At 43.2% G+C, this 141,096-nt stretch overlaps 7 protein-coding genes across 16 annotated transcripts in view; 5 read left to right on the forward strand and 2 right to left on the reverse strand.

The window, feature by feature from the left end:
- Positions 1-26,927: 26,927 nt before the first annotated feature.
- FAM210B (family with sequence similarity 210 member B) lies at positions 26,928-35,351 on the forward strand. Its single transcript, XM_055721624.1, has 3 exons — positions 26,928-27,181; positions 30,346-30,518; positions 31,977-35,351. The coding sequence occupies exons 1-3, from the start codon at positions 27,011-27,013 to the stop codon at positions 32,191-32,193; spliced, it is 561 nt and encodes a 186-aa protein (XP_055577599.1). The 5' UTR covers positions 26,928-27,010; the 3' UTR covers positions 32,194-35,351.
- Positions 35,352-35,812: 461 nt separating this feature from the next.
- Positions 35,813-43,273, reverse strand: AURKA (aurora kinase A). Of its 3 annotated transcripts, none has more exons than XM_055721619.1 (9): positions 42,923-43,273; positions 42,278-42,364; positions 40,871-41,150; positions 40,207-40,285; positions 39,312-39,503; positions 38,462-38,600; positions 37,933-38,081; positions 37,159-37,333; positions 35,813-36,518 (listed from the first exon to the last, which is right to left on the reverse strand). In XM_055721619.1, exons 1-9 carry the CDS (start codon positions 43,268-43,270, stop codon positions 36,327-36,329), a joined length of 1,641 nt encoding a protein of 546 aa, XP_055577594.1. In that variant the 5' UTR covers positions 43,271-43,273; the 3' UTR covers positions 35,813-36,326. The 3 variants fall into 3 exon arrangements, with proteins under 3 accessions (XP_055577594.1, XP_055577595.1, XP_055577596.1); XM_055721620.1 differs by lacking the exon at positions 42,923-43,273 and adding an exon at positions 42,618-42,693; XM_055721621.1 differs by lacking the exon at positions 42,923-43,273 and adding an exon at positions 42,598-42,618.
- Positions 43,274-43,732: 459 nt separating this feature from the next.
- Positions 43,733-51,819, forward strand: CSTF1 (cleavage stimulation factor subunit 1). Of its 2 annotated transcripts, XM_055721622.1 has the most exons (7): positions 43,733-43,944; positions 44,538-44,708; positions 45,322-45,517; positions 46,838-47,115; positions 47,924-48,121; positions 48,725-49,115; positions 50,615-51,819. In XM_055721622.1, exons 1-7 carry the CDS (start codon positions 43,825-43,827, stop codon positions 50,872-50,874), a joined length of 1,614 nt encoding a protein of 537 aa, XP_055577597.1. In that variant the 5' UTR covers positions 43,733-43,824; the 3' UTR covers positions 50,875-51,819. The 2 variants fall into 2 exon arrangements, with proteins under 2 accessions (XP_055577597.1, XP_055577598.1); XM_055721623.1 differs by lacking the exon at positions 44,538-44,708.
- A 148-nt stretch (positions 51,820-51,967) lies between these two features.
- CASS4 (Cas scaffold protein family member 4) lies at positions 51,968-78,342 on the forward strand. 4 transcript variants are annotated; one of them, XM_055721616.1, is made up of 9 exons: positions 51,968-52,074; positions 52,968-54,722; positions 65,355-65,543; positions 68,062-68,490; positions 71,664-71,768; positions 72,641-72,790; positions 74,588-75,919; positions 76,755-76,814; positions 77,555-78,342. In XM_055721616.1, exons 3-9 carry the CDS (start codon positions 65,469-65,471, stop codon positions 77,966-77,968), a joined length of 2,565 nt encoding a protein of 854 aa, XP_055577591.1. In that variant the 5' UTR covers positions 51,968-52,074; positions 52,968-54,722; positions 65,355-65,468; the 3' UTR covers positions 77,969-78,342. The 4 variants fall into 4 exon arrangements, with proteins under 4 accessions (XP_055577591.1, XP_027669377.1, XP_027669378.1 ...); XM_027813576.2 differs by lacking the exon at positions 65,355-65,543; XM_027813577.2 differs by lacking the exons at positions 51,968-52,074; positions 52,968-54,722; positions 65,355-65,543 and adding an exon at positions 59,081-59,314.
- A 1,216-nt stretch (positions 78,343-79,558) lies between these two features.
- Positions 79,559-108,396, forward strand: RTF2 (replication termination factor 2). 2 transcript variants are annotated; one of them, XM_055721786.1, is made up of 9 exons: positions 79,559-79,711; positions 80,825-80,919; positions 81,022-81,115; positions 81,313-81,452; positions 82,728-82,806; positions 101,009-101,122; positions 104,187-104,241; positions 104,321-104,413; positions 106,946-108,396. In XM_055721786.1, exons 1-9 carry the CDS (start codon positions 79,643-79,645, stop codon positions 107,128-107,130), a joined length of 924 nt encoding a protein of 307 aa, XP_055577761.1. In that variant the 5' UTR covers positions 79,559-79,642; the 3' UTR covers positions 107,131-108,396. The 2 variants fall into 2 exon arrangements, with proteins under 2 accessions (XP_055577761.1, XP_055577762.1); XM_055721787.1 differs by lacking the exon at positions 101,009-101,122.
- LOC102052857 (beta-1,3-galactosyl-O-glycosyl-glycoprotein beta-1,6-N-acetylglucosaminyltransferase 7) lies at positions 89,485-100,997 on the reverse strand. Of its 3 annotated transcripts, XM_027813691.2 has the most exons (6): positions 96,393-100,997; positions 93,799-94,013; positions 93,232-93,326; positions 91,426-92,457; positions 90,882-90,977; positions 89,485-90,112 (listed from the first exon to the last, which is right to left on the reverse strand). In XM_027813691.2, the coding sequence occupies exons 4-6, from the start codon at positions 92,399-92,401 to the stop codon at positions 89,886-89,888; spliced, it is 1,299 nt and encodes a 432-aa protein (XP_027669492.1). In that variant the 5' UTR covers positions 92,402-92,457; positions 93,232-93,326; positions 93,799-94,013; positions 96,393-100,997; the 3' UTR covers positions 89,485-89,885. The 3 variants fall into 3 exon arrangements, with proteins under 3 accessions (XP_027669492.1, XP_027669493.1, XP_005444968.1); XM_027813692.2 differs by lacking the exon at positions 93,232-93,326 and having other exon boundaries at positions 93,799-93,940; XM_005444911.4 differs by lacking the exon at positions 93,232-93,326.
- A 25,513-nt stretch (positions 108,397-133,909) lies between the features above and the next one.
- Positions 133,910-141,096, forward strand: part of TFAP2C (transcription factor AP-2 gamma) — a 9,633-nt gene continuing 2,446 nt past the window's right edge. Inside the window, exons 1-6 of the mRNA XM_055723066.1 lie at positions 133,910-134,551; positions 135,941-136,417; positions 136,654-136,705; positions 138,220-138,442; positions 139,117-139,235; positions 140,672-140,813. Of these exons, the coding sequence (XP_055579041.1) occupies positions 134,504-134,551; positions 135,941-136,417; positions 136,654-136,705; positions 138,220-138,442; positions 139,117-139,235; positions 140,672-140,813 (1,061 nt within the window). The 5' untranslated portion in view covers positions 133,910-134,503. The remainder of the gene's footprint in view (positions 134,552-135,940; positions 136,418-136,653; positions 136,706-138,219; positions 138,443-139,116; positions 139,236-140,671; positions 140,814-141,096) is intronic.

Below are 141,096 nucleotides of genomic sequence, written 5' to 3' on the forward strand. Positions count from 1 at the left end.
AGGGAACAGTATTTTCTATTGTAATAGCCAAGAGACAGCTCGGGGAACAGAATTTTCTGGGATAGCTGGAGCTATGTGACAGTTTTGTGTTTTGTTTTCTTAAATGCTGTCCCTTTGGTAGTTCTTCTTAATTAAAAATTATTCTGATATATTGAAGTAATACTTTACTTCTAATGTGACAGTTACTCCCAATTTGCTGTATGATTACTAATCAAAAAAGGCAAATAGCTTCCTAGGTGTATGCACAAATATTGCTATTTAGAAAATTAATTCACTGATACACTATCCACTTCCTTGTTTTATTGGAAACTGGTAAGAGCAGAACATGTAACACAAGGTTTTAACATTACTTTTCCTGAAGAGATAAGTACATTCATTAAGACGCTCTGTAAGCAGTGAGTGAAAGCTCTCCATGACCAAAATCACCACATCAAAGAACGTTGAGCAATCAGATTTTCTGAATAAAGGAAAATATGGAATTAACTAAGAATACAGCTCCCACATTGATATAGCTATGAATACAAGATCATTAATTCATCTGCATAATCAGTGAGCATGTGTTAAAAGCAAAACCTAATTTATGTAGGGGAGGAAAAGTGTAGAAACAAACATATCTTAATGAGAAACTGTCATTATGAAATATGTATTTGTTTGGAAAATATATTGCTTAGCATGATCATGTTAATGTTTTCAAAAATCTTTTTGTTTACATTGTGAATCCAACAACACCTTGCCCATATGTGAGCACCTATGCAATCAGACCTACACTGGCTGTAGTTCATGGTGTCTAAATAGCTAAAAGGTGTGCTTTCACACCCTACAAGTAGTAGCCCACAGTAAAAATAGCAGTTTGTTAAGAACTTTCCTGTCATCAGGAGTTACATATCTATATTTATATGTATATCTGGGCATATATACATGTATATGTACAAGCCATATATTCATTTTCCTGATGAACACATTGAATCAGTCACTGACAATCCATAGAAAATCTGGAATGAACCTGTTTTTGCAGTCACGTTTGTTCTTTGCATGTATGAAAGTGTTATTTGTTTGTGTTCTTTTAGGAAGAATTTAAGCATCCTCTGTTCTTCTGCCTGTCTTACATCTAGCTAGTCTGAATTAAAATGTGAAATACAAATGAGAATCACAGATTTACAGGGGTCATTTTAAGACAAACCGGCACAAATCAATCTACAATTTACTTGGAAAAATTAACACTACCTACTTCTTGTGGGAAGCTTAAATCTGAATGGCTCTCTTCTAGACCCTCTGCCACCTTAATCCAACTTCTGTTTCAATTTTTATCATCTTATTTTATGAAACAACAAAATACAACTTTCTAGTGGAGAAATTAGAAAACAAAAGCAATTCCTTTTTTATTTTTCTCCCTTTTAGTTCCTCTGTGTATTTAAAGGCATGCCGGGGCCAAATTTTTTCAGAGAGTCGGTAACACTGAGTTCTGGAAGAGTATAGGATCTTGACCATAAGCACCACGAAACGTGAACTGCTGATTGTCCCCTGTACAAATCCAGCTGAAATTTGATTGCAAATCTAACTCGGCAGGTCAGCATTTCTGAAGAGCTCAACATCCTATTTTGGAATAAAATAAAAAAAAAAAGTGACAAGTCTTTCAAGCAACTTGGCACTGCTCCATGGCAGAGCACAAACCTGCAGTTTAAGCTCAGTGGGGTGACTTGTGCAAGCCAGAGAAGGATGATCTGGTTTTTGGTATGTGTTAATCTGCAGAAGGTTTGCATGTCTTTTTCCCCAGATTGTCACAAATCAGGCCATTCACAGATGGCCAACCACAAGCAGGTTGATGCTGCAAGCAGCTTGCTGTGCCACACCATGGGCAGGATCAGAGGCACTCAGCAAAAGCACTATCTTGCAGAAGTGCCTGAATTTGAACAGATCTAATCAGCAGTTTAGACAGGGCTGCCTTCTCCACCTGGCCAGAAGTGTTTATAGACAAAAACAATACGCTAGTGTTTCCCTGACATTCATGCTAATAGACTGTGGAAGGAAATCAGCATTAGGAAGCAAACCAACATATAATTGCCATAGACAAGTACTGCAAAACAGCCAATTTGTCTGTGATTCAAATGAAAAATTACTATTACTCTGCCTTCATTTGCCATCTTCTGTATCAGAACCTGTTATTAACTATATTCCCAGCCCAGACTCCAGGAATAATACAGTTCAATACCCAGCAGGAAGTGGGTATGTTGACATAATAACCAAAGTGTATATATTTTGGTTGAATAATTACTTTCTTTCAAGGGAGGAAGGTTATAGAGCCATCATGAATCTAGCTTTGACAAAAACCCCAAGTTTTAAAGAGTTAGACACCACCATGGGAAGAGTCGCTCAAGTGGAAAAAGAATCATTGGATACAACAGTATACGTTAAATGACAATTAGAGAAGTTTCTTATTAAAAAAAAAAAAACCACCAACAACAACAAACCACAAATCCAGGACAAATTACAAATCAATTACCTCTTACTGTCAAGCACATGAAAATTAAGGCTTTCTTGACACCACACTGTGAGGCACTGGCAGCATTTTTTCTGTTCTGTACAAGTAAATGCTTCAAGCCCTGGCTCATTACACTGGCCAGCTTCAGACCTCCAAATACCCTTCAACAACAGTAACAACAATGCTTGAATCACCTAATCCCAGTAGGGTGAATTATTCAATCAAGGGGAAAATCCTAATGATCAAAAATCCTCTCTGGAAAAATCATCGTCAGTGCTCTTGTACCTTGCTGTCAGGGGCCTCTCCATCCCACTGCCAAAGAATCTTGTTCAACAAGGTATTTCTGAAAGCTCAGTCAGTGGCTGGTCCTTTACTGGAATTTGGGATTGACCTGCACTGCTACAGAGCAAGGCAGTCAGCTGCCTGCCTTCTTACTCTGCCCACACAGAGCAAGCACAGCAAGTTCCGTGAAGAAAAGGAAACTCTACTCACAAACAAGTTAGGCTCGAGTGGTGACATGGGCTTGCATTGTTTAACCACCTGTGACTATCAAACTCCCAGAGAGCAAAAGACAGGAGCAAGGGTTGAGAGAGACATAAAACTAGGGTGCCATGATTCAAACTTAGCGACACTGCAGTAGCAGGAGTCTCACCATTTAGACTTTGCTGAGCCAGATTTTTCAAAAAACGTTAGCTCCCATCTAAGCATCTAAACAGCAAGTACACTACTGAAAACATCACCACTCCCAAAAACTGTCAGTATGGTTTCCAGAGGACTCAGTCTGCTGACTGCTTCCGGAAGCCTCACTGGAGGAAGAGCCCTCCCAGAAACACTGGCCAGTGGGAGTGGGACCAGCCAGAAGACACAACAGCAATACAAGTGGCCCATTTCCTTGTAGACTTTTACTGGATTTGGCTGATAACATGCAAGTATCTACAACTGCTTTCTCAGAATAAAACTAAACTGCCTGCAATTGATTGCCAAGTATGTTGAAGGAAGTGTCCACGGAGAATGAATTAGAGCAAAGACATTTTCAATGCATCAGCATTTCTTATACTCATCAGTAATTTATTTTCATGCAGCTTTTACTCTCTTGTTTGATACCAATTGTACCTTTCCTGTACTTTCTTCAGCAGGCAAAGATTTGTGCAAAGATTGTCTCCTGGCTGCTCTCATTTATAACATGCTGCCATAATTCCAGACTCATGCTTCTAATTCTACTGTTCTTGTTAGAAAAGGTGTTACTTTCTGACAATAGATGATCAGCTTCTCTCTGGGGTGCTCCTGCAAAGCAAAAAAAACCAGATGGGAGGCTCACAGTGCTGTTTCTGAACAATGGGAAGAGGTCATCCAAGCTCACTCCAATTTACTCAGACTTCACAAACCTGAATATACTCTCATGTCAGAGATGCTGTCACTTAAAAGTTTGCCGTAATGCACTTGAAGGGGATTTTTTTCTCCAGATAATTAAAGGAATAAAAAAGACTGGATAGATACTGCCATTTCTGTAGACAAAAGCAGACTTTGTACATTGTTTCCCAAATTATATGACACATTTTAAAATAAACAACACTACTACCAACCAGTAATGACTGAGAACAGTGTAGAATGGGGAAACCAGCGCAACGATGTGCAGGATTTGACCTTCAGGGCACTGATAATTTAGAAGAGGAAGGCCTGTGTCATAGATGGTGACTATTTCACGCTGAATTTGTTCTGAGACTTGTTTTCCTCAATACCTTGTTCCAACCGCCATTATAGAACAAAGGCAAGAGCTACAATGCATTCAGGGATTTGGAGGGGGAGGTGGGGTTTTGTGGGTTTTGTAGTTCTGATTGTTTGTTTGGGTATTTTGCAACACTTCTGATGACATCATTTGGTAGACTGATCCATTAAAGATCAGCCCAATTTGATTATCAGTTTTCCATAAGGGTTCAAGACAGCTCGCTTCAAGAGGAGCTCCAGTAGAGTTCCTGTTGCAGCCACGAGAGCAAGTGGAGAGCCACAAAGCAACAGGCCTTTCTAGCCCCTTCAGAAACCGAGGAATTAACCAATTTACTGCCCCTTCCCAAGGCTTGCCATTGTCTGTCTTTGACATCATGATCTCCATCCTGACAGCTGTGGTTCCAATGGGTTATGTCCTATTCGCAAAGCATGAGTGTTCCCAGTCCATGGTTGATGGTGCAGCTCATGTCAGAGATACAGCTCATGTCATGCCATGATGCAGCTCATGTCAAAGACCAGCAGTCTATCAGGACTGGATACAGTCAGAACATAGATCAGGACAGTTGCAGGCCACAGATCATAAGTGAGCATGAAAAGTACATACACTCTCTTGTAGTTGACTTTTTAATGCTTCCCTTTCACTCTGTTCCCGTCTAACCCAGTAGATAAATTCATGTTTTATGAAGATGTTTATATGGTACAGGAACAAAGACATAACTACAGAGTAGAATAGTCAGGAGAGGCCAAAAATTCAAATAACCATGAAGATTTGGTTCCCTCTTTCCTAGGACTTACTGAAGCAAAATCCTGGAGAGTTTGTTTGATTTTAACACCTCTACTATCAGTGCCAAAGATCTTTCTCTCAGCAGTTTCAGCAGTAGGAGATAATTGAGGGACATAATATGTCACAGTGTTTTCAAGGAAAACTTGTTTTCAGATACCTGCTGAGCATCATAAGTACATTCATTCTGCTTAGGCTGATGCAGTCAGTCAAGCACAGACCTCCAGCAGAGACTGTTCTGCTCATTGACAGGTGCTGAGGATGCTTTTATCATCTTTTAATACAACTCACTAGTGAACTTTCTGGTTTGCTGCAGTCCCAGGAAAACAAGGCTTGGAATGTCCACCTGGTGCCAGATTGCACAGTTCGTTACCAGCATGTAGGAAATAGAAACAAGCAAGCAAAAATCATTTGTTTACTTTGTTTTTCATTGTGGTGAAATCATGGCAGCTTCAAGCCAAGCACTACTTCAATAATCAAGCGAAAACTAAAGATGGGTAAATATTTGCAGCCATTTAGTTCTGTTGCACAACAGAAGTAATTGACCTCCACAACAACAAAATTGGGTGTGTATTCGCAGTGCCAGGTGCAAGTCAAACATCTTGAGGACATTCAGCTGGATGACCTCATTCATAGTGTGCCACAGCTCGGTTTTCGTGGAGCTTTGGAATGTGTCTGGACCTACATTGCAGACTGCATCTAGGCAGCATGTGCGTCATTCTTCACCAAAGAAAAGCAGAGGTGGTTCCATGTTTCCTGTTGCTCTGAGTCTCCTCCTTTGAGGACTCGGAGAGGGCACAAGAAGGAGTCCTTGTCCTTGTTCCCTTTCAGTGACAAGCCCCCTCACCATAAAGCGCCACTATAATGTATCACTTTATCAAGACATGGTATTTAAAATGTTAGCTACAAAAACTGAGGAATTTCTGTTATTTTGCTTAGGCTTTTTACTATCTATTACATACAGCTTCCTGATGTCTTTCAGAATCACAAACACATTCTAAGAAAACCCTGTTTTTCTGTTTTGTAGCATCTAAAGGTAAGTATTTTTTCATGTAAAAGTCAAGTGCTAGGCCTTCCCAATGTCTTTTAGATGAATGGAAACATTCCAGACAATAATGCTTTTTGTTTCCTGTGCAGATGACGTAGATGTTATGCAGACTGCAATCTAAGCCACTTGCAGTAGACATATAATGCTTTAATTTTTTCCATTATATGTAATTTGGGACTCCTGAGCAGGGAAGTGGGGAGTACATGGACGACCAACATAGCTAAAAGCTTTGCAATTAGCCCAGTACATAGTCCGGTACAATTAACATTAGAATGAGTTTGGATTTATAGTTTTTTAAGCCAGCTCCTGAAACAACATGCAGTACTTCATTTTTAAAATAACTTAAACATTTTAATAGTCTCAAATTCCCATTGCAATGGGGAAACTCAGAAGCAGGTTTCTTTCCACTGGCATTAGTGTAATTATAGTTGCCCTGATACTGCCACAGCAAGCGTGGGGAGAAGAATGTGGAACTTTGATTTTCTGTCTCTTTGAAACCAAGGTCAAGTTATGTGGCCCTTTTTCCCTCTAAAAGCCCCAGGAAATTAGGAAGTTTTATGAGAGAAGTGAAGTAATAAAATGGAGACTTGTTAATCCGCTGACCCACTACCCTGTGCCACACACAGAGATAAAAGTCTTAAGAAGAGGTTAATACATGCCAAGGTGGAATATTTATACACACCTCCTGGGCACTCCTACCTGAGGTTTTCTTCAAGATGCCTCTGCATCCAGGATGCTGGCCACTGCTGCCAAAATAACAAAGCTCCTTGTACAACATGTGGGAAATTTATGTCCCTAAACAGGACTGTAGATTCTTCTACAAGAGCACCCCAGCTTCTAAACTCACATAGAAATGTTCAGACCATCTTTTTTCTCTTATTGAGGCTAACCAGTCCCGCCAAGAGCAACAGAAGTTATTAGCAAAGCCTCTAAAAGCAATGCATAATACTGTTTAAATACTTTGCATTATTAATGGGGGGGGGGGGGGGGGATCACAGTTTCATTAAAATGAGTCATGGCCTAGTTAGAAAAATGAAGCAATACTGTAAATACAGCACTCGCACTGCTTGCTGCAATAGCTCATAAAAGAATGTGCTTTGTCCTGATTCTTAGCATAACATGGAATTCATGTGAGTTTGTATAAACTGCCTTTTTTCCAACTTGTCACAGCATCTGTCATTCTTTTTGCAGTACAATTGATCATTTAGCTGCAGCTGATGCTCTGCTTTTAAGTGCTGTCCCCTGGCTGCTGCAGCCTTCTCTTTTCCCCACAGAGTATCCTTAATTAAATTACTCTGCATTGTACCCAGACTGCAAAGGGATGGGGAGCTAGAGCTGGTGCACAGCTCGCATTCAAGCAAGGAGGAAGCCAGAAACAGACTGGCTTGCTGGAGAATGGTGCGACCCCCATGCAGTAGATGTGTCTTCCTTTGGGAGAACAGCCTACAACTACCTGCTTATAACTAACCTGGGAGCAGGAATAGGCTCAAGATATCCAGCCAAAACCAAAACCCTCTTTTTTTATCTGAAGCATTTTTTTCATATACAAGCAATGTAGTATTTGATCCGTTTATTTGTTTATCTAACATGTTATTGTGGTTGGTAGTTAGCCCTTAATTCAGTGATTCACCGAAAATGGAGAAGTGAATTGCTAAACGTATTTCTCCTTTTTTATTACTGCATGCGCAGAGGTCAGGCATGGAGTGTGGAAGGGACAGCCAGTGTAGCTCTGTCACTTCTCTGTAGTATGTTTCTAGTAGGTGCTCCAGAGACCACGGCCAGAAAGAAGAGAGCTCTGGCAAAGCTCAGAGCCAATCAGCAACGTCTGAATCATTTTGTTGGTGTACAAAGCAGAGTAGCACCAACCCAGTGCAACAACAGGAACACCTAAAGCCACTGTCCTTTAAATCTGGAGTACTATCACAGGTCAACCACCCGGCATCATCTCTGGTAACCTGCCTCCAGTTAATAGCATGTGAAGCTCTATGTGGCCCAAAGAGCAGTTACATACAAGAGCTGTCCTGTACCCGTAACCACATCTGCAAATCTTTAGCTTAACAAGTACAACCATAGTATTTACAGTCTAACTAGAAGATGTGCAACACGGGGAAGTGATTGGGTATATTTCAAGCAAGTGACCAAGTGAGCTCTAACGCTCAGCCAAAATTCCCATTATTGCTAATTTGTTCTTTTGATTGCTGTACAGCCATTTTTTTATTATTACTTAGTAAAAAAAAGTGTTAATAAGCCTTAGCAATGGATCCAGAAATGAAAAGCTGAGTCACATCTTTAGGTAAGACAAACACACTATATGCTGCACTGGAGACTCTTCTGGCACTCAGCTTCATTCTCTGTTCCCTACCTATCACAGGAGCCCCTTATTCATGAGGATCAGAACTAGCAGGAGGGCCTTGTCAGTCTCATCGCCACTGTGGCAAAAGCCCACCACCGAGAGCTCAAGTTAATTCTGAAACAACTTGTGCAATCTTTCCCATTATTTGGGAAATGGCCTCATGACTGTCAGGTGCCTCCTTCAGGAGAGACAGCAATTAACTATGAGCAGAACACCAGTATCAGGAAATGATATACATAATGGAAAAAAAAAATCCTTTGAAAATAATTTTTCCAGATTTGGTTAGGACCTGCTGGGAAAAGGCAGCTAATCAGGGTTCCTGTTAGCACAAACAAGTTCAAGTCTGCTAGTTCAACCCATTTACTGGGCTTCTGGATGCAAAGCTGAACTGATTTGCATTGATTTGCATTAACTTAAACTTCTTCAGTAATGCCCAGATTCACTCAGGAAGTTCAGCCCTATGACTTAAAACATCCTGTCCCATTTTCTTCCTCCTCCCAGTTTTCAATAACTCAGCTCTTGTGAAGAATAGCGCTGTATTGCTTGAACTTGAAGTGGGAGGCTTCCCAGAGCGGGACAGCTATGGACAGCTATGTAGATTTAAAAAATATCTGAATGAAATAAATCAGAAAGAAAGAGATAAAGGAGAATGAACTCATCAGCTTAATCAAAGTAATAATTAGCCACATTACAATTTAGACAGCAATAACGCCCAATATGTGAAGCCATATATAATTAGACCTACTTTCAATATTGACGTTTCCAGCAATTTGGTTAACATAACAGCTTAGTCATTGATGTATGTAAATTTAATGGTTCTCATTAACAAATGTTGAGAGGAAACATCAAAATATGTTAAAATTAATGACGTACAAGTTAAAATATATGGCACTGACTGTACTTTTACCAGCCTAAATCAGAGCAGACACACAGATTCAAGCTAAATTAGTCAACTCTTGCTCATCTGAGCAACAGAGCTTTAGGACTCTTGCCTAACCAAGGAAAATGAATGGGGTTTGGCCCTCATTTGCACTGAGTGGAGTCTGAACTACCTGCTAATGGTTTAAGATTCCTGCTGAATCCTGAATAGGGTCAGGATTTCATATCAAACACCCACTGCTGGTTATCAGGAAAGATGGGATTAGATCTACAGGTGATGTCTACTAAAGGTGTTTTAAAAAGCAATAAAAGCAATCCTGCATATTTTTAAAGAGCAGGGAAGAATAGAGGAGAAAAAAAACCATCAAATTTAAGGTGAATTTACCATACATGTAAAATAAACTTCACAATCTAATCATCACATAAGACTCATCACCTTCTGGAGAAAAAAAAAAAAAAAAAAAAAAGGAAAAAATAACCAAGCCAACGCACATATCAATTCTGAATCAAGCAATCTTGCTGGACTAAGCCTAGAATTGAAATGATCTTGTCTGTGTATGACTAAAGGTTACTGCTCTCACAATTCAAATGGAAAAATGTATTCATCAAAAACTTATCTATTAGTTTCACAATAGTAAGCACTCTGTGAATCTGAAGAAGTTTCTTAGGAACAGGTAATACTGAAGCTTACCGAGAAACTATGTATCTGCCAATTTTCAGAAACAAATACTCAATTTGCTAGCAAACTTTTCTTCCTTCAGTGCTCTGGAAGGAGAGGCTTGGTTGTACTCACACACTAATATCTATTTGCAGCTCTATATACTTAGGTATTTTAAATTTTCTGGTACCTTGTCTTGATACAATTTTCGAGATTCTATTAAGTATTTTATATAGCAACGCATTGTAAGTCAATCTCCAACATAAAGTGCTATTTTTTCATATACATCTTTTTCTTCAGCTCAAGAGCATTTCAATAAAGCTCTAAAAGTACTGGCAATAACAATACGCAGTGTTGTGCATCACCATGGTAATGCTTCAGAAAATAGGTTTGATTTGGGGTCAGAAAGATCAAACATTATAATAGATTAAATGTACAGAATTCATCTTGATACAGCCTAAAACTATCATGCTCTAACTATCATGTTCTCCGTTCTTGAGATTTGTGCGGAAGGCAAGATTCAGACAAGAATACTGATAGATGCTAAAGGGATTCAGACCTTCAGTAAACAGGACACATTTAGAAAGTCTAGGGGGGTTAAGGCCCAGTTTCCACAGCCAGGCTTTTGAAGTTTGAGCTAACCTATATCAAAAAGCAGGATTATGATTCAAAAGAAGAAATTCTTACGGATCCTCTATTGCTTCATGTGTCACTTAATCCTTGAACTATCCAGCTGAACTACTCTTAAGTGTTTATAGCAAAATTTATCCTATAGCTAAGTAAACCAGGATAACTGAGGTCAAGCATTTCTCTCAAGACAGTGAAACCTGGAAGAGAAAATTGGTTCTTAATCCTGTAAGCTCCCTGTGGAGGGCACTGCCCTGAGCACTGAAGATCTGCCATGCTGCAAGTAGCTTACAGAGATGCTCTGTGTATGGAGCTGGCACAGCACTCTCACAAGCTTCATGCTGTGTTTCACCTAATAAGCCCTGGCCCTGGGCTAGGGTAGCTAGATGACCTGCCATTCAGGCAGCTTCATGTACTGCCAGCTCAGAACAGCCTGGTGCAAATGACCCTGCACATGCAGCTGGAGATACCTCACATGTGTCTGCTTCTGCTCATGTTGATACATCTTCCGTTCAGCATCCAGAATCCCACACTTGTACATGCAGAATAGCTTTGGAATAGGACTGGATCTTCTGTAGGGCCCGCTCAACACCCAGTCTCAACAACAAGGACAAGCCTTTATCCCTTAATTTCAATAAGCCCCCAGCCCACACATGGTTTATCACACAACATGCTAAAGTTTTCAAAGGATGTTCTTTCAGCAGATACGATCTCTGCCCACAATTCAAATGGCAAAAGCTAAGACTGTGCTGGAATTCAGTTGAGGATCAAATTAGGCATCTCAGTTTCAGGAGTGCTCACGATAGATGTTTTCACTAACTGTAAATCCATACAGTTTTCCTGTACTGGCATTTCTAGTCTCATTAGCTGCAACTTGAAATGGGGTGATTCACTTGTCTTTTCTATAGATCTGTAGTGTATCACAAGAAAGCTGCTTAGCCTTTATTTTCTTCTCCATCTATTAAAGGGGGTTAAAGATTTTATCCATCTTTGAAAAGTGCTTTCAGAATTATAGGTAGAGAAAGACTTTTAAGTATTAGTAATAAGCAATGTTGCTTTGGAAGACAGCTGTGAAATGGTGCTTGCTTTGGATCTGAAAGTCATCTTCCTCCCTTAGAAAATAACATGTTATATTTGAAACTTTTGTTGATCAGTTGAATTTTTCCTTTTTAAAAAAGGCAGGTTTGGGCTCAAAACAAAACAAAGGGTTTCTTGATCAGGAGCAGTCTTGTTCTGCACAGTTCGCTCGGCGTTGTCTCTCCTCTCAGTGGCACTGGTGAGCTTCTCCACCTGGTGGAACAGAAGGGAGTGAGGACTATGGCTGCCTGCAGTACAGGAAAGCTGGGCTTTGTCTGACATTCAAGATTTGATGGAGAACAATTACACCATTATTATCACAAGTTGTTTATCCGGCTACCTTCCAGATTAATTGAGGGAAAAAGAACATAAAAGACCAGTTTATCTTGCAGACCTCTACATGAAGGAACTAATTTAGTCTTGCTGCCAAATTATCTATGCAATTATATGGTAATACATCATATCATTAGAGGACTGCTGAGTTATTTCTATGACTGAATTGACATGATGCCTGATGTTCTGTGCACGTACTGACTGCAGCACCGAGTCATTTAGCAGCTATGTTTTCATCCTCTTCATCCACTCATGTTACCTCTTGACTCAGTCATCTCTGGATAGCCCCTGGCTGTTGTAAACAGCCTTGGTGTGGCCTGGGCAGAGCCTGGATGTGTTTTCTGGTCCCTCGAGTGCACCCTCCTGAACGAAATCCAGTCTAAATACTTCTGCAGTTCAATTCCCCCCAATTCCCAGACCCACACAGGTGTCCCTATATTTTCAGCTGCGTGGTTTATCTCAGACCTAGAGAGGCATAACAGCAAGAAAGTAGGTGTTTTAGTAGAGGGGGTTAGTTGAGACGTTTTGAAATTGAGGAGATGGCATCACAGATAGTTTCGAAAAAGAAAAGGACGAAAAAACCCACAAACAAACAAACAAACCAGCCCCGTTGGTGGGATCAGGGTGGGTGGAATAAATCCAGGGATTATTTCTTTCTTCTTTCCTCCTCACCTCTTAGGGTAACTTCACCCCTTGATTCAAAGAAACAGTCATCATTTCAGGTTTAGTGAAATTCCTTCCTGCCTTCTCTCTCTGTGGCCATGGAATGGTCTCTCTTCATGGGAAGGACCCCCCTTCAAAACCTCTTACTGATTCTTCCCTACCATGTCCATGGCACCGAACCCAGTGTGCCCCAGCACTAGGAGGCTGTGCAGACAGGCTGGTAATCCAGGAGTCACTGGCATAAATTTCTCTCTAGTTAGTTATGCAAGTGATTTATTTTTAAGCACTTTTCCAGAACTGGCAACCTACTGAGGTCAGTTTCATCATCACAGAGTACAAAAGTAGAGGCAGCACAGAAAATGGAAGGGTGTAATAAGTGGATGTAGAGAAGGCAGGGAGTCATCATTTGACATTTATATCCCACTTGTGTCTTCTTTTCATGGCTGCTTAAATTAAAAAACAGCAAATATGTTAAGTGAGAAGAGTTCTCCCTTTGTGAGTTTGGTACTGGGGTAGCCACCCTTAGACAGCTAGTGCAAGTTTTCATCAATGTTAAGCTGAAAATCAAACACAACAGAAAAATAAATAAATTATTTACAAGGGATAATTCATCAGTAATATTTAACTTCAGATCGAGAGTGATTCAGATCCAGAATATGCAAAAGACAGATGCCAAGTTCCTATGGAAAAAAAGCATTACATTAAAATAATCACTGGTTCTTCCACCAGCTTATAAAGTTTCTCGTCAATGTATCCCATTATAAATACAAAAATAACTAAGATGATAAGAAATACCTTCAGTAGTCTGTAAAGCTAAGAAGTAGAAGTAGTTTTAAGAGCACTTTCCAAGATATATTCTCATCCAGATACATCAAATGAGACATGAAACTTCTCATCCGTTAATGTCAGCTCTGTAAGACACAGAGATGACTTATTTATTAATAGTCTGTAAGACTATGACTTCTTCATGGAAAAACTAGGAGTCAGTATGACCTTTCCTGTGAAGAGAGTTGCAGGATCAGACACTCATCTTGTTTTATCCCTCAAGATATTTTATGTGCACAGAATATCAATACGTGAACCACTTCTTCACCTTACTTACTCCATTATAAATGAGTGACTGTTTGTCTGATATCTGACAGGATAGGAAAGCTGACAAATCCATTAAATAAAACATTTCTATCTAAAGCCAAAAAAGAAAGAAAGAAAAACTTATTAGTGAGAAAATATTGAGAATATACGTGAGGGTCCAGAGCCATGTAAATTCTAGTTATTTCTAATTCAAGCTGTTACAGAAGTCCACAGATTTTGCTAACTGGCCTCAGCACTCAGGCTACTAGCTCTCACTGCTTCTCGTTTTTTTGAATGTTAAACCCACAAGACTTTACTAAACTTAAGTTCTAACATCAAACATCAGGAGGTGGTCCATGGCATTTTAACCAGGATGCAAATGATTAAACAGAAACAAAATTTGAAATCAGTGGATGTCAAGCCATGTTAGGTGACCATCTACTCATTTTAAACATTAAAACACTCCAAGAAATGTTCATTCCAAAATATATATATATTTCTTTTTTAGGGGAAAAAAGAGGAAAAGTTAGGTTAAAACTAACAGCCAGATATACCAGCCTCACCCTGCTACTTTGCACTCCATTAACAAAGAAGCTAGAAAGCCCACCTAAATGCATGGTAAATCAGATTTCCTTCTGCTTTTCTTCCACTGAACAATCCAAAGCAACCAGATTTTTTTTTTAATTTTGAAAGTGTTCAATTAACTTAAAATAATTTGCTTATTTCTATGTGAAGTTCTTTCTGTTCCAGGGGATTGGGGTTTTTGTCTTCAACTCATTATATTTAAAAAATTTCAGCTAAAGGCAGATTATCTGATAATGGACAAATCACCTCTAGGTCATTAGCAACTATATCTCCTAAAGTTTGCATTGAGCTCCAAGTGAATTTTAAAGGAAATTGATGCTGTTCTCCTTCACCTTCTGGGCCTGGTGGTAACAAGAGCATGTGTACTAAACTGGGACCTCAACAGATAAAACAGCATGAAAGTGGCAGCTGCCTTCCACAGAGGCTTGAGTCAAAAGCCTGAAGGTACAGTCAGGCTTCTGAAGCTCAGCCACTACCAGATAATTAGTCTTTCATTAAAGTTCAGGATCTGCATATTGAATTAATTCTTTGAAGCAGCTGGCCAGCAAGAAACCATCCCACATCCCCACGTTAAAGCAGCAGGGTGAAAACAACTCAGCACTATAAACAGCCCAGAGTGTACATTATAAAGCCAACTTCTTTTTTTAAGTAAGAATAAAATTTTATACAAATGAGGAAGCAATTAAGTTAAAAATATTTTATAACAGTGGATAAGTATTGTTTGTTTTTACAGAGCCCCAAATACTGCTATAACATACTGGCTGACAAATATAATTCTTTCTATCTTAAGTGCTTTAAGAAATGTGCAAAAAGTCATGAAATTCTTCTGAGGTACAATGAAACATCTGCCTGACAGTACGTTGTACTCTTACGCTATGGTTTAAGGAAGAAAGTGAAGAAATCTCAATCCTTTTGAAATCAGAAGACAAGTCTGTTAATCAGACCTTTCTGCATAGTCACACAAAACCCCCTCAGCATTCATTACAGGCTATTCATCTAGTTTTGTTTTCCAGTTGCCAAGGATCTTAACCTTTGAGCATGGAAATGTACAACCTTCAGGTCCTTTCATATTAAGGCTGTTACAGGGATGGTAATGTTACAAATTCTGTAATAAGTATTAAATGTACAACTGTATGTTTAGAACAGAAACATATTTGGCAGTGTTCCATGATCTTCAAGAAATTTCCAGAAAGTTGAGTATCTTTTCTGCTGGACATTCTTGTACCCTAAGAACATATAAATGCTCTAACTGCACAGGAAAAATACAAAGTTAGCACCTGGTAGTCTACAGCAGGAAATAACAAGATGGGCAAGGTGAGTTCTTTTAATTATCATTGAATATTTTTCCTAACAACAAAGGTTCCTTCCTTCATTTGGAGCATTTCTAACTACAAAAATAAAAGCACGCAATACAGGTCCTAATTTGTGAGCACATATGGTTGCTGCCTCAGAAATGCAATTCAGATGTTGATAACAAGTGAAAAGTAATGTGGGTTCTGGAGGAAATGATTCTAAATTTTATCTTCAGTCAGTTCCACTTAGAAGATTTCAGGAAATTATTTTTAAGCATATTTTTAAGCTCCAGTGGCTTATGCAAGAGCTCCTATTGTTAACCTAGATGGAAACCATTTTTCTAGCTAGCATTTTACATCATTTAAAAAAAAAATCTATTGCTTAGAATTTCAATTTGATTAGTACTGTCCACTGAAGTACATCCTGTGAACTGATTATCTCCTCATTCCTCTAAATAAAGATCTGAAAAGTCACAGGGGTTTTTAACCATCACTTGCAGCACAGTCTGAATTTGCCACAAGGTCAGGTCCTAATTACCCCGTTTGGCAATGACAGGACAAGGCAAATGTTAGCATGCGCTTCAAGGGTCACATTTTTATACCTGTTCCACTGTGAAAGCGACAGTTCCTGAAATGAGTGAATTTTCCCTGGCCCAGTTCCAGCCTGATGGTTGTGCTCTATGCAGAGCAGTTCAACGAGCAGGCGGGACATGCTGCCTGTGTGGCTGAGCACAGCACCTCTGCAGAGGCAGTCCTGGACCTGCACCCTTTGAAGCTTGGGGAGAACATCCTACTCCAAGGGAAACAGCTGTAAGAGAATGGGGTATCATAAACTCAAGACTATTTCTTTCCAATCTCACATGTGTAAAGTTGCTTATAGGTGGCTCAGAAAATGTATTGGGTAAGTTATTGATCTGCAGTCTATCAGCTACTAAAAATTAGTGTCTGCCAATGACGTGAGAAAGTCTATTCAGGTATCACAGCAGGATGATGCTGTTGCTAACAGTAAGAGGTGGCTGACCTGGTTCATAATTCACGTTCCTAGTTTATATTAGTTTCACATATCCAGCACTGGTGACAATATTGCAGTGGAGCAATGGTGACCCTGTTCAAAATGACACTGACAAGGCATTTTTCAGATCCTGTTGCATTAATCATTTCCATTTACATTTTCTGTTAGCCACTATTCCCTGGCAGCCTGTAATGAGATTCTGCTTCTCAAATTGATTCTGGCCCCTGTTGCCACCCTTTTCTCTCCCTTCCTTCCACCCTAAGGTTACCCACTGTAAAAGCAGTTACTCGGGCTGCACAGGCTGGTTTTCCCCCTTTTTGTTCACTATTGGTTTACGTGCTGGTTTATTATTCTATGGTAATTGTGAGTACTCACTGCCCTGGTTTGTTACTCCAATGCCATCTCCTCAATTTCAAAAAAGACCAAAGTTTATGTTTTCTTTTCCTCCTAAATTCCTGGCTTTATTCCAATAACAAAAAAGAAGAAAATAATCTGAACTAAGACCAAGCTCTTTCTGTTGACTGAGAATTAAATACTAATATTAAATACTGGCTTAGGAAAGACTGAAGTGTTCATCAATACAGTTTCTCTGCAAATAAAGTGAAGATAGAGTAGAATTATAAATGTTCATATAACTTTTGTCTGCAGAAGTTCACCCCTAGCAAAACCAGAATTAAACATCTCTATGCACCATTGCATCAGTGTGCGAACTGTTTTACACTAGCCTTTAGGATCAATTATGTTGGCATAATGTGTTCAGTTTTCATTCATTTTTAAAATAGCTTTTAATGCTATTCCCATGGAAACTGCTTACAACCAAATGCCTAATGTTTGTGGGTTCAAGTATTATCCAGGAACAAGTCCAAATCCCAAAGGCTGCATCAAAAAGATGAATTCATAGGGACCATTACCAGCAATTGATAAACACTGATGGCTATTTACTTCACAAGTTGGTACAAAACAGAACTGCTTAACCTAGTGAAGTTTTTAGCAGGCAATGTATATTGTTAGATCTTTTTCTCCAGTACAATTACTTTGCCTGCAGTCCTGTCAGACATAGCTGAAGGCTTTTCTAATAATAGGCAAAATTAAGTTTTGCAACCCCAAAGATGAGAAATAATTTATTTTCAGGCCAGAAAAATTCAGATTCACTTTGGCAGCAGAGCAGCTTCCCCAAAACCATAGTTCCTTGGTTATCTGCGGTGCATGTTGCATCCATTAAAAATCTGACACTTGACAAAAATCTAAGAACAAAGCAGGTAGCACCATAGAATGCTGATTGTTTGTGATTACTAGCAAATCCTTCAGATTTTCAAGGGTTCAATATGTCTGACCCCCATTTAGAAGCAAAATAGTCTACCGATTTATTATTTTTTCTTAATTATCTTGAAGGTATTCTTAGAAGGCAAGCGACCTGTCAGTATGTGGGGGGTGATGTACCATGGAAACCACCTGGGGTTTCCATAGGACTGAATCTACTGCTATGGCAGACTGGTAATTGAGGCACATCTCACTCCCTAATTTATGTCAGGTTTATACTATTGCAACACTATTCACTTCGCTTTACTGCATCCAGCTAAACAAAGAGTGTTATCAGGTTGAATTTCTTTAGGAGCTTTTGGAATTGGTTTATTTTTTAAAACTCATTCAGGCTTCTGGAATAAGAGGATCTCTTCATAGACAGCTTTTCTTCTAACCTTCTCCTTTCATTTTTTTGTTTCTTCTTTTTTTTGAATGCTTAATAACCTTTGTACAACATCCATGATTTCAATTTTTCAGCTCTCCTTTCAGATTCTCCGTTTAAATTCACACTGTTATATCTCCTCTCACATTTTACAAACTGTAATTACAGCAGTGTAATTATGAATTTGCCTCAGTAAGTTCAAGTGAGAAGTAGTCTATAATAAACAGATAAATCTGCTAAATTATGAATAATAAGTGAATTCTCATGTACTATCCCATAGGATAACAAATAATGAAGAATGTCTTCTTTATTATTAATAAGAAATAATGAATAATGGGAAGTGATACAGTGGAATGGCTTTCCTCCCTCTTTCCCTAGTGCTGAGGATACCTTCTGAGCCCTCCTTCCTCCAGACTTGCTAGTGTAGCAGATTTTATACAGCAGTTCTTGACAGCATATTTTGGCAACAGGATACACATCTGAAGAACAATTAAAGAACCTTCTGCAGCAGTAAAAACCATTCAGCAATTTAGTTGATATCTGTTCATATTCCCAGCAGAAACACTCATACATGGCAGCAGCTCCAAGTTTTATTAGAAGTCAGATAACCACATTAGCATGTCATCAGGCCTGAAATAATACAGCTTTTCCTCAGCAGAGCTCATTAGCTCAGTACAGAACAGTTACATGACTCCTGGCCATCTCAGAGCCCAAGCAAGTTGAGCTCTTATTAGTAAAATGTGCTATAGGCCTTCCCAATAAAAAAATCCCAGTCTGTCTTCTGTACCTACACGGGAGGAGGCACAGCAAGCCATTTTCCTAATGAGAACTAGGGAGTGGTGAATGAGGACTGCTGGGGCTCGGTTATGTTTCCCTAACAGAACTCCTCAATGGCCCACAAACAACACCTATCCCCTCTTTGTTCAGGGGATTGGGCTGCATGACTACTGTTGAAGTAACCACTTTGCAACAGCAAGTTTTCAGACATGGTTTAAACTGCACAATGAGTCATAAATGCATTGCAGAAGCCAGCTCCCAAAACAAGCCCAGCTGTGAAAAGTCAGCAGTGCCATCCATTGACTAAAATTTGTAAGGCAGGTGCTTGGCAGGGGAGAAATATCTATCAGTGAACAAGCAATATCCCTCCATTCTGCCTTCTTCCTATTGCAGATAATTTACCAAAGAACGTCTTTATATGTTGGACTCTGGTCCCAAACAAGTTCCTATAATACCTGCTCTCAAGCAACCACTGCCAGACGTGTTAAAAGACTTCACTCATACAGAGTATCTGCATTCACACTTGTTTACTCGTGACAGATGGGTGCTTGTGCCAGCTAACTAGCATCACAAGGAGAACATGACAAGTCGCATCGTGATCACATGTCCAGAGCCAAAGAACAGGCTCCTTTTTCTTCTCCTACTGAGAGCATATAACAAGCACCACCATAATGCAAGATCAGAACCAGGTACAGTAACGTGACATGGGTAATACAGCTAGGAACAGGGTGATCGCAAGGAAAGGGTCCTTATTTAATAAAATCTCAAAGTTAACAACCCTGATACAGAATGACTATTTACAGGTCCTACTTTACCAAATCATCGTTGAAAATATGACGTAAAGTGATAGGTTAGATGCTTTAAAAGAATATTGCCCTTTGTTAGGGATTGTTAGATCGGCAGACCAAAAGGCTGCTTGTAACAGTGGGACATAATCTACAATGCTCTCGAGCTAGGGCTCATTATAAGCTACACTTGTATCAATGCAAGTAATATTATTAGTATTATTTAAGGCTTGGTCATTTAAAACAGTTACAATTTTGAGTGTATGTTAAATTCTGGCTAAAAGAAAGAGCAGAAGATGACACAAAATGAAGGCACACTCTCCTCCTGCACCTGCTCCTCTTCTGATCTCAGGAAGCTTATTGATGCAGTTTTCCTGATGCAAGAACAGAGATAAGTAAGATACAAGCATGGGGACCTACCCTTCCGCAAAAGGCTCTCTTGTTGCACTGCTCCTGAGTGCTGGCTCTGTAGAGCAGGCAGGAGTTAAGGACCACCTTGGCCTCTTTACTCATGCCCTTAAGGAAGTTCACAGAAGGTTTTTTTCCTTACGGCCAGGCACATCAGCACCTCTTTGGCAAACTAAAGGTATATATTCAAAAGCTGCAAGGTAAACTCACTTGCATGTATTAAGAGTACAGACCAGGGCGTCACTCACTTTGGAAGGATGTGTCCCAGTGCAGCAGTGTAACTGCCTGAAAGATCTGGGAACAATTTCCAGTAACCTTATACAAATAGGGGCTAATGACTGTGTTTAGTAATTCACATCCACCTTTTCTGAGTACACTGCCGATTGAATATTGCACTGCACCGAGTTGTTTGGCCAGAATCTCATTATGGCATTATGCAGTGAGAGGTAGAAAAGAGGGAATCTGGCCTTGGCTGTAACTTGTTTTGTCTGAATGGGCTGACAATTTGCTTTATAGCAATATTGGTAAGGAACAAAGGGCAGGAAAATCTGCACTTGACAATCTGAGTCACGGGCTGCTACAACAGAATGTTACCAACTATTTACATACTTTTAAGTCTGAAGGGGAAGAGGACAACTGGCTTTTTTATTTGTGAGAACAAATTGAAATTGCTGAACATTTAGGAAAACAACCACCAAACATGCCTTTTGCCTAATTTTTCCTAAGTTCTCATGAAGTTATGATCAGTACAGTAGTGAAACAAACTGAAAAATAAATCTAAAGGAGTCTGTGCAGATTTGAAAGTCCATGGGAATCAGAAGAGGTGTAAAACAGCTTGAGGAGGCAAAGCAGTCCAAGTATTCAGCTTCCAAATTTGGCCCCATAAGTTTTCACTCCACAAAATACCACTTTACCCATTTTAATAGCAGAAGACATTAAAAAGAATTGACTAAACAGCATCATTTTGCATCCTTCGTTGTGTTATATTCATCAGCACAAGACACTTCACTTTCTCTGGGCTAGCTTTGACTCTTAAAAGTTTGATAGCTCTTTTCCAGACATACAGGTCTAAAGCAGACACCTCTCCTTAGTGGGTTGCACTGAATGGTAAATTAAATAGCCATCTGAAATGCTAAACCCCAGGTACCTGAATGAATTCTTTGCACTTCACTGCAAAATAAATACCAATCTAAAGGTAGAAGATGGTAAATTCTTCACAGACATGAGGAATGGAAACTTTGCTGGATACCAGAAACAGTGACTTCAGTTAAATGTTAAAGGCTGTCTTCCAAACTCTGAATGGGCACATGACAACATGTCTCAAGGCTGGCAGTGCATACAGCAATTACTGCTGCTTCCAATGTATTCCAAAAATAACTCAGGTTAATTGTTACTGAAAGGTGAGAACAGCCAGCGACTTCTATGAAGTAAGTTGTATGTGTCCTCAGTGCAGCATTATCGCACAGAGACAGGGCAGAAAGGCCAAAAGCTGTGCGGACATGGAGGCTGAGTTACGCTCCGCATTAGGGTGAAACACATTAGTGGGTGCCAAGGAAGCTGCTTCTGCTGCCACTCCATGTAGTTTATCTGTTCTGTGAAAAAATAACCTTCTTGCTTTGCTGGGGCTATCAATCCCACACCTAGCAGGAGACATTGGATGTGATTTTCACTCACACACATCCAAATGGCTATACATCACACTGTCCAAATGAAAAAATGTCTCATCAGAAGATTACTGGAGAGGACTCTTGTGGAGAGTAGAATTAATGCTGCTGACTTCCTGTATCAACTCAGGCACAAAGATCCTGAAAGAACTATGCGTCCTCCATGAGAAAGAGGGACCCTCACAGCTCAACAGCAACAGTCTGCTCACTCATAGGCATGCCAAGGACGGGCACATGAAATCAGCAGCAGGTCACAGAAATGCAAGCAATACGGATGTTTTCACTTCTATTTTCTTCTGGTTTTACTTTATACCCCTTTCTGTTCAACAAGACTAGGGGTCAAAGAGCAAGATCTTCTCAGGAGGTGAAATTCATCTTTCTGCAGGGGCTCCCATGAGTCATCACCTAAATTGCCTAATTATCTTTTAGAAGGATTTGGGTTGAAACCACAGTTTCCTTTGCTCAGACAACCAGTGGTCTGCAATGGAAGTTCCCACACATCTCCAGGGCACTGAAATGAAACAGGGCCACACAGCCCCATTCTTCAAGGATTTGTAGGTAAATAAAGCAAATAACTCTTTCTTTGCTGTCCTGTTTGGGGATTTTTCTCACCCTAAATTCCTCTCACAGACAAAAATATCTGGGCTGGCTTCCTTTGGACGTAGCTGTACTATCAGTGCAGTCTTCTCCCATTCGAATATAAGATACTAAGTTTTAATGTTTTTCCAGTTTTTGCTTGAGAGCGAAGATGTCCCTGAAAGCTAACTGTATGTACTGGAGCATTCTTGACACAGAAGTTTCCTACTAAGTATCTTTATAAGCTACATATGGATTCCTCAAATAATAAGCAGGCATTGTGTTATGCTTTGCACAGGTACAAATTAAAATTTCAAGGAAATATAATTTCCTGATATCATTTTAATTCATGTCCATCTTATGAACTAGCCACATTATCTCATCTTCATCATTTAAACAGCCTTGGAACATGATGTGAAAAAGCCAATGTACTAAAGAACTAGGCCACTTAAAACTATTTCACATGCCATGCCCTTAATTTACCATAATATAAAGAAATTTACCTTAGCTTCTTTTCTGAATAAGGTTCATGATCGGTTCCTAACTCCTCTCATTATATTTATGTACATGGCATTACTACATTTGTAATAATATTAAATGATACAGCTTCCATCATGCATAAGCAATTGCCTCCCACTCTCATATAGGAACCAATTTGTACTTGTCTATTAGAAGGCATTATATTTTGGAACTGTCACATTCATGATCCTTGAATTATTGGTAGATTAAATTATTTGAAAAACTTAAAGAATTTTCTCTCATTTCTTCATCATCAAATTATAATTTTGCTTTGACTAAGACATTATTAAAAGTAAGCTGCTACTGAACTACTAATCACATTTATCCTTACAAATGAACTTAACTCCTGAACTAGCTCATCGCAGGGACCTACAAGCATCAATGGCAGGACTTAGCTTGCACTCTTGGCAAACCACAGATGGAACAATTCTGCAACATGGATTCCAGTTACAGAAATCGCATGTTACAGCATACTTCAGATCTGTCAGTCTGACCTCGGTGCCACAGAAGGTTATGGAGCAGATCATCCTGAGTGTCATCACATGGCATGTACAGAACAACCAGGTGATCAGGCCCAGCCAGCAGGGGTCTATGAAAGGCAGGTCCTGCCTGATGGACCTGATCTCCTGTGAAAAGGTGACTCAGTGGATGAAGGAAAGGCTGTGGCTGGTGTCTGCCTGGACCTCAGTAAAGCCTTCGACACCGTCTCCCACAGCATCTCCTGGAGAACCCGGCTGCCCATGGCTGGGACTGGGGTCTCTGCGCTGGGTAAAGCCCTGGCTGGCGGCCGAGCCCAAAGAGCGGTGGGCAATGGAGTCACATCCCGCTGGCACTGGGCACAGGGGTGTCCCCAGGGCTCTGCTGGGGCCGGTGCTGTTTCATGTCTTTACCAGCGACCCGGACGAGGGGATCGAGTGCACCCCCAGTCAGTGTGCAGGTGACACCGAGCTGGGCAGCAGTGTTGATGTGCTGGGGGGCAGGAGGCTCCGCGGGGGTCTGGGCAGGCCGGGCCCATGGGCCAAGGCCAACTGTACGGGGGCCAGCAGGGCCGCGTGCCGGGCCCTGCCCGTGGGCACCGCAGCCCCGCAGCGCCCAGGCCGGGGGCACAGCGGGGGGAACTGCCCGGCGGGACAGGGTCTCTGCTCCCAAGTAACAGGTGACAGGACAAGAGGAAACAGCTTCAAGTTGCACCAGGGAGGTTTAGGTTGGATATTAGGAAAATTTTCTTCACTGAAAGGTCTGTCAAGCGTTGGAACAGGCTGCCCAAGGAGGTGATGGAGTCACCGTTCCTGGAGGTATTTAAAAGATGTGTAGATGTGGCACTTAGGGACGTGTTTAGTGGTGGAGTTAGTTAACAGCTGGACTCGATGATCTTAAGTGTATTTTCCAACCTAAATGATTCTGTGATCCTATGAATTGCAAGTGAATTCTCAGGCTCATCAGTCTTCCTTTAACTTCTTCCTTGTCAAACTGCCTTTCAGCTGCACCATCAGTATTACTTGTACTTCCATGTTTATAAGTAATATTTGAGGCAGTAAACAACAACTTGGTGGAACTTGCAAATGGAATATGGCCCCAAGTCTACTATTGCTGGCAAAGAGTGTATATAAATGTAGTGACGTGCAAGGAGTAAACATTGTACACATTACAGACAGACCTGCATATCCAGCATAACACAAAAGTGTCTGTGTGGAAGCATTTTCTTGAGCTGTCTTTGGAAGTTGTACCTTCTCCTCTTTGTCTTAGTTACAGTGAGCAGGATAGAGCTAATGTGTTTTTCCCTGCACTTCTCTATCTTCACATTAAGGTACCTTAAGCCCAGGTGTTTGCTTGTCTTTCAGTGAGCATAGATCATTTGATGTTTATTGTATTGTTCCTTCCTGCCTCGAAGCAAAATCTCCCACTGAGATTTTAGAGACAGCAGAAAGTCAGACTGTACATATAAAACTGCCAGCTCTGATGCTTTTATGCGTTATTAACTGATCTCCTACTCTTTTCTGCACTCGCCCAGGATTTCTAGATGTCCAGCAGCAGCATAACACATATGCCACAGGAAAGCTCCTCTGTGCTCTCTACCACGCAGTGGTTCTAATGGGTCTGCCAGACAAACACAGGCAGGTGTCCAGTGTGCATGCGCGGAGCCCAGTTGTGTCCATGTCAGTGGAACTTGACTGACATTTTTAGTAAAACCAGAATTAACTCCTGGGATGTTTTATAATTAAAAAAAAAATACAAAATTGTAGTGCACTATGATATATATATCACCCTATTAATACCATTTGTCTGCTCAGGTGGTGTATTAACAGTCACAGAAAACACATTAGCAAATTGCTTTGGAACAGTAAATAAACGTAATAAACATGTGAAATTGCGTTCTGAGAAAGTATTGTTCTACAAAGCATTCATAGAAAGACTAGATTTATAAGCAAAAACTAAAGGAAGTATAAAACCCTAGAACTGGCAGTGCTGTTTATTATGCCCAGAACAGACTCTATTTTAATGCATGTAAAGCTCTCTCCCTCTCGTCCTCCAAGATACTCCTTGAAACCCATCTGTTCTGTGGTGCGTTGCACTTAACCAGAGCCACCCACCATGCTGTTTCAGCATTGTACCATTCTGTGTTGTCCTGCGCAGTTCCAGCTTGTACTCCTAAACGGCAAGTTCTTCCGGAGGGAAAAACCTCTTATTTATCTGACACAGTTCTCCTATTGTACTCGGCCCTGCATGCTTACATCACTGCAAAAACAACAATGTGCCTGAAGAGGAAAGGCTTAGCATCTCGGAAAAGAGAAGCATTTTATTGCTGGAGCTTAGCATTTGGATGCATTGTTTCAGTACATTAATGTAGTTATGCAATATTTACCCTTCCTCCCACAGTGAGCCAGCCTTGTCTGTGATGGCAAGAAGCCACTTCAGGAAACTGCAGCAATAGCAGTTACAAAAAGCCTTGGCATCGTATAAGATAGCGGTCAACTTGCAGATATTAAACCACATTAAGCAGCATTAACATTGAATGGTTGACACAGCACAAAAGGTCTAGAAATCACCAGAGTTAAGCAGATTCTGAAAATTACGCCATGTGGACAGATCATTCCCAGCAGCCACAGCCTTACTGGTCGAAACAGCTCCCCGGGGCACTGGGATTCACTTGCCAGGAATATCCTCCCCCCCCGACATCTACAATTCTCCCACAGTGATGTTACATTTCAATGGCATTTTTAATTCCTACTTTTCCTGTTGTGGTTTTAAGATAGAAGCAAGGCTATAAATGCAAGACCTTCTCAGTGTCTGCTGGAAGGCTCCTTCTGGTCTCAGAGATGCTATGAACCCTTTGTGACTGGAAAAGCTCTGTGTTTGCGCTCTGCCCTACACCTTGAAATCTTGGCAGATTACGAGAGCTCTTCAAGATAAAGTCAGTAATTAAATAAACTGCTTGCACTGTGAGCCTATGCAGCAACGATACTTTAACCACTTCTCCACTTCAATATGCACACAGTCTTTGGGAGCACTCGAAAAAATGACAGGCATCACCTCCCCTTCCACGCTTACAGGCCTAAATACAGCCAAGGGGACTGAAGAGGCAACCATCCCCGCTTAGCGAGCTACGTGGAGGGCCACACTGTAAAACCACTGTGGTTGCGCTCCTACAGCTCCCTCCAGACGGGCGCTGGAGGGGCTTCAGCCAGCCCAGATGGGGCAGGGGGCTGCCTCACACCGTCCCGAGTGGCCACACGGCATCCTGAGAGACTTTTTTCCCTCAGACTAAGAGCGCGCAGCGCGCCTCCCCTCAGCGGGCAGCGGCACCTGTAACCGCCCTCCCGTCACAAACCGCCGGCCCCCACCGGCGGCGGGCGCCCTCCTCCTTAAAGGGGCAGAGCCCACCAAATCTGGCTCCAGAAGGACTCTGCCCCTTTAAGGAGGAGGGCGCCCGCCGCCGGCCGGGGCGGGTGTTCGGCTTGTCAGGCCTGGCCGCCCGCCCCGCGCGGCGCACACAGCCGGGGCTGCGCCGTTGCTATGTACCGCCTGGCGCGCCTGGGCCCGCTGCGGCCGCCGGCCGCCCCGCGCAGCCCCCCGCTCGCCGCCGCCCCCCGCGCCTTGCGCTGCGGCCCCCGCCTCGCCTGGTCTGGCCTCAGCCCGCCGCTGCCGCTCGTAACGCTGCGAGCTGCCGCCGGCAGCTCCGCCAAGGTAGGTGGGCAAGGGTGGGGGTGCCTGCGAGCCCCCCCCGAGGTACTGCGCGGTGTGAGGGGGCAGCGGCTGCGCCTCCGGGGGGAGGTGTTCTGGCGGGGAGCGGATTAATGTAGCTTTGGTTAAAGCACAAGTTGTCCCGGCCTGGGAGTGTTTCCCAGCTTTTTGGGGGTGCCTTCAAGATTAGGGGTTCGGCTGGCCTGCAGCACCCCGGGAGGGGTATATGTTTTCCCAGGGGGCTTTCAGAGTTTGAGCGCTTCAGGTGAGTTGTGAAGAATAAGAAGAACTAAAAGAAGGGCTTGTTAGTAATTCATGCCGACACAGAGTAGCCCGGGGGCGGCGGTGGCTGGCAGCGCCCAGGGGCAGCTGAAAGGCCACGCACCCCGTTAGTTGCGAGTTCCACTGGGCTTTCAACCCTCGGTTACGTTTTCGTTTGAGCTGGGAAGTGGGGGGAAAAAAGTATGAATTTGTGCCACTTCTTTTGTTTTTAAATTTGAGTTGGCAGAGGGAGCAAAGCAGATGAAGGCCTCACACGTGACTTCTTTACACCGCAGTACATTATTAAATCATGTTGATGCCGGGTTTCTGTAGGAGACGCGGACCTGCTTTACACCTGTTTGTGCCAAGATTATGACTGTGAGCTTTCCATACAAAGCCTCATTTACAGTTTAATTTCTACACCTTAGTTTTCAGGTTAATTTCTGTAGCCCCGTTACAAAGCGTAATGTGATATTTCAGATTCTTGCCTTATTTTGTCCAGAAGCTGAATCTTTGCCTAAGTGATGTGAATAAAATTGGCTTTCTAGCAGAAATATTGTAGCAAAATTATATGGAAAACAAGCAGCTTTCTTTGCTAAGTTGTATGTTATTCAGGCATGACTGTACTGAGTAGTCCAAGTAATATCTGTTCAAGTGGAACCGTTCAGAAATTGCCTGGTGTGTGAGCCCGAGAGCATGAGTGAGTTGAAATGTGATGATGGGAACAAGTTATTTTTCAGTCCTTATGATCCATCTTGCAAACACAGCTATAAGACCAAGAGTTCCTCTGAGGCTTATGTATCTCACCAGATTGTCAGCTCCTGTCTTCATGGCAGCTGTCTGAAAAAAATCTTCATGTCAGGCTCCTTAAATAGATAATGATCATCTTTGTTTGGATGAAAAATTCACTGTAGCTATTAAATCTTAAAATACCATTCAAACCATGCTTGGCTTTTAAGAAAATCACACTGTTGAATAAATTAATGTTCTTGACTAGTATGTGATGTCGATTGAATAATATGTTAGGACAGCTTTTATCAGAAGGTATTATGAGGCTATTTTGTTCAGTTTATTTATGTAGTTCCATTCAATAACTCAGTACTTATATTTTACAGACTGGGAGTTAAAACAGCATTCTTCCCTCCTCCGCCCCTCGACGTCCCCCCTTTCCTATAATAAAACTGAAGAGTAAGAGAATGAATTCTGAAACATGTTGAAGTAGCAGGCATGTAGTACAGCCATGCATTGAATCTCATTACTTGCAGTGGCTGAAAGTAGTTAATTATCTAACTATTAATCCATTATTTTGCTAAATAAGCTTGCTTAAAAACATATCTATTTAAACATGTTTTCCTCATTTACCTTCTAGTATTGAAACTGCTTGGCTTAAGCAATAAAGGATTTCTTTTTCTACTGGACATGTTTTCTTGAGTCAAGTTTCAGTTTCTGTTGAAATACTGCTTTGGCTTATCAGCCAAAAAAAAAAAAAATCTAACATTATTTTTTATGTTTGAATATTTTAAATACACAATAAGCAGAGTAAGTTGAGCTACACAATTCCCTAAATACATATTTATGTATCAGTGTGTTTTCCTGTCGAAATACAAAGGAATACAAATTACGATTAAAAAAGATAAAACCAGCAGCAAACAGGTTTGGGGGGGGCTTGGGGTGGTGGTGTGCTTTGTGTGGTTGAAATTGCCAATTAAAGCAAGTTCATCCTACCACTAGTGTTGTAAGAGGCATCTATCTTGTATCCTAACTGACAATCTCGCCAAATCCAAGGATTAATCAAGTGTGTTTCTTCCAGTTTGTGCCTTGAAACCGACCTACAGTAGGACAAAGTGGTGCCAGGCACTCAGTAGCTGTACCTGTCCTGTGGGCAGCAGTGGCCTTTAGTCTGGCTGTCATATTGTCATGACTGCTGCTGAATTCAGCTGAAAAGGGACTCTTCTAATTTCTCCTGACAACCGTTCACTAATTAAGAGAAAAATCCTGAGGTCTTTGTGCAAACATTTTCTTTCTCTAGTTAGTATTTCTTCTATGGCAAGTATGAGGACGTATCCAAGGGCTGTCATTACTAGCAGCATATATGCCCTTCTTTGCCTGCATTGCACTATCAGATTGGGTTTTGGAGTATGTCTCACAATGAATTTCTGCACTTTAAATTTACCCAGATAAAAAGCTGTCAATAAATTTTACAATGACAAACATTTTCAGTGAAGTTAGGCTATTTACACCAGCACTGCCATGTCTGTGTAGCTACTGTCTAGACCATGGCAACACTATTGTTGTATATATGTTGACAGCAACTACTGTCAACAGTAGCATTTCCCCAGTTCTTCCTCTTTCAGCTGATCTACAGAGGGTGATTTATAAGAACTTAAATGTTGGACCCCTGCTATCTAGTAAGTTGTTAGTAAGTCGGCATCAGTGTGGTATCGTAGTCTTCCAGTGCCATCAGCTGCTTAGCCCTTGAACAAAAAACTGTGTTACAAGAATTCACTGTATAAAGCTGAGCAGTGGGTATAAGCAAAGATCTCTTTGGCACCTCGGTCTCATCTCTCAAACAACTGTGTGGGTGTGCCTTGATGCATATTTGAATCAAATGGAAGACTGGGACTGTAATAATTTTTAATTATGAAACTTGCGTTATGTAAGAACTTGCACTAATTTCAGTGCGTTCCTTTGATATGAATAGCTGGGAAAAGGGATCTTGCATGGGCTGTGCCACAGGCATCTGCTGTCCTGATGTGAAAGAGTAAGAGTGTGTTACTATCTTCCCAAAGTATTCCGAACAGCACTGTATGCAAGCCAGTTCTTTCATTATTTCATATTGGTTCAACTGACTAGAATATGACATTGTGCTTAACGTTAATAAATACTTTTAATTGTTTTCTTTTTAGGATGCAGGTGGACCCCCAAAAAGGGCAGCCACAGATCTCAGTGGTGAAAACAAGAAACTCAACAAATCCCAGCAACTGAAACAAGTTTTTAAAGAGTATGGTGCTGTAGGGGTTTCATTCCATGTTGGAATTTCATTAGTATCTCTAGGAATCTTCTACCTGGCTGTGTCAAGGTGAGGTTTATACAGTTGTCTGTAGTCTCTAAGTAATGGTTTAGCCAAGAAAAATATCTTACCATTGTGCTTATTTCTGGAAGGACACGCGTACTCTATGCCTGTTTGGTCTATACAGAGTAATCTTCTGAATGTTGAGTGTAGGTGGATCCATAAATGGATCTAATCTCCCATCAGGCATGAGAGAAGAATAATGTATGTGGTCTTTTTGCATAGGTTCACCATCCATGGTGAGTAGGCAAAAATAGCAGAGACTGCACCAGTGTAACTAACCAGATGAGAGAATTTATTTTTGTTCTGCAGAGATATCTTTTATTCTCACACAGTAGTGTGGTCTGTAAAGATAGAGCCAAAGTGCTGGAGCTTAGAGATAAATTTATTTTTCTGGGTGTTGAACTCAGTTTCTGCAATTCAACTGCAGAAGGCAACGGCCACTAAAACAGGATTAGATTCAAAAAAGAAAATACTAGATAACTGTGTAGGAGTCAGGTGAGAAATTGTGTACATGGCTTCTGGTGGGAATGCATCGGTTATAAATATGTCTGTTGAGCATGAGGGATTTCAGCTGAGGAGACAGGGAAACACGTTGTTCTAAAAACATTCCCTGCCACTTACCCTTGACTTCAGTGGAAAAGTGTGAATGTCTGATGTCTCTCATTTACTATATCATTGCACAGGGTGACAATGAAACTCTTTTCCTTCAGGTATGATTTAACTCCCAGTTACAAGATACTTTACTGTCAAGTGAAGGGGGAAAAGTTAGTAACAACTTCTTTTGGAAAATTACTCCAAATGTAGGAACCTTGATGAAAGCTGCTATGTCTATAGAGAATTAAAATATTAATGGATTTGGTGGATAATGCTTATCTGAGATCCTTAATACTTCCTTCACTTGTTAGATTTTAGATAAGATGCTTGTCATTTTAACAGCTTTGTACTCCTGTTAGGACACTTGAAGCCTAACAACAGGTACCTTATTTGGTTCGGGTTGATCTATATTAATGTGATAAGTTTCATCAAAACACAGAATAGGCTTTACTGTAAATTTTTGGAAGATTAATTTACAACACAAATTCACAAATTTCTTTTTTAAAATGAAAAAGGAGAGGAATCTTATCTCCAAAGGTTGAGCATGGGGGCTGGGTATTCTCCATGCACATGCTGCAGCTATACAGTTTTAAAATTAAGAACATACTTGACTTCACAGGGAACTTGTCAATTTAAGAAAAAAAAAAAAGTGCATCTGAAAATATTGCATGTGTTGTTGCTACAGAACTAACTTAAGCTGTTACTGCTGAAATAATTCCTTGGGTTTATTATTTAACAACATCTAATATGAACATAAATTCCGGAGTTGGAAGTATGCCATGTTAAATTCCCTGGAAAAAATAGCACTTTTTATTTTTTAGCATGCAACCTTAAAATAAACTAAAGAAATATTGTTCTCTTTTTCCCCAGTGGTGTGGATATGACTGCCGTTCTCTTCAAACTTGGTTTCAGTGAATCATCATTGCAATCTAAAATGGCTGCTGGTACAAGCACATTTGTGCTGGCATATGCTATTCACAAATTGTTTGCTCCAGTACGAATCAGCATTACTATAGTTTCTGTGCCATTTATTGTCCGATACTGCCGGAAGATTGGTTTCTTCAAACCTCCTGCCCCAAATCCATGATGACTTCCTATTGGGTTTCACTCTATTTTTTTAAATGCTCTGTATCTATGTAATTTTCAAGTTGCTAAATTTCTTTAAAAGACTTATTTGGATTCATGTTAATGCTGGCCTCCACTTGCATTTCTTACTTGTTGATTCAGGTAAATCTTACACTGTGAAAAGAGCTGTCCTTATCTTCTTCCCCTTTTGCCACTTCTGTAAAAAAAACTGTTACAATGGTATCTTGTTTCCACTGCAAGTGGTAATATAAATGCTTGACAATGAGCAGTCTCTTTAGAACACACAGTTCTGGGTCTTTATAATCTAGCTTTTTGGGCCTTCAGGGTTTTGGTTTTTTTCTTGTCAAAATAGAGTGGCAGAATTATTTTATTACTGTGTAGGGGAAAACAGAGGAAGATTCTTTTCCTAATGGTCTGTGAAATAAACAATATCCTACTATATGAATAGTTATTCATAAAATATATATATAGAATATATAGGCAAGGGTGTATATTGGAATCTAAGGTGGTAGGTTGGTGTTTCTTTTGTTGTAAAAGGCATATATTATGACTCTAGTCTCGCAATACAACATACATGCTGAGCTAACTTAGGTGGGAGTACCTGTATGATTAGGTTTTGCACAGTGATAATTTTTTAGCCAGAATAGGTGATGCACTGTTCTGAAACTACAGCTCCTTTGTGGTGCTTCCATGTTTCAAGATTTTGTTTGAAAAAATGATTTATTTATAGGCTAGGAACTGGCCGTACTGAAATCCTTTTTTTAATATTTTTTTTTATGCCTGTAGACTCAGAAGAAGTTCTGAGTCTACTGCAATCAGTGTAACCAGAATTACCTCCTATGTGAACATACTCCAAAGATCATCAAGTCAGAGGCAAGGTATCATGGGGTTTTAAGGTATTGAGATCTGGCTTTGTACTGGAGACACACTTTTTAATCTGAAAACTAACCCTAGCAGCTTTCTGCTCCTGTGGATGAAACTCAGATCTGTGTCTGAAGTCTAGACATTACAATTCATAGCTTCTCAAGAGCAATTCCTGTGCTTTTATCTGACAAATTGTTGAATGTACCAGTTAGAGGTGCTTTTCATTTCCCTATTTGGACACTATCCCTATTAGAATGTAGTTGCACATGCATATATTCAGATACCACCTTTCAATTAATCCAAATACTGGATCCCAAAACTAGGTAGTCAGTGTAATATTCTGTGGTAAACCTGGGTTTCAGACTTTTTACTGTGCTTCTATGAGAGAGCTCAAGCCAGATCTTTTGTTTGGACCTGTTCTTCCTTCCAGGTCTGCTGTTCTTACATTGTCTTCTGCTGTCTTTGTGCTTACATATACCCCAAGGTGGCTCTGACACAGATCTCTTCATATAGGAACCTGATTAAAGTAAATAGCAGAATGTTAACCCTGGTGAGCAGAGTAAATTTTTTCCCTCCCCACCCTGAAATTTAGTGAACTGAGAGGAGGGAGGCCTGGGGTTAGGATGAGACTTGGCTGAGGGAGGGAAGGAGGAGCAAGTAATTTTTTTCATTACAAGCAACCTGTTAATTCCACTCAGCCATAACATTAAATTGCCCCCTAACTCCTTTCCCATTCAGAAAGTCCAATGCATTGGCTGGTTGGATGCACTGAGGATTCTCAGGCTCACAAGTGAGTGAGCAAGAGTTTGTGCTCGAGGAAGATGAGTCATACCCACATAGATCCTTGTACCTCTGTACTATTGCTACCCTTTGACTAACCAGAGGTTTTTCTCTAAGACAAGGAAACCTGGGAGAGTGGTAGTTTACTTTCTCCACCCTGTGGAAGCAAGCTGACACTAGAGGCTGCCACCTGAAAACAAAGAACCCCTTGACAAGGGCTTGGTCTCAGTGGAGCTGTGCTGTAAGCCCAGGTGAGGGTTTAGTGTCCTAATGTGGAAACAGCTGCAGCAGTGAGCAGGTACACATTCTAATCTTGATGAATACTACAAATACAGCATATACTGTAGACATGTATTGCATAGTTACTGCTCAAAATACCAACCTTAGGAGCAGGACATACTGAGAATCAGCCTTGCAGTGTGGCCTGGTTCCACAGGAGCTGTAGGCTGTGTCACAAAGAGCTTGTCATCACAGCTGCTTGGCTTGCTCTATGGAGCCAGTGCTCTGCTGCTTAATGTACCCACATGTAAAGGAGGAATGGCTGTCAAGCTCATTTTGACTAACTACTTGTTCAAAAAAACCTGGGTTTTTCCTGTTTCATGCCTGTTTTGCAGTGTGGCTGCTGAAGCTGGCAGCTTGTCCACAGTGCTAACTTCAGCTTACTGCTGAGCCAGCTCTGAGTAGAGCTTAAGTTTCATATCAGCTTGTCCCTCAAGGAAGCTCAGCCTTTACCCTTTGACTAATCTGCCACTAATATACCTGGTGTGTGGCTAGAAGCTTATTACCAAGCATTTGATAGTGCAGTTCTTACCCATCTGCACAGCAGTTAAAGGTTTATAATGGTATGAAAACATGCAGCCAGCAGTACTGTAGCTTTCCATTAACCTCTACACTCTAGAACAGCTACAGTCTTCTAAATTTCAAGTGGGCAGTCACTATTTCTTAACAGTAAGTTTTACTACACACACACACACACACCCCTGTTCACAGAAGTCTCTGTTGGTTTTTTCCTCTACATGCCCTCTCTCTCTTTATCAGGTTAGGGCAATGTTCCGTTACCAAGGATAACAAAAAAATTCCAGAATGAGGCATCCTTGGGTTCGAGTCATTTTAGCTTAAGACAAAACATACTTAAGTTGATAGAGAAGGAATATACAAACTTTAAAAAAAAAAAACACACAACTTTCTGTAAAGCAGGAATCATTCAAAGCAAATACACTTAAAAGTCACCAGCACTAACTAGAGAGTTTCTTGCAGTAAAAAAAAAACCTCATCTAAATTATGACCAGAAATCAGATTATCTATCAAAATAAATATGGTTGTTTAAACTACTGGCAATTTCTTTGGGTTTTGTTTTGGGTTTTTTTTACGAAGTATATTTTAAATTAATTTGAGAATATATTTTAATTCTAGAATCCTTGCTTGTAAAAGGATCATTTTTAAAAATGGTTTGTAAAATAGTGAAGATTACATTAAAAGTCTTATAATGAAAATACAATAAATTGCTTTCTCTTAGTTGGCTTGAAGTGTTTTACTGGAAAAGAGGTGGGGGTTCATTTAGTCTTTTGGTGGCCAGTAGCCTGACCCTTGCTAGATTTTGGGGAATAACATGTTACACCACCAGGTGTTGACATTAGTTCTTGTTACATACCTGCTTTGATGACAATACTTCCCAGACCTTTCAGACCATAACCGCACTAAAAAAAGGAAACAGCAGGCCTAGGTTTCAGTGGTTGGAGAAAACCTGCAAGATAAGTAGCAACACATTTGGTACTTACCTTGTAATCCTGTGTTATGATTGTAGAATAGGAAGTGACCACACCTACTTTTTGGTACCAGCACAAAGAACTTTGACAGAGGTGGGAAGTAAATTTATTTTATGATCATAGACAAGAAGTCAAGCTGTACTGATGACAGACAAGTGGTTAGACAAAGCCAGGGGAAGTGATAATGTCAAAGGAACCTTACCATGCTAGTGACAGTATATAACAAGTCTTTATTTTTAAAAGTGGTAACATTTTAGACAAGATAGAAACAAAAATAATGTACACATCATTAGGACACTTAGAAACACATTCACCTTGCTCAGTTTCAGATTACACCACAGTTGGGATATCCTTTAGCAGCCCAATAAGTTAGGAGACAGGTAGCTCCAGGATATTGCACTGTTCAATAAGCTAAAACAGCTTCCTCTTCTTGGAGCAACAAACCATTACCAGGACAGACCACATCATAAGAGCCTTGAACAGCTTAATACTTACATCAACAAACCTGGCCCAATGTTACTGGATTTCAAGTATATTAAATATTCCACAACCTCCAGCTAGAAAACAAATCATTTTACATTGCAATTAGAGTTTAAGATGACAGCCAACCCAAAGATCTCCATTCAATTTGCAATTAAGATTCTAAGACACACTTTTCATGTTGTAAGCATTACAGTAGTCACAGTACAAGACTCCTCTTGTTGATCCCATGAGGTTACTCCTGCTAAGACTGTGTTCTGGGTAGGGCAGCAACATCACTCTTTCTGCTGTTGGGCATCTTTGTAGAGTTTGCTGTAATCCAGGGATGAAGTAGTACATCCTTCAGGGGCAGTCGATGGAATGGGTTATGCTTCAGAAGCTTTGCAATTAAATCTCTCGCACCTTCTGTTACAAATGGAGGAAACTTGAATTCCACCTAAGGAAAAAGGAAGGACACTAAAGATGATGCAAAAGTTCTTTGGCAATAACCAAACTAGAGATAAAGAACTCTACCCTCCATGATGTATCTTGGAAATTAAAGGTGTGTCAGCCTTGTGGGCTATGCACCTATGCCAGCTGAGATGAGATTAAATCATTTCATCATAATTCTGATGAAAACAAGGTTCTTGCTGCTTGTAGAAGTTAAGCAAGCATATTTTTCAATGTCATTCAAACAAGATTGGTTTGCTGGAACCTCTCTGGGGTATGAAACAGGAAAAGTTAAGCTTATTATTTTTAGTAACACCGTGAATGCTAAATATTCATTTTGTAAGTTAAAAAACAAGGAAAGATATTGAGAAGGTTAATTGCTTTAGGAAAGAAGTAGAAGTTCAGATGCAGGCAGAAACAGGGTCTAACCAAGGAAGTAAGACAAGGTAACTTAAGGTTTCATAGTCATTCCGCTGAATGACTGAGGACAGTTTTAGGAATCTAGTTTCCTGCATATCACTGTCTTGATACAGTTCTAGTTACAGTACATGCCATTTCTTCAAAATGACCATTTGTTAAGCTTCAATAAGACAATAGAACTGAAAGGCAGCACAATTCAGCTAATCCAAATAAGTGTTTGCACATACCCTGGAAATAGCTCTGTAAGTTTCCTGGTATGTTTCTGCTTCGAAAGGTGGTTTCCCTACAAGGAATTCATAGCACAGAACTCCCAGGCTCCAAATATCCACCTTTTCATCATGTGTTCTCCCCTCAATCATTTCAGGAGGCAGGTAGTCAAGTGTCCCACAGAGAGTTGTTCTCCTGAAGAAAAGTTCAAGTTAATGGTTTTCTTACTATGGTAATTAGAAGATACGTTTCAAGAACCAGATAAAAGCTAATGCTGGCAAATCAGCTGTACCTTGATACAGCCTAGCCTGGATAGAGTCAGCACCACCAGAACACCCAGCAAAAGAAGCACCAGCAGTAAATCTACTTTTGTTTTAAAGCATCTCAGTCACTGCAATCAGTCTTATCCCTCCTTCATTCCACTTGCTCGATCAAATAATCAATGTCTTAAGTACTGCTAGTGTGGCATTTGAACACAAGTGCTGATCTTTCATCTCAGGGACCACTATAACCCTACACCAGTATACCAGCTTTCTTCATTTGTATAGTTCAAAACTTGCTAAACCTAGAACAAGTTATAAAAAACAGGGTAATAACACTCCCTCTCATCCACCAGTTTACTATTAAGACCTCTGCTGCAGCAGCCTGCTTCTGAAGTGGTTTCCACACACACACACACAGTATTTTTAGGAAGTACATATTTACCTCCATTCCACAATTGCAACTCTGACAAGAAAGCTGAAATACTTCTGTAGTGAAAATGTCACTGCATAAGATAGATCTTGCATTCTCACCTAGAAGATGGGGCATGTACAGACCATCCAAAGTCCGCAATTTTTAATTCTCCATTTGACCCAAGCAGCAAGTTTTCCGGCTTGATGTCTCGGTGAATCACACTCTTTGAATGACAGTACAATAGGGCATCTGCTAGTTCTGTAATGTACTGTAATTGAAAAGAGAACAAATCTTTAAAGACATTGTTACTCTAGCTTATCTAGCTACAGTGTAGCCTTTTCTAGGCATAATTAGTAGTTTAAGTTAAAGCAATTATTCCTTAAACCCTTGAAGTCTGGCAGTACAGGCTGTTGCCTGGAGTGACCAAGCACTTGCAATATTAAGTAAGCAATGATGAACGTTATATTAGTACTGTGCAGTAATTTGTCTTCCCAACTTATTCCTTGTTACAAGTGCACAAGCAAACTAGCATCTAAGGAATCTCAGTCTCGCACAACAGAATACAGGACTTCATCTGAAGAGCTAACTTTATCCTGCAGATATTCCAGATATGAAGAGCAAGTAACATGTAAGAAGCCAGAGACTTACAGTAGCAGTTCTTTGCTCATCGAACTTGGTAAGCTTCTGAAGTTCTTTGTAGACTTCTCCACGAGGTGCATACTCTAGAATAAGGTAAACTCTTGTAACGTCATGGAAGTAGCCATATAATCTGAGAATGTTGGGATGCCTGCAAAAAGATTTAAACATTCTTCTGAACAAGGTGTTTGTCTGTATAACTTTAATTTCTCTTTCCTGCCTCTTCACTTTCAAGACAAGGAGAGGAACTTCAACATCTTGCAAGTGTTCCTTCAGCTCACAACATATCCATTGAGAGCTTCATGGCATGTAGATGGCGTTTATCAAAGCAGCAGCTTAGACGCCCTACAAGCAAACAGCTAGCTAAGGGTTTGGCTAATTCCTATCTTCTTGAACATACTTTTCTACAGTTGCTGGAAGAGGCGATTACCATTGAAGGTGCCAACTCTTACGGGGTTTGGAATTTAAGCTTAAACACTTTAAGAAACAATTTCTTCAGCAAGATGGGCTTATTTTCCAGGAAGCAGAATAGCAGAAACAAGTGCACTCGAAAAACTGCAATTCCAAGCAGCAGATCTGAGTTTGTTGGATTGTGGTTTGGTTTTTGATGGGTTGGGTTTTTTTGTTGTTGTTTTGGGTGGTGTTTTTTTAAAAATAGGAAGATTCACTACCAGAGGTTACTTCATTGCAAGTTAAACAAAGGTATATCTTGGTGCAGAAAGGCAAGAATCCTAACTAGCAATTTCAAGGTGTTGGGTTTAAAAACAGGCCTCTCTTCTTCAACAGGATATGTTTTCATAAACAAGGTTACTTTGTTTGAACACAAATAAAGCAGGGAGTAATAAAGGTCACTAAACTTTACCTAAGATGAGACTGTATTTCAACTTCTCTTCGTAGTTGATGTTCTACACCAGCTTCCTCAAGTTGTGTTTTAAAGAGCACTTTCAGAGCAAGAATAAATTTACTCTGCTTTTCACGTGCCAGGTATACATTTCCAAACTTTCCTTTCCCCAGAGGACGACCAATTTCAAAATCATCAAGAGACCATTGCCTTCTGCAAGAGGAAGGAGAGAGTTAAAAAAGCTAGATACTTGTGGGGGCTTTGACTCCCAGGTTTACAATCTATAATGCTCCTGTTCCATAGATACTTAGTGATCTGAACTACGTTTTAGTCTTTAAAAGATGACCAAGAGGATAAAATACACAGACACTTTTCAAAATAAATTTCTGAAAGCCAGTCTCCTCCTTTATGCGCAGAGGTACTAACCTCAACCACACTACTACAAAATCAAGACTGCATATACCAAGCCAGGCTCATTTCAGTACACTTAGAGACACATTACTAGTGCATGACAGAACTGTTTAAGCTAGCCATACTACAAAAATCTAATTTCATCCTTGGGCTCCAGTCTCTTGCAGATATGAAAGGGGCTTTGTTTTCAAGTGTACATCTTGTGACTGGGGCAGTGGCTATCAGTGTTCTCTCATGGGAAAAGCTATTGTACCCATTTAGCCAAAAGTTTTCTTTAGATTACAAGAAGTCCTTGTTCCTGAGAATTACCAGGTCAAAGTAAGCTTTCCTAGAGTTTCTTATGTCCTGCCTGTGAAGTGTAAGGCCACTTGTCTCCACAACCAGGGGGCTCAAATAGCTATCAGCTTAGCTGCAACTTTGTTGCAGCATTAAGTCCTGGAAGTTAGAAAACAAGCCTAATCCAACAGGACTCTGTGAGCTAGAACAATTTAGACATAAAACTTACTTTTTAGTCTCTTCATTTTTCTTTTTAGCAGTCTCCTCATTTTTCTGTTTAGAGGTGCTTTCTGCTTCAGGATTTTTTGCTGTGTAGAGAAGTAGATCAACATCATGAACCAGATGCATGAACACAACACAAAAATTCACATGGGAGCAAATCTAACCTCTGTGCCATATCTGAAACTGTTCCTAGAATACATGCAATGACATTTTAAACAACCTAGTGTAACTCACTATTGTCAAAGCAGCATAGCAGTTATCAGTGCCATCAAAGTGTAATTTAAAAAGCTTTCTTGAAAGTCAGAAAAACCATTAAGCTACCCCCCCCCAAAAAAAAAAAATACAGTATTCTCACATATCAGAGATTAACATGAATAGTGGGAAAACTGATGTATGAGTGCCAATTAACTCACAGCTGCTTAATGAGCATCGGGAAACTTTTAAACACCCATATTGGTCCTCAGTTGGCAACAAGGATAGTGCAGTAACATCTAAGCTGAAGTACATGCTGCTATTCTGTTTTGGGGCACAACCAAGTACTTCTCTGCAGAACTGTCCCACATCAGCAGCAGCAGCTTTAGGCTTTCTGCACTGCACACTGCTTCACAAAATAGAAGTATCCCCCAAGGGCCACAACTATATAAATATACGCATATCATCCACAGAATTACCAGGTACTGGAACCTGTTGAGGTTTTTCATTGTTCTTGGTTGGAACTTGAGACCTAGCAGTTGCTTGGACAAGTTTTTGTCGGGGCTGCTGTGTCATCTGGCTGTTAGGCAGTTTTTGGTTTGACAGTGCAGGTTTTTGTGATTGCACAGGAACTCGCTGGGCAAAGTTTGAAGGACACAGAACACGTTGTGCTTGAACTCCACTGTTCAGTAACTGGCTCTGGACAGAATGCTGAGACACAGGGACACGTTTTGGGCCATCCTCAATGGGATTAGAAATCTTCAAAGAGAAAATACTACATATTAATAGTAGAATAGCGTACTATAACCTTTACATTCCCCATTCAGCAGAGCAGAAAAAACCCCACAAAGCACATTAACAAGAGACATTAGGGTTGTCTGATCTTATGTTTTAGAATGAAAACATTCTTAAATTTCTACAGTGACAAGAAAAAGCAGTTTTCTACAACAGCACACTTAATTATAGCTAGCAGAACTTCTCCTCACACATCTGAAGAGCATCAGCCAAAAGTATTAAGACAACAAATCTTTACTATAAAAATATACACTGCTTTGAGTCACTGCTTCCTTTAATGCTGTTGATCTTAAGACACCTTGCACTGTAATGGGACTTCAGTAAAATAAAGCAAATTTAGAAAGGCTCAGCTATCTGCTTTTAACATTTTGCTTCCAATGAGGGAACGTAGGCTCACATTAGGCTTATATTTAATAATTTCTTACTTTTTCTGGGATACTTGGCCTACAATTAAGTTCAAATACTAGCTACTAGCTTCTCACATTTTTGACCCTCTAACGATACCTATGCAAAAAGTTGTACTTTTTTTCTTCCCTAGGTATTATTTAGTATTTTGGCTCAATTCACTAAAAATGACATATTGACAGCTTGATTAAAAAGCAGCTTTGCTTACGCTATTCCAAAACCTTACCAGGACCCATTTTATTTTAAATTAAAATAGAAATAAATCGCCTATGTTTCTATATAGAAAAATTAGATAATCAGGATGATCTTGAGTACTGCTGCCCAGGCACTTATTAGTGATGTTAACACAGGGATTGCTTTTGGAAGCCATATGTGGAATAAACTGACTACACTCATTTGCTCTCTCTTTAAGGGATCTTGTACTTAGAACAAGTAGGAGGATTTCCAATTCAACTATAACATACAAACATTAAAAATGAAAAAGTAAGCACTGTGCTCTCCAAGCAAAAGCTACTGACAGACAACAGTATAAGTTGTTTCCTGCCTGCGGAAAAACCTTGTTTCAAGGCAGTTTTCTATCCCCTTCTTGCTATTTAGTACAGTTAATGGTTACCAAAGACAGCTGGAAACCAGCAGCGCTTGTGCGAGCAGGAGGGACGCACTTGCCAACCTAGTGACTCGTTTACCTTCGCAGCACGACTAGGGTATCCGGAATGGTTCTCTTTCATACTCTTGTCCATAGTGTCGAGAAGAACAGCTACGTATGCCTCAGCCTACAGATGAGACCCAGCGAAGGGCAGTCAGCTCCACAGAAACACCGTGCTTTGGATCGCCTCCCCCCGCCTTCCAGCTCGAAGGCCGCAGGCCCCGAGCAGGGCCTGGCCCAGCCTAGCGTCCCGCCGCAGCACCGCACACCGCCCCGTCAGCCCGCACTCGCAGCCTCCCACCGGCCCGGCCCCGCCAGCGGCTCCGGCGGGCGAGCAGCCCCCTCCGCGCCGTGCCGCACCGCTGCCCGCCGCCGCTCACCCCAGCCTGTCACCCCCTCCGGCCGCCGCGGCGGTTTGAATTCAAACCGCCCTCCTTTAAATACCCTTTAAACGAGCGCCTCTCGCCATTGGCCCTTCTACCGCCGCTCGCGCCCGCTGATTGGCTCTTCCACACCCGACCCGCCCGTGGATTGGCTCCCCGCACGCTTCGCTCGTCGCGGGGCCGGGCCTGGGCGCCGCGAGCCTCTGGGGCGCATGCGCAGCGGCAGCCTGCTGCGTACCCCGAGCAGGGCCAGGCCGCCCGCCCCCAGGGCGGTGTTTGCGCTACATGCGTATTTTACGTACCGTCTCTCCGCCGCTGGCTCCTTCCGTACTCCAAGTGCGTGGATCGGCGCCCCGCTTACACACTTTTCTCCGCAAAGTCTCTGCCTGGCCGGGTCTTCCGTTACGCAAATCGCGTACGCCCAGACCACCCACCTGTGGCAACGCTACAACTACCGTCCCCTCCTCGCAGCCTCCGCGGCCTCGGCGTGCGGCCGCCGGCGGGGGGAAGGGCGCCAGGTTAGTCCCGCATCCCGCGAGGCACCGGCCTCCCCCCTCTCCTCCTCCGTGCACGCACCCGCCGACCCGGGCCGAGGGAGCGGCGGTGCTGCCACCTCGCGTGGAGCCGAGCGCGAGTGGGGCCGGGGCCATTGTGTCGGGCCGGCGCGGCGGGCGCCCCGCGGGCAGGCCGGGGCAGGGCGCAGCAGGCCGCAGCTTCGCGCGCAGCCGGGGGCGCGGCCGCGGGCAGCGCTCCACGTGCCGCCGGTTCTTGAGGACAAGTGCGAAGGGGGCGCCCGGCCCGGCACAGCGCCCGGCCTACGGAACCGGCAGCGGCCCCTCGCGTCCCGCCGGCAGTGACCCCACAGCCCGCGGCAGCGGCCCAAACCGCACAGGGTCCCGAAGAGACGCGGGACGGGTGGGCGGTGAGCGCAGCCCGTCGGTAGCAGCGCAGAAGGAGCGTGGGGCTGCAGTGCTGCCTCCGGTGCCGGCTGCCCGAGCGCTCCTGCTCCTGCTCCTACCCGTGAGGGGGACCCAGGCCGCTGAGGGACCAGCGGCAGCCGACACTCGGTTCAGTACTCCGGGCCTCTGAAGAACCGCCATCGAAGGCAACTTTTAACTGACTCAGCGGTGCTGAAAACAAGTGCGAAGGAGACCCTGGTGTGTGTGTTGGTGTTTACAAGTCATACAGGATAGGTAAAAAGAAGATGTCAGGTCGTCGTGTCGCTGCAGCATGTGATAGACGTCAGCTGCCACGGGGCATGGGTGGCATGGCGACCCCCCTCCTTGACCCGCGACCACTTCGACTGCCGTTTCTTGAGGCTGACGTGAGTAGGGCTGTGGGGAGGGGGGGGTGCGCTCGGGACAGGCACCCAGCCTGCTGGCGGACGGAGCAGCCTGGCAGCGGGAGGTGCTTGCGACTGTGCTGCCTGAGCGGCCAAAACCGCCGGGCAGGCCTGCAGCGCTGAGCGCCCACAACTTATTTCACAGCCCGTTCACGTCCCCGTGTCCGGGAACCCGGTGGCTCAGCGGCGGCAGCGTTTCGGAGCTTTGCAGCTGGGACACAAAAGAGCCCTGGCCCCCCTCCCCCCCATCCCCCACCACCAGCCACCCTCCTGTGAGGCGCCGGCCCCCGCGGCTCCCGGGCTGCCCCGCCGGCGGGGCCTGCCGCCCGCACCCCGCCCCGAGCGCCGCGCTGCCGGCCCCGGCGGCGCCCCGGAGGGGAAGTGGGGAAGAGGGACCCCCGGCCGCTGCCGGTGGCCGCCCCGCCGCCCGCTCCGCCCGGCGCCCCCCGCCCCTCCCCGTCGCTCGGGGGCTCCCGCGGCGCGTCACCCGTCACGTGACACAGCGGGACCTGCCAGGGCGCGGGCGCGCGCGCGAGGCGTCACGGTCATGTGATGGTGCGATTCTCTCCTTCAAGAGTCGCCTCCAATCGATTTGCGGGCGCTCGATGCAGCAGCCTTCGCGGAGGAGCATTCTTCGGTCCCGGCCGCCGCCGCCGCCTCCTCCCCTGCCGCCGCCGCCGATCGATGCGCTCCGGGCTCCGGTCGCCATTTTAGGGGGAGAGCGAGGGAGGCAGAAGGAAGGGTCGGTAGGTACCGGGGCCGCTGCGCGCTGTCCCTCGCTGCTGGCCCCGCTGCCGGGTCTCGCCCCCCGCGGCTCCCGCCCGAGGCGGCCTGCGGAGCCCGCCCTGTGTGCCCGCCGTTCTCCGGCTAAGCACTGCCCGCCCTCATTCAGCCCCTCTCCCGCACGCCCCCTCCCTGCCCGCTCATCGCTCCGGCCGCGGAGGGGGGCGGGCGGGCGCCGGCGTCTGCCGGGCGGGGAGGCGGCGGGGCCGGGGGGCGGGAGCGGGTCGGGGCTGCGGGGCCGCCGCCTGCCCTGCGCCTGCCGCGGTGCCGCCCCCCGGTGCCCGCTCCAGCCCGGGGAGCGATGCCGGCCGCCGCCGCGCTGTTCCCGGCTTCCCTGCCTCGGTAATACGGTTCACATGCTGTTTATTGGCCAGGTTTTCATTCCTACAGCAAACAAGTGCAACAGGTTTTTCCTTTTTTTTTTTTCCCCCCCATTTCATTTCTGTGTCTCTGATTCTTCCATAAAATATGGTAGTGTTTGGTCTCTGCACTGAAATTCAGCTGGATGTGCTTTATTTAAAGGTTGTGGTTGTTTCCTGCAAGTCTCTTGTATGTGATTTTTCTTCTTTATTTCAGGCCCCTCCAAGGCATTCCTTGCTCACAATGTATAGAACAAAAGTCAGTTTGAAAGACCGTCAGCAACTTTATAAACTGATAATTAGTCAGCTGCTATATGATGGATACATAAATATTGCCAATGGCTTGATAAATGAAATAAAACCACAATCGGTCTGTGCACCATCTGAACAACTGCTGCACCTAATTAAGTTAGGTAAGCTGGAATGAAAAGCTAACATAAAAGTCTAGTTTCTAAATCCCTACCATAAATGCTTGTGAATTAAGAGGTCAGTGTTACTGAAAAGACATCTTTTACACAAAGGTTTTGTCTAGTAATAGACAAAATTTTGTATATTGCGATACAGCCTTTGCCTTCATGGCTCATTTTGAAGGGCATTCTAGCCTTGTGTTTCATCTTTTTGTATGCATTAAAATCAAAACAGATCAACAAGCGTTGTCAGATTCTGTTTGTTTGAACTTCTGTAATGCATACGAGTACCTGCTCAGGGTTCTGGGTGACTGGCAGCCTTCTAAAAAATACACTCCAGTAAACGGGATCACTGGGTTCACAGGCCTAATAGAAGATTGACCTACCTGGTTCTCTGCCAATTTTAGAAATATTTTCTATATGATTCTTTGTAACACTGTTGGAAAGGGAGCACGCCCTTCCATTGGCAGTCTTCACTAGCCTTCATATGTCAGTCTCAAGAAAACAAGCTTTGGAGTCTAGGGCCTCAGCAAAGGTATTGCCTGTTCTCTCTCTGTGCATCTTTCTCTCTGAAAGTACATCTGTGCCACAAGTATGTAGTCAAAATACCTGAGCTGCTGTTGAAACAAGCTGGCTAAGTTACTGGAAGAGGTCTAGCAGTAACATCATGTCTTCACTGTATTGTAACTGAACTGGTTCTGCTGCCTGAACTAGTTGAGTTCCAAGGGTATAAATATATGAAGCCCTGTGTCTGTTTGAAATAAGAATGCTAGACATGCAATTTGTACATGAAAGCAACAAAATCTTTTCTGTTGCATTTGATTGGTTGATGGCCACTGTTGGGCACATAGCTGAAAATTCTTGTGCCTGCCCTGTTACCACTTCCAGTGCTGAACTGTCTTTGTTCTGTAGATGTATCCTGGAAATTAAAAAAAAACAACCAACCAAACAAAAAAAAACCCTTCTGTAGAGTGGGTGTGAAGAGGAATAAAAATTTCCATTTGCAATGCTAGGATCTCATGTAATGGTGTTGGGACTTGGTTTTCCCTCTGCGAAGAGCTGACTACAAGCCTGTTGATGGCTCCAGTAACCGATTGCCAGTGCATTTACCAGTACTTAACATTCTACAATACTAGCTGGTTGTATTTCCACAGTTAATTGAAGAAATGTGTTTTGCTCTAGTGTAGACAAAGTACCTCTCATGTGTCACGAGAAATCCTGCTGTACAACCAAATCTGCTCTGCTAGCTTAGCCTTGTTCAGCAGGGGCTGTCTGTCGAAGGAGAAGGTGAACCTGGTTTAAGTGCTTCAACTTCTTTCTTTTCAGGAATGGAGAACGATGACAGTGCTGTTCAATATGCAATTGGACGGTCAGATACAGTAGCTCCAGGCACAGGAATTGACTTGGAATTTGATGCAGATGTGCAGACCATGTCTCCCGAGGCTTCTGAATATGAGACTTGTTATGTCACATCTCATAAAGGACCATGTCGTGTAGCTACGTATAGCAGAGATGGACAGTTAATAGCTACAGGATCTGCTGATGCCTCAATAAAAATTCTCGATACAGAGAGAATGTTGGCCAAAAGTGCTATGCCTATTGAGGTAAAATATGACTTGAATCATAACCGCTTTGTGAATTCGTGAGGTGCTGTCTGTTTCATGCCATGTCTGTGCCTTGCGGCCAGCTCAGTGGGTTGGACTAAATATCTGTCTCGGCGTATTTCCTACTCCAACAGCGGCTCACAAAGTACCCTTGAAGAAAAGGAAGAAGAAATAGGGCAAGTATACCTGTGTAACTTCTGGCAGCAGTCTAGAGAATTGAGCCAGAAATTGCTTCTAATAGTTGCTGATAATTGTTTTGTTTTATGAGCACAGTTCATCTTCGAACCCACTTACACTTTTGGCCTCTACATTCTCCAGTGGCTGTGTGTTTCAGAACAGTTTCACAGAATACATATTTGTTTGATTCATTGTTTTTTTCCTGCAGTACAGTTACCAAGTAGCAATTTAAAAGGCGGGGAGGGGGGTGGTTTGCACAGTATGCACACCACATTCTCAGTAAATGTTGCTGTTTTCCCAGTTGATACAGCTTCCCTTAATTCTTAAGGGAATACAAGTATTTTGATTTGGACTGTTTATGAAGGTGGTAACAGTTTTTTGCACTAGTTCTCTGCTACTGAAACCAGTTTCTCCTTGAGCAAGTCAGTCAACTTTTGTAAAGATAGAGGGATCTTACCTGACAACACTATATAATGGGCCTTCAAATAATTTAATATAATACTGATTATGTGCCTAGTCACGTGTCAGAAAGGTAGCTGTTGTTTGGCTGCTGTGGCAAGCATAAAACCTACTTTTCCTGTCAAAAGTGTGTTCTGTTTTCTAACACTGACTTGTTGAATGTTCTTTTTAGGTCATGATGAATGAGACAGCGCAGCAAAACATGGAAAATCACCCCGTTATTCGGACTCTGTACGATCATGTGGATGAAGTTACGTGTTTAGCTTTTCATCCAACAGAACAGATCCTAGCATCTGGTTCAAGGGACTACACACTTAAATTGTTTGATTATTCAAAACCTTCTGCCAAAAGAGCCTTCAAATATATACAGGTTCGATACAATACCAGTTCAGAGCAACCAAAGCTTTAATGTATAAATGCTGAGTTATCAGTGAGTTATGTGTGAGTTTTAAGTGGTTAGGTATATAGGAGTACGCAGCTAAAAAATTTGCAGACGTTATGGTAATTATATGTTAAGAACTTGTGCATAATGGCTACCTATATTCTTTAAATCTAGTGCCTGTCTACTTTTTGTTAATCTAGACCAAATCTAATACAGGTAACTGAAGTCAATTGTATTATCTTTGTTTTGGAGGAGGGTTCGGGATTGTGTGGTGGTGGGCTTTGGGGGGTGTGACTGGCTGACAAAGCCTGTAACTTTTGTGCGATATCCCAAAAATGAGCAGGCACTGCAAGCGGCTCTAGGACAAAAATTGCATTTAAAAATGTAAAACGTGTTTTTTAAAAAGTACATTTAAAGGTAGCCTGACATTTTAATCCTATAGGAAGCATTTTCTGTTTTGCAAAAACAGAACACATTGTCCTAACTAGTAGTTTAACTAGTTTTTTAGCACTTCAATGCCACCAGAATTAACACTTTCAGATTACTATTTTTTTTCTTTCTTACACCAACTGTGTGTTTTTGATCAAACAGGAAGCAGAGATGTTGCGCTCAATTTCTTTTCACCCTTCTGGAGATTTCATACTTGTTGGTACCCAGCACCCTACTTTACGACTGTACGATATCAATACTTTCCAGTGTTTTGTGTCTTGCAATCCTCAAGATCAGCACACTGATGCCATATGTTCAGTAAATTACAACGCAAGTGCAAACATGTATGTGACGGGAAGTAAGGATGGATGCATCAAACTGTGGGATGGTGTTTCAAATCGCTGTATCACTACTTTTGAGAAGGCACATGATGGAGCCGAAGTCTGTTCTGCTATATTTTCCAAAAATTCAAAGTACATCTTGTCAAGTGGAAAAGACTCTGTAGCTAAACTGTGGGAGATATCCACTGGTCGAACACTGGTCAAATACACAGGTATGTGGCAGGTGACCTTCCAGGTACCTTCTTTTTCAGGTACCGACCCATGAACATGTGTGATAATGTTGTCAGAAGAATAGCAGTTCTTAAAGGCAATGGGAGACTGCTGCTTTGAGGATAAATTGCCCTAAATTTTTGGAAACACTTAATGTAGACTAATTCCAGAAGACAAGCTGTGATTTTTGTATGTTAGTCGGTGTAAACATATTTAGAAAAGTCTCCAAAACCTGCTCAGGCTAACATTGTTACTCCATTGCTTTGGAGGGAAATTATCACTAAATTAAGGACAAGTAAAAAAAGAACACTGCCCTCAGGACTAGCATGCTTGTGCAGAAGATTTTGTTCTCTAGTTTTTCGTCAGGTTTAGAAACAGTGATTATTAAAACAACAGCATCATCACTTTTCTTGCTGGTGATCATTTGATCATTTTTATTTTGAGACTTTTCTATTTATTCATAGGCTAGGGGCACAATTTAAACAGGAAGGGTCAAAATTTAATACCTAACCCATTTCTGGTTAGAATAGGCCGCTTTCCTGCAGAGTACCCACCCAGACAGGGGGAACTGAACCTATACTTTGGGGCAATTGCTTTAACCATTGCACTTTTTGCAAAAGATGGCTCTAGTAAGCCATGGCAATATAGCTATTTTTCAGAATAACTGATTTGTTTCTTCCCCCCCACCACCCCCAAGGATGGAATTGTGTGCAAGGAGCATGCTGACAATACCATGCTTTGATCACAGCAGGACTTAAATGGTGAAGGATGTAGAGGCTTTGCATATGATAGCAGCTCTGTGCTGGGGGAGGCTTTTGCATCAAGCAGTAACATGCTTAAGCAGTAGGATTCATAGTGTGAAAGAGGAGAGGATATAGAAAACTTTGTGTATCAGCTTTTGGGGTGCATACGGTCCTTTTTCTCTCACTTGCTCTCAGCCAGCAGGGTGCAGCACCTGCTTCACAAACTTTTGCAAAATATCAGGTAGGCTGCAGATGTATTGCAAAGTAAATGCCTATATATAAAACGTACATTTTATTTGAAGGGTATGGAGGGGAAGGTATGGCCAGGGTAGGTCATACAATGTGCCATATGATAAGTACATTAAAAACAAAAGTTGTCATTGATAGTAAAATACACAGGTTCTCGTTAACTGTGGTCTTTCCCCTTAGTTACAGCTGTGAGCCTCATACAAAAAAAATACAAGGCAAATGTGCTCTTAAAAGTTAAGTGATTGTACTCATACTGAGTGGTTGGAGTTCACTGATGTGGTTGGAGTAGATAATCTCTCTGTCCTCTAAGAAATTATAGAATATACCATGTATATAACTGCAAAAGAATACTATTGATTCACCTGTTGTATGGGGAAATGGTAGATTGAGAAAACGAGGTTCCTTTGTAGACTGCAGAAATTCATAGTTACGGGAGGTTTATTCTTAGGTCTTTGAAACCTTTCTAAAATTGATCCTGTTTGGGTTAATATTTTGCTGCATGTATTTAGGAGCTGGATTGAGTGGACGACAAGTACACAGGACACAAGCTGTCTTCAACCACACAGAAGATTATGTGCTGCTGCCAGATGAAAGGACCATAAGTCTCTGCTGCTGGGATTCAAGAACTGCTGAACGGAGAAACCTTCTTTCTCTTGGGCACAACAGCATTGTCCGTTGTATTGTCCATTCTCCTACCAATCCTGGCTTCATGACCTGCAGTGATGACTACAGGGCTAGATTTTGGTACAGGAGGTCAACAACAGACTAAGGACAGCTTTATAAAACAGTCATTATCCAGATTCATTATATCATCTTGTATTGATTGTACTGCCAACAGATGCCTAGATGAAAGCCGTGCTGTGTCTATTTTTTAATTCTGTCAAATGTGGCAGAAAAATACCAAAATACTGAGACTTAAGTTTTGCCCCACGCTAATTTTTTTATTAGTGTGTGTGGCATTAATTTTTGTAAGTCATCTCTAATTGTACTCAAGGAGTTGGGGAAGGGAGAATAAAATGATCCTTGCAGGAAGGATTAAACTTTTTCTCCTGTCTTTCTAAATCCTGCGAAAGATAATGTGACTGTATCTTGCTCAAACTGGGCAGTGTGAGCCAGTTTTGCTCTGCATTGTATCTGTGCAATCCCACTGAAGTCTGTTTAAAGAATGGATTACACAAGTAATAGCAGAACTTGGCAAGTATTTTCATGAAGCCTTAAGCTGCCTTCAGTTCTGATTTATTCTTTGTAAAGCTCCGTTTTGTATCTTTTAGTCTGGGGGGAGGTGGGGTTGGTGGATTATTTTTTTTTTTTAATTGGCCAAGTGGACCTTCAATTCTGAGCCAGTCTAGTGCCACGAGAATTTGAAACGGGATTTTAAATTGTTTAGATGAATTCAAGAAATCGTGTTCTGGTATTAAAGCTCAGACTTGAAATCTTGTCTTCTTTTGAATTTATCTTAACAAGTGGGACCTCTAATTTCATAGTATTTTCATGGGATATCCACATTGCAACTGTAAAATGTGGCTGTGCTGCAGCATGTGAAAATGGGAATCATTTTGCTATAGAGACCTTTGGTATCCTCTCAAAGAAACTGTTGTGCACATTGGCTTTTGTATATGTACCTCAAAAATGTCACTTTGCTTCATTTTATTGAGAAATTTTTGTTCTCTGTTACACAGCACTTGAATTACAAATTTTTTTTTAATTATTCAGAGACCCAGACTCACTGTTTCTTCTCCAACTTTCCCACACTTCATCCCATTCAACAGGAGTACAGATCATTAAGATAAACTCAGTGCTTAAGCCTTCTGTAAGTTCAAAAATTTGCCACTTATTTTTACAGACGGTTGCCTGTGTGAAGTTTTAAACGTGTTCATTCAAGTATCCCTGTACTGTGCTCTTGGCTTCACATCTGGGAGGCTTCCTTTAGTCAGAAGTTCAGCACTTGCTTTCATGAGGATTTTTAAAAGTAAGATTTTTCTTACTGCTGGATTAACTTTCCCTTACCAGTGATGAAGGGTCTTGTCAAGGGCTGATAAGGGTACAGGTTTTGTCTGTATTTAAATAAAGGTTTACCTTTTAAAAAGTTATTTAATATATAAAGAAGGAAATGTACTAGTTCTCTTTTCTGCATTAACAAAGGAGAAATTAATTTAATATTGGAAAGCTGTGTCTTTGGAGACATGTTAAAGCTGGATGAATTCACTTGTTGTGTTATATCTGAATCAGATGCAGCTGCAGCCTTACAGTATAGAATGTGGGATGTTTTTTTTAAAAGAGGTAGAAAATGAAATTTAATTTTCCCTTAAAAGCTACGGCTATGCAAAGCATTCCTTAGGCTTAGCAATCCTCTTGCTCTCTTCTCCCTCCCTTTAAGTATCTAAAACTTTAAGAACATGGGGGGCATGAGAGAGCAGTTCTGATGGCTTTTTTTGTGGAGGAACAAGGAGAACAGCTTGATGGGAGGGAAAAGGGAAGTCCTGACACACAGTTCCTAATGCATGTGGCACTTGCTCAGTGGCAGCAGCCCTCTGCTGTTTTAGCCAGCCTGCTAAGTTAATTGCAACGATGATTATTTGGGTTTTTAGAGTGTTACATTTGTTTCAATTCTGTTACAGAAGCTGTTAGGAAGTAACATTTACCACTGAAGTTTGGACTCCTATTTTTAAAATACAGTTTCGGTAGTTTATATGTAAAACTGCTGATGTGGTTGATAAGTTAGCAGCATGCTAGCTTCAGCTTCCTTACTTCTGTGGTCTTTTAACTTGCAGTGTAGAAATAGAGTGTTACTGTTAATGCAAAAACATCCTGCTGATGTTGACACCTTTCTGTCTTTTCATACTGTATACCATCCTGCTTCAGGCCAGACGTTTGGGGCTTTCCTGTGCAAAAAGTGCTGGAAGAAGCTTAACTCATCCTATTTGGGTAGATAATGCAGCCCTGGAGTGAAATAGTTTAGTACCACAACATGCCAGTGGTACTCTGGCAGTGAAGGTGGTTGACTGCAGACGAGAATGAGAGGGGGCAAGGCTGCTGTACGGCATTCAGAGCGAGCACACGTGGCAGTACAGTAAAGAGGAGCCCTCGCTGCATCTTGAACAAGGTTGTGCACACACATAGTCATCCTGTTAGATTTGCATCTGATTGAAGGGGAATACATCTTCTCACTGTGCAAGTCTGAAAGTATCTTAGTAAGCATTCTTCGTGTGATCATGCTTACTGCTCCCGTTAGAGAAGCTTCACACATAGAAGTTGTGTTTGATCAATTAAAATTCTAATGCAGCCGCTTGCCCTTAACGAGTTTTGCAGTCTGTACCTCTTGGTAGCTACATCCCAGTGAGCTGCTCTGCCCAGAGAAGCACTGTCATACTCGGGATTTATCACCTCCTCAAGATAAGTCTCCATCACCTGCCTAAAGGTCTGTTGTCACCTACTGTTGCCTCTCCTCAGAAGAAGCTGTCATGGAAATGTGGCAAGGTGATGCCACAGCTAACGCATTAGGCCAATGAGCCATGCTGACATGAAAGCAAAGTGACTTTGGAGACAAATTATACCAACAGTTTCATGCCTTCAGCATTCCTCAGCATGCTGACTGGACAGTAACTGGCACACGGCTCTAGGGAAAGTCTTTCCTAAAAGGGCATTTCTGGAATTAGGCTTGTTTGTCACCCATTAAAACAGATTTCAGACTTGCTACTTCAGAGGTCTGGGATAAATACTTCTCATTTCCTTGGCACAGAGGCTGTCTTTCCACCAGAGCTGTCCTGTGAGACTGAATCCCAGGAATAACAGAAGTGCAATGAAGGAAAAGTAGTCAAGATACTTGTAGTTCGAGTTGGGATGTTCCCTGTGTGGCTGTAAGGGACCCTTCAAGCATGCTGCAGCACAACTTCTCTGCTCACTGAGCAGGATATTGCAGGACAGGAGCTAAAGCCCTCACGTTCCTTGTGTATGTGTTCAAGCCTTTGCGATGCCAGGAGGAGCCTCTCACACAGCATTCACCCCCAGGTATGGATGGTAACATAATGTTTTTGCAAAGCCCCTTTATAACAAAAAACTGTATCAGTGCCTTAAAAGTTGAGGCAGCTTTGAAAGGCATGAGAAACTGTTGGCTTTGAAATCCTGAATTAATATGGTTGTAGCAGCATTATTTCTATCAAGCATTGTGCAGCCCCTTGTGGTACGTAGCAGTCTTGTATTCATCACACTTCTAAAAGAGGAAATACAGGAACATGCAGCAAAACAGAAGGGTGAGACTTCTGACTGCGGTTAATTGCGACAAGTTGGTGACAGAGAGATCAAGGAAAATTCCACTTGTGGACAGACTTTTTTGCTCACTTTTAGACGCCAATAGGGGGTTTCTGTTTTGCGTTCTGTTTTCTAGAATTTTATCTTGTCACAGAAATTATCTTTCATGAGAAGCTTTTTCTTCAAATCCACAAATGCTTTTAGGGGTAGAGCTGTCACACACTTTGTGGAGATGTAGTTCCTAACACTGGGTGACTGTGCAAAGCTGAAGTCTCTTCATCCTGCTGTAATTATCTGCACTACTCAAAGTGACACTGCTGGCAAATGACAACAATGGACAAAACCATAAGAATCAACAGAACCACAAAGGTATGTCTGTTTTTTTGAGTACTGCGTATAAACAATTAAGAAAAAAGGGTGCTGGAATAAGGTTTGGTGTTTGAAGTCAGCATGATGCTTGGTGATGTCGGAAATGTTTGGTGTTCTCATCCTGAGGTGGAAAGAAGGCTCTCTACGATGCTCACAAACCTAACGTCTCCCTGCGCTTTTTCTTGTGATAAAACTATTAATCTGAAGAAATGTCTTCTTGAGGAGGACTCTGAATAAAGCAGGATTCCCAAGCAGCACATACCTGTGAACATAGCTTCAAGGTTGCGCCTGTTTTACTGCTACCCTGTAGCAACATTAGAGACACGGTTATTTTGTCAGAGACTTGCAGTAACAGTGCGGGTGACCTGTTGCATGATAGATAATTAATTTCCCTACATTACACACAACACAGAAGAAATTGTGAAGTACTGTATTTGTTTATTTTGAAGGACTGGAACTTGTTTATAAGGTTTTTTACATTTATTTGTGTATTCATATTGCATCTAGTATGATTTTATATTTATACATAGATAAAATACCCTGCTGCAGCTATAAGGGTTAGAAAACGCTGAATCTTGACTCAAAGTCAGTGCCTTGATTGTCCTACTACTGTCTGCAAGTCTAATGAGAAGTGTAATGGAATTATTATTTTCATCCTCAATTATGATCTCAGTGTTTACTGTAAATAAACTGCCTCCTGGAAATTTGATACAAAATATAGTGTAGGGGAAAAAGCTTGGTACTACCTCGGTGAGTCACTTTTTGCACTCAAAATTTTCCATTGAGGCATATAAAGATAAGAGGACTATTTTTCATGTTAGGTCATCAGAAATCGATGCAGGACATTTTTCATTTCTATAGAAAGTTTCCATTTCTAGGCATGATATTTTCTGTTTTCTCAAATGGATTGCCAATGGCTAAATAAATGTAATGGTAGCAAGCAGATTTCCTGTTCTACTGGGCGGTCTTTAGACACAAATATAGCACACCCAGTCAAGTTCAGCTGAGCAACAACTGAAAAAGTCAAATTTATTTCTGCTATATAATTTATGAACTGTTTATAAGGTTCTTAATACCCTGGCAGTACTGTTTATTATAACATTTGAACGTTATACTCACTACAAAAATACTAATGATGTGTTTTTTCTACTATCTGGCCTTCTTGAAGCACCATGTGCCAACCATCAGTAGCTTTGCAATTATCACTGTGCCCCAACGATTCTACCTTCACGAGGCACACCATTTCTGAGAATTAATTCAGTATGTGAACGCAGCCAGAGAAATTATGTTACTTCTTTCTTGTTGCATATACACCTGTGACATAGTCTGTGCAGGAAATGTTGCACCTAATGGTGCAATTCAAAACACGGTCAGCATGACGGGCTGCACTTGGGAAATAGTTCTCGTACTGTTTGTCATTGTCTGTGCTGTTGCCAAAGGAGAAAAAGGAGTGTTTTTTAAACACACATTAAGTTGAACTGAAGTTTTTCTCTCCTTCCAGAATGCCCAGTTCACATATTCCCATCTTATCCACAAACAAGCGCATGAAGAACAATGTCAGATTTGTTTTTGTGAGCTCCTCTGCACCTGGGGGTGTGCGCACCTACAGCCTGGTGGCTTTAGGGTGCCCGCTGTCACCCCCAGCCTCCACCTCACACGCCTGAGAGCAAATAAGTTGCAAAATGGGATTTGCCAGAGCTAATACATTAAGCAAGGAGTTACTTAAATAGCCAAGGGGAAATACTGGAGAGAGTGGTGAAGTCTCCACTCTCCTGGGCTCAGACAATCAGTTTGGGGCTATTCCCAGGGATGCAGTCTGGTGGAAGTGCACTCAATGCCCAGCTTTCTTGGGAAAGTCTTAGAGGTAAAACTTTAGTTCTGTCATGGACAAAACAGTCTTGACTGTGGTGGGCTGACCCTGGCTGGCGGCCCCGCGCCCCCCAGCCGCTCTGTCCCTGCCCCCCTCAGCCCGGCAGGGACAGAACATACAGCGACAGGCCCGTGGGTCGGGGTCAGGGCAGGGAGAGCTCTCAGCCATCACTGTCACGGGCAAAACGGGCTCCACTGGGGGAAATGAGTTTAACTTACTGCCAATCAAATCCGAGTAGGATAATGAGAAATAAAAACGAAATCTTAAAAGGCCTTCCTCCCATCCCTCCCTTCTTGGTCTTCACTTCACTTCGGATTTTCCCTCCCCACCAGCAGCACAGGGAGGGGGACAGGGCTGGGGTCAGTCCCTCACAGCTGTCCCTGCGGCTCCTTCCCCCGCACAGGGAGGGCTCCCACACCGCCCTGCCCCAGCGCGGGGTCCCTCCCGCGGGGGACAGTCCTCCAGACAGTCCTCCACACGCTGCCGCAGCGGGAGCCCTTCCCGGGGGCTGCGGTTCCTCACACGCCGCCCCAGCGCGGGTCCCTCCGTGGGCCCTGCCGGGAGCTGCCCCAGCGCGGGTCCCACGGGTCACGGCTCCTTTGGGCACCCCCTGCCCTGGCGTGGGGCCCTCCCCGGGCTGGGGGGGGGGATCTGCTCCCCCGTGGGCTCCGTGGGCTGGGGGCACGGCCTGCCCTGCCAGGGGCTTCACCACGGGCTGCCGGGGAATGGCTGCTCCGGTGCCTGGAGCCCCCCCGCCTCTGTCCTCACTGACCTGGGGGCTGCAGGGCTGCTGCTCTCACACCGCCTCAGCCCTCTCTTCTGCTGCAATTTTGTGTCGCACAGATATTTTTTTCCCCCTTAAATCTCCTACCCCAGCGGCGCTGCCACCGTGGCCGATGGGCTCAGCCGTGGCCAGTGACAGGTCCAGCTGGGAGCCGGCTGGCACGGGCTCCACCAGGGCGTGGGGGAAACTTCTGGCACCTTCTCACAGAAGCCGCCCCTGCAGCCCCCCCGCTACCAAAACCTCACCATGCAAACCCACTACACTGATCCAGGGAATATTCACATGATGTAATTTATTGCCAGTTAACACAAACTTCTAATCACTGATTTGGGTGATTGAGAAAGAATAAGCTGTGAACAATTAAGCAAGCGCCTAAGTGAGCATGTGTTCTCCCCCTTTCCCATCCCAGCTTGCCTTATTTCTGTGTGGGGTACACCACACCCAGTCTGCCCCAGTTCCTTCAAGGAGGTGGTGGTGGTGCAGAGGCATGGGGCTGGGGAAAAGGTCTCTGGCTGCTGCTCCGTGACTGTTGCCCCTTTTCCTCCGCTCCTCCACACTCCTGCCCCTGCTCTGGTGTGGGACACCCCGCAGCCACAGTCCCTTGGGGGTGTCCCTGCCCCAGCACGGGTCACCGGCTGTCTGGGGGGATGCCCCTGCCCCAGCATGGTGGGGATCCTGTCTGGGATTAATTCGAGAGAATATTTAATTGTATTTGGAAGTAGTTTTGTGGCCACAAATTTTGGCTTTGTTACTTGTATTTCTGGACCGTTTCAAATGCTGGTAGCACCTGAAAAATTCCAGGGTCATAAGTGAATGGCTGCTCTCTATCTCCTGTGTGGAGTGTTCACACTAGTAAAACTGCTGGTTGTAATGAAAAAAGGAAAAGGAAAGGGAAAGGGTACCCCCAAAAACATTCAAATGAGCTGCTTTGTGCCAGGAATTCTCTCTCATTTGGATGACTGCGTTAGCTGTGTGTCTGCTCCTAGCCCCAGCCCAGAGGTGTAGATTTTGTTGAGAAAGCATTTTCAATTCAGTATTTTCTATTCAAGATGCATTGTTTTTTGTTACGTGATTGTGGGTTTGGGAGCGAGTGTCAAATTTCATCTTGAAGCTACTGCGAAAAGAGGAAGGAAAATACTTTTACCAGAGAAAAGTACAAAGGCAGAACCAGTAAAACTTTGCAAACCCCAGGATATTCACGAGTACAAAGCAGTAAAACCTGTGCATTTGCATAAGCATAACCTGGGCAGAGCTGTTTACTGAGCAAATAGCAACTATTATTTAATGATATTAAAGAATTTTTTTAATAATCAAAGAAATAAAACCCTTCAGCTGCAGTTAATGTTTAGCTTTCCCTCTCAGGGTTTCTGCCTCCGAAGAGTAAGATTATTTTGCAGGGATTTCTGTAACAGCAAAGGGGATCTATTCAATTTTCTAAGGACCCAAACATGACAATTTCTAAGTATATTAAAAGTATATTAAGTTAAAAAAAAAAAAACCAGGGGTAAACAATGATGCTGCAGAAACGCTTCAAAATCCAATCCTTGCTGCTGGTTCAGCCCCGCTGCCCCACGTTTTCCTGCAGGGATACAGTTGCAAAGCAGAGACAAGGCATTTCCCCGGGGGTGTGCACGGGGAGGGACATCTGTGTGTCCTGCACCTGGCCCTCATTAGCATCAGCAGCTGCAGGCCAATTGCACCCTGGAGATAATTTAGCTATGTAATTAGCTCCCTTGGTTCCCAGTTGCTGCTCTCCTCGGGCTCCCAGTGAGTGCAGCAGGAAGTGGAAGGGGGCTGAGCATTTGCTCTCCAGGCTTCCAGCCAGACCCTCCAGTGCTCCTGCCTAATCTGCTGGACTGGGCTTGGAGAGAACTCATCCTCCTCCTTCTTTGGTGATGGAGTAACTGGGAAATAGGAGACAACAAAATGAAGGTCAACGTAAGTATTAGATTATTTCTATTGCAGTTAATTGAATGGCTTTGCATCTTTTGTAGTGGGAGCGTGAACAGTGTAGAGCCTGTGTCTGTCAGGATCCCTTTTCACTGCATGCTCTTGATCTTATTTGCACATTACTAGCAGAGCATATGGTCTTAATTTTTAAAATACGATCCAAGTTAAGCTGAAAAAAATGCTTTATCAAGAATACCAGTATGGTTAAGAAGGGTAAGGTTTTGTATATGCCTTGTTAAAAAGTTACCATGAATGACCCTGGCTGGCCAGGAGGATTCCCTGTGTTCCCCATTTTCTTGGAAATAATGAGTTTAAATGACTAATACTTGAGCTTACATTTTATCAGAAAAAAATGATAATTTTTGCACTGACTACTAGAAAATGAGTAATGGAGATGTTCTAACAAACTGAATCACTCTTTGAAGAAAACTCATTGAAGTTACTTGACATGTGAGCCTGGGAAAGCCTGTGCACTCTAGGTTAGCAATTGTCCATGTCCTGCAGTGCTCTTCGCAAAGAGAACTGAAGCTCGAAAGAGGAAAGGAGTGGTGGCAATGTTTGTTTTTAGGAAATACTGCTCTGGGAGGAGGAGGGAATACATGGATGGAACAAATCCATTTTATAGTCATACGCTGATGTTTTTGCCCAGACTTCCAGCACAGCGCTCCTGCAGACACCCAGCATCAGCTTGCTTTGTGCTAAGCAGAGTTTCTTTGGCTGTGGAACTGACCCTTTCAGCCTGGCGATGCAGCTGATGGCTGGCAGCTGCGATGCGGGGCAGGGGCTGCGCGGTCCCCATGTGCCCTGTGTTAATGACAGGGAAGGGGCAACGTACAGCTGCCGCACAGGAGCGGGGGTGTGTGCTGGTGGCTAGGGCAGGTGAAAAGCCATCTGCTGCTTTTCCCAGAGAAATATTAAAATTATGGATAAATACAACTTGGTGCAAAAGGGCACTCTTAAAAAAGAACTGGCATTTCTGGGCATATAAGTGCAATGGGAGAGCTGGAGGAAGCAGCGGTGTTTGGGCGTTGTGCTGTTGCTACTGATTCATTATGAATCAGAGAACACTCACCCTTGAGCCTCAACCCCCTCGGCTGCTGTCATTCTGCCACTTCCAGGGAATCTGCAGAAACCCCACCACAGGTCAGACAGGGTGCAAGGACAGCATCCTGGTCGCGCTTGTGCACCCAGGAGGAAGAATTCACTGCAGTGCCTGCCAACGAGAAATCTGCAATTTGCTCCTGACAACCTCTCCCAAGAATTTTTCGCCTGTTCCCCAGGTAGGCAGAGGAAGGAGAGGCAGGACCCTGCCCTAACAAGTCTCTGTGAAGCATCTATTGCTTAGCAGGCAGAGGGAGAAAACTTGTACTCGACAGAACTTTGTGTCCTTAAATCCATGTTTGGAAAGTAACGTTGTAGTAAAAAGTAATTAAGATATTAAAAGGTTTAGAAAAGTCAAAAAGTAATTTGGTGCACATGGGCAAAAACTTTTAGCTAGAAGGAGGAACCAAAGCCCAGCATACATACATACGTATTCAGTTTTATAAACATCAGGAAATGGCAGTTTATTTTTCCCTGAACTTGGGCACGAGACCACACATGCCAAAATGCTGTGAATGGGAATGAAATCCTGACTGCACTGAAAACGGGGCAGGGGGTGGGGTGTCTGTTGGTTGTAACACAGCTGGAATTTGATTAACCACATTGGTGGAGAAAAGAGAGTTTGGGGAAAATTAACAGAACAGCTTGTAATTCCCACCTCTGTGGCGCTCTTATTGTGAAGCTGCTCAGCTTCTAAGTGGTTCTGCCTGAATTTTTAAACTGGTTGGTTTTTATCAAAAACTGATTTGATCATCCAGAATTTAAAACCTGCTGATTAGCAGCGGGTTCTACCCTCTAAGAATCAATTAACTGTTGAATAGGCAATCAAAGCAACTGCTGACATTCATTCCTTGTTGAAGCTCGTGCGAAAAGATCTGAAACTTCTGTATGACCAGAACACTTATTTTCCAAAATATGCAAACAAAACACAAAATACAGTAGAAGGACCTTCCACAATTCACAGAAAATGTTGCTCAGGAAGTGGGATGTGCAAGCCCCATGGCCAGGAGAAAGGCACATGCATGTAGAGAAAGATGTGAGTGTTTAAGGTAAATTCTTTGTTGTTTTGTGGATGTTGTTGGTGTAAACTCTGTCTACAATTAACTGAACTGGGTAAAATTTAAATTGATTCAACTTGGCCTACTATTTAAAAGGGGACTTCCCTGGGAAGTGTGTTCCCAGCTAACAGGGCAATGGAGAATGTTTATTTCTTCAGCTTTGTTCGGAGGTGAAGAGATTAACTGGAAACAGTTCTATAAACATGTCAGAGGGTGCCACTGATGCATGAACATAACTGTTCAGTGAGTACAACCCACTGCCTTTATCTTCCATCTCCTCAAATATTTTAAGTCCCCTTTTCCTGCAGTAAAAGTGCTTACAGATAATATTGTGTAAAACACAGCTGAAAAATATTTATCTGCATCATATCTCTTGGTTTTATATTATTTCAGTAGTTGTTTTAAGAAGTAAACTTAAGACAGTAGATGAAAAATATTTTTTTGATTTGAAATGCTTTAGGTACTACAGTACCTATGTATCACCTGAAACAGTATGTAGTAGTGACTTGATGTCTCCAAATACAAACTGAGTGGGAAATGGGGGTGTTGAGAAATTACTTTGGCTGACTTGCAAGCAAGATGCTCAAATTATCACTTGATAACCTTGATGGATTTTTCTAGTGATATTTGTGTACATTTTATAAGGACTTTTTTCTTTTTCTTGTTACATAGTACTATAGGCTGAAGGTAGGGATTGGGATGGGGGTTTTTACAACGGGGAGAGTTGCCTTAGCACAGATATTCATTGAGTATGTAAAGCACAGATGTCAGTCTGTGTGAGTACTTCCATTCTGAGGTTACACAATTTTGCATTATAGAATTGTACAATTCTGAGTTTTACTGACTCTTATTAATGAAGAGAGTGGAAACTTTTAATAAACATGAGTTAACAGCTTTCATTCTGAAGACTCCCAAGGGCTGGTAGGTTTTACAGTAGGAGCACTGCTGGATAGGGTCACACAAACAATAAAGATGTAAAAAGTCAGTTTGTAGGGGGAGTTACTGTTTTAACGTCTGATCTACGCTCCAATAAAAGGAGACACACAAGAACTTTTTTTCACACCTCGGTTAACTGAGCCTGAGTTACCAGAGGGTTTACACTGTAAACCCGTTCGGTGCGGTGGGCTCGCTGGATGTGCCTAATTGGCATCGTTCTAACGTGGCCGCAGGCTCTGCAGGGGAGAACGGTGTCTGGGGCAGAGGTTGCAAAGGACATGGGCTCTGCTTTCTGGGTCTGTGCTCTGTCATCATCTCGTTAAAGTCTGCTCAGTGAGGGAAGAGTAACAGTGCTGTCTGCCGAGGTGCTTTCTCATGGGGTGATGAACTGGCTTTTAAGATGTTCTTTGTCTTAGGAGATTTTTTTCAGGGCTGCTGACAGGGAAGAAGGAACAAATGTCAAAGAAGGAAAAATGCTTTGATCTCATCTGTGTTGCTTTACTACTTGTTACATGTTGGTTAGTGTAAGGACACATTAATGAAACCACATAAAATAACAACGAACTATATGCAGCTGGCCCTAGATGGCATTTTATGGATGATAGTGTTAGACAGCCAGTTTCCGCTCCACTGGTAATAAAGAAAAAATGCAGTTCCCATTAGCCCCAAAGCACAGCTTCCTCCTAGCTAAGCATCCCGTAAGGTCTCTGTGATCCTGGGAATGCAGTACTTGTTTATAGTCAATGGCAGGTCAGAGATGCTTCTGCTTACATGACAGTAAGGGGCTGCCACAGTGATTCCTTACGTCTGTCCTAGATAGCTGACAGCGTCGGTGGGGCCCAATTCCTGACAGGCAGCTCCCCATTATGTGAGCCAGGGCCTGTACCACAAATAACCTCACTCCACATAACTGGAGACAGACTTGTCAGACCACAGCTATCCGCGCTGTCAGATCGGGCACTTGCCTGCCGTAAACCTCCTGTAACTTCTGTTTATAAAATAGCTCCTGCTGTTGTTGTGATCACAAAATCAATTGGCTGGGATGAGTTCTCTTAAACATGTCTCCAAAAAAATGAGATTTCTTTGGAAAGCAAATGGGAACAGATTTGGCATCCAGTGGCTTGTCAGTAACTCTAGTTCGTAATGTGAGCAGATGGAGCCCGTGGGATGCTGAGCTGCAGAGCTGGCAGGGGGCTGGATTCCAGTAAGGGACAGGGCACAAACAGGAGATTTGGTGGTTCCTTACCCAGCCTCACGGTGCTTTGGCTTACCCAGCATGGCCGTACCCTCCTCCTGGGAGTATTGCTTAGAGGTTTTGTTTCAGTGGAACATGGACATAAGCAATCCAGCTTTCATAATTGACGCAGCTCAGTGGCTCCAGCAGGTTTTTTTCTAGTGCTATGGGATTCAGTATCACCTCCAACTTCACTAGGAAGTTGGCTAACCTGTAGCTAGCTCTTTGCTGCCAGAACTACAGCACTTTCCAGTACTAAAGCTAGCTAGTTTTATGTATATCCTATAAAAAGCTAAACACATCAGCACCTGTGATGCTAGACACTGCTGTTTGTTCCAGTTTGTTTTATGAGTATTAGGCTGATATTCAACATCTGCTTCAGCATCCTGTGCTAATGCTTGTTGAACCAACAGCTGGGACTCCTAAAAACTATATAGAGCTTAAATGAACAGTACTGCCTACATTCCTTTGGTGATAACGCTGCAGAAAAGAAATGCTTCACGGTCTATTCTGCACCAGCCTGGGTGCAGTCAGGTCCTGAGAGGCTGGGTGAGAAACCAGAACGCTTGGAAAAGAAACAAGAAACGGGGGGGACTACTAGTCCTGTAAATAAAGGAACAGAAAATAAAGGCAGACCTGCTTGACCTGTGGTTTTTATATCTTGTTTTTGTGGAGATTAGAATGCAGCCAAAATTATTTACTTCAGTGGTGTGGTGCTGCTTGTGTTGCTTTTGCAATGTACTGCTGCAACGTTCTGCCAGGCTGTGGGCACTGAAAATACACAGAAGACTCTTTCTTTTCAGGGAAGATGTTGGTGGGGGTTTTCTGTTTTGTCTTAGTGGTTTGGATTATTTTTTTGTTGTTGTTGCTTTGCATCCTCATATCGCACTGCAACAAGAAGCTGTCTTTTGAAAGAGTTTTCTATGGGACATTCCTGTAGCTTGCTAGGTATAAATTACTAATATACTCTGTGTTACACTCTCTGGAGAACTTGTGAAAGGTAGAAACTAGTTCCAAGACAACAGGATAACAAATCTTCATTAAAATGTCTTCCTAAGCTTCTACCATTTTTAAAATGCATTGAAAAATGTCACTAGGGGCTGTAGGCCAGTTGGATACTAATGCCTGTCACTGTCACCTGGAATTGTATCTGTACCAGTGGCTGGCCTATCAAACCAGGGATGGGCTGGTATACCTGGAAGAAAATAATGAAAAATTGAATTCTGTTGTGCACTTAGCAGTGCTGAAACTGAGAGTGGATGGAAAAGATTTGCTCTCCAATTCTGTAGTATGGACCATGTGTCCTGAAACTTGAAATGTAATTGTAGTGTTGCTTTAGATGGAAGAACCTTTTGCTTTTCTTTTTCTTTTTCTTTTTTTTTTTTTCCTTCCCCCTTGCTGCCGCCCCTGCTATTTGAGAGCTCCACTTACTTGCAGAGGTCTCAGTCTTCCAATTTATTCATGTTCTGTAGTCTCTAAGTGGGGGCTTGTGTCCATCACTTCTCTATTTAAGGTCTTAAATTTTCCAGTTCCAGCCTTATGGATAGGATATGAGATGATCTATTAACAGATTTGTTGTTCTAGCTAGGTCAGGTTTCCCAAAGTGTCCTATGATTTATTTTTTTTTTAATGTTAATCCCCTGGTTGGCTTGCAATTGAGATGATTTCAAACACTCCTGGGTATTTGCATTGCCTACAGATGTGACCCCACATGCCCTGATTTGAGCCCCACAGATCGGAGACCAGCTTTCAAAACGTGAACCACCGTGTTCTGCTTTCAATCGGTCCCTCGCTGTGGGCTGCCTGCCCTTGGATGTTTGCACGGCTTTATTGGCAAAGCCAAAGGAATGTGTGCTGGGCTTCGAGCAGAGACCCCTCTGTTGAAAAGGTTTGTGACTTTCATGGTGTGAGTTTAAAAATCTAACTTTTCATTCAGTGTGGGTGTCCCTAACATACTCATCTGACCCTGCCGAGCAAAATGTTCGTTTTGACAACCCTTCTGTGGGGTAGCTTAGCTGCTGAACAGAACTGACCCCTCTCTGTTGCTGTCACTGACCTGGTTGTTTCACTTGTTTTGCAGCAATGCAGACCTAGCAATGTCTAGGCAAAGAGATGAGAGAATAGCAGGAATGATTTATCCTGCTAATACCTGCTGCAGTCCTGTGTGATGTTGCTGAATGGGAAGAGTATCTCCTCACCCTGCGTAACTTGGGTTGTAGTCTGCAGTTACTATTTGCAGAAATTCTCACTGAGTGTACAGGCCAAATTCTGTCTTAGTGAAAATCGGTGTACTTTAAAACAGACAAGACTTGAAAATGGATTTGTAGTTTCATATGTCAGTTGATTAAAGAATTGGGCCCAATGGTGTGTTTAGTATGTTACTTCCACAAGAAAGACTTAGCTGGGGAAATATTGATGTTTAGACACCTTTTAAAACCATACTGTGAACCAAACTTTCCTCTTGTTTGTGTTGGTGCAACTAGGAAGGACGGGGTTGTTTAATGCAATAGGAGGGGGCTCGCTTCCTGGCTCCGCCACCGGTTTCCTGCGTGCACCCGGCCAGGGCTCAGCATGCCTCGGCCACCTCTGCGAAAGGGGGGGACCTGCTACCCTTGCTGGCCTCTTCAGGCCTGAAAAAGTCTTTCAGCGTCTGTACAGCATCCAACAAGGCAACTAGAAGCATTGCTGATGAATAATAGGAAAAGCTCCCATCTTCAAGGCAAGACTGTTTTAATCGGGCTAGGACAGGAGGTAAATGGGACTGTTGTCCATTGCTGGCAGCTGCTGATGGCCAAGCCCGTGTATCATAGAAAGGCCATTGTTTGTGGCCACCCCAGCCAAGAAATGTGTGCTGCTGACAACAGGCTGTTTGCATCAGCTGAGCTGACAAATTGGTTTTCTACTGCTGCAACTTCAAGCCAGCTGTTGCTTTACAGCAAATGCTCTGGGCAAAAATACAAGGCATCATGTTTCCTATTTGGGTGCTATCTCTTTGGACATTACTTGTACTTTCTGATAAGGAACTAATGCTGAAGCACAGCAGTGTCCCACTGAGTGGGAAGCAGTCAGTCTCGTTTTAGAGCTGAAAGTAAATGGTATCTTGCACTGAAAAACACTGTGTCTACGGCTCTTTCCAGCCTTTGCACAAACACCTTGGGTGACTAAAGCTACCTGCTGATGCTACTCCTCATTCTTTTAACTGTCATCTTGTAATAAGTAAGCAAATACCCAAAATAAATATGCTAAAAATAAAATGTGGTGATCTACTTGCCAGAAATGTACGGGCTCAGGCTCAGTGTCTATAGATAAAATGCCCTGTGGTGAAGAAGGTGGGAAATACTCATATTTGCTATCTCGCAGATTTTTGTGGTCTTGGGGAAAGTCACTCTATTCTTCCTTGGATTCCCATCTAAGAAAAAATTACATTAAGAGCACTCTATAAAGATGCTGCAAGTTATACTGGAGATGGTATTGATATACACATGGTGTCTGTGTGGTGGAAAGAAACACAGACACTGTTTCGGGTGTGCTTACCTGAAGATAAGCTCACAAATGCACTGGCCTACTGTGAAGATTTAGCAGCCAGCAGAGCTATTTGATGTCACTGTGTGCATAATTAGATTTTTCCTTGAGCTAATGTGTCACATAAATCATTAGCCTGGGATGTTCTGAATCAGTAGGATCCAAGTCTGCAGTCTGGGGTGGGCATGGACACAGCCAGCTGGAGTCTGGGTCTTCACAAGTACCGCAGCCCACCGCTGCTCTTCAGTGGTATTTCTGCCACTGGTGTTACCACTGGGCACGTATTAACTCCCTCAGCATTGATGCTACCGAGAGGTCTGCCTTCGTAAGGCTCTGAAGAAAGAATAAGCTTAAAGGAAAATAAGCAATGGGAGGAGTGCTAGCTTATGGTTTGGGTTTGTTGGGGTGGGTTTTTTTGTCTCCAGGTAAGAAATAATTTGCTTTTTATGTGCAGTTGAAGTCCCCAGATAAAGTGGGGAGCAGACAGGAAGGCATAAGTTGGTTATTTTTGGATGGTTGATGCATTTCCTCTGCAGCTTCTGACAAAGAATTTGCAGAATGACAATGGGAAAAACACCTATTTATCATACAGAGATGTTAATAAATAATGTCTAAGTAATGAGCGTTAGCAGTGCTCTTCAAGAAATTTGTGGGTAAAGGTGATGAAGAAATACATGGTAGTATTACCATCTACTTCTTTACTGCACTGAACAGAGACGCAGGCTGCAGACATTTAACTCTGCAACCAGCGCTCTGAGAAATGTTGTTTAATGTGAAAATGGGCGGACTTGAATTCATCTGAAATTAAAGTGGAGATAAAACCCAAACTAATTAACACTTCTGTTGGTGTAACAGTGCAATGTCGGTATTTTTTCTCTCTCCAGAATACTTTGGCGAAGGCACTATATGACAACAAGGCAGAGTGCTCAGATGAGCTGGCCTTCCGCAAAGGAGACATCCTGACGGTGCTGGACCAGAACGTCATCGGCAGCGAGGGCTGGTGGAAATGTTCCCTCCATGGCAGGCAGGGCCTGGCCCCCGCAAACCGCCTCCAGCTCCTCGCCACTTCTCGGGCAGCCCTCCTGCCTCCTTCCACCCAGGGCGACTCCGCAGAGGCACCGGTGGGCCAGCAAAACATCTACCAGGTTCCCTCCACTCCCAAGCCTACTGTGTTGTCCTCTACCTATGAGAAGATGGAGGGGTGGGTTAAGTCTCCAGCTAGGGTCTCTACCCTGCCTGCCCAAGGAATATATCAGGTACCAGCCTTGGCTGCACAGCTGCTCAGTGAAAGGACCCAAAGCTCGACAAGCCAGGTAAGAATATAAGCAGCTATAAAAGTAACAAATGTTAGTATTAAAACGGTCATTGGGAGCAGGAAAATAATAAAGGCTATTGGCCTGGGCATGTCAGTGGAATTCGCAGCAAAGCTGTTCAAATAAATGGTGTTTAGGAAACTGCCATCAATTCTGCTACAGTTTGTAGCATTATGTGAGAAATGCTGTTATAGGCAACATATGACTTTCTATATTCTGTAGTCCCTCACTTTTTTTGACAGTTTAAAGCAGCTGTAAAATAGGGCAGGAAGTAAAGAATATACCATTTGTTTGGAAGAATCTAGAAATTATTTCCAAACCTACCCCAAAGTTAAAATAACAAGACACAGAGCCCTTTCCTCTGATAGTCTACAGCATGTGTCCATCCAGAGTCCTCTGGGCACACGTGGGGTCTCTGCATCCATCTGCACAATAACATGATTCATGTTATTAATGAATTAATAATAAATAATTAAAAAAACCCTCAGTCTTTGCTGTGTGGTGATTGCTGTCTTTAGTCCAGTTTCTACTATTCCCAGGCTCTTGGCAAGCTCAGAGCGCTGCTGCCTCTCTCTCCTGCTACTCCAGGTAGTCACTACACTTGCATGAAGTATCAGCGCCTACTTTAGACCTGCTGGAGGACACAGAGTTTGGTTGTGTGGCCAGAATCAATGTCTCTCCCAGCCTGTTTTTGCTGCTGCCAAGAAAGCACCCAGGGTGCATGGGATAAGAGCAGCCACCAGTCCCCCCAGTTACAGAGACCAGTTGCAAACCTGGCTTTCCACCGCTTCATTGCCACTGCTTGCCGGGGCTTCCCTCTTTCTCCCTGCTCCTTGTGTTTGGCATTCAAATGAAACATGGATGTGGAAGGTATCATTTGCCTAAATGTTGCATCGAGTATCTTAACATCAGAAGCTTGTGGGTTTTTTCAGTGTGAAGTGAATGGGATCTCTTGTGTAATGAAAGGTAAATAGAGCAGGTGGGGAGGGAGTTCAGGTGCAAGTTTTTGTTCAGTCCCATGAGTTCTTCAGTCCTAGCTGGCTCTTTATTCCATGTATGAAAATCATGTTAGAAATGTTAATTGAATAAAGAAAAGATCACCTCTGAACTATATAGCCTTTTAGATCGACTTAATGATCATGTGATTTATGGAGCTCAGCCAGGCACCTTTCCTCCCACTGTGCGGAAAGGCAAGGTGTGGGATCTGAGGTGCTGGTTCCTTCTGTGTGGCAAATGGGCGCTGGAAAGCAGACTGACTTGGTGTGTCGCTGGTGACTAAAACCTAATTTTCAGCACTGCAGCTGCACGTCCAGCCTTTGCATACAATTACTGTAACTGCAAGCTCAAACTAATAGCTACAAATGACCCTTTTGCACTTGATGTGATCTGATTTCTTCACATTCCTAACCCTAAAGAAGCCATTTGCAAATTGAATGCAAGATTTTGGTACAGATTTTCCATGTTTTGCCATCAAATCAGGCTGAAAATGTTACTTACTGTTCTTTATCTGAATGACTGGCCCAGCAGAAGAGCTCCTTGGCTAGTCCTGTCATGAGTCTCTACACCTAAGCATCATTTACTCTAACAAAGAGGGGGGGGGAAATGTCCTAGCCTACTACTATTATTTAAAAGTTCAGGTTTGCCTGAGCTGCCTCTTGCACAGCATCACAGCTGTTCCCACACCAGCTGTACCACAGTGGTCCTGAGCCATGCGCAGTTGTGCAGGGTGGCTCCAGTGTGAACCGCCTGTGCCAGTGCAGAATGAGCCGTGGCGCTCCAGACCGCCCCATGTAGATCCTATGGGACAACTGGCAAAGTTTCTGGCATACTCAGCTGTCCTCTGAGCAGCTGGGTAAAGCCACCGTAAGTCTTTGAGGGAACTGGTTGAAAGCAATAAAACAAAATCCATCGAAGCCTGTGTGCTTTCACCTTAGAGGAAAGCCGCGTCACTTCTGCCTAATGCAACGGGCACCCTCGTGTTTTACTGTGACTGAAAGTACTTTTAAAAAATAGCAAGATGTGACATTCAGTGAGTTTCCTCTTTGCTGTATGCTGAGTAAGGTTTGTCCATCTGAAAACAGACCTGGGCTAAGGATGGTTTTCTTGATACCGCTTTTACCCTGTCTGCTCAGGCAAGTCTCTTTTATGCCTCTGTTTGCGCTAGGAGCTATCCTGCATGCAGAGCGCCGAGGGGATTCCTGCTCGCTCCTTGTTCCCTTTCTTCAGATGAGAGCTAAGCTTTCACAAAGATGAAGTAGGCGCTTGTAAAGCTAGCGTCTTGTTCCTCTGCCATGTTTCCACTAAATTTAGTTGCTACAATACTTATATGATGGAGAACACTACCTCCAATTTAAAATAATTTACTGTGATGTCTCATCTCCAGCAGTGCTTCTGTGGGTCAGCAGTTTGCAGTAATCCTTTCTAGCTAGGCTAAACCTGTGCTGAACAAACAAAATTCAATGTTTTGGGGGTTGATTTAAAAAAAAAAAAAAAGAAAAGCCCTTTCCCAGCGTTTGTATTTTGGCACCTTAACTAATTGTCCCGCAGATCTGGTCATGGCTCTTCAGATTTGTTTTAAGCAAACAGGAGAATTAGCCTGTAATTGAGTACTGACTAATGATGTAATTCCCATATCAGACTGTTTGTGGAGCTGGACAGGGCATCAGTGTAACTCTGTTTACTCCTTCCGAGTGAGACTTTCATAACTACAGAATAATGCACCTCAGCCTGTACTTTTTGATGCTTTTACTCCCACTGAATAACTTGACCTAATGACTCTCTGGGTCTGGAGAAGTAGAAATTCCCCTACATTCTTTTTTTAGTGGTTCTGCTTTTTGGGTAGTCTAAAGATTTAAGCGATAACTGAAGCTGGATTTTCTACACATGTTTTTGCTCTCTCGGTTAGTAAGGCAGATTGTCTTTGATTTGTCTGTGCCAATTCTTATCTGAAATAAAGCAGAAATGCTGGTAAAGGAGAATTATGGGGAAAAAATTACCATGCCTACTTGTAAGGTCAGTTCCTGTCTCTCACCATCAGTGAAGAGCTGAAAGGTTTTTAATCACTGAAGGGTGATTACTCTAATGGTGGCCTATTCAACTGATTTTTTTCGAAGGTATCCTGAGCTCACTGCTCACTACAGCTTTCTCATTACTGTTTTTTCTCCCCCTCTAAGCATCTGTTTACTCTGCCAAGAGCATGCCGGGCTTCAGTCCCAAATATCAGGAGTGAAGTGTACGATGTTCCGTCCACACAGCACCGGGAGTCCTTACCCACACAGGTGAGTCCTGCCACGGTGTCGTGTCTGTGTCCCACAGCTGGGACCCTGTAGGACGTCAGAATAGATTTTGAGGTGTGTTTCCCTGTTTGTTTTTTGTAAAATTTGGCAGAAAATCATCTATTTTTAGGGAAGTTCAAAACCTAAAGCAGTTCTCCTTTAAATCTGTTAATGTTCAGAGTAATGTGTCTTAAATCCAATGTGTTTCTGAGATAAATTCAGAGATAAAAAACTTTGGGTTTTACCATTACTGAGTTCCAGGGTGCAGATGAATTCTTAGTATCAGAGTGTCAAACTCTCTGCCTTGGTTTATCCATCAGGAAATGTGCTTTCTCTCGCCGTCATTTGATCGGGAAGATATCAAGATGTTTACAGAAGAGTCATTAGTGCGTGTACAAAAAAGTAACTAAATGTCACCCACACCACCTACCTCCCGGGCAAGAAAATGTAAGGGATTATTAGATTATGTAACATGATGCACTCAGGGTAAGGGCAACAAGGGACGGGAGCGTGTCGGCGGAGCCTGCCCGTGTGGCAGCACCAGGGTGCAGGGCTGAGCCCACTCAGATTCATTCATTATCAAGCTACCCATGAGCTTCTTGCATTACCCGCTTTGTGTCAGTGGGGCAGGCCCTGCTCAGACCCAAAGTCAGGCGTGAGGTGGCGGCTGCCTTGTGCCGCCTCGTGCCCGCCACCCTCCCGCGCAGCACTGCCCGAAGGCCCTCCAGCAGCTCCCTGAAGGTTCAGTGTGACCCTTGCTGACCGAACTAGGAGCTACAGAGTACATGACCCAAAAGTCTTTGATTCCACCAAAGTCTTCAGTGGGGTCTTAAACAATTGAAGCTAACCTATTTTTTTTTTTTGCCTTTGACCAGAGTGGTGCCACTCTGCCCACTGCATGCAAGGGCTCTGTGCTGGTCAGATCCACCGAGTGTTTCCAAGAAGAGCAGAAGCAACTTTACAACGTCCCATCCAGCCCAGAAAAGGCAGGAGCTGGTGTCCAGAAAGGCTCTCCAGTAGGCAATGTAAGTAAGACTTGTTGGACACGAGAATAATCTCTTATTACTGTGACATTGGGTACATACGCTGAACCTTCCTCAAGAAGATCATGGGGATAAGACCAGCACGTCTTCAGTGCAGTACTTTGTCCTTCACATTAAAAAGACAAATACTACCTGGCTCCTGGACAGTCAGGGTTCCTACCAGGACTAGGACTACCACTGAGTGTGCATTTGCTTTTTAGACTGCAGGCAACCTTAGCTTCTTTTTATGACAGTGTGAAAAGCAAATTCAATACCTGACATTCTTGAATGTCTGTTTGTAATATTTAAGCAGATAAAAACTAGCTGTCCTCATTCCATGTAGCACTCTCCTGTCACCTTTTTTGGGAGCGGAACACACCTGGCTTTGGTGTGTGCGTGTGTCAGGCTTCCCATCTCTTCCCCACTCTTTGACAAGTACCATCCTTGAAGAAAGAGCTGATCTGAAGTTTCATGACAAAGAACATGCCTCAATGGAAACTATTAGTTGAGTGCCAAGTATTTCAGGTTTCCTGAACAGTTTTAGGATCCAGGAGAATTTTGACAGGTTCCTTATCACCTACGCCCAGGGCTGAGGTGCAGGATCTCAGGGCAGCTCATCCCAGCACAGGAAATCTGAGGCTTCCTGATTCTGTGGGTTAAGGAGAAGTGCTGTAGTTTCTTGGCTGCCCCACGACGAGAAGCCAGTCTGGCACAGAACCTGTTCAGCAGTGACAGCGGGACTGGTGCTACCCAGAACTAGGGCGCTGGCATATGAGCAATTGCTCATTGAAGCTGGCATTCCTGACGTCTTCGTGGCTGTTAGCAATTGTATCGACCAGCTGCAACACCCTGAGAACAGGTTTCCTTTCAGAGACATGGCTTATTGTTGCTTCCAAAATCAAATTTTCTTAGAATTCTTTGTTCATGGTCAATTTGGAAAATTCTGGCTTTGAGCTAAAATACCTTTGTCTGGGCTCTCCTTCATACGCACATTTTCTGCAAATGGGGAAGCCTGACCTGGCCAGTTCTTGCTAAAATTTTTATCACATGGTGGTACTCTCAGTTGTTTCTTGTTGCTGCATGCTCCTACAGTTCCCTACACACCCTCATGCCTGTGCTTTATGCTTGTAAGGCATCCAGGTACAATCTCTCCTGAAGCACCTATTAGCATTAGTCTGGATTTTCTTACACAAGAAGTTGTCCTGCAGTCGCGTTTTTCAGCTTGGGCTTCAGCTGTACACACACATACTTTTAAGGCATTGGGCAAGATTCATTATGCAAACCTGTATGAAGTGAAAATTTAAACTCATTGCAGTTATTTGAGAACAGTCAGTGGTGTCAGTGATTTTTTAAATTTTTTTTTTGTCAGGGTATGTGTATGAATGGGGGTGGGGATACTGGAAGATCAAGTGTTTTCTTATGCAGAGGCTAATAAAATCTTCATCTGTAAAATGGAGTGCTTAATGTTGCGTACTAATAAACTGGCATTTCATTTTTGTAGCCATTCCAGAAAACTATGAGTTTCCTACTCCAAAGCAGCCAAGGAAGAGCCTACAGATTTCACTGGCTTGGGGACACTGCTGTATCATTTGATCACCTGTACTCAAAATGTTTTAACCTTCATATGTGCAGCCCGTGCATTTTAGAAAAAATAAAATAAAATTATGGGCTAGCCTTTTTATGGTGCAGTTCCATTGACATTACTGGAGTTGCATACATTTATGTGCTCTGAGAATTCAGTTTTGTTTCTCATCTCTCATTTAAAAACACCATTTAAAAATCCTGTGTGCTCTGTTGCAGTTATATGATGTCCCTCCCAAAAGAGAAACTGATATTTCAGAAAATGAATCTCGGAAAAAGTGCTGGGGCCATTACAATACCTTGCCAAACCCTCGAAAGTCAGAATGGATTTATGATATTCCAGTATCACCTGAAAAAACAGGATTAAAACAAAACCCTTCTGGCCATTCCTTGGAGAACCAGGTGCTGTACGATATACCACCAGCCAGGTACAAGGCGCTACCAACTAATACTGAAGCTAAAGTTGTAAATCCACAAATATATGATATTCCACCAACACAACGGAAATTAACATTTCCAGATATCCATCTTTATGACATTCCATCTTCACGGGACATGCTCCTTTTGCCACAAAATGGTAGCTGTGATGTACCCCCAAGTCTTCTGGCTCCAAAACCTAAGAATCAGATCTCTGAAGAAAATGTTTATGATATTCCAAAAGGTTTGCCCACTGCTGTGCAGTCAAAGAAAGAGATGGAAAAAACCGATAGTTCTGGACACCAAGCATACAGTGCTCCTCCGCAGCTCTCAAGAGATGCCAAATTAGAACAAGACAGGTTATCTGTTTCCAGTGCAGACAGCAGAAGCAGCACACTCTCTACATCCTCAAACTCTTCTGCTGAGTCTCTTGCTACATCATCATCAGAAGAGCCTGCCAAAGAAATTAAACTGGACCTTGATGTAGCCATAGAGACACTGACTGGATTGCAGCACAGTGTATCCAGCTCGGTTGCAAGTTTAATGATCTTTGTGAGTAGTAAATGGAGGTTACAAGAACACCTAGAGAAAAGCATTGAAGAAATCCACAGAGCAGTCGATCACGTAAAAGTATCACTGGGAGAATTCTTGGCCTTTGCTCAAGTCATAAAGGTAAATGCCTCTTACCTTACTGATAACAACCTTCAGACCAGAATTAAAAAGCAGCTAGAAATTCTTTTAAACTCGTTCAAAATTTTAACAGAAACAAGAGAAGCTCTAAACAACTGCAACTGGTCACTAGAGGCTTTGGTCCTCAGGAAACCTCAGAATAACCCGGATGATCTTGATCGCTTTGTTATGGTAGCCCGCACGATCCCAGATGATATCAAGAGGTTTGTATCCATCATCATTGCCAATGGAAAGCTTCTCTTCAGAAAGAGTGAGAAGGAACACGAAATGAAGCAATCAAAAGTGAACCCAGAATACAAAATGGCAAAACAAATCACAATGCCAGGAAGCCTAGAAATAGATTCGCTTCAAAGAAGTACTCCTGATAAACCCAACCAAAGTCAGGTCTCTTCTGAGAAACCAAAAGAAAATGCCACTGAGGACTGTGATTATGTTCAGTTACAGGTTGGTACAACTGAATTTTACTGTCTATATTCTTGACCATTTGCAGATATTAAGCTATTAGCACTATTTTATCTTTGCACTAGCGCCAAATTCAGTTTGCACTCTTCCTGTTTTACAGACTTTATGTGAATTCAGGATTTTGTAAGAGTGCTAGGTGGCACATGTAGAACGATCACTAATTTTAAGTAATAAAGAGAACTGGCATTTGAGAATTTACCCAGGCAGCCAGCCAGCCAGCACCGAGAAAAGGTTTTTAGCTTGCCCGTTTAAATTCATTTGAAAGACAGCTTTTAGCTGGAGGTTAGCAATTTGTTTCTTCTCACTAGTAGTTCTCTTCTTGCCAGTACATTTTATTTGTTTGACTCTGACATGACTGTACAAGAGAGATTAACTTCCTAAGTTGAGGTGTATTGGAAAGCATGCTTTCATAGGAAATTTTGATTTAATAAATTAAACTCTTACTGTGAACTATCAAATTTATTAGAATAATTTTGGATGTTTGTTAGAATCATTCTCCTTAGGACTGCTGAAATATCTACTAAGAATATAACTCCTGTTTTCACAAAGAAATGCTGACTTGTCCTTAGAACTTAGGAAATGTTTTGGTTTGTTGATGTTGGTTTCAGTCTTAGTCTTGCAGGATCTGACACTAAATTTCTAGTGGGGAAAATGCTACCGTTGCTTCTAATACACGTACCATTGTCGTCTGCAACATGAAGGCTGCATAGCAAATAATTGTTTCCACCTGAAATAAGAGAAAAACACATTTATATTTGACTATAATATTTATTTATGTACACCATTTCACCTTTGCTTTCACTTTGATTTTTAACAGGCACAGAAGATCATTTCAGATAAAGAAGTAGCCAAGAAGAATACAGATTCAAAACCAAAGGTATTTCTGATTTTGAAAACTAACAAGAACTTCTAGTCCCTGATTTCTGTGCTTGCTAAAATTCAAAGCAATTTGCATCTGGACACACATATCTATACATAGTGATCTATTTGTTTTCTCATAGTTCATTTTCCTAGAACTAGTTCTTAGAATTACTGCTGAAAACCCATGCAGAGCATTTAGTTTCCTCAAATGTAACAAGGCCCTCTAGTTTAAAGACATACTATTTATTTGCTTGCCTTTGTGCATCATTTGGGATAAAGCTGTGAGAGTTAGTATTTCAAAATGTTTTGTCGTGCACTGGTATAACGATTTGAGTTCCTTGTTATTGTACATTTTTAATGTACATATAATGTACATAACCCTCCCCTCATGAAGTCAGCACCATTAAAGATCAAGTCAGAATATTTTGTATTATCTGAAAGCTTGAGGCCCAGACTGTATAAAGGATTGATGTTTAGCTACAGCACTTTGTGTGCTATCCATTATTAAAATTGTGTTCAGTTAAATTTGTTTAGGGAAAAAAGGCCATCAGGAAAAAACAAAAACACCACTTTGAAGCCCAGTACTTTGTGGAAAGAGAAATGATTGTAAAAGACTCATGGGCTGGGGCAATTTGGAGACAATTAACGAACCAAACTCCCTGTAAGTGAACAAATGTGAAGAATACAGGGTAGAGCAAATAAAGAAGCAATCAGTGTGCCACCAAACTAAGTCTATTTTTTTTAACCTTTTTTCAGGTTTTGCCATCTGCAAAAAGTACTGTAATTCAAAGCAAGCAGGACTCTGCAAAGAAAATTGCTCTCCCAGACCACTGTAAGCTGTGTTTTTGTGCACTTCACAAGGCAATTGGTGTGTTTACTAATAGTCTGAACAACAACCAGCCACCTGAAGTCTTCATATCCCACAGCAAATTGATCATTATGGTGGGACAAAAGTTAGTGGATTCTCTCTGCCAGGAAACTCAAGAAAGAGATGCTCGGAACAATATTCTCCACAGCAGCAGCCGGTTTTGCAGCCTCTTGAAGAATCTGGCTCTTGCCACCAAAAATGCCGCAATACAGTATCCAAACGCGGATGCCGTGAGGGAACTTCAGGATCAAACTGAGGAGCTGTCTAAGTACACACAGCAGTTTAGAGCAATGATGGAATGAAAGGCATTTCACTGTTTTTACAAATTCTCCACTGTTGTTGCTCCTTTGGCATGTGGTAACCAAGGGGGAGGCAAAAGCAGCTCAGTAACACTGGCTTTCCGCCACCTCTAGGAACTCCTGCTGGGCAGTTCCCTGGGTGCTGTGCACTTTCAGCAGGTGAAGATCTGCACAACAGCAGATGCAGAAGAGGATCTGTTGTAGAATTAAATCTGTACTTTCTTCTCCATTTTTTAGATCCTCCCTGGAAATGTTATCGTAGTAGTTGGTCAGGAATGTTTGCTGTGTATTAGAACAAAGTTATTTTATTATCTGGCTGATTTTTTTTTTTATTATTTCTATATATGTCAGATAAATATATTCCCCCCTTTTTTTTATTTGGCTATGTAAAGTCTCTCTTTAAATTTTGCTGCACAGTGTTCTGTAACTTATGATAGCCCACCACCAACTATTTCCTGAGGACTTTACTCAGCATTTGTAATTATAGTATCTTTTTTAAACAGCTGCAAAGCTGATTTTTGTTTTTAATATACAAATGCAACGAATGTATTACGGGACAAAAGCTGGCAAGTACTACACTTAGCCTAGATGGTAACGGGAAATACTCCAGCTAGTATCCCAAGCGCAGAGGAAAACAGACTTCAGGGAGTCTCTGGCTCCCGGTAGATATACGGGGAGCGTGCCTCAGCCTTCCTTTGTTGCAGCCCGAAGCTGTTCGGAGCATCGCTCCAACTGAAGCAGAATGTATTTCAGTCATTCAATAGGCAGAGGCTCTGGACAAGCTCTTCCTATGCACGGGAAAGGTGATGATGTCTCTTGCTGGGCCCCACGCTGGCTGGGCTGGCCCGGGGTTCCCAGTGGCCCTGGCTGCGCTGGCCCGTGTCACTCACTGCCGTCACCCCCACATCTGCTACATCCCCAGATTCTTTGTATGCGTTATTTGTATTTCTTCCTCATTAATTTATTTTAAAGCTTTAATCTGAAATGTCAGTTTCTTGGTGGTGTTGTAGCTGCATGGACAATGGGTGTTGGGAGCGGCTGCAGCTCCTTGGCACGGGCCTGTGGGCAAACCAGCTCCCTCTGCCCCACGGTTTCATCTTCGCTTGGCAGCCGCCATTTTTTATACAGTTATTTAAGCCTCGACATTTGTAAATATTATTGTTTGCACATTCAAATGCAGTAACCGCGTCTCACGTTGCCTTTCTACATTCTACATTACACTCGCTAGCGCCCGCACCGCCCCCTCCCGCCTCAGCCGCCCGGCGCTGGGGACCCCACGGGCGAGAAGGGCGGGCGGCCCCTTTCTCCTCAGCCGGGGCGCCCCGGCCAGCCCGGCCCAACTCGGGGACCCCTCCTCTGGCCGCAAATCCCCTCGAGCGGGTGTCCCGGGGTGGGGGTCTCCTCACACAAAGCGGGGAACGCCTGCTCTGGCGAGGCGGGGCCGGGCGGGGGCGCTGCAAGCCCCCTTGCGCGCGGTGGCGCAGCCCGCGCCCCCCGCGCCCCCGGCCCGGTGGACTCGCCCGTCCCGCCCGCGCGCTGGAAGCCCCGCCCCCCGCCGGCTGGTTGCTGTGGGGCAGCCATGACGCTCCCGGGGCGCACCGGAAGTACTTCTCGCCCTCGGAAGTGCGCGGCCGGTGGGGAGGCGCGGACCCGGAAGTGTGGCGCGGCGGCAGCGAGATGGGATGCGATGGCGGCACCATCCCCAAGCGACACGAGCTGGTCAAGGGGCCCCGCAAAGTGGAGAAGGTTGGAGGGGGCGGCGGGAGCGGCCGGGGACCGCCGGGCCGGCTCTGTGGGCCTGGGCAGGGAGAGAGGCCCCGCGGAGGCCTGGTTGGGCCTGCTCGGCCCGCAGCGCCTGGCAGCGGGCACGGCCCTCCCGGTGCGGGCAGCGCGGGGGGCAGCGCCCTTTGTACGGCGCTGGGCCGGCCCGCGGGTGCTGCCGCAGGGCGACTGTGTCTGTGGCGCTGGTGACAGCTGCAGTGGGGATCTGTGCCCTCTGGAGGGCTTTTTGGACGTCGGCTATTCTGCTGAATGCACGGGGGTTAGGGGCCTCCTTCGCCTGGGGAAACGGTGTCTGGCAACGCTTTTTGTAGATCATTTAATAGCGTGACCAAGCTATTGGGTCATTTCTGCGTTTCATTTGCTGACATCCTGAATGTTCTTGGGCTCTCTTAGCGTGTTTTAGGATAACGGGTATACAGGGGTATCGCATGCGTGGATGGGTGGATCGTGATTGGGTGAAACCTCACAGCAAGTGGCAGGAGACTGGCAAATTACACTTGCTGATGTGAAACAAGTAAATAAAATCCATTTCCTTCTCACACCTGATTATAAGAGTAGCTGTGAACTTCAGCCTTTTTTTTTTTAATGGCCTAATCTGTTATAAAATTTCATGCTTTTGGTCTGGAGGTTCAGGTAGCATCCTGACATCCTCAGGTTTGCTTTTCTTGTTATTTTGCTCCTTACAGGGAGTCGAAATGGTAGTTGACCCAAGCAGGGGTGAGATGCAGAGCTAAAGAGATGAAGGTAGTGGAGAACGTGTGAAGAGCAGAAACGAATAAAGAGGGAATGGGACAGGTGGAAATGGCAAAAAATGAGAAAACTCAGATTTAGGAAAACAGGTCCCAAGTCCCATGATGCAGAAACATGTTTAATAGATAGAGGCAGACCCTCAGAACTAATAATGTATTTCACTAAATTTTTTTGTTGAAGGTTACCTTTGAGTGCAGAAAGTAGATTTGGTAAGACAGCTGGGGATTTGATTAATGCTTCAGATATTGCTTGACTTTATGTTTGAGTAATTTGCAAATATAAAAGCTGTTTTAAACCCATGAGTATCTTCTTTTTTTTCCCTTTCAGGTTGACAAAAATGCTGAATTAGTGGCAAGGTGGTACTACTGTGCTCTGAGTCAAGAGAAGTTATGTCGGCCAATTGTAGCCTGTGAGCTAGGCAGGTATGAATGCTTCCATATAGACTACTATATTAAAGGCTACTAATCTGTAAATAAAAGGCTGTTATGAGAATCAAATATGATTACTAAAATTTTGTGTTATAGGTTGTATAATAAAGATGCCATCATTGAATTTTTGTTGGAGAAGTCAGCTGATAAGACTCCTATGGAAGCTGCGTCACATATCAAGAGCATTAAGGTAAACAGATTGTGTCTAATATTAAATAGTTAAAAATTAACATGAAAATCATGCTACAAAACCTCCATTTGCTGGTTTCTTGCTATATACTAGAAGTGTTAGAAATAGCGAACCATGATGAAAAAAATCTTAGAGAATGTTATTGTGGCTCAAAAATCATTAGTAAACATCTTACGGCTTGCACTTTTATTTTTCAGAATGTAACAGAACTAAACCTTGCAGATAATCCAGCTTGGAGTGGTGATAAAGAGAGTATAAAAGGTGACAAATATGATGACATCCAGTCTGCCCGCTTTATATGCCCTGTGGTGGGATTGGAAATGAATGGAAGACATAGGTCAGTATTTAAGTTTCTGAATTTTGTTTTTAGAAGCAAGTACTGTGCCAAACCAAGTATAAAGCAGGTAAAAACATTTGAATTATGTTGCAAATCATGTACTTACGCAAGCCTTTGCTGGGAGTATTTGCCTTTCTTTCAGGAGGAGGGAGTTCAGGAGACAGTTAAATGTCCATTTTGTATTCAAGAGGAAAGATAAAATGTTAACCCTTTCCTAAGTGAGTTTATATGTATAATAAGTAGATGGCAATGTTTGCAGACAAGAAGTGGCTAAAAGGTGTTTGGGAGCTAAACCATGGGAGGTTGGTATGGGCAAGCAAAGGGAGTTTGGATGAGACCTCCCTTTGTGTCACATCAAGCAATTCTACCTCTCCCTGTGCTAGGATCAGAGTGGAGATGAAATGTATGTCTAATCTAATCTGGTTTTGATTGGTCTAAGGAAGGACGTTTCCTGGCATCCTGGTTTGGGCATGTTTGGCAATTTCTTTTTCTTTGCCTGTTAAGTCTGATGACTGAGAAGAGGCTGCATTCACAGCTTGATAGTTGCAAAGTATTTCTTCCTCCAGACAGTGATTAGCTGGGAGATTGAGGTGGAATTAAAGAGGGAACCTGCCTGAAAAGTAAACCCATTTTTACCAGAGCTACCTGAGCATTTTTTAATTCAGTTGTGAGTGATCGAGAGGAAAGGATTAACAACAGTAGCTCTCAGGAAAGGGAGATCACATGAACCATGTGCATAATTGCTTCGCATAGTCTGGTAGGATCTTCCGTGTGGGGGAAGATCCCTGGCTAGTGTCGCTTGTTACAGCTTTGCTGGAGAGCTTGAGTCAGAGTAAATGAAGCCAATAAACCTGGTGGAAGATGGAACTATTCAAATAGTGTAACTTTGTAGTAAAACAGAGTGTGGTGATGGTTCCAGAGAAATGTGTGCCAACCTATAGCAAATGTACAAACACACCTCTAGAGCATCTGTTTTGCAAAGATCCTCTTGAGAGGTTGTCATAAACCTATGCTGAATTATACCAAGGGTGAAATAACAAAATATGTGTTGTGGTTTAATGTGCCCAATGTTTTTCATTCAGTTCTTATATCGTGCAAATTAATAAGGGCCTACTTAAAGGTGCCGATACAAATTCTTGCAGCTAATCAAAGTAAAGAGAAAGTTAGCAGCATCCTCCTAGCCCATTGCAGTATTGTTTCTGTGTTAAATCAGCACTGCACATACCTCTTAGGCACAGGGTTTCTTAAAAACGATTGTATGTCTTTTCTTTGAAGGTTTTGCTTCCTGAGAAACTGTGGTTGTGTGTTCTCTGAACGTGCTCTCAAAGAAATTAAATCAGAAGTTTGTCACAAGGTGAGTTTTTTTTCAGCTTAGTAGTAGTGGAGTCACATATGACCTCCCCAGATGGATATATAGATATGGGTCCATACATGTGTGTGTATATATAAACAAGTGCATTCACATTCACTATTGTAAAGTGGGGTTTCTTTTATCTAAATGTGCAAATTGAAATTGAACTTGTAAGAGTTCTGTTCCATGATGGCCTGAAGTAATTCTGTGTGGCCTTTTTTTAATGAAAAATGTGTTTCGAAGTAGTTGTAAAAATGATACTTTTGTTCTCAGAGACAGTTTGATTTTTCAACTACTTCATAAATTCATTTTTTCCAGTATTTGGTTATAATTTCAGTTTTAAAAAGGGTGATTTGTTTTGTTTGAGGTTTTGGATATTTGGTTTGGTTGATGGTTTTTTACCTAAATGCATGTGGTGTTGTTTTATCAGTGTCTACTCTGTGTTTAAACTGATTACGTTTTCAGGTTACGATTTGACCCCTGTATTTTTAAAGGACATTTGCTGTTGTCTTTTTTTTGGGGGGAAGGGCAACTCTTCATAGAATTTTCAGCAATTACATGAATTACTGTAGAAAATATTGATGCCACTTCCTTTTACAGTGCTGGTTTGATCTTATTATATAGGTTTCTTTGTAACTAGGGGAAAAGATGAAAGTTGCAAATACTCTCTTTTTTTCCTATCACTCTTTTTATTATCAGTGAGATTTGTGGTGATAGTTGCTACATTTAGGCAGGGCTATCTTTCACCAGACACCCTGATACTGGATAAAACATACAGTATACTTGTGTTAAACCAGACCTGTGAAGGAAAAAGTTTCTCAGTAAGTTGTTGCAGGTGACGTGGAATATTGTTAGGTTTAGCCTCATGTTGCTGCACTCAGTGCTGCTTTTGTTCTATAGAACACTGGTTTAGTCCTAGCAGCTTTGTTTTCCTGTTTGCAGATACTAGTTTATTTTTCATGAGGTTTTTTTGTTTGCATCTGAATTTTTGTTGATGGATGAATGTAGCTTAATTATTAAATGCAGGAATGAGATGTTTTGTCCATGGCTTGGCCAGTCTGATGATCAGTTTTTTATAACTAAATGAATCCTGCATGGATTTATTTTAATAATCATTATTTAGCATAGCCTCATATTTGCATGCAGCTGTTTTCACATACATGTGAATTCTTCACAATATTCAGAAGGATGCTTCTAGAAACAATGCAGTGGATATAATATAATATAATCTAGTCATCTTTTCATTATTTGATTTTGGTGCACAAAGACAATGATAACCAACTGAAGGAACATGGTTTAGTCCACATTTCCATTGATTACTGTTGAAGAGTGATTTTTTTTAGATTTTTGGGTACATACCAGTAATGTTCTTGTTCTGTATTCAGAATCAAGAAGGGGACAAGAACCCTTCTAAATAGGCTCATGGGGAACTGGTTGCCACGCTTTCTGGTAGCTAGCAGGTTTTTTTATATCTGAAGTGCTAATTAGCAGCATTCCCCCAGCACATTGTATCTTTGTGCAGCAATGGGACATATAGTAGAATGAGCTAGAGCTAATGAAGAAGAAGGAAAAAAAAAAAAAGGAAGTGTTGTACATATGCTAGGATTAGAAATATTTTATTAATAATTTTTTATTAATAAATATAATCCTCTTCTGATGCATGCTCTTTTAAAACACAAAAAATTGTAAGTACAGAGTGTTGTAGATTGCCATACATAGGTTTCTACTGATGCTAACTGCTGTATTTTAAGAATTACAATACATTTTTTGAACCAAAATCCAACCTATGAGATCCATGTGGAGCATGTTTGGGTTTTTTTCACGGCCTTGCCACCCCCGGTCTGCTAGTGTGTGCCCAGCCCTGCGTGTCCCTGCCACTTCTATGTGTGCAGTCTGTGTGTGGGAGGTGTTGTTATGTGACTTTGGAAACTGACATGATGAGAGTAGTTCAAAAAGAGTAATTCTGTATTTGCTTGTTTATGCTGTGTATTCAATCTCTCTTTTCAGCTAGCGAATCTGTGTTTTCACTTCATCCCAGGGGATGAGGTTTACAGCATGGATGTAAATTGGAAAAGTGTAAATCTGGGAACTGTGTGGCAGTTCTCTTCCTTGCTACTGTGAAATTCAAGAAAGCTCTTTCAAAACAAGCTATTTTTGTGTATTAATTTCACCTGTGAGCTTACAGAGCAGTCTTGATAGTCTGCTAAATTGTAAACAGCAACGGTTTCCCAAAGGACTTTGACAAACAGATGCTGTAATGATGCAGCAAAAACATTCGCCAGAGAATACAGGTATCCAGCAGCCCAAACAACAGTTCTGCAGTCCTCACCATCAGGCTCATATACTTTAAACTAGATAATTGGAACTAGATAATATGCATATATATACATGCTATAAGAGGCATATCACAGAATATTGTGTTTCATGAAACTAGGAAGTTGCTTTCCTGTGCTCCAGAGCAGAGGGTTGCTTCCTTCCAGACCTTCTGGCTTGGCTCGTGGGGATGCTTACCACTTTGTGGGAAGCCCAACAGACAGTTGTCTCACTGCTCAGTTTTCTTTTCAGTTTTTTTCTGTTGCAGCTCATACAAGAAATAGAACAATCTGTTTTCCCAGTGATATGCAGGTCATGAAGTAAATGCTTAGGAAAAAACCTGAATACATATGCAAGTTTTGTCTAATTCAAGGAAATGGAAAACACCAAGATAAAGAACTCTGCATGCCTTGGTTTATCTTGACAGTACTTGCTGTAGTACTAGATTTGAAAGGCTTTATGGAGTGTAGGTACAGGGAGGATGAAGCAGACTTTCTATCAGAGTTCTCTTTCAAAAAAACATATTTTGCCTCAATAGAAACTTTACCTGAAGAACTGACAATATTAAATTCATGTATTTATCTGCTTTTACTGGTATCGTTAAAAGGACTAGTGGTGCTAGGGGAAGGCACAAGCATGTGAGAGGAAACTGTCATGGATTGAAGGACTTTATTAAGGTAACTGATTAACGTGTGAGGCATTTTTCTAAGTGACTTCCCTTCCTTGAACGTAAGTTGTTTTTTCTTGCTTCACATCTTGAAGCCTTCAGTATGCTGCTACTGAAGTTAAAAAACAACATTAAACTGTGAAAACTCTTAAGGCAAACAGTCAGGCACTGCAGCAGTGTTGAGAGAGGGATTGTTTCTTATTGCCTGAATGGTCAATGCTTTGAACTGTCTTGTCAAAATATAAAACTTCCTGGCCAAAGATTATTTTTTTTTTGGAAGAGCAATGAGAATTTTTTTAGTGGTGATTTACATTGGAGAGCAAGCTTGTTAGATGAAGTGCTTGGGACAATTTTTGAAGCTTCTAAATACTTAGACTGAAAAGAGTTGAAAAAGAGCTTTGTCTAAAACAGAGCAATTTATGAATACATATAAAACTTGTAATACCTTTTTGCACAGAAGTGTCTTCTGTTTGAGCCAGATTTTTGAGGATTTATACAGTAAGAAGAGAAAATTTAAACTATCAGTACTAAGTCACATGCTAAAATGTGCAGGATAGGACCTTCAGTCAGCAGGAAAAGGAACAACTTTGCTTCCAGATAATGGAGTTTGGTGATGTGTATTCTGTAGCAGAAGCCCTGAAGATGAAGAGCTTTCTGCTGCCTTCTGCTTCCTGTTCTTCTGGAAGAATTCTATGTGACATGGAAGTTGTCAGTTTAAAATTTGCACTTTTGAATGTTGTCACCTATTGTTAACAGACTACTAAAATTAAAAGAACAAGCAAGATTTTCTAATAACTGTTTTTGTATTTGATGGGATCGTGAAGGTTGTAAATTAGTGCTGATCTGTGTTGGTCTGTAGATTTCAGTGGGCCCAAAATTATTAATATTTTGGAACTTCTGTTCTAACTGGCTTTGTGGTCCTTGCATGGACAATCTTTGGTGTCTGCTTGTTTGGAAGCCTGCTATTTGCCAAAAATTATGCTTTTAGAAATGATGGAATAAAAGAACTACCTAGCAGTGTATACATCTATTTAACCTCACTTTTGCAGGGGTTTGAAAAATATACTGTTACCAATTTTTCATGTTGACTCTCCTGTCTTAAGACGTTACTATGGTGTAATAGTATGCTAGAGGTAGTTTGGAAACAGGGTAGTAGTTGTTGAATCTATGGTGGAAGTCCTTCCGGGAGTTACTGTGGGAGTTAAGGACAAGATTACTTCTTTAAAATTTAATTTCTTGTATCGCTTTAAAATTTATTTTGGCATTGTTTTCAGAGTCAACAGACTTTTAATACATACTTGAAATAATATCCTAACTATTAAAGTCTGTGCCATATAAAAACACTTAACCAAATGTTTAACTTAGATATAGAGCTATTGACCATGTGCCTCAGGCTTTTTGAAACAGAGATTACACGTAAGTCTGTTAGATATGTGTGTAGTACGTTATAGGGCGTCATGTTCCCTTGAACAGGGTCACTTTGGCACCGTATGCTCTTAGATCAACAGTCACCAAAGGTTAGTAACATCAATTGCTTATATCTAAAAGTTATGATTGATCTGTTCACAATGTGATAATGTGTACAAAACTTAATGGATGCTTATTATGTATGTTTAAATGCTTTCAGATTTCACAGCTTTGTTATTTAATTTTTTACTGTTGTTAGAAGTAAAATCAAGAATATAATGTGGTCATGGTCACTCAGCATAATTAATAGAATACTGTTTCTTAATGATTGAGAATGGGGTGGTTTAATTATGATTTTCCTGGGGGGTTTATTTATGTGAAGTCTTGTTTAAAATACGAAATCCTTTAAGGAAGGAGGATCATGCTCCAGTGACTTTCCTCTGTTGACATGGGTAAAATCATACCTAAATTGTATTTTAAGAGGGCTTTTTGTGCAGATTTATTTTCCCTTTGTCTGGTTCAGTTTCTGCAAAACAAGCACATGCTATGCAGCACCGTGCTATTGAATTTTTCCTTTTAACTCAATTCAGAAGTGATACACAACAATTGTTCTGTGTGATGGTGGTAGAAGGTGAAAGCTACGTACTGGATTTACTGCAATAACCATAACAAGGAATGTTCCATTCACACTTTAGAAGACAACATGGCGTGAATAAGTGCTGGTAGTGCCCTACAATGCATTGGGTGTGGTTTGGAGAAAAATTAATTATGAATATTGCTATGATTAATACATGCCAGAGACCCATTAGCTTCAGTAATGGTTTTCAGAGGGACTCTCAAAAAGCTCAGTGTGAACATGCTATATGGCTTTTTTTTTTTTACTTCCCTCCATAAAAAAGCACCTCTAGCAATATTTAGCCACAAAATCAGTCCCTGATTATATGTGAAACTGAGTACAGACCTTTGGGTTGAGTTTGTAAGTTTTTGTAAATAAATAGGGACCAGCTGGTCGTCCTTTAGGTTAAAGTTCATTTGAAAGAAATGTTTCCAAGAAACTCATGTGGGAAAATGAGCAGTACAGTTCCAGGAACCTGGAAGTAAGTTTGTAGTAAGAAACTCTCATGTTCTGTTGTTGGGTCATTTGTTGATTCATTTGATTTTTCAGAAAAATGTTTAATCTGTAAGTCAGTTTTCTTGTAAAAACTGAGTGATATTTTGGATGTATATTGAAGCTTCATCTAAATTGCTCCTAGACAGTTATTTATAATCTGTATGTTCTAATCAAATGAGCTTACAAGTGACAAGATATATCTTATTAGTTCCTATCAGAGTTTATGCAAAATAATTGGGAGTTTATTTGGATTTACTGGAATGAAATTTCCATCTGCATTCTTGCCAAAATACTTCTAAAGGAGGATGAACAGTTTGAAATTACTTCCTACAATTCAGGTTTCTCCTAGTCTCTTTCTGTCAGTAGCACCTAACTAAACACCTTTGGAGACAAGGTGTAGAGATGGCCTTGCAAGACCTTTAATCCCATGGAAGAGTTGTCATATTGTATGAAAGACCACCACCTACATCCTCTCTGTTTCCTTATATTCTCTCAATCTTTTTTGGTTGCACAAGTGAAATGATTAATTTAAGAGTCCTGAAGACTAAAGAGCAGCTCTTGCCTGGAAAAGGGCTGGATCATTTTTTTTTTTTTTATTACTGTTCCCTGGTTTTGCCTGTGTTGTGTGTTGAAAGCCCCTTCCTTACTGTAGACCAGCAAGTACTGCATTTGTTCTGCAGTGTTTGGGAAATGAGATGCTTGTCTTGGTTGCTGTTAGGTTTTATCTCCAGTTGCTGCAGACTGTTGCAAGGTTCAGGAAAGTTTTGTTTCCCTCGGGCAGGTACACTGGGATTGAAACATGGCTTTTTGCTCAGTTTTCCTTTGTTTCCTGGCTTCAAATTCCCCATGTCTCCTTGCTCAAAACTCCTGCAGAGACTCAGAAACAGGGATTTGAAGGTAAACGTGCATTGCAGAATCCCTACTACTGTTACTGGCGCGCACACACTTTTCATTAGGAGCAAATCCTGAGTAGGGCAAGAGTGATGTTGCCATGCTACACAATGAAATTAGAGATGCAGCTGGCCATGAAGAAGAAAACCAAACCAACCAAACAAAAAAAACAAACAATAACAAAACCCCAGTGAAACAGCCTGTGTCTGAAACTGGTTGTCACTTGCTTATCTACAAGCTCTGAAACTTTAGCATGAACTTAATTATTCAAAATAATCTACTTTGTAAGACATACAGTAGACATGACTTTTAATTTGTGCTCTTCATATTTTATCTTTTGTTTAGTCATTGCTTCCATTTCATTATTTTCATACCAGTTAATCCTTTTCTTGGCTGCAGACATGAGGAATATATATTTTTCCAGTTAATCAAGTCACTTAAAGGATTATGAACTTCCCCCTTGTCTTCACTAAGTTACAGATCTAGACATGTCATTTTCTCTGAGAATTAACCCATTAGCAGTTGTTGCTTTTTACCTTACTGTAATAAATAAAACCTGTTTATTTCACTGGCGGTCTGGTAGTACAGTATTGTGCTTACCCTCATGCTGTAATACACAGAGTGAAGTCTATGGCTAAAAATGTTACCTGTTTCTGTCAGTATTTTGAACATTTGTTTACATGTTAGTTAAGCTCAAACATTCAGCTTCATGTTGAAGTAGTTCTCTTCCTGAAAGCGCCAGTCATCTTCGATCGGGACTTCTGCCTGGTGCAGTACTTTAAGCCTGTAGCGTCTCTCTAGGCAGTCCATAACAAGTGGGTATGTTGCAGGCTCAAATTTGTTGGCAAACAAATGAGGTGACTCAATAATCCACTGCAAATCCCCTAGTCCATAGACACAAATGTCTCTGATGTAATGACCTGCAAAGACAAATGGAAGGATCTGAAAGCAGCAGAAGGTTGAACAGTTGAATCTAATTGAAAAAAATTAGATTCGTTCTGTAGCGTTACTAACAAAAGTTATCTTTTGATTTCACATTTCCGTGATGCTCTATGTATCTGGAGGATAATGCTAAATTTTAAACATCAAGGCAAGGGTTTGGGTTTGTATTTTACACAAATGGATAGACATTGCCTCTAGCTGCTTCACTGACACAGTGTTCTGCTTAATATTGTGTCTTGTAGTTGGGCACGCTGAAGTTCTGATCTGCTTCTGTTTGAGATGCTCGTTTAATCATACAGTACTTCACTGTGCTGAGTTTATGCCGTTACATACTCAATTTTTTTTTGCAGGCTTTCCATGTGGTCAGCACTATTCTCCTTTTTTATAATAGTTCAAATTGAAGAGGTTTAACCCAATGTTGGTGGCAAACATGCATGTCAAGTAAACCCCTCCTCTTCACTGAAAACTGATCAGTAAAGTTCATGCGTTGGTAGTTGGAGGTTGAAAGAACAGTTGTCAGTGTATGGATACTGTGACTATCTTTGCAATAATATATCAGAAGCTATTTAGGTTGGATACCCAGGAGTAATTTAGTAAGGTGGCTTGCTGTTTTATTTGATACTTTCAAAATAAAATATATATGACCACTGAGACACAGTTAATAGCTAGTTAAAAGCATCATATGTAATTTGGAATTAATGCTAGTCAGTGAATCAAATTTGAGTTCATGATCAAAATTCTTGTTACCTTTACAGCCTTTGTGTGTGGTTCCTTCTTGATCTTTCCATTTAATGGCTCTTATGTTTCCTTCCCAGTCTGCATTGGGTGTTGCCCCTGGAGCATCTTTAAAAACATAAAGTTCTGATAAGACACCTTTCTACTTACCACTTACTTTTTAAATGTAGCCACGTTAAGTATTTATTTACAGATGTTTACATCATAAGAATAGACATCATTCTCAGTTTTGTTGCTTTTTTGTTCCTTGCGAACATGAGCTTCATGCAGCAAAAATATTTACTTCTTTTAAGCAATATTTTTCTAGCCTTGTAGCTAATGGTCTGCACTATAGAAAGTACTTCTCTGGTGTCAAACTTTATTTCTCAGCCATCAGGAAATGTGACTTTCTGAAAGGGCAGCATCAAGGCTGAAGAAATGACCATACTTATGCAATGCAGTGCAGTTAAGTGGTGGTGTTAAGCTCAGAACTAGAGCTTGCTAGCTTTCTCTGTTGGAGACCTTACAATGCTGTTGGTCCAGGGATTATTCATAGCAGAAATAACATACATCTTACCATTTAAACGATTCAGTGTGACCCAGTAGTGTTCATCCGGACTGTACGTGTCTCTTGACCATTCAAGCAACTCTTTCGCACGTGCATCAGTCAATGCAAACTCTACAAATTCCTTAGTGAGTATGTAATAGGCACTACCAAAATATATTGTCAGATTATATGGAGGTTTAGCTTTTATATTCTTTGTTGGATACACGTATGATATTCCAGAATGTACATATTCTTTGTAACTAACCTGTGTCCTGTGTTTCATATGAAGTGGCTGGACCACCCCAGGAGTCATATTTTTACCATTCCATTTACTTTTGATGTATTGTATAATGTCTTTGTTAGTTTTAATGGGATAATCTTGACCACATAGATTAATAACGTAATTCCACCGAATTTTGGAATGAACTAGATCTCTCATGCAATTAATGTCAGCTTGTAATCTTGAAAATCCTGCATAAACAACATTTTCTCTTTTTGAGGAAATAAAAATATTTTCAAAGCAATTAATGATGTTTTGTACAGCAGCTCTATAATCTTTTGGTGATTTTTCATCAACATGTATGCAGTAAATATTCTGAGGCATATAAATAGCTCTTAGTAGCTTTACAAACATTTCCAGCTCCTTGTGAATTGTGATAATGTATGCCAGTGAGAAATTTCCTTCTTCATCTGACAGTGGTCTTGTGATAAAATGCAGAGTCTTCAAAACCATGGAGCAGTTGCATGAAGTCTGAACACAGCTGAGTGTTTCAGGTTGGTAGGTATTCTGACAAAAGTTTCCGATTTTAAAGGCAGCTGTTTTCCCCATAAAAATAGCTGAACAAAGTTCATCCGGGTAAAACCCACATTCTGCTTTATTTGCATGAAACTTCTGTTCATTTGGCTCTTCAGAAAGCATATCCTTTAGGTAGATGAAAGTACAGATGAATGTACAGACAGCAATGCACGCTAAAAATCCTGATTTTGATGCATCAAGTGGGTTCATCTTTTATTTTCCAGATACTGTCTTCTCATCATAGTTTAATGAAGCATTCAAATTATCTGAAAGGAAAAGTGGGAGAAAGAGAGGGAGAGAACCTTTTGAACTTTTTTTTTTTTTTAATAGTTGACATGTTAGTGATGCATTTATACATGTTGAGATTACCCTCCGGTTACCAGGAGGAACTCTGTGTGTGCCCATGCTCATGTTGCAGAGTACTCAGCCACTGGAAATGGTACATGCAGAGCTGTGAAACAGTCTTTCTAGGATAAAAAAAAAAAATGATCCAAAGAACCAAAAATGGCTTTGTACACTTCATTACTTGAGCAAGGGGGTCCTAGCCCATCGGATAGATGCTTTTCTACTTGAAGGCAATGCATGCCAGTAGGTGAGTCCAGTGCCATAGGCTGATCGGGGGTTAGCTTTAGAATAGGGAAGGGCTGTGAGCACTGTGTGCTAAGGGACAGTTGCTGGTGAGATTTCTTTAAGGCCTGGGAAACCTTAAGTTCTGCTAGAGAACCAGAATTCAGTAAATTAGCAGGAAATTTATTAAAGAAACAAAAGGAAGAGACTGAAATGTAAGCCATGAAATACACCAGGTTTTATGCTTATAAAGTCAGCAAATGTTTCTGTATCTTTGAGAGATTGTTTTTCTCTGACATCTCTGTGTTAGTGCTTTGGAGAACAGAACATGTAGACAACACTCATTTATTGTTTTTAGCATATGTGCATGTCCTGAGAGAAGTACACTACCGCCAATATTAGCATTCAGAGAGAACTATGTAATTTATATCAGTATTGGCATAGTTTTCCCATTGAGTTTTTCTTATGTATACCTTGTTGAAAACTCGGAAGAAGAAGAGTGCAGCACTCCTGAATCCCACAGCAATTATGTGAAGTCTTTATCCTTGAAGCATTTGGTATAGAACTTCTAGAGAAAATACCAGGGGTGAGGGAATGGCCTATCAACTGCCATTAAGCCTAATAGTTAAATAAATACTTTTAAAATTTTAAATAGAATTATTTTTCTCTTATTAATTTGTTTTTAATAAAATTTGTATTTCACCTGTAAATATTCCACGGTTCACAGCTGTCAGCATAACATATTTGGTTTTACATAGGAACAGAGAACAAGCAAATTTTTATAAAGATAAGTCTCTTTATAGGAATGCTGTTGTGGTTAGAAGGCTCTAAGTTTTCATTAGAAGTGGAAAATATTTTTTTAAATGAAAATTCAGTATACATCTGTCTTAGAAGCTTGAAAATAAAGAAGACATTAAAGTAGAAATGGAGCATAGAATTTAAAAAGCATTAAGAATACAGCATTTGAACCAAGAGAATGGATATTCTATATTACCACAATTTTAAAATCTTACTAGGCTGTTGGGAAATAATGTATTTACCTTGTTGTCCTTACTGGTATGCAGTGGATTTCATGTTGGAAGAATACCTCTTTTCCACTTAGCATTGCAGAAAGTGGAGCTTTATGTTAGGTGGAGGTTTCATCCATTTTGCTTGTATGTTCTGTCAGCAGTGCTCTTCAGTCTGCATTGAATGCACAGGCCAAAGGAAAACATCAGGAAATTGGGTCCCGGAACATACTTTTTCTTTACAGCTCCTAAGGGATACATTTACTGGGTAAACAAACTTGACGTGAGTCTCTCATCCATTTGAATGAAAAACTTGAGCAAATTAAATCCATGTCAACCTTCCAATATTGTGCAGAAAGGAGGAGAAAGGGAACACCACTGAAAGGTGAAAGCTAGGATTTTCAGAAATACGTCAGTGCTGTAGCCTTCTGCCAGCTGACTGCCAGAGCTGAGAATAGATTTGCATAAAGCCTGTTACGGACCCAATAGCACAGGTTGGAGAGGAGTGTCTGTTAGGGAAGCACTGATCTTTGTGGACCTGGAGTCAGAAAAACTGTTTTGTTGTGAATGAGTAATTAAAGGAAGAGATTGAGGTTGCTCTGAATTAGGGAATGTGATGAGATCTCTATGGTATGTCACAGGCAAGATTTGTTCTGGACATAAGAATTACACTGAAGACACTGGGCAGCTATAGAAATAATTAGACTTTATACCTGCTTAGAATATAAAACATCTGTACAGAATGAGTGCACCTGGTCAGGTTTTTTCCTTAAATACATCTTTGTGGACAGGTTGCAAAGGATAGTTCCCTGGGGAACCTGTTTCTTTCATACACTTAAGTGCTCATTGCCCTTCAAATAACAGCTTCCAGGGATGTTTCGCGTTGTGAAGTGTTTACTATGGATTTTTTCCTATTGAACTGTGTGGCATATAGAAACTGTATTTTATATGGCAGTGTAAAAGTACACAAACACCCCATTATCAGGTAAGAAGAAACAATTCCTTCTCCAGCGTTAATGTGTTTCTGGGGAGTGACTAAATGATGAAATCTTGCCTGTGAGAACATCTTTCTGCCTGAGGGTTTATTATAGCATGAAAGCATTGGCTTTCTGTTAGTGTTTTACCAGATTTAGAGCTAGAATTGCAGCTACTAGGCCCACTGTCTATGAAATTTGCCACTTGGAAGAATCCTCTATCCCCTATGCCGTTGTCTGCTGTCAAGGACTATGCTACTGTATTTCCTCCTGCCCTTCAAGAGCAAGATGCCATACTGCTGAGAAGATGCACTGTCCCAGCATAACTCAATCTGTGACTATCTTGCCTTTTAGTTTTATTATGCAAGAGTGCCATTATAGGTATTTGTTGTTATCAGAATCTCTCTCTAAAGCTCAAGCTTTTCTATGTTATGGATAAGTTTTCTAAATCTAGAGGATGAAGTTGTCTTTAGAAGTGTTGAGAGTAGTGTTTGATGTTCTTCAAAAACCAACTTGTTTGTATGGATTTCAAGCACCTTTGTGGCTGCTTTTGTGGATATTGCTTCCCACAAAATTGTTGTTGTAAGCCTAAACTCCTCCATCTTAATTGAAAATGTAAACTCTAGAGGCAAGTGGAATTATGTTTATGCCTGAAAATGAGCCTATGAAATATCATCTCAGTTCATCAAGACTCCATTAGCTATATACTTTGCTGTGCATTTTGTAGGACAAATCATTTTACAGTTCACTGCTCCTTTCTGCCGTGGTATTTGGGGCTGCAACATTGCACCTGTAAGTATTCTGTTTTGTCTGTACTCTGTCTTTGCTTAATATTAAAGTCTAGATTTAATTTAGTTTGTATGACTTCATAATGCAGTGAAACAAATTCCTTGGGATTACTTCATCTTCTAATAAATGGTTAAAAGGTATTGACTCCTTATTTCCAAATCTTTTTATGTCTGTTCTTTGTCTGAAGGGTGCTTGTGCAGGCATTAGTGTAGACATTGTATAAACAAGTGAACGCTAATGTAGTCCTTTAAAAACTTAACATTAAAATTGGCGCTTTTTACTTTGCTTGGCTTTTTTGCTTAAGCCTGGGTACGTATGCGGAGTCTGCTTCTGTGCTGTAACACGCATCCAATAAAGAAAAAATGTCTTCTTCAAACCCAATTAATACTGGCTTAAAAAAATTAAATCATTCTTTAAAATATTGCATTGGCATTTACTGATACATATTCAACAGATTTACAGAGGTTTAACTGTTCATCTTTGTTATTTTTCCTGTTTTCCTGTTAGCTTTTTTCCTTGTGTGTTTGACCTCGTAGTAATTTAAAACAAATACTGTGAAAGCTATTTAAACCCTCAAGTTACAGGGCTGTAAAAAGGTAAAGTTGTTCGCAACAGAACATAACAAATAGTCATAAGTATTGTGATTTTTATAATACAAACAACAGTAATGACCTCCATCCTACTGTACATTGATGACAAAGTAAAACAAACAAAAAAATTAACCTTTTTGCCGTTTTGAGTATTTTTTTAATTGAAATGGTCTTTTGAAGTGAAAGTATTTGTCACGTTACAAAAACTGGGTTGTGTTTTAATCAAGGAAAAGCAAAAATCTGAAGTCCTACAATCTGATTTATTCAGTCTTACCTTGTACAAAATTAGCCAGGAGACGGCAGCATAATAAAAATAAATGGGGAGTCCCATTGTCCTTCAGCAGCGTTCAGACAGCGTTCTTCCTTCTGTCGCTTGTGTGGAGATCTCGCGTAAGGGAAAGGGCTTAAACATTAACGTGCATGTTTTCATTTAAGACTTCATCTGGCTTCCCGCACTGCTTAGCATATTTATTCTGCAGTAATGCTGTTTGGCTTCAGAAACGTCCTCTGCTTCACAGCACTGAGAGCAAACTTGCCCTTCTCCAAATTCTGGTGCCGCTCTTTCGAGACAGCCTTTAAAGGGCTGAAATCAGACTTTCAAATATGTAGAGTACATTGCTGATGATTATAAATAGTATTGCTTTACCTCAGAGGCTTTAACCTCTGCACTGCTAACGGAGCATGCTGGATGGTGAGAACTGGAAAGGAAACCAACCCTCTCCTCCTCCCCCTCCTCCCCCTCCTCCCCCAGTTCTTAACTGTTTGCCTGCTGAAACTTTCCAATTCGCAGCAAATTAAGTGTAGTAAAGAATTGCCTCTCGTCATTTCTAGTAGCTGGAAGCTTAGAAGACAATAAATGAAGTATCTCCTTATGCAACTGAGTGTTTACTGTGTTAGTACTTCTATAAAGGTTCTCGGGGTGTTTGATAAGTAAAAAGTTGGCAGCTTAAGTTTACTGCAATTAGGAAGCTTTGGGGTTCTAGAAATGCGTAAGAAGGCTGGTGTGTTTTGGACGCGTTCAAATAAAAGTAACGTTGATCAGAAAGAAAGGAAACTTCAAAGTAAATTAGGGCACAGCTGCAGGTATGGCAGATGCAAAATTATCATTGGCTTTAAGGGAAGCTCTGGAACAGAGGCTTCTGCTTGGATAGTATTTTTGTAGTAGGTGCTACAACTTCTGAGTGAAACTTCACATTCTGTGTATTAGTATGTAGGAGACTTTTCCCTCTTTCCCAAGTTGTCATTTACTCTTTGACCCACTCGTGTGTCTGAGTAGGGTGGCAATGTCAAAAATCGTGTTCATCAAATCTTATGCTACTGAACCTTTAATGATTAAACCTCTGGAAGAGTATGTCTTAAAACGTGTTTCAATTAACTGTTACAAGAGACAGTAATCTTAATACAGGAGCTTGCGTGGCTGGTGAATGGACGGTGGTATGGTCCTTGGTTGAATATGATGTTCAATCCTCTCTCTAAATCCCACCCTGTTTAGAGGGACAGTCAGGTTGTGGTCATACAGGTTCCATAATCTGGTGGGAATTGGTTTAGAAAAGTATTTGTGTTTTTATACGTTTCCTAGTAATAGTCATATATAGGACTGCAGGAGTTAACTTACTGTTTATACTTTGAGAAAGAGGTTTCAGGTTTTTTACAAGATGTTAAGCTGTACATTGATGTAAACATTTAGATATGAAAATATATTTGCCTGTTGTTTATTTGGTTTATATTAAGACTGGATGTAGTCATGGATGAAACTGTATCTTGGATACTGTACCAATAAAAAAAAAATTAATCACTGTCAAAAGTAACTTACAGCAAGAAAATAAGATATAACCATTGTCTTACATAGCTGAAACTTAAGAAGAAACTGTAAACTTCAGAATTCAGGAAATCATCTTAAACTAAGATTTTATTATTACTGCAAAAAACTTCTTGTATTCTATTCTCTAAGAAACTATCCTACCGTATTAAAATGTCGTGAAATTTAGGTGGTCTTTATTATTTGAAAAAGTAATTTTGCAATTTCTTTTACTAGTTTAAGTTGAACTTATTATATTTATGCCTAAGCTAGCATGTCTTTTACAGGTCATAACACCTTTACAGTTTTATCATTTTAAGTCTTTGGATTGGTTTTGGGTTTTTGTGAAGTTGATTTTTGTGTGTGTATGTACGTGTATACACATGGCATATGTAGGGCACGTAAATTTGTAAGACTTTTATCATACCCTTTATATAATTCCTTAATGCAAGCATATTAAGCTATTTAGATACAAAGTTTTGAACACGCTTTTGTAATTGGACTCTGAAAGGGCTTTTAGACAAAAATCACGCAGCTTGTCCAGCATCTCCTTCAGTTGACGTCCCACTCCTCTTTAATTACGGATTGCATTTTGCATTCAGATCTGCAAGCTGCTATTCTAATGCTTTTGTCTGTTTCAAAATAGTTTTCAAGTTCAGTCTCATTTAGGAATTTCTTCTATTCAACATGCTGCAAAGACATTAAGGAACTATGGGAAGTACCTTCATAGGTATTTAAAGTCCCAATATAAACGAGGTAAAGCAAGAGAGACCCTGTGATATCATAAAATAAACATCTGCCCCAGAAAACCTTAATCTGGAGGAATAATCTTTCTGAATTTGCAAAACAGAAGTTCCTTTCTGCTTTTTATCTCAGCATTTCAAAATGTTAAGATAATTTTTTTCCCTTTTTTGCATGAAGGAATATCGAGCTTTTTAAAAAATAAGAATTAAAGCTTTGCATCCAACAGTACTGACAATTAAAAAATGTTTGATGCTTATGTATGATGCAACAACAACTCATACCTACAGGAGTTAGTGGAACCTGGGGAGGTGCAGTTGGTGCTGTGCCTGTAACTTGCTGTACTTGAAGTATGTTTGGAAAGGTGTGGTCTCTAATGTAATCTGGTTGTTGTCACGGCAAAAAATTTTCTGTTTCAGTGAATGGAAAGAGGATGCTGTCTTTATTTCTGTGTTTCTTTTAAATACTTCTCATTTTAGAACAGTTCCACCCGCGTTTTCCAGATGGGAACCTGGATTTGCTTGCTTTTTCAAAATGCAACATTTATTGAAATTAAAGTCATTTGACATAAACTTCTACTTGGAGGAAATGTCCACTTATTTTTGGATGCTTAATAGAACGTGTTTTCAAAGATTATTGCAGAAATTACTTTTTTAAATCGCTAGCCTGTAGAAGGGTGCTGGCCTTTCATGCTGTACTCGGAAAACACCCCACTAGAAATGAACGTGTGGGGCTTCTTTAGAATCAAGACAGCTGCCAGTTGCTCCTACCTCGGTATGAAGGCTGATAGTCTGTCTTGGTTTTCTGGAATTCTCACTTGCAGGTGTCGGAGATCATACCAGGCTGGTATTTCTAACGCTAGCCCATTGAGTAGCAATGGAAAAATTTGGGCTACTCACCTGTTTCTTGTGTGTAACTTATTATTCTGCCTAACTTACTTAATATGCATCTCTATAACCCTTACTTCTCCTTCATAGTCTCTCTGACCACTTGTATTCAGATTCATTTTTTTAAAACTGTGTCCATCACTTGAACTGACTGTAGTCAAAGTACTGTCCGTATGTCCTTTCATTTCTTTAATTCCTACTGCAAATAAATGAGTAACCTTTCTAAACCTTTGTTTAGAAAACTGAGGAGTAATGACAGAGGCAGGATTATAAACTAATCTTGCAGATTAACAGAAAGCTTCTGGATTTAACAAAATAACAAAAAAGGAAATTGAGATCTTGCAAAAGAAAACATCATGGTCAATGCACTGGCTTCTTCAAATGATTGAAAATGTGCACAGTGAAACATCTGTGTCTTCAACCAGAAAACAAATGTGGAATTACATGAAGCACATTACATGCATTATCCAGATTAATTTATAAACATACTTTGTAACTTGGTAGTATTTAATAAATCAGATGAAGGACAGTGAGATGGCAAGGCTGGGTTAATGCATAATAGTGATGCTTTTATGACCCCTTTTTATCCCCATAGTCATTAAAAAAATAAATATTAATAATTCAAACAAAACAGGTTTTCATGTCTAGCTGTTGGGAAGAAAAATTCCATGGTACTGTCTGGTCTACACGTGGAAGAGTAACACCTTTGGTGTTCCTAGACAGTGTAAAAGGACTGCTTCTATCAGCTGTTGTTTCTTGTATTATTAAGTTGAAAGACAAATTCTAGAGCAGCATAACGCTTAGATGTTAATCAAATGCATTCATAACTAAAAAAAATCAGAAAGTATTGTAGTGTTTTGGGTTTTAGCTATGGGGTTCTGAAAACTGAGTAGATTCCAGTTAGGACTACTTTGTTTAATCTAGTCACTGCATTTTATGCCAGTCAAACAAGGAACTCATGAATAGAAAATACAGAATGGGGCCTTTTCTTTAAAGCAAATAAAGAATTAGTTAAGAGTGTTTTTTATAAGGGACTGATAGTGAAATAAAGATGCAATTTCCATAGCCCTATTGCATGGAATAGGGCTTTGAAGATCAAAATACTTGTGTATTTCTGAAATTTGTTTAGAATTTACTGGGCAGATTGATATGCAAGCTGCTTTTAAATGTGGTTATCAAAAGTTCGTGATTCACTAGTAAGATGAGTGTTCTTTTTGTGAGGAGGGATGCTGTCAATCAGTATTATTTTGCTTTGTGGTAAAATCTACTGAGACTTTCCCTTTGATGTTTTAAGAGAAGGTGTATTAGACTGAAAGAGAAGGAACTATTGACAAAGATGCAGTGGCAAGGGGAAGGGTTGGAGAGCTTAAACACAGTATTAATTCTAACAAAGGTTCGCCAGCATAAAGATTTTGAAAAAAATACTAGTTCTGTCCCTTTTATTTTTATTCTTTTTCCTTGAAGTGTGGTGTTCCCTTTCAAGAGGAAGATGTGATTGTCCTTAATGGTAATAAAGAAGATGTGGAAGTATTGAAGAAAAGGATGGAGGATAGAAGACTTAAAAGTAAATTAGAAAAGGTAGTATTTTTATACATTGTTTAAAACAAAACTGAAAGAATTCTTGTCTGTAATGCAATATACTCTTAGATTGCATAGCTTTCTCTGCTAGTCTTTATGCAGACAGAAGGATTTACTCAGTAAGCTGTGCTGTATTTCAGTGCTGCTTCTAAAAGTGATGAGATTGTGTGCATATTTTTGCTAATAGCATATTGAAGTTGTATGTACTGAAACTTTCTTTTGACTAGCAGGAAGTGCATAGTCCTCTGGAAGTCGCAGAATTCAATCCTGTGGGTAAAATGGACAGTGTGCCAGCAATACTTGAGGTTTTTCTTGAAACAAAGAACTTCTGTTAGTTAATTCCAGTAACGAGCAAAACCTTCCCTGTATTTCACATGGTAGTTCCTGATGGCAGGTTATTATTCTTTTGATCTCCCAAGTGAACTCTGGCCACTGTCAGAAACACAGTATTGGTGTAAGACTGCTGTTTGGAAATTTTGTTATGTTGTGTGGTTCTTACAGCCCTGAGTGATTACTGGTGATGCTAATTCCCACCATACTGTTGAGGTCACATATTTTATTATTTTTTATCTGGCCAGGCAAAGTGCCATGGAAGTAAATCATTGCAGTCGTCACAGTACTGTGTACTGCTGCTCTGTGAAGTAGTAGTTGCTCTGCAGTACTGTACAGTCAAATTGCAGTTCTGCATATGGCACTTTTTTCAGCATTGCTGGTTTTTTTCTGAATTGGCATTGCTATTATTGAGGATGACAAAGCAAGCAAAAGCTTTACTGTTGACTCAGTCCAGAGCGCAGACAGATTTAGCTGGCACTCAAAGAGCATGAATCATCGTTGTCGGACACTTGCAGCAACTGAGACTTTCGATGGAGGTTGATCATCTCACCCCTGTTGCTGCACTTGGTACTGTCTGCCTGTAGGATTAGATGGCATACAAACGTTTTTGTAGATTGTTTTGAAACAAACGCTTTTTTACTTTACCAGTGAGCTTATGATTACTTTGATTACTTATCATAAGGTCTTCAGACACCTGCACCAGTACAGCATCATTGGCCTGGGCAGTGCAGCGAAAGGATGGTTACCCGTAGGAATCCTGTTGCTCTGTTTCCTCTCTGTTCATAGCCTCTGCACGTAGCGTCCTATGGCTTCTGACTTCAGAGCAATGCTGTAAATCCCATGCTGTCTCTTTAGGTGTGTTTTGTTTGGGTTTCTTCATTTTATTTTTCCAGTACTTTGTAATTAAATGTTTGAAAGAATTTTACAGATAATTAGATGATAGAATATTGCGATTCTCAGTGGATGAGTAATCAGCCCCAAAAGCAGTGGTTGATTGCACTCAATTTTCATTAGGAAGGTGGCCCTAACAAAGCACCTATAGCTTTGGTTCAAATAATTTTGAATAATTGAATGCTGGTGCTGTCCCCAGCTTCTGCACAACAAAGAAGTACCTAAGCATGCTGGGCAGCTCTGTCTCTTACGGTGCCAGCAGTTGCTCGTGGTGGCAGGCAAAAGGAAGTGATGCTTTGGTCTTTGGCCTCTATGTGGCTTGGGTGAATATGCAAATATTGTTTGTTTGTTTAGTGGACTTAGATTACGGGCAGGTGCAGTATTTGCAAATGTCTCAGCAAGCATCCATTTCATCCTCAGGTTATGATGGTTTTTTGCAATACTGCCTTGCCTTGCTGCATCAAGCTGATCTTGCAGCTAGAACCAGTCTTCTCTGCTGTCACTGGCACCATTTGCTCCAGTCTGAGATCCCTGAGCTCCAGTCCCAGCATCAGAAGAGAGTTTCTAGTCTGGGGTCTGTTGGCACTGCTGTTCAGACCTGTCCCTTAGTTCCTTCTTCAGCTAGAAGCAGTCCAAGTGGACCTCCTGTATTTGGAGCAGGAGGCACAAACTCCTTTTCTTCATACCCTTGAGACAAAACATAACGAAGATTCAGCTACCACTAATGTAAAAAACTATTCAAGCTCAACTATGTCGTATGTGCCCGTAATGAAATACGTATAACAAATATTTGTTATGTATACTAATATGCATACATATATTTACAGAATCTCATAATTCAGAGGCCAGATACGGGCAAGTAACTTTCCTTTGTAAATCCACCTATAGTAAGCAAGGTGGAAGCACCCCGCAGAGGTGTTTGGGCTCAGGGAGGACGCTAGGGCAGCATTGCTTTGGAATAGTAGCCCTCTGCCGCCACCTCCTGGCTAAGCTGTGCAGCAACATGCGGGACAGCATTTTTTTCCTCGAGCGTTAATCATGCGCTTGACAGCATGGTTTCTCTTTAATTTTTATAACATATATAAATATATTTGTTTTCTTCGAGCTTGCGTTGCTTTCCTGGAATACATACACCACTCTGAATGTATACAGAGTCATCTTTTGTGATAGTAACACCAATGACTGTTTTAATACATCTTTTTCAGCTTGGCATTTATATAATCAAAGCCAGTAATGGGGTTCTTATTGCTGTTGTTTGGGGTTTTTTTGTGTTTCTTAATCTGGAAAAACATAAATTAACTTGGAAAATCTGGTCCACATATGCTTTAAAAAATTTTGATTAACTGTTTACATCGTCCTCAGCAATCCTGCAACAAAGGGCCCAGTTCTTGAAAGTTACCCAGCAGGGATTAAGTAAATAAAATTAAGTGGGTATGAGATGCAGTATTATTCTTAAATTTTTATTGAAAAATGTCTTTATTGATTAGTTAACTGTATCCATGTCATGCAGTTTACTGTCCTGCCATGTAGGTGCAGCATTATAGATTATCTTAATGATGATAACACACACCCCCCCTGCGAATTATACAAACCAAAATACTGTATCCAGGCAGTTTAGTTTTAACCTGCATGATTTTCTTCAGAGTAGCTTCAGTGTTCCCAAGGTTGGTATTTTTCCATATCAAAATAATACTGAAGCGTGGATCAATATTACGGAAGGAAGAGTTCCACTGTGTGAGACATGAAAATGTACTAAATGAAATTGTGTGTCTATCAAATATAAGTTGGGAATTTTATATCCTTTCAATACGTTACCAGATTTCTGTTTGTGTTGTTTCAGAAATCGAAGAAATGTAAGTCAGCAGAATCAGCTTCTCAGCAAGACACCACTGAAGGTAATGCCACAGCTACAACTTACGTGTAGCCTTCTGAGTCATGAAGCAGATTCATGATTTGATATTTTTTCTTTCATAGATTGTCCAGGTCCGTCGAAGGCTAAGAGTGGAAAGGATTGTATCAACTCCAGTTCTGGGGAAAAGAGGCAGATTATCTTCACCAAAAGTTCAGGTTGGTGTTTATTCTTTAATCTGCAAATGAACAAATACTCCTGCTCTGAAAAATATTATAGGAGAGATCCTTCTCTGGCTGTTTTGTACCATGGTTTTCAGAAGCTACCCTCTCACTTGCTTTTTTATCTCAGTAATAAAAGGTCGAGTCCTGTCTTCAAGGGAGCTATAATGTCACGGCTCACTTTTAAAAAAAAACAACCCTCTTTGAAAAGGCTGTCCTAAAAGGCTTCCTTTCCAAGTTGGAGTAGGAAACTGCTTTAAGAGTGTGCGCAATTCTCCTTGTTTAATAGATACTATAGTCAATTTCATTTTTTTCCTAAAGCAGAAGAAAATATATTTTCTTAAAACAAAAGAAAATAAATTTGCTTTACAATCTGCAAAACCTACAAAACTGTTTGAGGGCTTCTGTTTGTCCATTTTTCCTTATTCTGCCCCGTTTGCCTTTGTCCCATCTGCTGTCCATCGTCCTATACTCTCAGTAAATAGTCCACAGAGCAGGGACTGACTCCTTGTTATACTTTCACAAAATACCTAAACCAGCAGGTTTGCTGCTCACGCTTGTGACTGGCAAGTGCTGTAGAGATACAGATATCTAATAAAAGCCATAAACACTTTTCACCACATTGCATTTTTTCTTCACTGTGAAACAAGCCAGATTTGCTTGTTTATGTCATTCAGATATTGCTTTCAGTTGATGGGAAGCAACTTGAATGAATGAGATCAGAGATTCTTACTCACACAGTGACACAGTTGAGCATTTGATATATCTGTTTTATTGGCTAGGAGGTAGCGTGAGGAGAATTAGTACTTGTTTTCCTGAAGTACAAGTGGCCAAGAAATCTGTTACAGCAGTGTATTTCAATGAAGTACGCTAAAATAGCCTAAGCTGATGACTTGACTTTTAGTCCTCCATTTTTTTAGCTCTTAATTTACTGTGTGTCACTGGGAGTAGCGGGATATAACTTCAGGATGTACTGACGTACCTACCATGCAGCTATGAGTAAACTTGGTGGTCCTTTAGTCCAAAGGATGGTGCTGTCTCGTCATGTGATAATTTATTTATAAATAATGTCTCCAATTCCTATTGAAGCATACAGAACTATATGAATGGGTACATTTTTTAAGTCAGTCTGAGGTTTGTGTGTGAAGTAGTCAATCGTGTACATTACAGCTGCAGAAAAAGTCAATATAACTTGTTGGATTAATCTGAGAATAGTTAAACAATGAACTGTAGATAAACTATGTGAGATGGGAAAATTTCCATCAGAGTGCCTTACCTGCCCCCTACAGTCTGCTTTTATAAAGGATAGGCTTTAAAAACTATTTCATTCCAGGTGATTATAGTTGCTCTTGGATATTTAGGAATCTAGTAATTCTAATAATGTTTGATGTATTTTTTTCCCAAGAGTGTAAGAGAAAACATAAGCCTTTTGAAATGTCAGGTCATTGGTTTATAGCAGCAGTTATATTGACCAGCAAGAGATTAAGAGGAGAGAGGGGAAAACGGGAAAAATCCACGGACTGAGGAATGCCAGTAGCACAGGAATTAATTTGTGAACATGGCACCCTAAGGTTTCTGGACTTGCAGCATACATATTCATTCTTTCCAATACAGTGTTTGGTAATTTTTTCCAGACAACTATTGGTGGCATTAGAAGCAGCATTCTCCAAATATAAAAAGGGTCTGATCTATGATGATTAAGGATTGCACATATAATTCCTACGAATACATGCAGAAATCAGCTAAGTGCATTTTCAGACAGGCTCCCTACTATTTACATGCCGTTGTGCCTAAGTTAAACTAAGTATGTAGAGTTTCTGCAGGCTTCTATGTATTAATTTCTTTGCCCAAGAGGCTTGGCACATGCTTTTTAAAATACTGTCCTTCAACTTTGGAGAAGATTAAGTAGCTGTTAAGAAAGAGAGGTTTGGTGGGGATTTTTTTGTAGCAGTCGATCTAATACACTGAGAGAGATGGTATCAGAAACAGAGGGATGGGCATTTTCCTATCCCAAACCAAAAATAAAATTATGCAGACCATTGTTATTGGACTTTTTTTTTTTTTTTGAAAGAATAAAGGGAGGAGATGGATTCCCTGGGGACAGTATGTCACAAGTTTAGCTTTTGTCATTTGGTGGCTAATTTCTAAACAATACTTCAGGGTGGTGGAATACTTTCATGTTTGTTTCTTAAAAGAGTTCCGAGCCATTTTTCACTTAGAGGAATAAATGTTGTCAATACTGAATTACAGTGCAAGGGATTTACACAAGTAGGAAAGAATTCCTCTCTCTCTGAGATTTCTAAATGCATTTTGAGCATGAATTCTAAAAGCTAGGAATATGTTTGCTGTTAGGAATGTGTTGGGTATTGAGTAAAATTATGGGATGTATTTGTGCTAGCCCTCAAAAAATGTATATACTTTATCTCTGTACGCATTATTTTTTTAATGCTTTTTTCTGTCTTTATTTAAATACTTCCATCAATTGTAAGCTGTTACTCAAGCTTCATTCTATTCCTTTTTCTCTATCAGATAATGGAAATTCATCTGTACCCGTAAAAGTCAGTAAGGCTGCCTCTACTACTACGAAGAGATCCATTGCAGACAGTGAGGAGAAATCAGAGGCATACAAATCTATTTTTACATCGCACAGCTCAGCAAAACGTTCGAAGGAAGAGTGTTCCAATTGGATTACTCACACGGCGTACTATTTCTGAAACAATGATGAGCCTGATTGTAACATTCATTACTGCTTTCCTTCCCTAAGGCTTCTTCTGTACAACTCTGATACAGAACTTCTGTTGTAATCTGATGTTATCTGGAATTATTCAGTTTAAGTTGTTTATAAACTTACAAATAACTAACGAACTTGTGTTAAGTACACTTCTGGTAAGTAAGAAATAGATCACCAGCATCAATGTTGTATCAGCAGACCTCATTCACAAATGGTGGGTTACTTGCAGAAAAGTTTTCCTTTTCTTCCGCCAGTTGGATGCTGTCATTCTTAGTCACACTAGCTAGTGTCCTGGTGGTAGGAGTGAGTGTGGAATAATCTGCCTGCTGCCCTCTTCTATGGATACTCGCTGCAACTGTAACTGTAATTTTCAACACATCAGTATCGAAATCCAAACTTTTTGAAACTTTCTGACAGTAAAAAGAGCAATAATGCTTTTCTTTTGTACTAGTTAACTGAGTCCTCAGTAGAACTACTGTAGGTTTCTTAAAGGTTCTGTGGGTATTTCAGGTAATTTTCCTTTTGATGGAATATATGAAAGCATAGTCATGAAAATGTTTGTATAACATTCTTCTTGTACATATTGTAGCGCGTTTTTAATAAGAGTGTGCACTTGTAAATCATCTACAAGGATGTGCCTGCAATAGTAAGGCTGGGGGGTTTCCCAAAAAGGGGGGGGGGGGGGGGGGAGGTTCCTTTGTGGGTGTGTGTTTTAAAGTTAGAAGTATCAGGTCTGAGCTTTCTTTCTTTTGTCAGAGGATCAGAATACAGTGGAACAAAAGTGCAAGTTTCCTTGGTTTTCTGCTGAAACAGTAAGGTTCTGTGTACATCTCTAAGGAGCAATCTGTCGTTTTGAATTCAGCAGCTTACATGAAAATAGAAGCATTTGCAGAGGGTGGTGACCAAATAGGAGCAGGCAGATCTTAACTGGCTTTTTAGGGAGAAGCAACTGGGCACCAGTGTCGTGCCAGTCAAACTCGCTGGTGGAGGGGAACCCTGTAAGGCTGGAGTTTGCTTCCGAGAATGTTTCACTTTGCAGGCAATGAAATGTGCTTCTTTCACAACATCCATAGTACACGTTTTATTTTCTGACATAAAATCCTTAACAGCAAACAACTATTTGACTGTTAATTGCTTGTTACAGAAAGATGCTAAGCATAGTATGTCACTTAGTTTTGGGTTTATATTTATGCTTTTTATCCCTGTGATGTTGATTTAAATAAAACTTGCTCTTCTTATATGACCATAACACTTCATGTTCTGTTGAACAGATAGATAAATGCTTATATTGTCAGTGTTAGAATAACTTTTTATGGACTTTACTTTGGCTCTTCAATTCTTAGCTTTTTTCCAAATGCAGGAATCCTTTTAAAATGTTAATGTTGCATAGCAATGATTTAGTGGCTGAATATTTGAATCCAATAATACCTACATTAAATGAACAGAGGGAGGGATGGAAGCTTTTCACCTTCCTCTCTTCCTCTTATAAAAAGAAAATACACTTTTATAATCATGGCACAAACTAACCAGAATAGAAATGCAGGAAGTAGGAGGCTTTGAAAACCACTGCATGATGTTACCTTTGTGTGTGAAAACGATTAATTATCTTCATAATTTATTTTTAAAAGTGTCCCCATTTATAATTGGCAATAGTTGGAGATTCAAATGCTGTGTTTATATTTGCATAGGTGGTCTCCACGATTCAAGCATGTGGAATGAAACTGGTAGGATTTTATTATTATTTTGATAGGTATAATTAAAGATTGGGTTGTTGTAGAATTTATATGGTGGTAAGCATTTCTGTTTCCAAAGATGTGAATGCATCTATACATCACATCAAACAGTTTGAGGTTTACTCGCGCTTCCAGGAAGCACTCAGCCACATTTTGTATGCATGTCTGGTAATCAGCTTTGTGCTCCTTGTTCTGTATTCTTTTCCTCTTCATTATTATCCTTTATTATTTGTTAGTTACAGATAATGAAATTACTGCACTAGAAGATACACTAGAGTAGCTGCTTTATTTGCAGTCTGATTCTGTTTTGACAATGCATGTTGAAGTCCTGTTAGTGTTTTATAGGAGTGCATTTTTCTTGTATTGAAATAATTTATAAATCCTAAAGGGAATTAACTTAATGCTTTTGATTTAGCTATTACTTTGCTAAAGAAGATAAGACAAAATATGCAGTATTGCATCCCTTTTCTTGATAATATGTTGGGCAAAGTCCAGCCTGCTGACTTGATAACAGGCTTTCCTGCTCATGGACCATAATAGCGACTCCTTTTTATTCAGTCCGATTTGCTCATTTGTAATATAAGTTTGTAACTACCACGCTTTGGTTAATGTACAGATTATTCATGTACGCTTGGGTTTATTATCTGGAATTGATTGTGCCATGCCAGTTCATTAGGATTTTGTTTGGTAGTTTACCATCCTGATTTCGTGGATGGAGTTAGTAAAATGTTTATGGTTTACAGAAGCATTGTCAGTGACTGATGAGGCCTTTTCCTTCCCTTTGCAAAGAGCAGCTGTGAAGGAATGTGATATATTGTTGGCATGTGATGCAATTCATCGCCACAATTGACTTTTGTTAATGTAAAATAGAGGAGCGAAAAACTGACACTTCTGTTGGCAGGCTGGGTTAGGCAGTTGAGACTGGAACGTTGACTTGGCAAGTTTTAATAGATTCAAGCGAATAGCTCGCTGGAGGATGTTTGCTTTGTTGTGGTTTGCTTTTTGTGGGGGAGGGCAATTTAATTTTCTTTTAATGTAGGTGAATTTGAATGTTGGTGAAAGTTGAAGACTGCAGAAGTCTTAGAATCTGAAACCTATATTTTTTGAGATGCCACATAAGTCTCCCACAGCATTGCATCCTTGTGGCTCTGTTCTGGGGAGTTCACAGAACAGTTAGTTCTGTTTCCATGATGTTCAAGCCTTGGCCTCTCTTCTGAAGAGCTTAAAAAGGATCCAATTAGCGTTGGTTGTATAATAGGGGGATTTTTTTTTTTTTTTTTGTGAACCTGCCCACTGGAAACTGGACTGAAATTTAACAACTTCCTTCACATAGCCTGATAATCAAATACTGGTCATGAAACCTGGCCCAGATAAGCACTAGTGAAAAGGGACTGTGAAGCTGTATATCCTGGTGTACAGTCCTGTGAAGTGCCTCTCTTTCCGCACACTTGCAGATTCTTGCAGTCCTTTCAACATTGGTACCTCCAAAACTGAAAACCTGAGGGTGTTCACACGTTCAGAGTCAGCGGAGATCAGCCTGCTCTGAGTGTTCAGCACCGCAGCTTTGTTCCCTAGTCATGCCAAACCGAGTGTGATGCTTCTCACTGTTTCGCAGGACATCCAAAAGCTACCCTTTCCCCTTGTCCCCCCACGGTCCATAACACCATCTGTAGCCCCGGGCGCTGTGGAGCAGCTGTGATGCCCTGCCGCAGCTGATCAACCGACTTGTGCTCGCCTGTGCGGTGTGCTGATCCTGAGGAGGCCCGGAGGTGCTGGCACCGTGGCTTTTTGTCTTCACAGAGGACACTGAACCTTGTGCGCCTGGAACATTGCGCGCCGAACATCCTGGAGCTGCCAAAGGTGGGTTCCTGGCTCCTGCACACCGCAGTAAAAGGTGGCTTCCCTCCCTTACTCCCTAACCTCTAGTACCTCCGTTCTTTGCACATCTCCTGACCTTGCCATGTTGCTGGTACCAGTGGCCCCTTCCCGTGTGTTTTTGCTAGCAGTTGGGCTGTACCTGCTGACCAGCCTGCCGGCAGGTAGCAGCCACACTCTGCAGCCTGTCCCTCTGAGGGCATTGCTGTCGGAGGGCTTGTCGCTCCAGCTGTTGTTTTCTGTAAGACCTCTAAAAATGGCATATCTTCAAGGGGTTTATATCTGTGAATCTTAGTTGAAATTAAACAAAGTTTTATAATGTTGCTGGTACAACTGAGGGTGTAGTAGCAGCCCTGAATCTCTGGAACACCAGACTAAAATCCTTCAGACAAAAAGCAGTGCCCTCAGTGGCTGTCGAGAGGGCAGAGGTGAAGAGGAGAACATGTAGTATCTGTTCTGGAAAGACTGGAATTTAGGGAGATCCTGCTGATGAAACTCTGTAGGTAGTGAATAGGAAGCTTCAAGGGACAGAGTTCATTCTGTAAGGTAATTTTATTACCCTTGACTGTTTTTTAGAAGTAATCACAGAACTATCTTCTCTCTAATGGGAATAATGTTTGAGAGGCATAGAGTGGGAAAATTCATGTGGTTTGCTAAGATGGTTGGGAGATTTTATCGGAATCTCAGAACCTCTCTGCTTTGGACTCCAGCTTCCACGCCATGAGATCATCACACGCCTATCAAATTGACCAAAAAAAGCTTAAAGTTCCATTTAAAACATGATGCTTGTTAGATTAAAATATTTCTTATTAATGTCCTATTCTTAGCTAAACTGAACGAACACGATTGTCTTTAAGTGCCCTGTCTTGCTTGCTTTGCAGCCTAGACGCCAGTTGCAGTTGGTGTATTTTGCTCCGGATTCAGAACTGCAGTGACCCTGCCAAATAGTTTCTTAGTTGCATTTAAAAATAAAAGGGCTGTTTATACGTTACAATCCACAGAGGGTCTGAAATCAGTATGTCCTAAGATGAATACAAATCATAGACAAAAAGTGTTTTGTTGGAAGGCTTCACAAATGTGGAACTGATTACTGCTAGACAGCGCAGATTTCCTTCTGTAAGATGGAACTGATATAATTCCTTCCTGACAGCTAGAAATTACAAGTGAGTTGGGTTTTCTCCTGTGCTTTAAACTTCACCAATCTTCAAAATGGTCAAGAGGGATGGCATCCTAATCCATCTGCAATTGATGGGAAGTCTACCTATAAACCAGGATTTTAATCTAAATATCCATCCAGCTGCCCGAGCACTGTGGAGGTACTGCTAACAATTTCATAGCTGTGGTTTTGTCAAACATTTAACTTCATGGGGTTTAAAATATCTCTTACAGGTCAGTGACAGAATTCAATTTGCAGATTGGCCGCAGATCTTTTGTGGGGAAGAATCAATTTCATTATGATATTGAGTAAAATGAAATTCTCTTTTTAAAGTGTGCCCTGCCAGCTCTTTGAAACACATCCAGCAGAACTCCACCTTTGTGCAGTGTTTGTGACACCTCCAAGAGGTTTTCTCAAAAGGGCACAAGTCGGTGAAAACCAACCCTTTCCCTTAGCAGAAGTGTGCATCTGTCAGACTGCACCACTGCTTTTTTCACCCAGTTTTTCCCTTGTTCCTTCTCATTTGCCACCTTCTTTCTGCTGCCTACAGAAATCAGATGGCGCTTTGCTCGACGGTGGTCGGGAGAGCGAGGAGTCGGGAGCGGTCAGGGTGATGGATGCTCTGGTTTTGCAGCCCTGTTCGCTCTTTGGGGCTGATTTGCGTTTGCTGTGCAGCCAGGGCTGGTTGTCTCACCCACCAGACTTTTCCCGTCTTCCAGGCCACATCCTGAATTTGGTGGCAGCCGGAGTCAGGACAGGCTCGTGGCTCCTCGCTGTGCAGGTTGCTTGTCGTGCTTCCCGTGTGGCAGGTTTTACGGAGCAGAGTTGTATCCACAGTGGGGAACATCAAGATGTTCAGTCTCTTTCCTTTCCATGTTACTGGTAAGAAGGTGTTTCCCTCTTCCTTCTGTGAGCTTGGATGGATGGCCAATTTTTCACTCCCTTCTCTCCCGTGGAAGTTATTTCCCCACTGTCTGAGGATGTCTTAAGACTTAATTATTACGTTTAGAGGACGGAAGACGGCCGTGTCAGGGTACGGTGTAATTTGTAAACAGAAGACAAGGAGTGCTTTTCCGCGGGCAGTCAAAGGCTGACTTCACTCTGGAAAGGAATATGTTGTTAGCCTAAAATAGAACCAATTTGACAGTGTGAGTTTTCCTAACAGTCACATTTTTATGCCAGGAGTTTCCTCTTTTTTTTAATTAAAAGTAATTCTGAGGAATCACTTAGGACCCACTTGGCAATGATAAGTGGGGGTTGCCGTATTAGCACGAAAGGGCTGCACTGAGCGCATGGATGCAGCTTTCTTCAACTTGCCTACAAAGCTAAAGAAATGCAAAGCAGCTTATTGCTCAATTGTGCTGACTTTAGCAACTAGGTAGGACAAATTAAAAAAAGAAAAAGGGAATATCTAGTCTCAACCTGGGTATTTAATGGGTCCCAAAATGTGCTGAACTCTTTAGTCTAAACGGGCTCTTTAGTGTGGTGTCAAGTAAGTTAAAAAGCGAGGGAGCTTTACAAAGCTTCCTTCGTTGTTTAAACTTGTTTAACTCATGTTAAGGCTAATGTACATTTATTCAGACTGACAAAGTGCTGAATTTACACAACAGGGATAGAAATAATTAGGTCAGATACTTTTTAAATGGCAATGGCGGGGTGGGAATACTTGACTCTCGTATACTTATGGATGGAAATGATTATTAGCACCGGCCGAGGCCAACCCGGCACCTGCACGTGCTCTTCTCCCCCCGCAACGAGCCAGCACCCAGTGCCACGTCCCAGCTCCCACCCTGCCCGTCCCAGCAGCAGCTGCTGGTCAGGCTTGGTCTTACACCTTATCGGTGACAACGTGGCGCTCCTAATGTGATTATGTGTATTTTAAGTAAGCCCATCACTGTCCTTTGAAGCTGGCTCTCCTCTTCCCTGCTGGGATCTGAGACCAATAAATTACACCAGCACAGATGAAAACTCAGTCATTAAAACTGCATGGTCTGTTCGAGCTTAGGAAGTCAAATTCTGATCTGCCATGGGGGCCACTTAAGACTACCTAGTTCTAAAATATTTATTGTAAACGTTTCCCTTGGCTATTAATGCCCCAACAGTTCAGAGATGAGATGAGGTGTCTGTTTCTTGCACTTTATTTGGTGCTGGTGACTCCTGGGACAGAATCCCAGCTTAGTTAGTCCATGGAGCTTATCCAGCACAGCAGGATTTGTTTCTCCAAGAACGTTTTTTCTTGGCTTTCCTAATATTTGAACAAGCCCTCTTGTTTAATTCAGTGACACAGAACCTGCTTGCATTTGAATTGTGGTCAGCAGCGGGCATGCTGGGCTGGTTGGATCTCTTAAGCTGTAGCCATTTACTTCCCCATTGAGATGTAAGCTGCTCCCAGCTCATCTGGTTTGCATGGCTCCCTTCTGCGAGGAATCATCAAACAGCCCCAGCGTACCCGTCCGACTGGCTGCAGCGGCTGCCGCCGGCTGCGCGGGGCAGGGGCGGCCACCAGCGCTCCCGGCTCCCGCCGCCGCCGTGCCCGAGCGGGGGGTGGGTGGGAGGGGGGGCAGCACCGGGCAGGCACCCGGGCCCGGCCCCTGCGTGTGCGTGGGGACCCCCGGCAGCGGCCGCAGGTGCGGAGGCGCGGGGTGCCCGGCCGAGCCCGCGGGTCACCGGCTGCTCCGCGCGGCGCGTCCCTTCGCTCCGCGCCGGAGGGTCGCGCTGGGGGGCGGTGGGGGGCGGTGCCCCTGCGATGGGCGCCCGTCCGGTGGGTGCCCGCCCGTCCGGTGGGTGCCGGTGCCCGCCCGCAGGTGCCGGTGCCGCGCGGTGGCGCCCGCGGCGCGGCGCGGGGAGCGGCGGGGCCGCAGCCGCGGGTGCGGAGCTGCCGGAGCTGCCGCCGGGGCCGGGGCGGCGCGGCCGGGCGCAGCGGAGCCCCGTGGCGCAGCCGGGGCCGAGCTCCCCCTTCCCCCCGCAGCGTGTGAGCCCCCGGGCCGCCCGCCCGCCACCGCCCGGCCCCAGCGCGGTCACCGCGGCCACCCGCCGGCACGTGCCCCCCCCGCGCCCCGTGTCGCAGCCGGTGGGTGACGCTCCGGCTGCCTCGGGCCGAGGGGGCTGCGCTGAGCGGTCCGGACCCCGGGGTAAATGCACCGTCCCCGCTGTCCTGCCCCCCCCCTCCGCGCTCGCTCTCACACGCGTGTAGCCCGGTGCTCTACCGGGGAGCGCGGCGTAACTGCGAGTGGAGAAATACTACTAGTAGCAAAGAGATGGACGACACAAAGTGGGGAAACATCTGCAGGGGGAGAAGGTGGCGGAGAGACAGCACCCGTCTTTTACTACGGTGACTCTCAAGTGGAAGCAGCAGGGTTTATTCGACTGTTTAATGCCCTGATTTTTCAAAGAGAGCTGCTCAGAAAGCAGAGGTTCTGTTCCGCAGAAAATTCCAGTGCCTCGGAGCTAGTCCCCGTTCCAGATCAGAATAAAAAGCACAAACTACTCCCCAAAGTAATGTTCTATAAAATGTTGATCAGGGACCGCTGAGCTGGGCCCAGTGCTCGAGTTATTCCAGTGATGTTCAAGTATTTTCTTTCTTAAAAACAAGCTACTCACAGAGCTAACATTTAATATATCTTAAGTTTTAAATTAAATAACATATTTCGGTTTGTCACCCCCTAAAGCCACTGCAAATAGCCGTTTGGCATCTAAATCCTATTTTCTGGCACCTGTATTACACTGAAACATTTTCAGCAGCTCTCCTTGCAATGTTTATACTCCACATTTGATTTGGAGAGATCCCCAAGCCAAGTTGCCCATAGTTGGAATTTTAAAAACAAAAGAGGGAAGGAAAAACTTGTCTTCTATTTTAGGGTCTTGCAGTACTGGAAATGCAAACACTGCAGAGTGAATATTTAACTAGTGCATGAGAATCTAAAAAAAGTGTAAAGCAAATGCAATGCAGCAGTCTATTTGCCTTGTTCAACTAAAGCAACATTAAGACATTAAAAATAGATTTACAGATTTCATAATGTGATTGCAACATTCACACAGGTTGGGATTTTTAATTTAACTTTGAACTGGATAATGCAGATTGCATGGAGACCAGAATGGACTATATTCTAATGGGAGAATTTGCCTTATGCTGGATTAACATATCAAAGGCAGAGAAGGATTTTTTGGGAAGATGGCACAACGATGTGGCTCGCTTGCTGGGTTGACATCTTACTAAATCTGTTGGCATCTCTGTAGTTTCAGACCATTTCAGGCAGCAGGGCATTTGGGTGGCACTTGCTCTGCTTTTCTCGTGTTCCTTCACACTGACCACATGTGATACACTCGTGGCACAGCCTGGTGAATTTTGCTTCCATCTTCTCTTGGCGTTAGAGGTCGGAGCAAACGGCCTTTCGCTGAGAGGCAGCACGGTGCAATCCTGGAAGGGCAGTGTGCTCTAGCAGCTGCTGTCCTGGTACAAGTCAGGTTGCCACTGAAAGCAGGTGTTTGGTGGGGCTGCCCATAGCTCCCTCATCAGTGGTGATTATCTCCGTGTTCCTGTTCCCAGCCTTGTGGTGGTTTTGGGTTCACTCAAACTAAAGCTGTTTGCCTCTGGAAGCAACGCTTGATGTGAACCCGCTCGTATTTGAGTACCTGTTACCAGCTGCTTCGGAAATGCGCGTCGGGTGTGATGGTTTAGCAGTAAAGCAGAGGCATGTGTATCTCCTGGAGATGAGCAGCACTTGCAGATCCCTCCCCGTGGATGCTCGGGCAGCTTTGCTGGCTCGCCAGAGCTGTGCCTGCCCCTGCTCCGCGGTGCTGACAAGGCAGCAGAGGTGCTGCGCTGGCAGGGCGCCTCCAGGTCAGACTTTGGGAAGTTTGCAGAATTTGCTGTTACCAGGAGAAGCTGGGCTGTGGCTGCAAGAGATTCCAGCACTCAGCACTGAGTGATTTTAAAAGAACACTTAAAAAACTAAGCCCAGCCGGTGGGTTAGCGCTGTTGGCTGGGCAAGTGAGTGGATGTCACCCCTTCATGTTTCTTTCCTAACAGCTGCCATCTGCCGTCGTGCTCTGACTCAGGTGTGTGGTCGTGTGGGCTCAAGGCTAGTCTAAATAATATCGCTAGAAAAGGAATTCAAGGCAGGCAGGTGTTCACAGAATTTGTATCTCTAACAAGGGGAGGTAGGTGCAGTTCAGATTTTAGAAGTCCAGTGGAAAAGATGAACATCAGAAGGGACATAGGCAGGTTCTTGTGAGTAACTGCCGGTGTGGTGGAGGGACAGCCTGTGGTGCCACCAGTTTACCTCCCACTGGATACTGCTCTGGGGGATACGCTTGGCAGTGCAGCTGTGCCAGAGAAGGACTTCTCCACTGCCAAGCAACCAGAAAAATGAAATCCTTTGCTGTTCCACTGCACTACCACCACCCGTACTGAGAAAGGCAGAACACAACTCTGAGCCCCCTGCACAAGTGTGTAATTTTGAGGGTGCTGTGTCTGACACACACTATTTTGCACCTCAGTGCAGGAACATCAGGTGGGATCATGCAACCTGCTACCCTTTAAGAACATTATATACATTGGCCCAGCCCCTCTCCGTCTTGTAGCAGTGTGTCTTATTGTGAAAAGCCCCCTCTGAGATTTATCTCTTCGATAACAGGTGAACTCTCAGTATCACAGTAGTTGGCTCTTTCCTGGTAGAAGTGGAAGCGGTGTATTTGCAAGCATCCATAGACTTATATCCCTCTGCACAAAGGCATTGCCACCCTCCGCTGGTGTGGCAAGCTTTGCATGCTTTTCTAGGATGGTGGCATTTCATGATCACAAGGATTATTCTTGTTCTTCAACAGTGTCAGAAAATGGTCCATATGAAAACAACTGAGTGATGGGATGAACAAAAGGAATTATGAAAACTATATAATTTTGTCTGAGAACTCTGATGCCTTCTGGGAAGTATCATATAATACCCAGCATGAAATATCCCATCAAACACGGACAGCGCAGACACGGAGCAATGTTGAGCAAGAAGTTTGACCAGAGCACCGATTATTGATTTCAAAACATCCCAGTGCTATGTGGCCACAACAATCCGAGGCAAAATTGGAGTAGTCAGAGAGAATCAAAGTGGTGCAGACATGCTGCTCACACAATGACTGTTGAAGATCACTTAATGCAGATATGCAAGAGCTTCAACGAGTTTCAGGCAGAGACATGCCTTTATATTTAATTTAAGTATAGGTATCGGCACTCGTAAGGGAAGGAATGCTGTCTGAAAGTAACAGGGAGCTTTCTGCATCTGGAACAAGAATTCATATTGAATCGGATCAAGAACGAAGGAGTGGTGAGCAGCTTCAGCGCAGCGCTTTGGGGGGATCGCCTGTGAACTGGGCTATCTCCTTGCATCTTCAGAAATGAAAAATGAGGTTCTTTGTAAGCTTGTGTTGCTGCTGTCAGCATGATAGCTGTCCTGAGGATAAGGATGCTGTGATTTGCCAGAGCACAAATTAAGCCATTGCTTTTACACTTGGTCTTTATTTAATCTACACTGCTGCTTTCCAGCCAGCTACAGCAGCCTCTGGTGTTCATGGGCTATTTCCAAATGACCTGTGCATGATAATAAAGAAAAATAAACTTTTATTCACTATATGGTGATCCCTAGCACCCTCTGGAAAGTGTCTGGAGATAACCAAAATTAAACATGCTGAGAACTGGCCTCCATTAGTAGTTAGTCAGAGGCACCAAAACCAGCAAATTTCTATTTGTGTGTTCTAAATGGAGTTTGAATGGTTGTTGTCTGAGGGGCACAGACAATTTTCCAGTGTGGTGATTTTTAACACCAAAATGTTGGATTTTGATGGCACAGCAAAACTGTCAAGAAACAGATTATGCGACACAATACATCTGAAATGTCACTTTGAAAGTCAGTGTGTTTTTATGTGAACTCTTTGCCTTGTTTCTTCTAAACCAGAAGCCACCTGGCTGAGGAATCACGTCCGTCTTCCTGTGGCATCGGCAGGGGCTGAGGTCTACCAGTATGTCAGGTAAAATTCACGATAGTACTTAAAACTAGAACTTGCTGATTTTATCTGTTCTTCTTGTAAAGTTACACTGCATTTAACAATGAGTCTTTTTTCTGAAACGAAATTTCAAGTTTATCTGAAATAAAGCAGCAAGTGCTTGTGAAATAGGTTCATTCCTCTCTTTTAGCTCCGGGTTCAAGATTTGGAGATTATTGAAACCGCTTTCACTAATTCAGCTTGGAGCATTCCTGTAGGATTTTTAAAGTTCTGTGGATGTTTCCTTTCATCAGCAGGTATTGCAATAGTCTGCAATGACATTTTCTGCTTTTGGGCAAAAGTCAAATATGGAATTGTAACATGATTGCATTAAGATTTCAGAACTGTGCTGCAAAAACTAACCGACATTGCTGTGATCTTACTTGCCTTGAGATTACAGGCAAATAACAACATCCCATTGATATAGCTAAACTTCCCACAGCAAGCGGGGATGATATACTGAGCTCCCGTGCATTTTTATTAAGCTTCTCTGAAATGATTTTCAAAGGATGAAAACCTAGGCTTAGCTGGCTACAGCGTTTAATGGAGCCAAACTGTTACCCATAGTCTCTAAAGAACATGCTGCAACCTTTTTGCTAAACAATCTGCTCGGCTGTTACCAAGTTTTACCCAATATTCAAATGAAACATCTTCCTTTTCAACCTTTGCCAAGCTGAGGTTATTAAGAAAGAGATACAAATTAAAAAGATTAAAAATGCAGCTCTAATTAAACACATATGAGCCCTTAAAAGTCAGCTCTGCCCTGGTTATCTGTGCACATAGAAGTATCACACACAACTTAAAACAGCCATAGTCTCCATTAAGTGCTCGCTAAAGGCACCACCAAACAATGTAATAATAGGCTGTGCCTTTCTCTAGAGCTTTTCTATGTAGGTCCTAAAATGTTTTAAAACATTAGTCGAGCCATTGCTATCCCCACTTGCAAAGAAGCAGCAGCTGAGGCAGAGAGCAAGGAGAGGAGCGTTTCTCTGCTTGCACCTTCAACAAACTTGAAATACTTGGTGCCCTCTGTGGAGAAGAGCTCCTGCTTGTCCCCAAAAGCCGCGGCAGTGGCACCAGACAGGATGGGGATGGCTTGCCTTGCCAAGCAGATCTCGAGTCTTCAGAAGATTGTAAAGCGCAAGGAAAACATATCAAGCAATTTTGGCTTTCTGTGACAAAAGTGAGTTGGTATCTTTTAATAAGTATCTAAGCAAGCCCTTGAAGACACATAATCACAAAACAGCATGTGCGATCACAGCTCAGCATTTTAAAGGATTAGAGGGGGATTAGGAAGTTTGTAAATTCCTCACCAACCTTTTGTAGAGACAGGATGGAATATTTTTTTTAAAGAATTCACAAGCAGCAACTGTCTGTTAAAAGTCTTTATTCCCCTGATTTGTGCTGGGTGTGGATCGCTTTGTGATTTTTTTTTAAAAGGTAGCATAACATAGCTCATCAATCTAGACTGCATATAAATCCTGCTTTGTATGATTCCTAATAAATTCAAGGGCTTTATGCTCCTCATGAAGAATGGGAAAACCTCTTTGCACCAGAGTGTAACAGGTCCTTTCATTCTTCTGCTGGTACTGCTGGTTTAACACACCCCCCCAAGGGAGTAATATCACCCAGGGAAAAAAGGTGAGTGAGTTTTGATCCCCAAGAAGTGTTTCAGAAAAGCCACTCATATTCTGGTACTTCTGGGGCCAACATATCATGATTGGCTTGATAAATCACAGTAAATAATCAGGGTTCCCCAGACAGGGTAACAGGACTTACCTGCTTTTTCTGGGAGTGGGAGACGAAGCTGGACAGGGAAGGAGAGGAACACCCTGACTCGAGTCCTCATACAGGTGAGATGATCTCACAGATCATTTGGATACGATGCGTATTAAAAAGGACTGTTCAGACCATCCCTCAGGTGAAAAGGAATAGGAAATATCATGTTTAAAAATAAAAAAAAAAAGCCTGTTTGCTTGATTGGGTTAATTTTTCAGTATTATTTTCGGCCACTGGTTGATGGGAAGCATTCTAGGGAGAGTTGTCCTATTGTCCAGAGGTAGGGAGCAGCTGTGGTACCCAGTGCTAACCCACTTGTTTCTTCTTTTGTAATGGGGGTGAGACTTTCTGTGTGTTCGTATATCTTTGCCCTCGTAGCTTGGTTTGGGAGGATGGATAACGTCCAGGACTGTTGCAGCTAAGGCTGCATGCCAAAGCTGAGAGTGCTGCAGGATCCTCATCTTCTCACCAAAGCTGCTGAGGGTGGTTTCTGTGCTGCCTAACTCTACCTGCTTCTAGCAAGGTGCAGTAATTTTTTGCCTATTTGCAGATCTGCCAAGGACAGTAAAAGAAAAGACCTCAAGCTTTGGGCAAAGCTTTTAGTTTGGGTTGGTTTTGACTGTTTTTTTTTCCCCAGAAGTCTGAACTTTCAAAGCTCTGAACCTGACAATTTCCTCTGTATTATTATCTTACCACTGTTTCTTTAGCCAAAAGCTAATGTTGACCATGAAAGTTACCTTGGATTAAGGATGTGAATTTCAAACATCCTATCTAGTCCTCAACAGCCTGTGTATAACCACTTACTACTAGTAGTCTGAAGAGGTCTCAAAGCAGTCACCCATGGAGATCCTCAGGAACTGGCAAACCTTTCCGGACATCTCCATCCACACAAGAACAGCTGCAGCAACTCTTCACACTAAACAATTGCATACTTTCTCATAAACTTTTAGTATTTCTTTTTACTGTCTGCATTTACCAAGGTACAATCATAAGGAGTTTTGTCTAGAAAAGTTTGAAGAAATACATATGCAGAATTTGGAGGAGGGTGGCAAAGTCCCCCAGCCAGAGATTCAGGCTGGTGACCCTTTGCTGTTGTATGAGCTGGTGACACTGGTGTTGGTACAGGCTACTGGGCCACCACCCAGGCAGCAACAGCATCCTCCCCACAAGGAAAAGGTTGGGGGCGGGGGGGCACGCCGTGTCAGTTTGACTGATTCTTTGCTCCCTTCTGGCTCTTCATTCACTCCTAAGTATATTTGGTGTGGTGTCCATTTGCCAGATTCTGCGTGGATAAGTAGGGCATAGCGATGTTAATTTTTGTTGCTACTTGTCCTTCAGACGTGGCCCGTGAGTCCTGGCCCCGGGCCAGGCTGAAGAGGTTAAAGCGTTGCTGGAAGCCCTCTAACCATCGGGTGCTTCTCTGTAGAAATACAAACACGGTATTTCATATGGTCACCCCTTAGGAAATACAGTAATTCACATTAGTTTAATTAACCTAGAGAAACCATTGTACTGAAATGCAGCCACCTGTAAGGGAGAGCAAAGCAGGCACCAGGGTTAAATGGGAGAAAGGTCCCAATTTTAAACCAGTAGAGTAGGTGTAAATCTTCCCTTTAGAAGTGGGGAAGGATTAGTACACACAGGCCCAGCAGGAGCCCGGTTTATTGCTAATTGTGTCTCCATATTTTAGCCACATGTAAAAAAAAATATATATAATCTTGAATATTTAATATCCCATTTCTTCATGACCACAGAGATTAATTGGGAAATGAAAGTAACTGGAAGAGAGGGACAGAGGAGAGCACCATTGGGAGCTGCAGCCTGAGCTGGGGTGCAGGTGAGGAGCAGGTCCCTGCAGTGGGTCCCTGCAGCGGGTCCTTGGGCTGTGCAGTGGGTCAGCACTCACCACCTTACAAGGTTTGCTCTTCTTGGCGTGATCCTCTCCCCCCCCCTCCTCCGCGTTTTAGTTTTAATAATTCCTGGGTGACTGATACTGACCTCGAGGTCAGGAGTCTCCAGCTAACAGCCAGGAAATGCCCTTCCCTTTGGTCATTATTGCCTAATTAACAACTTGCAGTATTTCACAATGAGAGGAGGTGGCAGTGCCAGGGATGGAGCTGCGACGCGCTGGGCAGCATTTGCAGGTGAAAGCCCTGCAGTGAGATGCAGAGGCCAGTGCTTGCCCCTGTCTCCCTGCCACCCAGAAGAAATTTTTTCACAAATACAATGGCTGGAACTGGCTGGGTTTAAGGTCAGGTATTTCCAACCAAGGGCACGGTGTCAGGAAGAGCTTACAAAAGCTGAGGATGCTGAAGGGTGCTCAGAAGAGCCCGTTCCCTCCCTGCTGCCCGTGCTGGCCTCAGACTATGGACCCTTGGCTTGAATCACCACCAGGCTGGGCTGAGCCAAGGTGTCTGCTTGGCCTGGCCAGGGCCGTGAGAGCAGGAGTGATTCCCGGCCCTTCACCTGCCACTCAGGACAGTCTGCCACCAATGATGTGCCCTATAGATATAAAAATATAGATATAGTCCCTTTTGTGAGGGGTGCTGCCTGTGCAAGGGGTTTTACAGGGTTTGTGGCACGTTGAAAGGTTTGTTGAGAAAGCAGAGTTTTAGAAACAGCCTCCCTCCCCACCTGACAAGGAAGGTGATGGGAGAGGGAAGTGTGTTTGAATGTCCTTGGTGGCTGACATGGAAAAGCAATGCAGAAGCTGCTGTGCAGTAAGAAGGCTTGCTGGCTAGAGCTAGCTGCTGGGTGTCTGGTCTCCATGGCAGTCCTCCATGGGCCACTTGAAGTCACTAATCTGGCAGAAAATTCATGCAACAGAAGCAATTCATGGAGGGATCCAAGTGCCAGGAGTTGGATCCTGCTGCTGGGAGCCCAAAGAAAGGAGAAGGAAGAGATGGGGGGGTGTTGTCCTTCTGTACTGGTGCAGCTGCCCACAGAAAAGCAGCCTGAGGCCACATTTGCTGCAAGTGAATCTGGACACTGCTACAGCATCATGCATCCGATGAGCATCAGGAGTGCAAGGAAACGTTTATCTCTGCTGAGATGGAGCCCATGGTGTAGCATGTACACCAGCACAATGCTTTGTCCTGCTCTAGTAATGCACCCCTTAAAAAAATATAATGACATTGAACCAACAGAGGGAATTTGCTTCAACGTGGACACAAAATAATGCTTGTCTGGCACCCAGATGCCTTCAGACTGCATTTGGCATCTTCTGGCAGCACAGCCTTACACAGAGAATTAATATGGAGCAGGTAACTTCATTGCATTGTGATTTAACATTCATTTCCATCTGCAGGCACTGGCAGCGGTGTGGTGATGTATCAACAGCAGTATAAGCGTATCTCATGTGCCTATATAATGAATACAGCTTATACAGCTGCTCCTGGGGAAGCCCTCACGGAGGGACCAGAGCAGATGAGCTCAGTAACTGCCCTGCTCCTTTCAGGGAAGGACTGCGAGGTCTTGTCAACGTTCTCCCATGTTAAACCACCAAATGAAAGGGGTCAAGCCAAACACGAATACGCCTGAAAAAGTATTTATTACTATAAATGATGATGAAAATTAATGTGGATGAAATCCAGCTGAACCCTTTTTTAATGCATTTGCTATTTACATTTGTTCATTGGGAACACTTGGGCTGCAGTTAATGTCACTGTTCCCTTTGGAGAACAGGACTCCTTTGATTTGTGTTAATCATCCACCTGCAATAAGAGAAGAAATAAAAAAGAAAGAAAAGTAGCCTGTCAACTTATCATAGCTAAGGATAGGGAGAACAATGCAAAGTTACTGAAGTTTTTCGGCTGGAACTGTGCTTTTCAAGGGTGATGGAGCTGATCAGCGAGGAGTGTAACTGGGGCATCCTGACAGCCCCATTCCTGCTCTATTCGTCACAGTGATACCTAAACCCTGCATAAATCCCTGGGTATTCCTGGGTCATGTTTGCTTTTTCTCAGACTAGATTCCCAGCTAATGCTTTCAGAAACAGGTTTGAAATTAAGATTTCCATATTTATGTCCTTATTAACATAGATACATTAAAAAACTTAATGAGCTTATGTAACAAATTGCTACATGACATTGTTAACAATTCAAGAGAGGATCTGTACTTAGGTAGATAAGAATGGCATTTGCAATGGCACCAGCTCTGGTAAAATTACAAGGAGCATCAATTGCATGCTTCAGGTAGACTGTCCTGAGACTGGAGCCTAAAGGTCTCTGCCATGGTCCAGCCCCACCAGTGAGGTGGGGGGGAAGCCATGTGCCACATCCACTTGCAGAGCTTAAACAGGGTGATACAGCCCAGAGCCTCCGCCAAGGGACTTCCCGTGTCTGTGGGGTGAGATGAGGCTGTGGTCACAGCCCAGATCTTGGCAGAGCCAGCATCAGCTCTTTGCCATCACAGTCTTCCTGCGTTGAGCAAGACCCTGTGGGCATGTCTGCAGAGACCGGAGCTCTCTCTGTGCCTGCTCTGAACCGGCTCCATGTGTCAGCAGGTTTGGGAGGTAGCCAGCCACTGCTCTGCCGGAGCCAGTGTGCCTGCTCGGGTAGGGAATTGGTGTCTCAGGTGCTGCAAGGGCTCCTGGAGCTCCCTGATCACATCTGGCCAGCTTGGGGCAGGGGCAGGGCGAGCTGGAGGTGTTTGTAGCTTGAAGACATGCTTTACATTTCCGTGTTTCCTGCTTCCCCACTATAAACAAAGAAATACTGCGTCCCCAGACTTTTGGGACAGGAAGACAGCATGCTGCCTACGTGTGTAGGTAGTGCAGAGCTGGCGAAGACCAGCAGAACGTGGCAGACATTCAGCCAGTCTAAGACTGCTGAAGATGTAAATTCTCCCCTGCTTGTGTGCAGATGTGGTTCTCGCTTCTGACAGGGCTTATGGGCTCAACATGCTCTCCAGGGAAGCTGAGGCATGGCTTTCAGGAAGGGAGAGCTAAGGATTTCAAAAAGCAAGTACTCAGACCCTTCCCTTCCCCGGTTAGTTCAGGTTTTTATAGAGACAAGTCAGTAGGCTGGGGCTCTTTTGCCCAGTCTCCCAGGAAGCCACCACAGGCCAACAGCTGTGGCAGCAGAAGCGTGAACTCATCCCTCCCTCCCATTCATTGCAAAGCCTCCCTGTGACCATTTACATGCCACCATCATTAATCAGGGCCAGGTTTGGGCTCCAGAAGGCACTGTGGGCTTGATGAGGTTTGGCTTGCTTTGCTGGAAGAAGCCACAGGCCAAAGTGGCAAGTGATGCCCTGGGCACGGACAGGGAGCCTGGGTGTTCCCAGGTCACTGGGGGTTCTGGAGGACCCTGGCCTTATGGCTGTATTTCACCAGCCACCATGGTGGCTGCAGTGGCTTTATGTGCTGGCTGGGAAAGAGCAGACAACACCTGCCCCACTAGAGAACAACACTGTGACTTGGAAACCTGGGAACAAACTTGAACCGACTGAGAGATTTGTGCTGTTTGTGGTGACTGCGCGGCTCCTAACCACGCTACAACAGATTTACAGTCTCACTGAAACACAAGCGAGGATTCCTTTGGCAAAACTATGCTGGGATAAGCTATGCTGACAGAAGAGCACTTTAGCTGGTGTATTCTGTGTTTACACAAGAGGAGTGCTTTATCGGTCTAGCTATACTGGCAAATCTCCCCTCGGGCTAGTTAGTCTTCTCTCTGCAGCTTTGCTGTGGAGCTGCATGGGCAGAGTCTCCGAGGAGGGAGCATCCGGCACTTGGCGAGGGGACTTGCGAGAGAGCCTGGCCATGCCTGCGCAGGGCAGTTTGCCAGGCTTGCCCCCTGGGGCAAGCACTGCCTGACAGCCTGGGCCCAGGCTGGAGCTGAGGTCATTCTGGCAGCGCACTAGCACACACCCTCGGTGCGGACACGGTGCGCTCTGGGGTAACCCATAATTTGCATGGGTGCAGCTTGACCTGGTTTGAGCCCGTGTCTGCCGCTGGATTTGCATCTGTTCAGCTGAGCTGGTTTTGTTTCACTGCTGTGATTGTTTTCAATTCTAATGCAGCCCAGCACAAGGAAGTGGTGGCCTCATTCTTCTCCTCTCAGCATCAGGGCTGGCTTTTTCAAAGGCAACCATCCACCTTTTACCGATATAACTCTCAACCGTAAAAACTGTCTTCCTTGCCCTCCAAGTTCCTTCTCATTGCTTGACGAACCCTTGTCCCACAAGTCCCCAAAGCAGAACTTCCCCATGCTTAGAGAGAGAGAGCAGCTCTTCCCACATCCCCTCCTAGGCTTCCCTCAGCTGCTGTCCGAAGCCATGCTCCTGGAGTCATTAATCTCAGCTCTCTGGATCACCAAGTCATCTAACAGTACAAATTTGGTCTGGATCAGGTGTGGACCCAGGGCTGCCTTTCTGCTGAGTCAGTCAAGGCACACGGTTAGGGTCAGCTTTGGAGTTTTCGTGGATTTGTTTCGCTGACAGGATGATAGACTGGGTCTGGCTGAAATAGTGTGGGCAAAAGACATTTATGTAGCATAAAACTGCTGATGCCAAGTTAATGTCAGCCTCTTTTTTAATACATTTGCATTGGTAGGGTGAATTTATACTGCATTAGTACTTTCCAGTGACGGATTTTCTTACTAGTAGTAGGAGCACTGTGTTGCTCAATGGTATCTCGACTGTGGCTCCTAAATCCCATGTGATGGGAACTCTTGGCTCTCCTGAAACCACTGTGTCAGAAGTTGGAAATCCAGCAAATACCTTTGTTTCAGCACTGCAGCTTCTCTGGACTGGTATGTACTGCACACTTTTCACTACTCCAGCAGTTAGAAATGTAGCACAGGCAAAGAAAAAGCAGGGGATCAGGCATGGGGAGCCAGAACTCCCTGATCACAGTGGTGTCCCTGTGCAAAATTATCTTAACAGCAGCAGTGGTGGGACATCTTGGAGCATGGGGGGCGTGGGGGTGGGGGGTGTGTGCAGGCAGAGGGGAAAAGATGGCAAAGAAAAAGTTGGAAGCCCAAAAATTAAGATTCCTGAATTGAGATTTGAACTGAAGCACCCTGGGTTGTATTGCTTCCATTTTACTACTCAGTGGCAAAGAGTTTTTTAATACAAGAAAAATTGTCTGGACATCCCAAGTCTGCACCCTTCTGCAATCATACCTGCATGCAATTAGCTGAACACAGATAAAAGGTCTCTAAGTAGTGTGAATTCGTCCACCTTGGAGTATTGGCTTTGTGCCTTTGCAGCAGTAGTGCTGTATGAAGTTTTACAAATAATTTTGCACAGAAAAAAATAGATGTATCAAAAAACCTACAACCCTAGACCCTGCATATATTTGCTATAGTAACCATGCATCATCCTGGATTCTTGTCTTTGCAGATACACCTGTAAAATCAAGTTCTTGAGAATGCAGCTTGGAGCAGGTTTGGAAGAATTTGGAGGTGTTTGCTGGCACCTGATATTTTATAATGCTGCCAGCCCTTCACTGGTGCCATATTAGCGTGATTATAAATGACAGAGTGCATTAAGTGTAGAGTTTTGACAGATGTAATTTTTGCCAGCGGTTCAGTTGTTTTCCCCTCACACAGCTCTGCTTCATCTTACCATGTAATGGAGCTGCAGCTTATCAGCAACAGAGAAACACCACGAAGGAAGAAATGTGGTGCCACCAAACCCTCTGTATTTTCCAGTGCATCACAATTAAGTAAACACCTGTGGCAATCTATTAACAGGGATATGGAAGGGAAGAGAGTGCCCTTGTGCTCTGCTTTGCTGCTAAGTGATGAAAAGGCCAAAGAGTTTGAAAGTTTTGTGTTTGTCTCTAAATTTTTTTGTACCTCTGAACTTTTCCCCCATATAGCTATGTTTCAGGTTTTGTCCAGCCAAGCTGTGATGGAGGACTCTGGGAAGACCAGCTATTTAGAAGGATTAGGAGTTTTCAAGAAACTGGACTGTGGAAGTAAAAAAGCAACTGAATTTGTTTCCTTTACTTATTTAAATTGCCTACAGGGAGAAGCATCAGCTTCAACTCACATGACCCATTTTCCCGACACTGAGGTCAGTATACTGATCTCATCACCCCTTTAAGATGACTGAAGAGTAAAAGGTAACAAGAAATAAGGCATCTGACTGTTCTGTAAATTCCTGCTGCACAGGTACTGTCTGCATCTTTGCTGAACTCCTTTATATTGTGCTCAAAGCATCTTTGGAAGTGTTTAGGTTATTTGTCCATTAGGGTTTTAAACTTGTGTGTATGTGCGTATGTACATGGAGAAGAGGATATTTTTTAAAAAAACACATTTAACACATTTGATTGATTCCCTGAAGGTGCACAGGCTGCAGGACCCCTCAGTGCTGGGGACAGAAAAGAGCTTTGGTACCTGGTGTGTATCTCCGTCAGTGGAGGAAACTTCCCTGAACCATCACCATTGTGCCTCAGCAGTTGTTTTCTTAAAACACGGTGCATCATTTAAGGTATCACATAGGCTGCATATATCCTGAAAGCAGAGGAAAGGATAAAGAGAGCATCTCATGGCAGATGTTTTTACAGTGCAAGTACATCTCAGTGACAGTGCCTGGCCCTTTTTCTAAAAGGGCAAGAGGAATGGGAGGCTCGTAGTGAAGGACTTGTGTTAGCTACAGCATGAATTGGGCTGAGCAATGTTTTTTCAGCTCATTTCTGTGTCCGTATTTGAAATACTTGCTTTTCTGCTGTGTTAGCCTATGAGATTCTTCCTGTTGTACTGGGGCTTTTTTCATAATTCATAAATGTATGAATCTTGATTTCACATTTAGCATTGTGGTGTTTTGACTATTTTGGGGTTTTGATCTTGGGTTGTTTTTTTTTTTTGATGTGGAGACTGCTTCCTGCACTAGCAAACAGTTCAACTACGCACAGCCCAGCAACAACGTGCTTTGGAGCAGCACTCTGGCTAAGAGCGATGAAGTTCATGGCACTGCTGCTCCTAATGGACATAACATGGGAGGAATAAAAAAAATATCTGAGCATCCCTCCAGAATGGAGTGACCACACCACTGCAGGCAAAATGTCAGAGCCCTGAGGAGGTACCTCAGGATCACTGGGCAGAGATGCAAGGGTCCTGGGGACCATGGCTCCCACTTATCCCTTGCTCCTACCTGATAAGAATCCAGTTCTCACCAGCACTGGGATTATTACCCTTGTTTTATGAATGAGACCAAGGTAAACGCAGCTGCAGTCACATGTGTGGTCATCCCCTGCCTCAAGGATAGGGACAGGCTGGGAACTTGGGTCTTCCTCTCCCCTGTCTCATGCTTTGGCTGCAGGCAGGCTCATTTGAGCTCCTTCCAAGGTATCCGTCTCCTGCCACAAACCATCCAGGTCGGCAAAACTTCTTGTGTACAAAAGCCAGAGAAACTCCTCTGCAGGAGCCTGAGGCAGCTGCGCATCGCTGCTGAACCTCTGCCACATGCCATGCAGCATCTAACCCAGGGCCCGAAAGCACCTGGTGTCAAAGTGTCACTTCTGCCCGTGAATTGCTAAACACATCCTCTGCTGCAGGCTCACGTTATGCTATGGCCAGGGGACACTGCTCCTCCAGCTCCGTCGGGAAGGAGCAGGAAGAAAACAGAGATGGAATCGTGTTTATTAAGCAAATTAGTAGGTCGGGGAAAAAAAAAACTAGCCGCGGTGTGGGCACGCTTTCCTCTCGCCTCCTGCAGAGGCCGGGCGATGAGCGCTCCGGCGCATCCCCTCTGCCCTCCCCATCATCTTCGCCTTCTGTGCTGGGGGGCAGGCTGGGGGGGTGGGACGCGGGCTGGGGCCGGCACGCTCACAGCCCCGCCGGTGTGACCTCAAACACCGGCGCGTGCTGGTGCGGGAGCCCAGAGCCTGCGGGAGCCCGACGTTGCCAGCCCCCGGGGCGGCGGGAGCCCTGGGGGGGCGGCAGCCCGGGCCTCGGGGGCGGTGCGGCTGAGCCAGCGCCTGCCGAGGGGCCGCTGCCCTCCCGGGGCGGGCAGAGGCTGCCGCCGGCCGGAGATGCGCCGGTGCGAGCAGCCGCGGGCAAAGATGCGCACCCCCCATCTCCCGGGGCACCGCAAAGGGAGGAGAAGCGGCGGAGCAGCGGCAAGAGCCTCCCTTGATCGTCCTGGCTCTGCCGCGCCCCGGCGGGGTCCGTCCAGAGCGGGGAAGGACCGTGCGAGGCAGCCACCGAGACCGAAGCCCCGCGGCGGCGGGACCGTCTCTCAGCCGCCCTGCCGGCGCGGGGGGCTGCCGGGGCCGGAGGAGGACAGGCCGGGGAGGGGGCGCGGATGCGGTGCGCAGGCGCGCTACTCCGCGCCCAGGTGTCCGCGGCTCCGCCACGGAGGCAGCTGCCGGCGCCGCACGCCGCATGGCTCTGCTGGGGAGGATCGACTGGCAAGTACGTACCGCTGCACTTGTCCCGGCCCCCGGGGCGCCCCCCGAGCAGGACGCCCCCCGCAGCCCTTTCGGGGCGGAGGGCGGCTCTGCACCCACCCCTCTACCCCCGGCTTTGGGCTCCGCTGCGGGGGACACCCCGCTTTCCGCCCCTCCCCGCGCACTCTGCGTGGAAGTTACGCGGAAAGTGTCCTGGGGCCGCGGGGCAGCAGCTCTCTTTGGGAAGCTCTGCAGGAACCGAGGCGACAATCCGGACAGGTTGCTGCAGTCTCATTAATGACACGGATATGTGTGTGTTTAAATATATTTTAGAGGAAAAGGGATGTAACTAATTAGCATCCCCACGCTCTCTTTTAATTGCTGCCAAATAGGAAAACTCCTGAATGTGACAGAGGCTCCGCGGTAGGCTCTGGCTTCCCTCCCAAGAGCGTGTTCGCACCTGGGGGGGCTCAATGGTCCCCCATGGGAAACTGCATCCTCGTAAGAGAGATGTTGGGGGGGAACTAAGCCCCCAGGAAGCAAGAAACCATTTCTCCTTGGAAACAGGGGATGTCCCCAAAGTAAGGGCATAATTTTTTAAATTATTATTATTAATAAGTAAATAAAGGTGCCACCTGTCAGAAGCCACCTTCCTGACTGCTCCTTGGTTCCTGCACGGCTCTGCCCCGTGTCTCAGAGGGAGTGTCCGGGGAGGTACCGTGCCCTTGCGGCAGCCCTGGCTGCCTGCGCCCTCCCAGTGCCCGGGAGTTCCCTGGAAAGGGACACTTTGGCCGCCCGTGGGCGGGCACAGCCGGGCGCTGCCGCAGGGGCGCTTTGCAGGTGGCCCCGGCCCGCGTGTGCACGTCGAGGGCTGCGGAAAGCTGCGGGGGAGCGGCTCAGAAGGGGTTATGCCCCCCCACCCCGAAAAGGCTCCTCGGGCCGCTAAGCCGCCCTGGTGCCGGGCCGTTTATTTGGTCAAAGCATCCCTCGAGAGAAGCAGCGGGGCAGGATCAGCTGCGCGGCGGCGGCCGGGGCGCGGGGCCCGCCGCTCTCGGGCCAGACACCCCGCGGGAGGCGACGGGCTGTGCCGTGCCGTGCCGTGCCGTGCCGTGCCGTGCCGTGCCCGGCTGCCTGCGCCCCGCGGAGCCCAGAGCCCTGTGCCGGTCCGTGGCAGCCGCCGCTGCTGCGGGCAGAGACCGAGGAGCAAGTGGGTGTTGGGAAAAGTTTGTCTCCAACTTCCCTGCCTTTAGCCTCGTCTCTGCGTTCCGGGCTTGTTTTCTAGAAAGCCATATGCATATTCTGGTCGCCTGTTTGGGTGATTTCTTATAAATCCCTCGTCCTCTTCCACGCCTCTATTTATAAATATTATTTATATATACGCAAGAAATAATAATAAACTGAATTAATCTTCTGTAATTTGGCCACCAAAAGAAACAAGACGAAGGTGCTCAGACCTTGACAATTCTAAAGAATGAGAAAATCACGGTCGCCTCTCGGTGTGACATTTCTGAGCAGAAAGTACATCTGGCTTCCAAGGGTATGATAAAAATGATCAGCGTTGCTACAATAGGGTCTCTTTGGAAGGAAGAAGAGCTGATCCTAAACCTGGGAAGCTCGACGGTTCCCTTCCTCGTTTCTTTATAAATCCATCTTGTCCCTTTAAAACAAATGAACTTTAAGCTCCCCCTGTCTTTTATTATTTAGATTCCTAGTCTTAATGACGCCAGGAGCAGCGCAAGCACACTCGCTAATAATCGTCGCGAACTGCATTTCAAAGAAACATCCCTGGAAGAAAAACACCGTCGTTTAAAAAAAAATAAATAGAGACTCCACCAAAAATGATAATGCGGAGTCCCTGATGATGATGGGCTTAATGCAGCTGCTGCAGATCAGCACCTGCGTGCTAGATAAGGCAGATAACACCTCCAACAGTTACTTCCAGCACCCCCGTCCTCGGGTTTTTTTTTGATCATTCATTTAGTCGGATGGATGGGGTTGATTTGTGTGTGTGTGTGTGTTTGGTGGTTGTTTGGTTTCGGTTTTTGTGTTGTTGTTGGTTTTTTTTTTTAATTAATATTCTTGTTATTTTTCTTCCCTGCTCCTTAGGGAAAAAAGCGAGCGAAGTGTGAAGTGGTTTAAATCTCGAGACGTGGGTCTATCTCGGGCCTTTAATAGCAGCTCAGGCGGCGCGTCCCCGGGCACCGAGATAACCGAGATCTCGGCAGCCAGCACTGTCCAGGGTCATCTTTTGTCCCTGCCACAATAAACAAACACTTGCTCCTCTCATGTAAATGAGCAGTGATCCGGATGCACCTTAAAACACTGGGAGAAGTCGTTGCTTTTGAAAACGATGTTCATTTTGTCTGACACACATAACTGCATAGATCAAATGGCTGCAGAAAGGTAGCAATTTGGCAGGCAAGTATTTTCTAAGCTTAGATGAAAGTGTGCTCCCGGCGTCCGAAAATGCCTGTCTCACCTCCCACCTGCTGCCCCAGCCCCAAGTTTGCGCGTAAAAGATTAGACAGGAGGGATTTTCGTTAAAAAAAAAAAAAATAATAATCATGCGAGGAACCAGTGGCACAATTCACACAGCCCCGGATCGGGGACGCTGAATCAGTGCTGCTTTACCTACCAGGGATTCAACACAACTGCAATAATCTTGTCGGATAATTAAGTAAATTATACCTTAAACATTGGTAGCTTACAAGTTGTAATCAGTAATTCAAACTTGACAATTATGCAAATCGAGCTCAGGCTGGCGCTCGGACTTTCTCGCTTTTGTAACGAGGACTTTTCCCGAGTTTATTTCGCCCAGAAGCCGCCGGACCCACCGCGTGTGGGGGCACCGCCGCTGTGCCTCCCTACGCGGGTCTCAGCAAAGTCCCTCCGCGCATGGGGGGGACACCCGACACTGGTCCCCCCCACCCCCCCATCCAACACGTGGGGGGGAGGGGGGTTGGGGCAGCCTCGTTGCAGCGTGGGTCCGGGGAGGGGATGCCCACGCATGACCCCTTCCTCGCGGGCCAGGCCTGCCCCCCCCCGCGCTCCCTGAGCGCTCTGGGGCGCTGGGGTGGGGGGGCTGCCCCGCTCTGTGCTGCTTCCCCACCCCTCCGCGGGCGCGGAGCACAGCGCGGAAGGAGTGGCTTGAGGCTGCGCGCTCCCTCCTGAGTGGCTGGCGGCCGCGGCTCCCAAGCCATCCCTGGGGAGGAGTTATGATAATCCTATTGCCATTAAGGGCGTCTGGGCAGGGAAAAAAACCCAAGTGACCATAAGCGCGGAGGTTTAGTCCGTCATCTGTCTTCATGCCTGCCAACTGAGCTCCGTCCGGGGGGCAGCTCCTCTTCCCCAGCGCCGACGTGGATTTACCGCCCGTGGGGGGGGAGCTGAGCTCTCGTCTATTTTCGGCACCACACACCTGGTTTGGACGCTGGACGCCATGTTGTGGAAACTAGCAGATAATGTCAAGTATGAAGAGGACTGCGAGGTGAGAAGCGCGGGGAGGGGTCGGGAGTGGGGAAGGGGGGGGGGGGAGGGGGGTCCGGCATGGGGCAGAGCGGAGCTCCGCTGCCCCCCGAGCCACGCTGCCCTCCCTCCGCTCGCTTCCAGCCGGCGCCCCGCTCTCGCCTCCCTGCCGGGCGGGATTTATCCCTTCCCGAAGACCTCCGGTTTGACTTTTTTTTTTCTTTTTTCCTCTTTTTTTTTTTTTTTTTTTTTTTTTGGAGGTGCGAATTTTAATCCCCTACCTCCCCCAGTCTTTTGAACTCTAAAGTTTAGCGGGGTGAAAGTCGCGGCTGGCAGAAGGAGCTCGCACCCCGCGCCCGCCGCCCGCCCGCTGGAGCAGCGCCGCACGGCAGCGGGCAGGAGCAGCGGCAACCGGGGCCGGCGGCAGGAGCGGGCAGCCCCCAGCCCGCCGGCGGGGCGCGGTGCCGAGTGCCCCAGCTTGTCGGACCGGTCCGGGCTGCGGGGCCCCGCTCCGGGTGGGAGAGTGCCGGGAGGTGCGGAGGAGCCGGCCGGCGGGGAGGGAGCTGCTGCCGCGGGGATGAGCCGGGCACTCCTCGGGCGCCCGCCCCGAGCGGCCGTTCCCCTCCGCGGGAGCGTCTCTCACGCCCCGTGAGGTGCTCACGGGTTTTGATCCCTCCGAAAGCGTCTGTGTGTGTCCCCCGGGTCGCGGTCCGCCTGCTTGGCTCCTACAGATAAGCTGCAGTCCCCGCTTCACGCTCCATTGGGACCCCATTCACCTCTTACTAACTAGCCCTGTTATTTTAATGACCGTGAAGCCTGAAGCTGCTAAACTCCTGGATCAGCTCAATGTAGACGTTTTAAGCTTTGACTGCTGAGGTCTGAAATGGGGGAAGCAGCAGAGATGGGGCGACCGGAGGGAAACACGCCGCCCTTCCCTGCCGCGCCGGCAGCCGTCGGGCCAGAGCTGCCGCCCCGGCTGGCCCCGGGGCCTCGGGACTGTGGGGGGGCCGGGGCCGCCCGGCCTGCGCTGCCCAGCGCCCCCCCTCTCCAAGGGCAGAGGGTCTGCAGCCCCCGGCCTCGGAGTCCCCCGCCCAGCCGGGCAGCGCGGCGGGATTCGGGCTGCGTCGCTGGTTTGACTTTTCCTTGACTCGCACAAGCGTGAGGATTAGCGTGTTGCAGTGGCGGTGGGTGAGGAGGGCAGCGAGAACGGGTTTGTAATCTCTTCCCTGGGAGGGGGGCAGGTTTCGTAGCCAAGTGCCTTCCAAGAGAAGGCTCCAGGGCGGCTCTCTCCTCCCCGCTTACCCGGGGCCAGCAAGTGCCGCCGCCCGGAGCGTCCCCCTGAGCCTGGGCTGTCCGACAGCCCCCCGCTGACTGCCGCCCCCCTTCTCCCCCACCTCTCTGTGCTTTCCAGGACCGGCACGATGGGAGCAGCAACGGGAACCCGCGGCTCCCGCACCTCTCGGCGGTCAGCCAGCACCTGTACAGCCCGGCTCCGCCGCTCTCCCACTCGGGCGCCTCAGACTTCCAGCCCCCCTACTTCCCCCCCCCGTACCAGCCGCTGCCTTACTCCCAGTCCAGCGACCCCTACTCCCACCTCGGGGACCCCTTCTCCATCAACCCTCTCCACCAGCCGCCGCCGCCGCCCCCCAGCCAGCAGCAGAGCGCCTGGCCCAACCGGCAGAGCCAGGACCCGGCCGGCCTCGCCCCCCACGGCCGCCCCGGCCTCGTCCCCCACCTCTCGGCGCTGGAGAGCGGCTCCGCCGGCGGCCGCAGGGAAACGTACCGACGCTCCGAGCTCCTCCTGCCCCACGGGCACGGGCTGGACGCCTCCGCGCTGGCCGATAACCTGGGCCTGCACGACATGGCCCACCAGATGGAGGAGGTGCAGGTAAGGCCCCCCCCGGAGCCCCCCGAGCACCCCGGGGGACGGGCGGCATCCGGGCACTGCCCCCTCCCGCGCATCCCTGCTTGACGTGCCCCATCCCCGTCCTTGGAGCGAAACCCCCCTTTTCTGCCCTTAAAATGGGGGAGCGCGGGGAGGAGTGTGTGGGGGTCCCCCAGAAGTCCCCGGCTCGTTCCCTCAGCCTTTCAAGGTGCAAAACTTTCTCCCGTTTCTCTTTCCAGAACGTGGAAGATCAGCACTTACTAATGCATGACCAGACAGTCATTAGAAAAGGTCAGTAAGGTGGCACTGCAGTTTACTTTCCCTTGTCAATAGTTAAAAGTTTAATGACGCACCGGTGAATTGATGCCTTATTATCTTTTAAGAGACGGAGCCTTTCGGATCGGGCGGGCGCAGGAGTTTTTGTTACACCCTCGGTCACTGGGGTTTTCTACCGCCACCCGAGGGAAGGTGGTGGCGGCGGGGACTGCCCCGTCCCCTGAGCCGCGGACAGGCGTGTGGCGGCTGCCGGCCTCCCCCGGGGACACCGGCGGGGACGAGCCCGCTCCCCTGGATGGCTTTAACCGAAAGCAGGACCTTGGACCGACTGTAATGATGCCCTGGAATGCGTGTGTGTGAAGTGACGCGGGGCTTTTTTTTTTTTGGTGTGGCTTGTGGTGTTTTTGTGTGTGTGTTTTGTTTGGTTTGGTTTTTTGGGGGCTTTTCTGTTGCTAGCATTCAAAGACAGTTTGGAGTTTTGTATCTTTTTGTGGTCGTTTTTTCCCTTTCTTTTTTCTTCAACTTTTTTGCAAGACTTGAGAAGGGAGTGAGTTCACTGGCATAAGCCTGTTCGGCTTTATCTTAATCGAAATGGTTTTGTAGCTGAGGTTTTAAGGAGAAAGGCGTATTGACTCAATTTAGTCATTTAGGGTTTTCGCCCCCCCCCCGCTTTTGTTTAAAAAACAAATTTGTGCTTAAAAAAAAATTCTGTGGAAGTTTCTTCGGAAGACTTCAAACAAATACCTAACTGAGGAAAAGCAGAAGTGTTTGTCAGAGCGCTGATTGCTGCGTTTAGCTCATGGGAGAATAATTTCGCTGTCAGATGCACCACTGAAAAATCTCTCCCCCTCCGGGGAGCGGGGCCGACCTCGGCTCTTTAACCCTTTCCGATCGGTGCTGAGCCGGCAGCACGCCGCTGGGGTTAACTGGGTGGATTCGCAAGGGGATGGAAAATCTGGATCTCTGGCTTGCTCCTTGCAAAGCCTTTGTTATCCCTATTCACCTCAAGGCTGAAGCCATTAACGAGCAAGGTTTTACTTTCAGTTCTCTTGTGGGCTCCATCCTCTGTCGTTCTGTCTGTTATGAGTTTGGGATTAAATTCCAAAGGCGGATTTGTAAATCCGCGTGTGCGAGGTGGAAGATGAACCCAGCACGAACTGGGAGGCTTCTCCCTGCCCCGGCTCAGAAAGAGTTTTTGGCAGTAGCTGTAGGATGCTAATTTGGAGCCTGTAGTTGTGTCGGGCTTTTTATAAGCGTGGATTTGCTAACTTGCAGCATGCTGCTTCAGGGATGTTTTTTCTGTGCGTTTTTTAAAAAGTATTAGTTGTGTTCGGCAGCTCCTTGAAATTTAGTGTGGCAAAATATAGCTGTTCAGATGGATGGTGGGGACGGGGGTCAGTGGTGTGAGCATTTAATGCAAAACGAAATCCTGTCTCCTGGTCTTTTTTTGTAGAAAGGAAATTCACTTGCCACTTCCTATTTATTTTTCCCTTTTATAAAAATACCTGCTTTCCCTCCTCCTCCCGCAGGTCCTATTTCCTTAACGAAAAACAGTGCTCTGAGTCTCCCCTGCCAAAAGGATGGATTAATTGGAGTGGTCATAAACCCCAACGAAGTGTTTTGTTCGGTTCCGGGAAGGCTTTCCCTTCTGAGCTCCACATCGAAATACAAAGTGACAGTAGCAGAGGTGCAGAGACGGCTCTCGCCCCCTGAGTGTCTCAATGCCTCTTTGCTCGGAGGAGTACTCCGAAGGTAGGCTGCTGCTCCCCTTACAGCCACCCCCATCGTGTCTATTGTTTGTGATTTTTCTTGTGCTTTTGTGTGTGTGTGTGTGTGAGCAGCCAGATTAGCATAACGAGGAGCTAAGAAAGCCTTTTAGCAAATTTCTGATTTTTAAGAAGCCCAACAACACTGAATCCTAATAGGCTTTGGAAACAAAACTTCTTTGCACTTCTGCTACTTTTCGAGAAGTGCTATTAACAGCTCTGGCAGCAGTTCCCATTCTCCGTTGAAAGTTTTATCTCAAAAATGGCTTATGGAGCTTTCTTATTCCTGTGATAAACTATTTCCCCATGGAATAATTTTTGAATTAAATCTGTTCTTGATTAATCATTACAAGGGCACTTTATATGTCCTTTTTTGCATGCACTTTAATTCAGCTTCTGATTATTATACAGCTGTTGGTTTCGATGGTGCAGTTTGAAACGTTCTGATTTTGACCTCTGCTGTGCTTCATCCTGGCTGGTTTGTAGTAGAGCATTTAAAAAGTAGGTCACTTGAAAAGAGCCTGTTTTTTATCTCCCCCCCCCCCCCAACCCCAACTAGAACCCTATTGAATGTCAGCGACTGGAATTTCTCATCTTTAAAAAGAAGTGTTCCCTGAAGATAAATAAGGCCATTTTTTTTTTTTCTTTCTTTAATTACAGAGCCAAATCTAAAAATGGTGGCAGATCATTAAGGGAAAAACTGGATAAAATTGGCTTGAATCTTCCTGCTGGTAGAAGGAAAGCTGCAAATGTGACACTATTGACATCTTTGGTGGAAGGTCAGTCTTGTATGTGTCTTAAAAAGAAACTTTTCCCCCCTTCTATACAGCTTTTACCCTCTAGGCAAAGCATGGAAATACTAGAAAGTCCATCAACATAATAGTTTTTTGTTTATTTTAAAGTGAGCATGATGAGGACGTTGCAGCAACTAATAGCTGTGTGGCCTCTGAGGTGCTCCTCTCCCCCATATTCTCCCTCCAAATCTGGTTGCCAAGTCCCTGGCCTCAGAGTCCTACCCGCACAAACCCAGCTAATACTCCTTTTCCTCACGGCTGCATCGCATGGATGCTGGCAGAGGTGCAGTAATTCCTACATGCCAAGATGCTCAAAATGCATGTTTGTCCAGTCTGTGTTTCTTGAGGGTGGTGGTGGTGTGTAGGTTGCTTTGGGTTTTGTAAGTTTGTGTGCAGGACAGGCAGGGAAGGCAAAAGGGGTGAAACTCATCACATTAGTGGGTTTGGTCCCTTATTAGGAAACTTTAAAATCTGGGGCAGCTGACTCCAATGCCTGGCCCTACCTCAGTGGTATCCTCAGAAGCTTTTCTAATAAACAAGCATATAAAGTGAGATTTATAGCTTTTGACTTCCTGATAGGAAACTGGAGCCCCTTTAATCTGTAACATGTTACGTGGACCCTCTATCAGTTGAGCTGACTTGAAGGGTGTGTGTATATATATCTGTATGTGTGTGGTTATGTTTTGTGTTTCTGTTTAAAGCAGCTCCTGGTAGTAGTACAGTTTAATAGGCATAGAAGTAGCAATTGAAAAGTGAAAAATGATCTAACGATACCTTACTGCTATTTCAATTCTATATCAGCTCAAATAATACAGCAACTTCCATTTAAAACCTTCCTTTGGAATATGGGTTTAAGAGAGCTTACGTGTGTGCACATGCATGCATGTATGTTACAGGTAACACACTGATCATGCCAATCCATGTTTTTAAAGCCTGATCAAATTGCCTTAATGAAAAAAAGTGTACCTTGCAATTTTATTTTCTATATGAAAATGCTTATTAGAAAGCAATTTGAAAATATACTAAACTGATAAACACTTTATTGTGTAAGTGGAATTTAGTTGCCAGCTTTTTTTTAAATCTTCAGTGGACAGTTTATCTAGACTGAAGTCTGTGCTGCACAGTTCATCTAGATAGAGACAGGAGTTTTTCTTCCTAGTTTAAAGCCAAGATAATACTTTTTATTTGTAGCAGTCACTAGGTAGGTCTTTTTTTTTTTTTTCTTGATGCAAACTTGCAAAGAAACCCTGATTTATCAATTAGAACATGGTAATGAGTGGTATAGTGGTAACATAGCAGTGTCCCTTTCTGAAACAGCAATACACTTCAAAAATTCAGAACTCTTTCCTTCGTTTCCCTGATCTCCTTACAACAAATTGGTATTACTACATTTAATAAGCATTCCCTTTTACCCGCGCCAGGTGAAGCTGTGCATCTTGCTCGTGACTTTGGCTATGTATGTGAGACAGAGTTTCCTTCCAAAGCAGTGGCCGAATATTTAACTAGACCACATATGGGCCGCAATGAAATGGCAAACAGGAAGAACATGCTTCTTGCTGCAAAGTAAGTTTTGGGTTTGGATTTTTTTTTTCCCTTCTTTTTTCTGACCATGAGTATCTGGCTGGGGACAGTTTGGTACATTTTCATGTGTAACTTTAATCAGAGAGACGAAGCAATTCTTTTTATTTGGTTTTGGTTCAAATTCCAAATATGACAGCAGTTATTTTAGTCTGAACCAATAATAATAATATCAACAACCCTGTATGATAGCTCTAAAGCAGTTTAGACTAGTTCTGTTCTTTATACTGTAGTAAAAAACTCAGAAAAAAGTCCTATACTGGGACAG

This window comes from Falco cherrug, chromosome 10, assembly GCF_023634085.1.
Source record: "Falco cherrug isolate bFalChe1 chromosome 10, bFalChe1.pri, whole genome shotgun sequence".
Classification (NCBI taxonomy): Eukaryota; Metazoa; Chordata; class Aves; order Falconiformes; family Falconidae; genus Falco; species Falco cherrug.

Coding starts and splice junctions, on each gene's coding strand:
- FAM210B (XM_055721624.1), top strand. CDS start 27,011: ATGTACCGCCTGGCGCGCCTGGGCCCGCTGCGGCCGCCGGCCGCCCCG. Junction 27,182..30,345: donor CCGCCGGCAGCTCCGCCAAG/GTAGGTGGGCAA, acceptor TTTTCTTTTTAG/GATGCAGGTGGACCCCCAAA. Junction 30,519..31,976: donor TTCTACCTGGCTGTGTCAAG/GTGAGGTTTATA, acceptor CTTTTTCCCCAG/TGGTGTGGATATGACTGCCG.
- AURKA (XM_055721619.1), bottom strand. CDS start 43,270: ATGGCCCCGGCCCCACTCGCGCTCGGCTCCACGCGAGGTGGCAGCACC. Junction 41,151..42,277: donor ACCCTAGTCGTGCTGCGAAG/GTAAACGAGTCA, acceptor TTCTCTTTGAAG/ATTTCTAATCCCATTGAGGA. Junction 40,286..40,870: donor TCAACAGGTTCCAGTACCTG/GTAATTCTGTGG, acceptor TTCTCTACACAG/CAAAAAATCCTGAAGCAGAA.
- CSTF1 (XM_055721622.1), top strand. CDS start 43,825: ATGTCAGGTCGTCGTGTCGCTGCAGCATGTGATAGACGTCAGCTGCCA. Junction 44,709..45,321: donor GGAGGCAGAAGGAAGGGTCG/GTAGGTACCGGG, acceptor TCTTTATTTCAG/GCCCCTCCAAGGCATTCCTT. Junction 48,122..48,724: donor GAGCCTTCAAATATATACAG/GTTCGATACAAT, acceptor TTGATCAAACAG/GAAGCAGAGATGTTGCGCTC.
- CASS4 (XM_055721616.1), top strand. CDS start 65,469: ATGTTTGCACGGCTTTATTGGCAAAGCCAAAGGAATGTGTGCTGGGCT. Junction 65,544..68,061: donor GAGACCCCTCTGTTGAAAAG/GTTTGTGACTTT, acceptor TTCTCTCTCCAG/AATACTTTGGCGAAGGCACT. Junction 72,791..74,587: donor AAGGCTCTCCAGTAGGCAAT/GTAAGTAAGACT, acceptor GCTCTGTTGCAG/TTATATGATGTCCCTCCCAA.
- RTF2 (XM_055721786.1), top strand. CDS start 79,643: ATGGGATGCGATGGCGGCACCATCCCCAAGCGACACGAGCTGGTCAAG. Junction 81,116..81,312: donor CACATATCAAGAGCATTAAG/GTAAACAGATTG, acceptor TTTATTTTTCAG/AATGTAACAGAACTAAACCT. Junction 101,123..104,186: donor TTAAAAGTAAATTAGAAAAG/GTAGTATTTTTA, acceptor GTGTTGTTTCAG/AAATCGAAGAAATGTAAGTC.
- LOC102052857 (XM_027813692.2), bottom strand. CDS start 92,401: ATGAACCCACTTGATGCATCAAAATCAGGATTTTTAGCGTGCATTGCT. Junction 90,978..91,425: donor CACACTGAATCGTTTAAATG/GTAAGATGTATG, acceptor ATGTTTTTAAAG/ATGCTCCAGGGGCAACACCC. Junction 90,113..90,881: donor CACACACAAAGGCTGTAAAG/GTAACAAGAATT, acceptor TTGTCTTTGCAG/GTCATTACATCAGAGACATT.